General features: G+C 43.4%; 1 protein-coding gene across 1 annotated transcript; it reads right to left on the minus strand.

The window, feature by feature from the left end:
* Window positions 1-219: 219 nt before the first annotated feature.
* On the minus strand, window positions 220-70,542 carry PGBD5 (piggyBac transposable element derived 5). Its single transcript, XM_050894204.1, has 7 exons — window positions 70,119-70,542; window positions 38,817-39,244; window positions 29,237-29,371; window positions 15,194-15,376; window positions 8,164-8,359; window positions 2,049-2,154; window positions 220-538 (listed from the first exon to the last, which is right to left on the minus strand). The coding sequence occupies exons 1-7, from the start codon at window positions 70,540-70,542 to the stop codon at window positions 343-345; spliced, it is 1,668 nt and encodes a 555-aa protein (XP_050750161.1). The 3' UTR covers window positions 220-342.
* Between the last annotated feature and the right edge of the window lie 51,699 nt (window positions 70,543-122,241).

Below are 122,241 nucleotides of genomic sequence, written 5' to 3' on the forward strand. Positions count from 1 at the left end.
CTATGTCAGCTTAGGACAAGCTCTTAGCCCAAGAGGAACTTTACAAGATGACCCTGTTCCACAAATAGTATTGAGATGACAACTAATTTAAGTCTGTTTCTGGTGTACAGATTCCCACAGGGCATTCACATATGCAATTTTGTGTCAGCTTTTCCAGTGGCACTTTCTGCAGGACATGTTTACATCCAGCTGCTACTAGGAACAAAGTTTCCACCTCTCACTTGGCATTTGTGGATAAGGACAGCACTGGTGGTGTCACAAGTTCCTTGCTTTGCCGTTCCAGGTGTGGTATCTTCTTCTGCTTACCCTCCACCCCCTGCCTATGCCACCAAGAACAATGCATCAATGGGAGGGTGAGGTGTCTTCCAAGCCCAGAAGCTCCTTTACAAGTCTTTCACCAAACTGTGCGCGGCTATACCTTGTCACATGGTAGGCCTCTGACATTTTGTAGAGGATGTAGGCATTGTTTATAGCGATGCTGATGGCAAACCAGAATACTTGTTGCCAGGTCTTGTTTGGTTTGTGAGAAATGAAATACCTAAAAAGCCAAGAGAGAAGGGGAGGGAAAAGCACTGTTCAGCCAAACGCTTGCAGCTGGGATGCAAGAAGTAACCCCAGACAAAGATTCTACAGTCCCAAAGGGGAAGCAGGCCCAGGACTTAATACCTAGTGCAAGTATCATATTAAGAAATTTTGTACAATGTATTTGACAGTCATTTACAGTTAAGCTGCATAATTTTGGAAATTTCTAGTAGTGTCTAAAAGAACAGACTTCCTTGCTCTCAGAAGCAAAACCTCAGCAACGCTCTCACCTCTGTACCAGCTCCACGTAAGAGTACTGATACAGACTCCTCGAGCTTACCCGTGACAAACATCCACATGATGGGAGCTGTGGGTCTGAATCCCTTCAATTTGTAACTAAAAAAAAAGCCTCAGGCACATTACGTTACAGTTTAGGAAGATTGCTGATGCTTCTCCTCTTGTTTATCTCTATTACAAGCAAAGAATGATTTATGCTGCTGTCAACAGTAGGTGGGAAGATGTGGGGGCAGAGCCAGAGCATGCAGTGCTGGTATGTGGAGCACCTCTCCATAAGGCAGAACTAGAAAGGACTGACATCCTTACATTTAGGTTCTGACTAATTCTAGGACTGCCAGAATATTCGCTCTTCAGTCATAAGATTTCCCACTTTCCTACTTTCATTTTTTTAGTAACCATTTAAATCTACTATGTCACCTCTTTTTCATATAGATTTCCTCAGATCAGATCCCAACATCGGTCTCCAGCAACCACCTCTTTCATCTCTTCTACTGAATTCTTGCTGCCTTGCCCAGAACTGGCTTGGAAAATCCCTCTGCTTTTTTTCTCTCCTCAATTTTTAGTTCTTGAAATCTTCTGCACCTCGCCACTATTCCCACAGCCAAGCTTCACCACTGCTATTCTTACTCATTTCTGTCTCTCCCTGCTACATTAAGAGCTAACACTGAGGGCCCCAAGTGGAATTCAGGACCCAAAAGATCTACATTCTGCTCTCCCAGATCATCTAGATCAGCTTTACATCCACAACTGAACGTCCTTTTCTTCTGGTTCCAGGTGACACAAATATCACCGGGACAGATAATCACCTAACCACCGCCTGCTCATAGGGGTGGAGAGCTGAGCTAGCCTGAGAGACTTGTGGCCCTGGTAGACCCTTGCTGAATTCTCTATTTAGCCTTCAATTTGGTGTGGCCAAGAACATCAGCCTGCTGGTGCATCTTCCCAACACCTCTTAAGTCATTTACAAGATGCTAAGAATGTAAGTCTCAATTTTTTTTTTGACTGGTGGATAGGTAGATAGAGCCAAAACAACAGCAGCAATGCAGCTGTTGCCCTTGTGCAGAGCCAGCTTCTGATCTTTAACTGAAACAGGAGTTTGTCAGAGATAATTCCGTGAAAGCAGGATTGGGCCCTCAGCTGCAGCTCAACATGGAGAACTCAAACATTGCAGCAACAGAGAAGGAGTGACAGAAATACACACACACACGCACGCACATATTCTTACTTACTTGCTGTATTTGTCGTCATATTTGCAGATATAGCTAAGGTGAGCAGCAAAGGCTTCAACCGCCAAAGGGCATGGAATTTCTCCGCTTTTTCTCTTAATTATAACTCCTGCATCAATTAGAAACATTAACAGTTTTAAATCCACATCATAGGTCTAGCAATTAAAAGATACGGTTTCTAAATACAGTTTATTATAAAATAAACCTTATTGACAGTTTCTGCCCTAAAACTAGGAAGTTATCTGTAACAGAGATACTAATTTGATTTTTTTTTTTTCCATTGGTAGTACATTGAGCGAGTGGAAGGGGAAGAAGAGGCATCATTTTTCAGTTGGAAATGAAAAGGTGTTAGACACAAACACTTTTACCATATGTTCAGAAAAAAACCCACACATTGCCGTAGTCCCACCGTAGCCCCCTACAGACAGTATTGGTCTCTCCTCTGTTGGTTCACAATGAGTTGTGGTCACCTCTAGAGCTGTGACTTGCTATTTTATGCTTTGGGTTCTGAAGGTCTCAATGAGTCCTTTGAAATTAAATCCTTTTGGACCCATGGGGGTCAAGAGCAACAGTACCTCCACTCCACTGGGTACTAATTGACAAAGAAAAGAAAATACAGTAAGAAGGAGCCAACTGGCTAAATGCAGTCAAGACAGAGGTGATGCTGGTGGGTGAGTTGAAGGAGCCACAACCACAGTATCTTTGAAACGAGAAGCAGCCTGATTCGCTGCTGTGGGGAGCCAGAGCTCAGATGTACGCTTAGGTTGCTCAGTGGAGCTAAGCATACATTTCTCTGCCTGCGAGTGATGCTTCCCGCCCTGCCTGGTCAGCTGGCTAGATAATTCAGCTCATCACGGGGGATGATCATCCTGCCTACTGCAGAAATCTGTGGTAAGGCAACAAGTCCCCTGCAGCTACCTACTAACCACTCTCTGCATAGACAAAGATGTGGTGCCTAGAGCAAGTTACTCCAAGAACGGGCCCCATTCCCTCACATGGTGTATCTTTGACCTGGCCTCCTCCCAACACTACAGCAGTATTTATGAGTCCAACGATCTCGCAAGAAACTCCCCTAGCTCTTCTCTGATTTATTGCTCCTCTCCTCTGTGTTTTCCCTATCTGGGGGAACCTCCTTGTAGGAGGGAAGGATGAGTAAAACAAACTTATAGTACAGAGTCTTGTTCCCTAACTTTTGACTTTATGTCCCCGCAGGGTTTGATGGTCAGCTCTCCAGGGTATGGACCACCCCTTGCTCCATGTCTATGGCACACTGTCTAGTGAGGATCCCTACTCCCTCCCGGCACAACACTATTTTTCTCCAGGTCTAGAGAAGCACAGGCTTGGTTGCATCCTTTCTCAGCGTTGTTTCAGTACAGGTACAATTCTGGGCTTTCTCATTTCTCAAGCCTTCAAACTCTCATTGCCTTCCTTCTGCAAACTCTTTATAATCATCCCTAAAATGCTCCTCACGTTTTGATTACAGACTTCACCATTTCACTCCTTCAGCTGGAAGTCTCATTCCATCCATTATCTCTTGTCAAGCCCCCTGTGCTGTCCTAGCTGGCAGTCTCTATTTTCAAGCAAGACTTATGACACATACTAAATGTCATGTTACAGCTGAGCCATGCAGCAATTCATTTGGGGTATTTAAAGTCTGATTTTTCAAGAGTCCAAAATGATATCACCTCTAAATTGTTCAATACACTCTCCTTTCACCTCTGCCTCCCCAAGCTGGGTGTAAATGTAGCTCAAGGGGAGGGGAAAAAAACAATCAAATAAATAAATCCTTCATTACATTCACATACTTATTATAGTGCTTTTTGATCCTTTTAATGAGTCCTACAAAAATCTGGCCAGCATGAGGTAAAAAGGGCTGATATACCACCAGCCTGCTGCATCAGTGCTGCAAAATCACTTGTCATCCCACCTGGGCAGGTCGGGAAAGGGTAAGTATGTTCCTGGTGCCAGCATTTTACAAAAAAATCCCCTTCTTTCTCCTCTTGCTCTCCTCTCTTCTCTTTCTTCCCCCTCTCTTCCTTTGGAGGACTTATATTTCCTTTGCAACTTGCTTTGTATTCACAATCCTTACAAAAATGCATCGCAGTGGCAGCTATGTGGGTCCCATATACTCCCTCTCATTTTCTATTATATTGCACGTAACGTTCCTCTGTTTTGAGAATATAAATAGCTTTATAGGCACATATTATTTTTGTAGCCTTTCCTAGCCTTGTTTCTTAGCCACAGGCCACCTCTCCAGGGAAGACAGCTGCTGGAGCTGGGTCGTTCCTAGCTGCAGGTCTCCGTGGCAAGCGGTCCCAAGCCAGCTGACTCACCAGCACATCCGATGAGCTATTTCCCCTCCTGGTCCTCCCCCAGCATCGCTGTGTTCCTGTCCCTGGCAGCGCTCCAGGGAACACACCGCCTGCACTGCAGCCGCGGCCTGCCTTTGCCCGTGTGCTGGAAGGGGTGCCGGCTGCCGGCCTCCATGCTGCCACTGTGGACAGGCATCAGCTTTTGGGTTTGTTTTTTTTTAAACTTTTTTGTTTGTTTGTTTGTTTTGTTTTTAAGTTTTTAAGCTGTATGTTCATCAAGCAAAGCTTGGGAAATACCACCCCAAATGAAAAAAGCAGAATGACAAAGGTGTACATATGTTTGTTTCCTCAAAACACTTATTCTAAGCCAATCTGTGATTTTAGGAGCTAGAATCATGTTTTTTAAAAATGGAAGCTCAGTAATACTAGCATTTGCATCCACCTTGGCAAACACTGAGATTGCATAACATCATATAACAGAAGGTATACTGCATGTTCCAAGTGCTATATGGCTCTTTATCAGGACTTAGATTTGTTATAGTTCTGTATCAGAATTGCAGACAGTCAGCGTTGTACAAGGTCTAATGTTCAAGGTCTTCCCATCAGAGTCCTCCGGCCCCATCCCCACTCTCACCATACTTGGACACAACCCCCTGAACGTAGTCTCACAAAGGATACATGGAAATTTAAAGTTAAAACCCTAAGCTTCCCCATCCTGAAACATACTTTTTAACATTATGCTTCTTTCCCCAGACTTTCCAGTGCTGGGCCAATCTTACAAGTTGATTTTTTCAGGAAACTAGATTGTCACCAGACACTCCCCAATCCAGCTTCTCCTGGCCTAAGAACCACACAGGGACTTATACAACTGCTTCATACAATTACTATGCCTCCACAACATCTCCCATCTTCTCACAAGTCACTTGTGAGATGCCAGCACGCCATTTGCAGCTCTTTAGTCCTTGCGTATGTGGCCCAAGCTTTGTTTTCTACCCTTAGCTATTGTCCGTTTAGCTTTTAAGTAGAGCTGGTTGGTGAAGAGCAGCTGTGAAAGCTCTTCTCAGAAAGAAGCTACTTCTTAAGAAGATCTTGGGTTCAACAAGTTTTTGCTAAAGATGTCATTCTGGTCATCCTGCTGTGCAGCAAGTGAGGTTGCTGCCTGCTCCATCCTGCTTCATATGAAAAATAGAAAAGATTGCAGTTATTTCTAGAACATAGTAATGGAGATGCTGGGAAAGTGGGCACCAGATCTGGAGTGGAAAAACAAAAATGCCGCCTTGTCCCACAGATGGGGAGGTTTGGGCCAGCACATATATCACCTGCTTTAGAATAAGGCTAACTTTTTACTCTCTGGGGATCCCAATCTCTTTTGGCTTCTCAGTTCTTCTGTAATACAGGCACAAGGAAAAAATAAACTCAAGTTAAAGTTTAAGGAAAATTAAAAACCCCACTGAATTTTGTTCTAGGCAGAAACTTCACACTTGATAGCAGAGTAAGCAGGACATTTTTGCAAGACTAAATGAATAAGACTCATCCTTTGGCATCCGAGATGATGTATTATGACATGTTGGTTCAAAACATCTATAATAAATAACCTGCTGCATCTAAGAATAGTATTCATAGATCACCTCTGACAAGTGTACTGCCCTCCTGGTGTCTGGCTTGGGTGGGATTTGCACTCCGAGTACAGGCAAGATTTACCTTCTCGACTTTCCTTTAAATTGCAATAAATAGCTCATTAGTAGCAACAGCCACCTCTTTTCTCATCCTAAGTTTTGTTTTGACCATCTATTGCCTTCTGTTTTTAATGTTTTCTCTTCATGGCCTCCTCCACCCCCGTCAACATTTACGCCCAACCAAGTGCAAACACACACCATGCATTGTCAGGTGATTCCACTGGCACCAGTCTCTGTCCAACTACCTCGCATGGGTTTTATTCCCCTTTGTCCCTACCTCCTCTTCCGTCTAATGCACATGCTCAGCAGGTCTGTGCTACAGGTTTGCCTCAAGGAGCATAAATTCCTCCTCTTCCTCCTCTATATTTACACGCCTTAGAGGAGACTTTGGCGGTCCAGCTTCAAGTTGGTTTAAACTAGCTTTGCTGCACTGACTTCAGAGATGCCAAATTAGAGGCAGGCAATCTGGTCTCCTGCCTTCCTACTGAGTCTCCATCTGTTCCCAGCTCTCCACTAGAGACTCTCTTCCCCCCAGCACCACTCCTTAAAAAGCCAGTCTCTGTTTTCTGCTCTGATTCACCGTGAACTATGTCAACTGTCCCAGCCAGCATTTGGTGAGCAATGTGTTGGGCAGGTCTTGCCCATCACACGCACAGGTCCCAATCAGTGGACGTTAAACTACCTCACACACGCAACCTACAATACCATCTATGCCAAAACAGACCCAAGGTCAGTCACAAGCACAAGAGCTCACACCGCCGTGTGCTGCTTGTAAAGGATGCTGCCAGTGCAGAGTCTGCTTTTGCTCCCTCTTTAACAGGGCAGTTAACACTGACGTTTACAAACAGAGTATTTTTCTAGTAATATTTATGAATTATAACCAAATGCTCCGTGCTAGCCTATAAAAACCAGGTGACATGTAGTGGTAACTCTTGTCCAGTTAGTGCAGCTGAATAATCTAAATCCAGCAAAGCACACAAGGGAAACAGCACAAATCCTGATGGTGAATGCCCCTCATGGGGAGCAACGCTGCTCCAGGGACTGGCTTCAGCAGGGTCCCCAAATTGTCATATTTCATTCATGTACATATTTTCAGCATTTGTGCTCAGACACCAGTCCATTTGAGTCACCAAGTCCTCGCTCTGCTGAGGTGCCCAGCAGAATTCCTCAGGATCAGCCACACTTTGCTAAGGCAATGAGCCTTCTGGCAAGGCACTGAACAACACACTAGTCAACTTCTCAGCTTACCATACAGTAATTCAAGGCCTTAACTTTGCTTCTGTAGCCTATACACACATGTGAGAGTCACACGGGATCCAGAACATGAGTGTACAAGATGCCTTTGAATTGGTGGCTTTATATTTAAAGGTTTAGGTTATTCTTATTTGTCTCAGGCAGTTATACATAAATCTGAATAATAAAAATGAAAAGAAACTGAAACAATATTTTCACTGAAAGGCTAATTTCAAAGAGTTAGCTAATCATATTGCATCTTACAGAAGTTTCCAAACCTTCTTAAAACCATTTGTATACTTTCGAAAAGGAAAAGATTTCAGTATCAAGAAGCTCTTTGCAATCATTTGAACTACCCAAGTTATCTGTTTTGGTTTCTTTTTACCAACTGCTAAAATCAATTTAACATACAACAAGAAGCCTTAATCATATTTACTTCTGGCAAAAAGATGTTTGTTTGTGACTAAGGTTTTATTGGATAAGATAAATTAATCGTAGGATCTGCTCACAGTTCTCAGTACATCATGACATTTATTAATTTTTCTGTAGCAGCAAGCCTACAAGATGCTTTGCAAATGGGGCTAGTATAGTGTTACACAACAACCATCTTCCCTTCTCTGACCATCAGCAAAGATATAATCTTTATGCCTAAAAGGATACTGCCTCCACAAGCTCAGGCAAAGGAGGCTGCATTAGCAGTAGGCTTTTAACCTTTGTGTGGGAAAAAAGAATAGCTGTAGGAAGACACAAAAAGGAAGTAATCGCTACTGCTACTGTTTATCTAGGATATTATGATCAAGCTCTTTGTTCAGGCTTATTATCAAACTCAGTGACTCATTTTGCCTTGTCACATAAAGCAAGTGCACTTTTGAGATGAGCAGTAGGAATGTTGCTTACCTTGTTGAACCGGTGAATAGGCGTTGGTCAGAAAACGAAAGTGCCCTTTATTGTACCAGCAGATCAAGGACATGTTTCCCTTCATTCTTATTCTGTACTGTCCTCTGGACTGGGGAGTTTCAGGGTTGTTCAGCATGGATGCAGGTAGGCCTGTGCAGTCACTCTTCCTGGTGCTCAGCAACCCACAGCAGTAAATCTCTGCATGTGAACAAAAACATTCCCTATCAGCAAGCCATTGCACGGACCCAGAAAGCAAGAGCAGTGGAGGAAGTCTGAATGACCTGACTAGAGAAAGAGCTTGTCCTACAACTTTCTAGTCCAACAGATATGTTAGCCAACTGGCCTTCTCCTGTAATACCAAAGATTTGTGTCCTACATCATGAATGTCTCTGGAAACTGAAAGTGCAGAAAGCCTGCTCTCTTGATGAAACGTATTGACACCTCCTGCACAGTCATGATGCAATGACAAGGAGAATAATTCAGGGTATCTTCCCAACAGTGACATCTATAATCTGTGTAATAGTCTTCACAACATGTTTAAAATTGGACGGAAAAAAACCCCAATGGTGATATGCATTATGGAACAAACCAGGATTTATGATCCAAGAGAGTCTTTGTTGTTTAACTAAGAGAATAAATTGTGGAGGGAGCAGGGAGGTAGGGAAAGCTATAGCATCTTAGATGTTAACTGAAATAAATTCTCCTACATGACTCCCATGATGCTTTTAATCACAACATACATAGCTGACAAACTCTGGTTTAATCTACTGCTTCATTGTGCTGCCCAGTTCTTGATTTTCAGCTTACTACTCCTTGCACCTGCATCATCTGGTTTGCTAAGGAAATGCTGCTTAAGCAATTAAGAACCACTGAAACCACTGGCTGATTTAAAAAATGCATGTGCCAGAAGGATGGAGAAGATGGAAATACAGGTTCAATGGAAACGGATTTTAGGGGAAGGAGATAAACCAAACAGTGCCCTACTTGAGTGAGCACTGATCTTGTCCTGCACAGACATCAGAGGCTCCACAGGTGACACATTCTGCTGCTCACAGCTTCTTGGCCTTTTCATACATGAAAGAGGCAATGAATAAAATCTAACACCACAAAACACGTCTCAATGCAGCCAGGTGGGCACAAACAAGATTTGGAAACAACATTAATAACGACAATGCTTGAATTTGTCATTAGGCTGTGAAATAAAAATGGCCCGTTTCTGTTAGTCCAAGAGAAGCAGATCTTCTTGATCAAATTAATTGAACTCAAGGAAATCTTGGATGGAAATTTCCTCGGTCTCCCTAGGTTTTGTGTTAACCCACATGAGTGGAAAAAACGATGGGCATGGAAGCAGGTGACATCTGTGCACATCTTTCATATGGCAGCAGAGGCTTGTGGTACTTTAAAGCTCATTGTCAGCTAAGTCTGCTTGATCAATTTTTTCATCGTGCTGAATTTTGCATGTTGGATAACTGGACAGCCTTACAGGAGAAATGCTAAATCAGACTCCAGTGTCTGGCTTCCCCTGAGCATGTTACCTCTGGTCCTGGGTTTCCATTTATGTGGCTCTGCTGCCTCTGTCTTTCTGGAATGACCTAAGCTCTTGAGTGCAGGTGCAGCCTTTGTCCTTGGTTCATAATAGTGCCTGGCATGCTGAGCATCCCCTCAACAGCTCACAGACACTACAGGAATACTAATAGAATAATTGCTAATACTCATGAATTGGTCCAGTTGCTGTGGGCAGGTCTACAAGGAGCTAAGGCTCTTCCATCAGAAATTTAAGACATTCATGTTAGAAAAAGGTCAACCAACACAGCAATAGGGCAACTTCATTCTGAAGGAGGAAATCTGCACTCCATCGGTTATTTCTAATGAATGAATCAGTCCCTGGAAATCCATAAGTTCCTTCCACAAAAGACAATGAGAAAAGCCTGATGGCAACAGGCTTACAATCAATACAAGAGGAACTGCACGTCCAGTGAAAGGCTTTTTTTTTTTTTTTTTTTAAATGTCTTCTCTTGCTAAGAGGTACACAAACAGTGTAGGTCACGTACCTGCAAACTTTGGCATTAACATAGTAAACTTTTAGAAAGCTTTCTTCTAGCCAATATTAAGATCTTCCTGCTCTGATAACAAGCAAGCCTGAGAGGAATTTCCTTAGCTGCCTAAAGTTTATGACTCACTGAAGGGTGATACTTACTCTCTCCAGGAGACTGCAATGGTATAAAACCAAGCTAATAACTATGTTATTGTGCTAGAGCTTCAAAATAGCAACAGCCATCTCTGAGATCCCATAATAATTAATTGTAGCCTTTCCTTTAGCTCAGGCAATAAACCTGCAGAAAGCTTCCAGCAGATGTTTCACTCCTCATACAGAATAATGGGAACCATTTCCTCTCTCAGGAACACACTGTGTAACCTTCTTGCTGTATAGCCTAGAAAAGTGCAGCACTTCTGCAGATTTATTAGCGTCTCTCATCACGGATGACACCCTTAATCTGCAGAGATTTTTAAAACCACCCAGTTACTATAGCAATAGAAGCAACAAAAATTATGCCCATCTGGCTCAATGAAGTTTTTGTGTGTAATTAAATCAGAATCACAACAGGTGTTTGCCACATACACAGGAGGCAGTGGAGACAGGCTGTCCTCCTCTGGTCATCTTAAACTGTAACTGCAATATAAATGAATACACCTAAGCTAGCTTAGCAAAGATGAGGAAATGTGGTGTAGTCACCCAAGATTCACTCCCAGGGTCTCCAGACCCTGGAGAGCTTGTGCTGAAGCCTGTTTCACCACATCTTCATTAGTACCATGTGCAAAGGCAGCCAGGCTCGAGCTAGTTCAGGCAAAAATACACATTCTGCAATCATTTATCCTGCATGCAACGCTGGGTCAAGTCAGAGCTAGGGCAACTGGGGGGCCTGTTGTGGGAAGGAGATGAGAGCTTGCTTTAGTCCATGTGCTGGAGTTGCAGGATCCTGCAAAGCTTGTGGGAGTGCCATGGTCATCCAGGCTGGCAACTCCTGCAGCTTTGCCAACCCCAGCCACTCTGTGGGGCACAGCCAGCTGCTCCTGCTGGTTCAGAAAGTGCAAAAGAGACTTTCGGGGATCATATGTTTAAGGCAAGCATGGGACACAGGGCTTTAGGAGGCGCTCTCCTCTGTAACGGACAGCACTAATGCTTAGAGGGCATAAAAGGGATGTGCACTATGAATGAATGTTGCAGCAAATAACAATGACAGCTGTCTGCTTGCAGAACAGAGAATCTGGGGCATTTCAGTGCAGGTTTCCAGTTCTATTCAGAGGCCAGAGAAAGAAATGCTTTTTATGTCCCCTGAAAAATAAAAAAGAGGTCTAGTCAGGTTTTTGATTTTGAAAAAGATCAAAGTGCCCTGTCTTATTTTCTGAAGTTTTCTCAGCTCTTGGTATCTTCATAGATCTTAGAATTACGTTCACTGACATCCCTTTATATTACTAGGCACATATTCTCTACTGTGGTACAGTGAAGGCGCTACACAGCAGGCTTTCAATAAAGAACACTGGGTTTTGCCGTAATGCATGTGTGGGTTAGGGTTAGGAAAAGCGAATGATAGTTAGGGTTCCACAAAAGTCTTCATAGGATCACAGGATCCTATGGATTAAAGGATAATTCAGGTTGGAAGGCAACTCGGGAGGTCTCTAGTCCCATCCCCTGCTCAGAGTAGGGTCAGCTCTGAGGTCAGACAGCATTGCTCAGGGCTTTATCTTGTCTAGGCTTGAAAACCTCCAAAGACAGAGACTGCACAAGCTGTCTGGGCATCCTGCTCCACTGCCCTCAGGAAAAACTCTACATCTAGTCTGAACTTCTTTTGTTTCAGCTTATGTCTGTTGTTTTTCATCCTTCCATGATGCACCACTGTGAAGAGCCAGCTCCATTCTCTCGATAACCTCCTTAGGGTAGCGTAAGGCTGCTGTGGGTCCCCCCGAAGCCTTCTCTTCTCAGGCTGAACAAGCACAATTCCCTCCCCATAGCAGAGCATGTGGTCCAGCCCCTGGTCAGGTTGGTAGCCCTCTGCTGAACTTACTCCAGTTTATCAATGCCTTTCCTGTATTGGGAGGAGTGTTGTCCAAAACTGTGCTGAGTAGGAGGCAATAATCACCTCCCTCGATCTACAGGCTACACTCCTGTTAACACAGCCCAGGATAGTGTTGACAATCTTTGCTGCCAGGGCATGCTGCTGACTCATGGTCAACTCGCTGGCTACCAAGACCCCAGGTCCTTTTCATGAAGAATTTTGAGAGGAACTAATACATTTTTAGTGGGTGCCTCTTTCTAGATTTTTCAGAATTCCCTTTAGCTCCCTTAAATGTCAGTTTAGGTTCCCAAAAAGTTTATAGTCTCTAAGCATTAGCTTACTGAAATCTCCCCCTATTTCTCTGTTGATAGTCATAAAAAAAACCCCAAACAATGTAAAGCAGTTAAGATCAATATCAATTTCTTTTTTTTTTTTTTCAGTTCTCAATGGGATCTTTCTACCGCTGATCCTGCTCTAGCCCAGGAACTAAATTTTCTTGAACAAGAAAAGTAAATGTCAGTTTAAGAATGGGCCTTGAACTGTCATGAGCACCTGAGCATAGATGCTTTTCAACAGGCTCTCATGACACTTCTTGGTCATGGTGTGGCCCTGTTGAGATTTAGTTGGCTAAGCCACATAACAAAAAAAGCATTAAAGTCATTGCTGAGGGTGACTGTGTGGTACATTAGGAGAGAGGTCTCTGCTGAGTCCAGGCTTCTCTGCCTGCCTCTCCCCAAACATACTGCCAATGCAGTAGGATCCCAGCAGGTGCTGGCAATACATTAGGTGCTCTGCAGTAGAGTCAGTAAACACCATCTCCTCCAGGGCTCTTACCGAATTCACCACTGCTTGATATCTCTAGCATCTCACCTCTCTCAGTGTCTCACAGTTCTTCCAGTTCAACATCCCCCTGCAAAACCTCTGAACTAGCCCCTAGTAACTCATGGCAAATGCAAACAATCCCATGGCCTTATTAAACAGAAACACTTTCACGTTCTCCCCATGTTCTTCTTTATATAGGAGTGCCACACTATTTTGTAAAGCCACTTAGTGTCCACCCCCCACCCACCCCATAGCTTCACCCCTAGGAAGGTGATAGCATGTACCAGATCTGAAATTTAATTTTGGAAGCAGCTGTCAAATATCATAAAAAGTCTCATGAAGCCATATAACAAATCATGAACCAAACTGAAATCTCAGTATAGCATTAGCATATTTGATCAGATAGTAAGTCAAAATACGTACTCTAAAAAGACATTACTGAATTTGCTATCTGCTAGAAACTGTTAATTTGAATGATCTGTTCAGTGTAAAGACCATGAATAGCTCACCCCTGTGAACAATCTGAATTATCTGTAAGTAATAAACACTCAGCTGGTTTAGTAGCCATGCATCTTTTTCACCAGGGTTATGGACCAACTGGGTCATGCCATATTGTCTTTATCCTTCCCTAGCTGAGCATAAAGGGTGCGACTCAGCAGTCAAGTTTTTGTCTGTCAGTCTTTACATTTAAACCTGACACACCTCAGGTACTAGGAGTATGTGGGTTATCCTCTACATTTTTTTGAACCCACATTTTCCATCATTGCTTTGGTAGTCTTAAAAATGTAATGCTTATAATCAGCTGTGAAAAGAGTCATTTACTGAAGAACAGTCTCTGCTCAGAGGAAAAACTCCAGTGTACTATAAATATGCTTGACTTCTTTCCCATTTGGCTGTTTGCAGCATTTGGGAAACCGTGACTCTTTTGTGAGAATATGGCGGTATTCCACTGTACTCTGTGAGCTTCCAGCTTACCTAAAATAATGTAGGAGCTAAGTCCGGTACAGAGCTCAACAGAGACAGCCCTCAGTGCCGGCGCAGTCTGAAGTGCTCAGCTACAGCGCTGGTGCAGCTCACCGGCGTTCTCATTTTAAATGAGAATCAAGATACTGTCTCAATACCCAGTCTTTCTTCCTGCTTTGGGCCACGTTTCATTAATATAATGCTCTAAGTGGGTTTAATTTTCTGCAATGGCAAAAAAACATGCCAAAACCAAAACTTGGTCATCAGTGGGGTGTTGAAAAGGGAAACGGCCCCGTAGCCCCCTCATACGTGATGCATAATGGCAGCCTCCAGTCTTACTGCTACGAAGGATCTATTCTACGTACCACACCAACTCTGAAAGGCCATGCTGACTGAAGAACGAGCTGAGAATTACATTGAGATGACTTATAACTGACTGTCAAGACTGCAGGAGCCTGTAACTTAAGGGGAGTCACAAGTCCTCAGCATTTCTGAAAGCAAAGTAACACGTGGCTTTTCCACACTAAGGTGAGGGGGCATTTGACAGAGAGGATGCCCTGGGATTACTCTCTGCACTAGCAAGAAAATGGCTGGGGGAGCCATATTGACAGACATTCTGCTGGCAAGCGTGCTTTTGCTAATGTAGAGTTTATTACGCTTTCAAAACTAAAAACTGTCCTACCAAGGCATGTTGATACCAGCAAAAAAACCAAACTTTGCTAGGGCTTTTGCAATGGCATAAAATGTCATCTAGAGAAGTCACATCTTTAACAGATATTAAACCAGCAAGGACTTCTAAGGCACATCTTTAAGGATTCATCCCATCCCTAGTCTTTGACAACAGAAACAGAAAAATCACAGGCAGCTAGGAAATCCCTTGAAAAGTCTCCCAGGCCATATAGGAGATTAGATCTCACATTTCTAAGGCAAAGAACAAAAGCAAGGGCTTTAAATAACCTTATTTAAAATGTTTTTACATCCTCATTTTGAACTTTAAGAAGATGTAAAGAGGAAGATTTAAAAAGCAACTTAGAAAGTCCTCTGTATAGTACCTTTTCATGAATGAGAACTGTTCTTAGAGATGACGGACTTATCTAACAAGGAATTGAAATATCAGTGAAGCCTGAAATTCAGTGGCAGGAGGCCCCTAGGTCTGTCATCATTAAAACCCTGTGAGTCACCCGATACACACCTTGCTTCTCAAATTCTTCAAAGAGATTCAGGCTGGTAATGCTTGGGCCAGTGAAGATGATGTAGTTCTTCCCAGAGGCGTTCTGACAAAGGCTTTTGGCCACCATACTGTGAAGCTGCGGTTTGTTCTTCAAAGCATCCAGCCCGTCAGCACCGCTCCCTTCTTTGAGATGGACATAAATCTTAAATGAGAAATGGTAAGAGAAGTCAGAAAGTTATAAGGAATCCAGAGGGAGCAGATGCAATTGCTAACATACCTGCGCAGCTCAACTGGAGACAAGCTGAGAATCAAGGCAGCAGATACTTTTTATAAACTGCTAATTAATCTAAAGTCCCTTTCAAGGGGCTGTTGCTTTAAAGCCACCTCAGGTTAGCTGGCACAGCTACCGATAAATACAGTGTCCTTCGCCTCAGCTTAAGGGCTTCCTGAGGTTCTTGTCACTGTTGTGCAGTTTGAAGATTGTTTGCTTGGCAGGAAAAGACTCCAGTCATAACTGCGATTATGTGTTGTACTGAATCTGCATAGGCTTCAATGCTGCCAGCAAAAGGAGAGCATAGGAACTTCAGTTTCAAGAATGGCCCCTACAAGATGACCAGAAGGAAATGGCCCATTAGCTTCACTGCAGTAATGTTCAGATTTCCTTCTGTTGGCAGCAACCATTAGGCTGCAACACAAGTGCATGTACACCCCCATAAATGAGACGAGCCAGCAATACACATACCCAACCAGCCAGAACATCCTCATCAAACTCTCCAGGCACAGCGCTAATTCTTAGATCCTTTACTTAGATCATGATTTGGAGACAACCCACCAAAACAAATTGAACCAGGAAGCAGGGTACAGCACAATATGCTGCTGTTAATAGAGAAATGCCTGGCTCATTTGTAGCAGGCTGCAGTAGCTTTAGCGTGTATACTGCTACAGTGCAGTCCACATCACTATGCATGTCAAGAGAGCTGTCACCATCATCTGTAGGTGGACGTACATGCTTGTGTTAGAGTGCAGGAACATTTACCCTTTAGTAATGTGACTATAATTAACCAAACACAGTCCCACCAACTGAAAGAGCACTGCAGTAAAGCTATTGCTTCATTCCTACAAATGATCCCTCTAGAAGAGGAGTCTTCTGCATTGTCATGCAGAGGGAGAAAACATATAACCCTTCCTTTGTACGCAAGCCTTTGATTTTATTTCACTGACAGTATTTTACAAGCATAACTTTCACCAAAGTTGAACACCTATTAAAATCAACTGGGCATCCAATCTTTATCTTGTTCTAAAAGTCAGCAGAAATAACCTGCTGGAATGAGAAAAAGCAGACACTGTGCTCAGTCACTCAAACAGTACTGTAACACCATGGAACTTGTAAAGATTTAAAAACACACACAAATGCAAATTTTCTGAAAAATTTGCTCAGGCCTGCCTTCGTGACTTTGGCTCTGAAATACTCAAACCTTTTAGGAATTCCAGAAAATTTTACCCATCAGAGAACAAGCTGAAACTTGCTCAGTATTCAGGGGCAGGGAAAAGGAATTTTCCTTTGTTTGTTGATGTATCCACAATGAGCTTTTGTTAAACTTGCTTGAGACTTCAACCATCCAGAACATGCACCATTGCTTTCCTGTATATGCATCTGTTTCTATTACCAACACACTCCTTCATAAAGGAGAGTTCATTACAACGCTCAGAGAACAAAAATGCTCACATGTTTAGTTTAGATGGTGTATCTCCCAGCACTGGTATTCTAGACATATTAATGTAATATTCCCTAGCAATTCACACATCGTGGAACAGACCCCAGAGGAGTGTGTTATGAATGAAATCTCTGAGAAATGAGACATAATTTGTATTTTGAAGTAATTGACGTGCTAAAGAACAAAGTTGGTGCAAGGATGAATGCACACTAATTCCAAAAAGAAGTATAGCATATATTAAAAGGAAGTCTTAAATAGACATTATTTATCTTAAAAAAAAAAAAAAAAATAATCCCTTTTTTGATAGAAACAGTTTCCAGATGAGGACAAAGGCAGGAATGTTTGCAGACTCTCTGATCATGCTCCACTCACTTTTGAAAGCTGTCAAATTTGTGCTTTCCCCAATGCTAAGGCTGAGGACTAGCTAATTATGATAAGTCATTTAGGTTATTAAGCAGGGCTCCAGAGAGCAGCTTAACAGTGGAATGCATATAAAGGACAGATTGTTCCAAATTTACAGCAAAAGTATTTCATGATTATTGGCATCAAAATTAAGATTAGGTTACTAGTATGTCAGCACAGAGACCACACAGCAAGCCCTTAAAATCTACAGACAAGGCAGAGAAGACAAAAGATGCAGATAGATTAGTTTTGATCTTGGATTAGCAGTTGAGCTGAAATCAAAGCAGGAATCTCTAAGTCTAGGAACGTGTCCTACACCTTCCCTCCCCTATTGCAGTAAGTCTTAGCCAACCAAGAGTCTCTCCTGCTCCATGCTCACTTTGTGTTCCCCATAGAGTATCCCCCAAGGGATGAGACAGTCTGCTGGTGAGCCAATTAGTCCCTCATCGTGGGCTGGTTTGGGTCTGCAAGCAGCTACTTTAAAGCACATGCCCACCATGCAACTGTCTACTGAGACCATGATTTTCCTACTGGGATGCTACATACTCCATAGGTTTTGTTAGCAGAGTTCCCTGTGCACCTGGCACCCTCCCTCTGTGCTCCCCTCTATCTCAAGGGTCTTTGTAATGGCCACCTTGTGATTCTCATCCCCCACTTGCCCTGTTCACCTCCCCAGTGCCCTTTACTCAAACATCCATACCCACTGCTGAACCTTCCCTCCTCCTCCAATGTTAAATATATCACCCTTTTTTCTGCTTGGGCATTTCCTTGCCTATCCAAGCACAGCCTTTGTTCTTGGCACAATTTTTCGTGTTTTGGAGAAGCACCATTCAAAGCTTTATCATGCTCAGCTCTATTGGGAAGATGGGTGACGGCAGCATAATGTTGGAAGACATAAAGGCTGCTGTGAAACAGCAGCTGGGTACAGACAACTGGCAAAGGCATAGCTTCAAATGTCCTTGCAAGTGCCTAGGATCCCATATGGCCTTTATTTTCCCTCTCCCCATCCTCTCATCCAGCTTATTTCATTTTACCTCAAATCATTAAGATCCTGCCTACTGAAGGCCACAGCATTCCCCCCCATTCTGTAATGCATTAGAAGTGGTATTTAACAGTTAGCAGTCTGCAGAAAAAGCACAGAATTGCCAGAAATTGGCTGCAAGACCTTCACAGGCACAGTCAGAAGCTGCTCCCAAAAAATGTTTGTTAAACCATTCACCAGAGCTTCTGGTTTGCCCTGTGACAGCGTTACAGCTTTGTGCTCTTTCCATGTGCTCCAACAGCAAAACATCATCAGAAGTACAGGCTCGACAACTGCTGCTGGACAACAGATGGAGATGTTGGCAGAAACACCCCCTGCTTCTGCGGGTGACAGTCAAAGCAATGCTTCTCGAATATCTGCAGAGATCACTTTTACTGTGTATCTTTTTCTAGTGGCTACTGATCCATTCGATCTACAGCACGAAATGGGATAACATCTATAGATGTGCCATCATCTGTCTTAGGAGGCAACTACAGGCTGAAGCTCTCGATCCTGCAGTGCTGGGACAGAAACGGAGCTTTCTCTAGTCATCCCTCAATTATTTGTTTCTTATCAGAACAGCTACACGTTCAATTCTGCCATCTCTCTATCTACTGCAGCCCTACTGCAGCAGATACTTTCAATCCAACATGTTTTAATCCTGTGTGCACAATACCAGCTCTCTCTTCTCACACCATTTAACTCATCCCTCAAACCCTCCTCTCTTCTGCCTTCAGTCTCCATGCAGCATCCTAACAGTCTCTTCCCTTGAAAAGCCTGACAGTAAGAGAAAACCTTCACAGTCTCTGGCTCATCTTTCCTTCCACCTACAACTGCTTCTGCCTCCTCCCATCACAAACGCAAAAGTAGGTATCAATCAATATATCTGAATGCCCGAGTGACAGGGTATGGGTGAAGACTGTGCTGAGCTCTTCCAAAACAAGAAAAACAGTGCAAACTGTTCTGGAAAGACCGTTTGCCTACACAAAGGCAATCAGAAAAGACATCACATTTCTGAGCAAGAGATTTCACACGTTGACAGATGAGAGGCAAGTCAATCACCTGTCATTCAGAAACTCAAACCAAGTATGTTCAGCTACAGAGACAGACTGCTAGAGAGAGTGCTACCAGAGGAAGGAAGATCTCAGAGTAGACATCTGTGCTACAAGCCAAGAGGAATTTCCTTGCTCTGTGCTAGCAATTAACTCTATAGAAAATTCATGTGGAAGGTTCGTAAGGTCTCGCTAGAAATTGGGTAAAAAACGAGCACTTAGGAACAAAAGCTGCATCTTGACTGCACATTTAAGAGTGCCCTAGAAACTAAAATATTGGCGATTCTGCTCATATTCAAAGCTCAGATGGCAAATTGAAAGCACTTGTGAATAGCACATCCCAAATACTCCACATTCATACATAATTGAAGCACCCCAGGGTACAATTCTCAAATGAAATAGATGACGTTTGGAAGAAGAAAAGAGCGGGGTTATTAATGAACAAGAGGAAGATTTTGAAGGCTACATTGTGCAAAATATCTCACAAAAGGCAGACTCTAAACAACCACAAAACAGAAGCCAAGTTTTTAGATGACACAGTTATAAAAGCAAGAGAACAAAGAATGGTACTGTCATACTTTTTGGATTCCAAACAGCTATTGAAAAAATAACTTAATTTTTCTATAGACTTCACAGCCAAATACTCAACTGCTAATTCCTAGATCCTGCCTCACTGTCTTCCCCTCTTATCCTAAACCTCAACTCTAACTGTTGTCATTACCATCGCTGTTGGGAGATCCTCCCCTCTAGTCCCGCCCCAAACCTTCTCCAGCCCATATTCCCTCCTTCTTTAATGCCCTCTTCCCAGCCAGCTCTTAGGTCTAGCTCTTCCTCAGCAGCTGTTGGCACCACTGATGGTGCTCTTACCAAGACTGGATCTTTTCATTTGTTTGAGCCTCTCTTCATTCTCTTCCTACCCCCTAAAGGCTACTTTGAAAATGCATGCAAGGGACACAGCTTTGCCATTCTGTTCCCTGCTAGCTCTTGGGGTTCCCTACAAAGCTCTTTCCTTGGTCCCCCTCTCTTCTCCTTCTGGCTCTTATTTTGAATTATTTCAACCTGCATTAACACACCGATCCAGCTAACATCTTTGTGATGAGGACTGGCAAATCTGTGTTTTGTCTGCACATGTTCTTCAGATTTTCTAACAAGATGTATTGGGTTTGCGTGGCAAGGTTTTGGTAGCGGGGGGGCTACAGGGGTGGCTTCTGTGAGAACCTGCTAGAAGCTTCCCCTATGTCTGACAGAGCCAATGCCAGCCGGCTCCAAGACAGACCCGCCGCTGGACAAGGCCGAGCCTATCAGCAACGGTGGTAGCGCCTCTGGGATAACATATTTAAGAAGGGGGAAAAGTTGCTGTGCAACAGCAGCTGGGAGAGAGGAGTGAGAATATGTGAGAGAAAGAACTCTGCAGACACCAAGGTCAGTGAAGAAGGAGGGGGAGGAGGTGCTCCAGGCGCCAGAGCAGAGATTCCCCTGCAGCCTGTGGGAAGACCATGGTGAGGCAGGCTGTCCCCCTGCAGCCCATGGAGGTCCCCGGTGGAGCAGATATCCACCTGCAGCCTGTGGAGGACCCCACGCCGGAGCAGGTGGATGCCCGAAGGAGGCTGTGACCCCATGGGAAGCCCGCGCTGGAGCAGGCTCCTGGCAGGACCTGTGGACGTGTGGAGAGAGGAGCCCACGCTGGAGCAGGTTTGCTGGCAGGACTTGTGACCCCACGGGGACCCACGCTGGAGCAGCCTGTTCCTGAAGGACTGCACCCCTTCGAAGAGACCCATGCTGGAGCAGTTCATGAAGAACTGCAGCCCGTGGGAAAGACTCACATTGGAGAAGCTCGTGGATGACCGTCTCCCATGGGAGGGACCCCATGCTGGAGCAGAGGAAGAGTGTGAGGAGTTCCCCCCCGAGGAGGAAGGAGCAGCAGAAACAACGTGTGATGAACTGACTGCAACCCCCATTCCTGTCCCCCTGCGCCGCTGGGAGGGAGGAGGTACAGAATTCGGAAGTTGAGCCCGGGAAGAAGGGAGGGGTGGGGGGAAGGTGTTTTTAAGATCTGTTTTTATTTCTCATTATCCTACTCTGATTTGATTGGTAATAAATTAAACTAATTTCCCCAAGTCGAGTCTGTTTTGCCCGTGACAGTAATTGCTGAATGATCTCTCCCTGTCCTTATCTCGACCCACGAGCCTTTCGTTATATTTTTTCTCCCCTGTCCAGCTGAGGAGGGGGAGTGACAGAGTGGGTTTGGTGGGCACCTGGTGTCCAGCCAGGGTCAACCCACCACACAAGATCATCATAAGACTGGCAGAAAGATGCTGGTAGAGTTGACAGTGCAAGCCCAATATGGCTTAAAATAAAGCTCTTTGTTTTCCTTCCCGTGATATCCCTCTTCCATGTGATTTCTTTATCACTGAGGATGCTACGACATCTTACCTGTATAGTGGACCAACAACCTGTGGATCACCAAACACAAATTTCTCTCTGCAGCTTCTCCCAGGCCAGCCACATCGACATCACACATTCATTATCTGTAACACCTCCATGATAAAGCATTTCCTATTCTTTCAAGTACCTAAGAACTGCCTGGCTCTCCTCTCCATTACTGCAATCACCCTTCTTTCCTTTGACCTTGCTTAAACGTGTCTTGACACCCAGACAGTGCTTCACCCCAGAGATTACTTGCTTCAACCCTTTGCTTTGACCATGTCAGCCTTCTGCCAGTTCCCTCTTCTTTGCAGCATCAAATGGAAGTGGGGCTGGAAAATGGAGACAGGCCTTTGATGTTTAGCCCTCCCTACTGAGTTCTTCCTATACCTTTTCAGTATACTGATTCCTGTCCATGTTTGCCCTGTGAAGCCAGGCATCCAACCACTGATGCCAAACAAGGCCGTGTTTTCTTTGCCTGGTTGGAAATCATCACTAACGTCTGCAAGGCTCTTTCCTTTTGCTCTTCAATACCTTTCATAGAATAGAATCAGAGAATAGTTTGGGTTGGAAGGGACCTCTACAGGTCATATAGTCCATCCCCCCCCTGCAATGAGCAGGGACATCTTCAACTAGATCAAGTTGCTCAGAGCCCCGTCCAGCCTGACCTTGAATGTTTCCAGGGATGGGGCATCTACCACTTCTCTGGGCAACCTGTTCCAGTGTTTCACCACCCTCATTGTAAAAAAATTTCCTCCTTATATCTAGTCTAAATCTACCCTCTTTTAGTTTAAAACCATTACCCCTTGTCCTATCGCAACAGGCCCTACTAAAAAGTCTGTCCCCATCTTTCTTATAAGCCCCCTTTAAGTATTGAAAGGTCTCCCCAGAGCCTTCTCTTCTCTAGGCTGAACAACCCCAACTCTCTCAGCCTTTCTTCATAGGAGAGGTGTTCCATTCCTCTGATCATTTTTGTGGCCCTCCTCTGGACCCGCTCCAACAGGTCCATGTCTTTCCTGTGCTGAGGACTCCAGAGCTGGATGCAGTACTCCAGGTGAGGTCTCTCCAGAGTGGAGTAGAGGGGGAGAATAACCTCCCTCGACCCCCTGGCCACGCTTCTTTTGATGCAGCCCAGGATACAGTTGGCTTTCTGGGCTGTGAGCGCACATTGCTGGCTCATGTCAGGCTTTTCGTCCACCAGCACCCCCAAGTCCTTCTCTACAGGGCTGCTCTCAATCCCTTCATCCCCCAGCCTGTATTGACACCTTTCTTAGAAAGGATGCAACCCCCACAACGCAACTGCTAATCTATGCATTAGTGCTGCTACCCTCTTAGCGCTGCTTCGTCAGGCTCCCTCTCTGTAACTGGCAGCCCAGCTCAGGTCCATGACTGAGGCCTCACTCTGGTGCCACACAATTGCACAGCCTTGGCTCAGTTTTTCTGAGAAAATTACTTTTGAGCTATGGGAAGGTGTATAAGTGAGGATATGTAAGTGACAACGTATAAGTGATGCAAGATAAAGGTAAAAACTATCATCAGAAGTGTTGAGGAGATAGATAACTTTTAGGTGCTCAAGGGGGAAAATACTTCCATTAAAAGCTATAAAACCTTAAGAAAAAAACAGAAGATGACAATTCAGTAACATCAAGGACCCAGCTCATTTCCAAGGAGCAACAAGGCTGATGACCGCCTGGCCTGTGCAGGCTCACTGGGAGCAGGGAGTATACTGGTGCCTAGCAGCATGTTGGTCCCAGCTCTCTGCTGTGTGCATTAGCCAGTAAACACTGCTGTACACATCCTGCTTGCAGAGTCTCTGGGCAGCCAAAAGGTACCCGAACTAAAGTGACTTGCTGTGGGAGGCTTATGCCTCCATCTTGCATTTAGATGCTAAACTTGCTAGGGCAGGGATTGTCTTTTTGTTCTGCCCACAGCACCCAGCACAAAAGGATGGGATCCATGAGGGTTGTTCCTATGGCAAGACTATTAAGTGAGGAAGAGCGGAGGCTCTGGTGCTTTTATCCTCCTTCCTCAGGCAGAGCTGCACTGAGTGAGAACAGCTGCAGAAAGGACACAACTACACAGGGAGTTTTATCACCAGAAACTCCAAGCACCACAGACGGGAACTAAAAAATAACCTTCATTCTCACCTGAAAATAGACACTAGGACTGCATGTAAACTCTGCAAGAGAGCTTTGCGTTAGGTCACATTTAGACGTTTGTTTTTCCCGTTCATCTAGAAACATAGTAGGATTGTAAACTCCACTGAAACAAATGGGGCTGGCCCATCGCACATCTGCAAAACTACCTTCCCACTTAATACTGGTGAGCAAGAGGATAATTGACTTTTAATTGAGATCTGAGATTCTCAGATGCTGACAATACAGAACTGCATGCATTAAAAAGCCAGAGCCTGGTGGGAGCCAGAGGAAGAAAGCAGATAGGATTTTCCAGCCATCAGTGACTGAACAAATGAAGGCGATCAGATTTCCTGGGATCCCCTCCCAGCCAAAACCTGACCTTGAGAACCTCCTCAAAGCAGCTGCTACATCTGTGCGTTCCAGATGTAACTGTTCCAGCAACAGGGAAATTATCAGGGCAGTGTTTAAAGAAACCCAAGGGCTCAGACTAATCTCTAAACAGAACTTAAACAGGCTGAACACCAACATTTCTGAGCAGCTTTATTAAACAAATGCACAGATGGCTAACTCTCCTGCAACTCTGACCTTGAAAACAAAATTCACTCCAGGCTTTTTTAGCCCTCCCTTTCCCAGTGACTGAATGCACTTATGTGGTGTGTTGTGAAATTATAAATTCTTTGGGGCACCATCTCAGTTTCCCTAAATTCTGGAAATAAGTTCTTACTCTGTAAAATCAACAGGGTTATGAAGTATTCAAGCTGACTGTACTTACTCTGTTTGAAATCAAGAATGAACTACAGCATTTACTACAAAAGCATGATGTTTACATTGTTTGGTTTTTTTGCTGCAAGTGAGAGCTCTGCCACTAATCTGTGGAGCGACCTCAGACATCTCCCTTCACTGAGACTGCTGCTCTTCAGGGAGAGAGCCATTTCTTACCCTCTCATGCAGGGGCCACCCTGATCCGGGCTGCACTCTTTAAACACCATATAGTGCAAGTCACTGATCGTTCAGTAATGTGGGAAGACTCAAGCTGCAGAGACACAGTCCTTTTCCTTAATCTGTTGTGACTCATCACTTCTTCAGGGTAAGCAGTGGAAGGTGGAAACTCAAATTCAGTCCCAGCACAAGGATCTAAAGGACTTCATAAATCTGAGCAACACGTTTCACAGGGATATTAGTGAAAATGAAATGCATTATTGCAAGAACTTCCTGCCAGTGAATAAAAGCAAGTGCAGCATCCATATAGTTGCGGGCAGGGAGGGGGTGTGGGAATGGAAGAGTGTCCAGAATAGCCTCAGAGAACAATTTTCATCCCAACAAATAGGAAAGGATACACACATCCATAAAGTCATCCTTTCTCCACCATGATATCACAGGTTTTTTAAGCAAATAATTAGGTTGATGAGCTAATTCCATTACCACCTATCATAGTGATTAATATTGCCTGACCGTCCCTTTGCAGTGCTCTCTACCATCTACATACTGCCTTCCATTTTGTTGATTGATGGCTCTTTGGGTCAGGGACTGTCTTTAGGGTTATGTTTGTGCCATGGGCCTGTGGTCCAGGATGAGGCACTATGGGAATAGCTCGTCCTGCCTGACTCCCCATGGAGTTCAGTGCATGGCACCAGCTTCCTGTGCTTCCTTCCCCTTCTGCAAAATGACCAGAAAACCTTCTTGTGCAGGAGGAGCTATGCAAGGACTAGGCATCACTTAGTAACAGTTACTCATGGTCACGTTCATTCCTTATGACCCACACAAGAAAAGGAAAGAGAGATCATGATGTGTCCTACCAGGACAAAATAACTAGCCCTGATCAGGTATCTGGGAACTCTCAGCAGTTTTTTATGAGCTCTATGGCTATATCCAAAATGAAAAAGAGTCCTACCAATCATATATATAAACAACTTTTACAAGCAAGTGTTCCAGACGTTTTGAGAGAAGAAGAGAGAAATAAAAACTGACACAACTAGAGTTTTGATTTAAATGGGATGGCTTACTCAGCAAATACTCTAAGAAAGAAAGAAACACTTCTAAGCTACTGTGATCATTTAAACTGCAATCAAGATATTAAAATATTGGTTTGAAAAGTGTCTTAGTGGTAACACATATGTAGGAAAATACACTGGAGGGAAATGAGGAAAGCAAAGAGAAGATGGAGTAGAGAGGGACACCTGAGGTCCTGCAAGCTGAGTTTGCTGTTCTCATTGAATTAGAAACAAAGAAACAAGAAGGCCCAAGCACTCTCCTGCAGCAGCAGCTGCTGCCACCTTGATGTCCAGCATCAATGATGGGTGAAAAAGGCAATACTATCAGGGCAGCTTTGCTGCCTACTTTGCCAAAGTCAGCTCTCCTGGAGCCCTTCTAACCCTCTGAAAGGTTTTGTTCATGTTCCCAGCTGCTGTAGACGTACATTTACCATGTTTGAATGATGTGTCCTTCCTGCATGCTCCCACTTGGCCAGCTGACCGTGAAAAGATACTCAGCAACAAAGCTATTCACTGTGACAAGATGCTTTGCTTGAGAAATTCTGAAGCAGAGATATGATCTGAAATTGTGCATCTATCTTAAAACAGAGACTTAACTGTCAGGGTGGAGTCAGGTTATCTGTATTACAGAAGACAGAAAAGTAGTCTAATATATATACATTATTTATATTATGCGTATATAAGCCTATGCACCTTCCTATATCTACAAGCAATATTTGGTTTTTATGCCACTTCTGTTCCATGAATGGCTTATTGGGCTGGATTTTTAACCAAACACTATTTGCTTAAAAAAAGCAAATGATGAGCCATCAAACAGAAGTATTTACTCATACCCCAAAAAAGTGATTCAGAGTTTTGTTCATGAGAACAAGCAGAAAGAAGAATTTGGGGAGTCAAACAGCTAAAACTCCTAACATTAACAACTGCTCTGTGAGCTGCCAACCAGGAGTTGTTCACAGAGTAGTTCAGCATGCGGTTTCAAAACATTGATACCAATTTTACATTAGGAAAACCAAACAACCAACCCACCCTCTTCACTGTTGGAAAAGCAGATCACTGGGAAAACCAGGATGTCCTCAAATGGAGATTTTTTTAACATCAGGCTCATCATTTAGGTTTAGAGGACCTTACTTTTGGCCAAAAGCATCACAGACCTCTTGAGGTTCCTTCCATTCCTGAGCCAGTCATATGTAGCTCACTTCCACCTTCTGCCTGGGCTGCCTCACCTTTCTATAGATATATATTATTCAGACTTTTGAAACTGAATTACTCTGATTTATGAAGTGTTTATAGTCATATTTTATCCTGAATAAAATTACCTCAATGTCATCATGTCGAAACAATGAGGGAGGGAATTCATCCAGACAGTATTACAGAATTTCTACATATTTCCAAGTGGGTGCTGTAAGGTTTTTCTGACAGCAGACAGGTGATAGACCAGTCAGTCCTTAACTATCAGGCAACAAGTCTTTCCTTCATGGCAGTTTCACAAAAGATGGAGGAGAAGGTGTGCATATGAAGGGGGAAAACATTGGATTTTCTTCTTATTTAGATCAATTCTCTCCATACATTGAACACAGGAAAAAAAAACCACCTCTGTTTTAATACAGTAAATAAACCAGCCAACCACTAAATAAGTGCTTTGGATTCTGCAAGATACCTCGTAAGTGTGACGCATAGCTGAACGTAGCATTTCAAGCATACCATAGTTGAAGATCCCCATCCTCCCCAGACTAGGTTTTTCCATTTTAGCATGAATGTTCATGTTCCTGTATATTCTTTTTCACCCTTCCCTAAGGTCCCTCTCACTCAATCATTTTAGCATGATGATAATTACAGCCAAGTCATGGAATGAAAATAGAAGGCGGCTGGTAAGATGATCCTGGACGTCATCTGGATGCAAGTGAAGCATAAGTATCTAATTCATTAAGGGAGCAGGAGGATTAGGGTGGTGCTGAGCATCTATTCTGTTTAATTTGACATTCCATTAATTTACTCTCTCAATGGACAGGACGGGAGGTGCAACATAATTATAGCTCAGAATCTGAAACCTCTGGCATGTCTGAAGACTTATTAGTTTGGTGGCAGTTGGCTGGGGGGAGCATGGTAAGAGAGATCAGCAAACATTGTGCTCGCTGTACCCATTACGCTTCAGTAATAAGCTGCGTGTGGAATTGGTGGAGTTCACCTTGGAGATTAAGGACACTGCCTCTGTGTAGCAAATGACTTTCCAAAAGCCTTGAGAGCGGAAACTTCCAAGGATGCTTCACAAGGTGAATCTATTTTGCATCGGACAAAAGAGCTGCTTTAAAACCTGGATGGAAGATGTATGATCCTAATTTTCTTCTTAGAGTGAATAGCATTGCTGAAAATGCAAATTCCTGTTCCCAGCAAGCCTTTTTTCTTGCATAGCTACTCAAACAGTTGTAGTGATTCATGGATAAAATTTTACTGTGAACGAATGTTCAACCACAGCAAATCCACAGGCCCTGCAGTTTTGACATGCATTCAGCCTCAGCAGACAGTGTGCACGCCCTACCTGCACCTCCAAACCGCTGCTCTGGAACATACAGGACACCACGTTTTCACAGCAGCTCTTGGGAAAAAGAAATATCAGAAAATATCTGCCCCCTCACCTCTAGGTATCAAAATAAATGGCCAGATTTTTCAAGAGCTCTCAAAATACATCAGCAATTGGGAAATCTGAGAATTTGAAAAGTTGTCCCCAATGCTTTACAACACCCAAACCAAAACCTTTAACACGTCTCCCACTCAAGCTCATAGCTCACCTTGAAGTCACATCAGATTTTATTTCTTTGGTAGAGAAATAGAGGTGTGAAAAGAGATGTAGTAAGAAACTCCGCTAATATGTTTCTCACAGAAAAATGGACATCTTGATACCATATTGATTTAGTCTATTGGACACCGCTGGCTATCACAGATGCAGCATTATACTTAGACAGAGAAGCTGACTCATTAAAAATGACAGAAGTCACAGTACCTAGACATTTAGATAAACTTAGGATGTACAAACAGACAGACCTTTTAACTCCATTTCAATTTAATTAGCTTAGGGCTGGCAGCCAGATGGACAGTATTAGAGACAGGCACCCTCAGTTAAATCATACAGCAAATAGAGCATCAGGAACTTGTCGTCACCGTCCGTCAGATCTAGTATCTGCGGGAGTCAGAGGCCTGCTGCATTCAGATTGTAGCCCCCGGCAAGGCAATGAAGAGAAGTGACTGTTACCTTCGGTCCTGCAATACATTCAAGGGCCTGCTGGAACTGAATCAAGACATCTGAAGCAGTAAAACCCACCTGGCAGATGAAACCAGTGGATGAGCACTGCCGAACCCAGAGACTGAATTTCCTCTTTTTCCTCTTGCGCAGCTCCCTCTCTGTGCACGTTGCAATGAAAACAGGATCCTCGTCAATCAGGGGCTCATGTAGTACCTGCAATTGGTAAGAAAAGAGGTAGAGGGGAAACAAACAGAAGAGTACATGATTGCTGAAAAAAATGGTGCTTTAAATTCTTCCAAGGAAATACAATCCCTGCATTGTGCTTGTGCGCATCACTTCATACAAAGGAGCTAACCCACTTTTGTTCAATGCTACCATCCAACAAAAAACAAAGCCTGGCCAAGCACACTCCATTGTGGATGGCTGCTCTACACGTGGTTTGCAAACATTGCAAGGCATGGCTCTCACTTCTCACTATCAGCTACAGTTTAACATCCCTCCATAATGCGGCCTCTACCTCTCACTATCAGCTACAGTTCAACATTCCTCCAAAATTAGGTGGAGGATTGGGGGGGGGGGATTGTTAGCAGCATCCTTCTCCAAGCTTCATCATCAGTTTCAGCTTGTTTGGCAGAATGTCCTCCACCCAAACAACCCCTACAATATGTTGTAAAGTACAGTCCTTGGTTACAGCAAAGGAAAACGCACAGCAAAGAGGGAGAGAAGTTAAGGGAGAAAGAGATATTTTCTGCTGCCACTTAAGGAGGTGGTGAAGAGACAGAAAACATTTTTCCTGGTGGCAGCAGCTTCAGGGAAGCCTCTCTTGCCTCAGCAGCTGAAAAATTTGACAAAAGGGGACTGAAAGATAAAGGACCAGAGGCAGGAATAGAAAAAGACAAGGCAGACTGGAGCAAGTAACGAAAAATCTGTGAAAGTGAAGCAATTTCTGCATTCTGCATCCAGATGATATAAGTTGTTCCCTGTTCCTTATAGCTGTTTTGTTACACTTCTCTCCATTAATTCCGTAGCAAAGTTGTGAGGTTTTACACTATGGAACCCACCTATAGAAAAGCACTACTACCTCCTTGCAGCTCAAAGGCAGCGGTGCATAACACACACATCCCTGACTGCACGGTGTGTGAGTTGTCTAGGAAGTCACTTGTGAAAGTACAAATGCTTGGAAACTGTTGAAAGGTCTCAGCTGATGAATGCTGACCAAATTCAGACATCTACATCTAAATCAGAGCAAGTCACTGCAGGCTCCCCTCCTAGTGCACGAGGGGAAAGCAGTCCCAGCAGGCCATAATTCATACCCTTTTAAAGACGTGTGTAAAATAAGTCAGATGGTTTATGATCTAAAGGAGCCCGTTCTTTTCCAGTGACCATCACCCCAGGAGACAGGCTCAGATACAGGTATCCACAATGCAGAGGCTCTCACCCTCAGACCAAGCCTTTCCATGTCTGCATGTGTGCTACTTTTGTGCACATCTGCACGCAGCCAGTGGCAGAAACGAGAACAAAGCTGCATTAAACCTGGGAGTGATGCTCGTAGGAGAGATGTGGTGGGTAAGCAGTTAAGCACCAGTGATGAGCAGCTGCTGGCCACTTGAATACAAGACGTTCGTTGAACATCACTCTGTCAGCCCAAAATAGGCACCCGTGCCCTCCCCACGCAGTGGCGGCTGCACACTTTCATTTATACGCACTCCACTTCTTAACGGCTCATAAAACATTCACAGGACCATCTGAAAGCACTCTTGTGAAATGTTCAAATTACACACCAAAATGTAGACTCGAGCAAGGAGAGCCGCACACAAAGCTATTTGTTCTTAAAGCTGCAGCTGCCCTGTTTCCCCACTGGAGCCAAATCCTCTTCCTCTCTCAAGGTCCACCCGAAACACCGCTCTTCCTTTCTGAAGGCCACCTGGGGCACTTCATACTTGCACCTCAGGGCATTCCGACAGCGTTTTGCAAATATTAAACTTGCCCTCATTTGCTTTTGCCTTTCTGCCTCTTCCGTGCAGAAGGGAGGACCACATCCCTTGGGATGGGGTTGGATACATCGTTAAGAATTCCTTAGCTTCTGGAAAGGCCCTCTTACCTGTCAGATCCCACTGAGTGGTGTGGTTCAACTGTTATAATCTCCCTCGCTGTAGGATGGAGAGCAGTAGAAAGCAAAGGCTGTATAAGCATCACTTGAGGACGTTTTTTTACCCTCTGTCATTAGCTCAGCTCCCTCCTCTGCACCATAGCATCAGCCCTCCTCACAGCAGCTCTACTGCATCCTGCTTACCCTTTGCACTCTTTCTGCTTTCTAAGACACAGTAAGGCCTGTCAGCCTTAAATTTAGAAAGCAAATCTGAATTCTGAAAACCTCTCCTCATCTTCCTCTTCTCCCTGCCCACGCTCAGCCCTGCCTTCCCCTAGGACCCAGAGCTTGCCCTCCTTTCCCCTGTCCTGAATGTTTAAGTCACTCCCATTTCTCCATAAGAAGACTAATGCTCCACTGAATTCTCTACTGAACTGCTGGGAAGAGGGAACAAAATGGAAACAGAGTAGGGCAAGATTTGCTGTTGCTGCAAAGAGGGAATGTGGACAGGCAGGGAAACTGAAATGAAAACCCTGGAGCTTGCTCTTCTTGCTTCCTCCAGAGAGGGTGGGGAGACAAATGTTGTCACCCCTTCATATGCAACCACTGCTTCAACAGCTGTAAAGGACTTTGCAAGCAAGGCATTGTATGTGCTGTGCCTGCTGCTGGAACAGCTGATCCTCATCTCATTTTCAAAGGGGGCAATTTGTTGCTTCTGGCACTGACATGGTTTTCTTATGACAAAAGTTAGCCCTATTGCCACTGGCCAGTCCTATCAGTTTGTTCACCCTCCTCCATTCTCAGCCTCCTTGCTCCTCCTGTAATCTCAAATCCATCTCTTTGCCAAATCCCCATGCAAAGTGGTATTTGCTCCTTCCCCCATTCCCCATTCTTGCTGTCGCTGCAATACCTGCTTTTCCAGGAGTGAGCTTACTGCCCCCATGGCATATTCTTTCCTGCTTCTCATCTTCCTAGATAAAAATCTACTTTCAGGCTTGACTCCTACTCATATTCCTGGCCGCCTCTTCACCATCTTTGACTAACTCCCCAAGCCCTCCCCCTCTTCCTATTCTGACTTCCTTTGATGCAAGATACCTTGTGGATTTCTTCATAGAAATTGTCCTCATTTTCTTCTCTCAAATCCCCAGTTTTGTTCAGGTCTAAGAAGCTCCTCATCTAGTTGATTTGCTGCCCCACAGCTATCCCATTGGGTTGTTTTTTTTTCCTCTTCTTTATAGCTATCTTTATCCCTGCCAGATCTTCTTGCCAAGCTTTCTGTTTTCCCCTCAATATGTATGTGCACTCCAAGTGTTGGAGTCCCATCTTGGAGTCTTGCCTCTCCAGCAATTGCTCCATCTCACAACATCTTTCATTCACTGAAGAAAACAGCTAGCCACTGTCAGGAGTGCCTTTCTTTCTTCTCCATTTTAGATCATCTCCAAAGCTCTTTCCACTCCACAGTTCCACCCATCCTGCTCTCACCACAGCCCAAATAGGCTTGTAGGCCAATCCCAGAGCCACTAACTCTTTTATACTTAGACTTTCTGGACTCCATTGCCTCAGATAATGAACGAACACGTCCTTGAGATAGTTCATCTTCTCTTAGCTCCATGACCATCCCCAACACACGCTGTCTCTTCAGCCTGTCTCCCGGAGAAACTGCCTCAGCTTGCCTTGTCTCTGGGTTTTGGTGTGTACCATCCAGTTGCAAACAGAGTCCCCTGGGTAACTGTACCTGTATGCACAGATTCAGCCATTGCTTCTGCAATAGTAGCTTGTGCTTCTGCTTCTTTGCTCCAAAGCTCCTCCTGTCTAAACTAAATTCTCTGCTAGTATCTGACATATCTGCTTGCATATCTAGCTGTCAGTGCTGACTTTATTATGCTGCATTTGAGAGCATCTCCCTCCCCTTAAGATAACCCCTTACTATCTCCTTTTTTGGTCACTGCAGACCTCCCTTTCCTGCTGCAGCTCTCACTGGCCGGCGAATCTGAATGTCAGTCTTTACCTCCAACTCCTTGCAAGGTCTTCTGAGCCAGGCAGTGCCTGCATTTTCCATGCTTTCTGAGTAACAGCTCTAAAATGTTACTTATTTTAGAGTAACAACCCACCCACGGAGGGATTGAGTGCACCCTCAGCAAGTTTGCTGACGACACCAAGCTGTGTGGTGCGGTCGACATGCTGGAGGGAAGGGATGCCATCCAGAGGCACCTTGAGAGGCTGGAGAGGCGGGCCCGTGTGAACCTCATGAAGGTCAACAAGGCCAAGTGCAAGGTCGGGGCAATCTCAAGCACAAACACAGGCTGGGCGATGAGTGCATTGAGAGCAGCCCTGCAGAGAAGGACTTAGGGGTATCAGTGGATGAAAAACTGAATATGAGCCAGCAATGTGCGCCCACAGCCCAGAAACCCAATCGCATCCTGGGCTGCATCAAAAGAAGTGTGGCTAGCAGGTCGAGGGAGGTGATGCTCCCCCTCTACTCTGCTCTCCTGAGACCCCACCTGGAGTACTGTGTTCACCTCTGGGACCCCCAGTGTAAGAAAGACATGGACCTGCTCGAGCGGGTCCAGAGGAGGGCCACGAAGATGATCAGGGGGCTGGAGCACCTCCCCTGTGAGGACAGGCTGAGAGAGTTCAGGTTGTTTAGCCTGGAGAAGAGAAGGCTCTGGGGAGACCTTATAGCAGCCTTCCAGTACTTAAAGGGGGCCTACAGGAAAGGTGGGGAGGGACTCTCTATCAGGGACTGTAGTGATAGGACACGGGGTAATGATTTTAAACTGAAAGAGGGTAGCTTTAGATTAGATATTAGGAAGAAGTTCTTCACTGTGAGGGTGGTCAGACACTGGAACAGGTTGCCCAGAGAGGTTGTGGATGCCCCATCCCTGGAAGTGTTCAAGGCCAGGCTGGATGGGGCTTTGAGCAACCTGGTCTAGTGGAAGGTATCCCTGCCTGTGGCAGTGGGGTTGGAGCTAGATGATCTTCAAGGTCCCTTCCAACCCAAACCACTCTATGATTCAATGATTCAAGTTTTCATCCAAGCCCACAGCCATCCTGCAACAGTATTCCTTTTGGCCTCAACATAAGGCAATCCTGCCCTACAGATTGCTGCTGGAAAGCCGTTCTCCTAGTCCATCACACTGGCCACATCACTTTTCTTTACTTCTCTCTGATAGCTCTTATTCTCCAATATGTCAGACAGATTCTTCCTCTTCAAAGTCCTCTTTGCCATCATTCAAAGGTTAACTCCTACCTCTGATGGAGCTATGATTTCACACTCCTCTGCTCATTTGTTCAGTCTTCAATCAACTCTCTTTAAAGAAAAAAAAAATCAGTTCTTACAGCACTCCATTACCATTAGGTAATTTAAAAATTGCCATAAAGGTTCATCATTTTCTACTGTCAAACTCTCCCTAAAATCTGGCTTCACCAGAGCATCAACTGACCAAGAGCTACAGGACATCAGAAATTTACCTTGCTATTCAATATTCTTATTGCTCCTCTGTCTGTCTTTCTCTTGCTCCATGTCTTATACTTGGCCAACATGGTCTTTGTGTTACACTCACAGAAGCCCTAAGACAGAAGAGTCTTGGTTTGGGACCAGCACCCTTACTCACAAAGAATCATTTTGAAAACAGGAAAACTGATATATAGAGGTGTGACTTGAGCAAGATCTTATAATGCAGAAATGCCCAATACCAAATCAACATTTAATGATGAGGACACAAAAGAGCTACGAGTTGATCAGCCTGGTTTTGCCCCTCAGCGTTTTCAGAGAAGCTGTCGCTTAATGCTGTGAGCTGGTTTGGAAGAACTATGTTGAAACTGCTTAGCTGTACCCTACGATACCACCAAGAGCGAAACACAAACAAGCCCCCTGGTAACTGGCCAAATTTTAGCACCATGCCTTTGGAGCAAGAGGTGAGAGTTATTTCTCTCTCTTTGCCAGGGAGTTCATTGCTGCCTGAGGTAAGGACTTAAGCTGGCTGTTCCCAGCTGACATTTCACTGGGCAGATGCAGAAATGTTTGGTTCCAAGATGCCAAAGAGAAGGTACTTTGCAGCGAGAGGGAAGAGGAGAGTGCCCAGAGTTGTGCTCCTGATCTCACCCACGCCAGTCAGAGGCAGCCAGAGACAGCAATCCTGTCTAGTCACATCCCACTGACAAGCTTATAAATATTCAGCAGGCACAGAAGGATATTTGGGCAGTGATGTTATTTTCCTGAGCTCCTTTGGTTTCTGGAATTCAGTGTATATGCTTGCCAGGTGCGTACCCTTGAATTTGTTGCAGTATACCTCCTGAGCTCAGGCAGCACATCTTCCCTGTCTTCAGGCTTCCACTTGTCAACAACAGCACAACTACAAAGCTATGTGGACCCCAGCAGCAAAGAGACGACACTGATGGCAGGAACCGACCCAAACCTCCACCTCTTGTTGCTCAGGTAGAGGCGGCAGTTATTTATACAGAAGATGCTGGGGAGGGATAGGATGCAGAGAATATTCCTGTCATTCTTATCCAATCGAGGTCAGAACACCATTTTTTTTTACTTCAGAAATTGAAGCTAGCACTGCTGATGATACACAATTATAATGTTCTGTGCTTTCAATACCTTCATAAGCTGGAGAGTAATTATTTCCTTTTGTTTGCTCAGTATATTTAGCAAAATAATTATAATTCACTACACTGCTTTCTTTGTTTTGGTATATTGGCATAGTTCTCTCCCTCTGTTTCCCTTCATAGAAACTGTGGTGTCATTTTTGCATGCACATTTTGGGGGGGGGTTACACATGAGGAAAAAACACTAAATATTTTCTGAGACAGAAATTCCACTTAAAGAATCTTTTCTAGCTCTGCAAAAGGAAAATATAAAATCTGTAGAAGAAATAACTGTGAAGGCAGATGTTGCTCTGCCTACCTGACACAGACTGCCTGCTCTGTCCATAGGGGTGAGTTAAACATGGCATCTTCCTAACCCATGTTCTGTGAGTCCCCACTGCCAGAGGAAGAAAGTCAGTTTTAAGTCCACCTACAAGCCCAAACAGCCTTGCTGCACTCAACAGCAAGGAGCCCAAGTCATTCCTCCGCTTGATGCCACTTACAAGACGTTAGCCTAAAGCCTGAGCATAGATCGCGGCTCAGGCACAAACCATCCAGATACCCTAAGTCTTATGTTTAAGATACAGGTGTACCTTAAGCAACAAATTCATTTTGAACTTGGGATTCCAGGCATCACTGATTACAGAAACCCGGGCCCCTCTTCCCAAAACACTTTCAGAGGCAGCACATCCAAAAGCCCATCTGAATGGGTCTTTCTCCTTGTCTTTTCCCTTTGTTTCTGTGTAACTGGGTTATTATTTTTAATTATTTCTATTATTTCTCACTGGGCCTAACATTCTGGGTTTGATATTTACTGCAGTCTGCTAATCTGCACTCAAGGTAATTTCCAGGGAGAGGTCTTTCCTGTTTTGAGCAGATGGGTCCATGTCTCTTGAGACAGGTAGTGTGCAGCCCTGCCTGATGGCACCCAGGAGGACGTTAGGCACAAGGCTCCTTTCGAGAGGAGGCCTGGAACATCCCCCAGTAGGCTACCAGCACTATACTAGAGTATTTTTAACAACAGATTTAAACCCTTTTTCTTTCTCACAGAGTTATTTTTGAAGCTGTATTTTAGTGCTTTTTGTTTCACTCAATACCACTAAAACATGCTGTATAGAAATCACTGATGTAAACACTGAGAAGGGAACAGAGAAGTGGAGGGGGAAGCAAGACAACTGGGCTGTCACCTCTTCCCCCTGCCTTTTTTTTTTTTAAAGTAGCATCTCTTTACAAAGCTCAGCACAAGCATACATTTTGCTTGTGGAGATTCAAATGTTTTGCCACTGCAAATAGGACGCTATGATTTTGTCAATTCAGTTCTCAAACCTTGCTTGGGAGGGGGGAAGGGAGAAGAGATATACATGCAAATAAAATTTTATCCTTTAATGGATTTGCACTCACAGCATGTCCCACAGCACACCATTATAAGCATTTACATTAGACACAGTGATCACATTTCTGAAGCCTTTATCTTCTGCCCATTTAAGTCAGTGGCCATAAGAATTAGATTTCATATCTTGATGAGAGCTCAGTCCCAACAATACCGTGTCTCTCACTGCCTGTTTTGTCTTGATGGAAATGCACCTTGCTGGCATGGTGTAGTGAGAACACTCCTCCCTCCTCCCTTCTCCTATCTCTACCATAACAGCTTTTTAGACAGCTGTGTTGTCCCGAATTATACAGGTATGATTTTTATTGTCTATAAAATAGAAAAAACCTGCAGTCACTCCCGATTTATTTTAGGCACACTTCAATGGATGTGATGCATCTATGTCTTCATTAATTTTGTGCAGTGGGCAAAAACGTGATGCTTCAGAGGGGAAACAGGAAGGAAAAGGGGAAGATGGACACAACACCCTTTCTAAATGTCTAGGTGAAATCTTTATATTCTGAAGACAGACAGTTGATTGAAAAGTTATTTCAAGCAGTAACATATTTCATGCTTATTCCTTTTTCTTTCCAGACTTCTGAATGTGACCAGTAGCAACAGCTCCAAAAGGAGATCATTTATAGTCGAACAAAGTTTAAATAGTGTATGATGAATATTAAGAATAGATTTCTTTGCACTTTAAAAAAAAAGTTCAATTGTACAGCTGTAGTTGGACAACCACCAGCTACGTATGTTTCCATATTTAGTTCCTTACATTGTCTGCCCAGTCTAGAGAGCAGTCTCCCTACAGAATGGCATTCTGCTATACCCCGAATTGTATCTGGAAATGAAAATTCATTGGAGTCCTGTTTACTTTTTTTCCTGGTAGTCTAGAAATATCTCCAGTTCACTGGCACTTTGGTTGCAAATCCACACATCAATAAGTTTTTCCATAGGAGCATCACCCATCATTAAAAACCAGGACTGGCACAAGGCACAGGCAGTGCTGCTGAGGGCAGCTGACAACCACAGCAAGCAAAGGCACCTGTCCCCCTGATTATTTTCCCTTTGCCCAGTCGTGGGGAGGTAGCTGTGCTGCTGGACCGTATGGTAAGCACCTACTGCTAGAGTCAGGGCCGGTCATTCCTAGCAAACTCAGCTCCTGCATCCAGCCCTCAGCCTGTAGCAGGAGCAGCTACAGGTTTTCCCTCCAGCCCAGCTGCACCAGGTCTGCTTTTTCCACTCGCTCTCACAGGAGCAGCCTGCAACCTCCCATCCTCAGGACAGCAAAACCTAGTGGTGCCAACCTCACTGAGAAGTCTCCAGGCTTGTTTAGACCCCTAAAGCAAACAGCCCCAGCTCAGAGAGCATCATTCCTATTGAAACATGCCAAGTACCTGCACTGCAGAGCTATAAGTCAGGCATTGCTGAGTGCTTGCGTAGGACAGTGCTGCTTTCTCTCATGTTTCATGGAGGCATCGCAGCATGGCTTCACACTGTGAAGCCCCAGCTCTTTCTTCAGTCAGCTGTGCCCTGCGTTTTCAGTCACAGAGAGACAACCTAGAGCACGTAGTTTAGATATTCCCTGCCAACAGGTTAACTCTTACCTGGGCTTGCGAAGGTCTAAAAGCGGAGTCAAATCCATTCTGCAGAGAGTCCAGAAAAGGCTGGATTTTGTAGAGGCCATGCGTTGTCTGGCTTGAGCGGAAGGCCACAATGTGGAAGTACTTCAGGATCTTCTCAAACCGTGATTGTGTCATGATAAGTGCAATGCTCTTGTTGCTGTAGAAGCCGCTGCTCCAGATGCTGAGAACAGACTCACAGTGGTGGATGCTGGTTGATATCATGTAGCCTAAGAAGGCCTTCATTTCTGTCAAGGTGACGTCAATCCAGGCATCGTCACTACCGAACCTCTCCTGGTACTTCTTGGCATACATGTTGGTTTGGACCACCATATTCTTTAGTACGTTGTCAGGGACAAAGAGTTGAAAAAAGTCCATGGCACTAGCAGTCAGGGGCATTTTTCGTGTTGGACCTAGGACAAAAGCAAGAAGGGAAGATAAGCTCACTCCTGATCATCACAAGGCATGTCCAACACCAGCAATTTAAAGCAGGATTAACTTTCCCAAAGCAGGAAAACGAGGCCAAAGTGACGGCATGTCAGCTAATTCCTTTGAAAGTGTACCCACTATCTGACAGATCTCATCAGGAAACTTCCCCTCTATATTCTCTGTCTTCCTCCTGTATGATATAAATACAACACAGAATAGTTTCTTCCTCTGCTCTGCAGACCCATTAGTTTGTAGCATGCAGGTCTGTGAGGCAGCATGCATTCAATTTTTCCACTTATACACTATCTGTACCTTTTACCCTCAGCAGCTGTTTTGGCCTTTTTCTGGATAGTCTTTTATTTGTCCATATGCGTGTCAAAGCAGTGCCTTCCTCAAAACAGCCCAGAAGGAAGGAGTCCGAGCTCTCCAGAGGGAGAGTGCTGCCCCCATCCCAACTGACATGATTCCTGGGCACTAGAACCTGATCCCACCTTTTCTTTTGCACCTCCAATTCCTGCCCAGTTCAATGTCATTAATCCTGTGACTTTCAAATCTGCTTCTGCTCCACACACAGAGCCGTGCAGATCATGCCTGTGCGCTTTTGAGTTCTGTGTCTCTGCCATCACACTGGAGCCTTATCCTGCACTCCGACATCCCCAAGACAGCACGTTACCAGAACAAGTCAAAGACACCACATGGCTAGTGTTGCTGTCCCGCATCACAGGGAAGACTTTTAGCATTGCAATGCATACGCTGGTCCTCTTCCTCCCATAATGTAATAAGCTTTGCAGTCCCATACTGTCATTACTCCAGCTTTCCACTGATCTTGCACCTTCTCTGCCAGTTTCAACTATTTGATAAGAAGAGGGGGAAAAATAAAAAAGGGAGGCTCTGAGGGTTGGCAGCACTGTATCAGCGTAACAAGGTTATCCAGTCAGACACCAGATTACATTAACCTGAATTAGGAACATTGAGCCTGCAATACCAGGGACGCAGACACCAGTCCTTACAGCCCGCTCTCCTCTAATCCCTTCCATAAGCTAATTAAACTCCATTTTAAAAGTAGTGTTTTTCATGCTCCCACCCCGTGGCAGTGCTTTAGTCACCAGGTAAGGGCTATGGAGACAGGGACATTCTCTATTCTCCTACAGAAGCAGTGAAAATCAATGCACCTGATGGGCAGCACGGACAGACCCAATGGACAGGGCAGTGCTTAAGAGCAGTTCTACATCCCCGCGCAAAAGATAGTGTCATGATTATAACCACAAACTAAGAGTTGGATCTAATAAATACTATGCCTTAGTTTAACAGCCTTCAGCGTTGGGACTGTCTGAAAAGCTCTCTTCCTGATCAAAAGCAGGAGGCACACAGCTTCTCATCTGAAGTTCTGCCTAACAAGAGTGAGTCTTCTTTGCACTATGTGGCTGCTTGGATCTCAGCATCAGCTCTCCCAGCTGAATCAGAGCACGAGATTTGCCATTCTACAGTCTCGCTCTGCAAAGATCCACTACCGTGTTGGTCAGGTCACATTCTCCAGTACCCCTGTATCTCAGCTCACATCCTTAGTTACAGCAACAACTACAGCTTGCAGAAATTTTGCATGAAACAGTACTATGAGGAACTACACAAATACTGTGGTTGGACTTGCCCTTAAGCCTTAATGCTTGGGTGCACTCCGGTGAACTCAAGCTATTAGAAGGACAGCAAAAATAGCACCAAGACATTGAAAAAGTGAACCTTCCAATTACAAAGAATGCCAAAAAAGCAAAAAAAAGTGGAATTTTTTTTTCCCCGAGTGCAGTGGGGAAAGAAGCATGAATTTAAAGATTACTTTCCAGTTTTAATTTGTGAGATTGAGAAACTTGAAGTGAAACAGTTCAGTTGAAAGCACATTCCTCTATATAGCAAGACCAGAGTAAAGAGCCCCACACAAACCATGTTCTGGTAAAGACAGAGCAGAAAATTTCAGCTTAAATGATAAAAGGTTTTCATTATCAAGTGAAAACTATGGGGCTAGAACAGATATACTTACTTAACCTTAACTGCTATTGCAATAATAAAGCCTCTTAAAAAAAGAGTTCTCTTTTTTTGATCAGGAGAGTTATATTCTGCTAGCACCTGCTAGACTGTTATAGCTGACATAAAATACTCTACAAATGATTCTGTATGAATGATAGTACATCACTTCCTTCTTCCCCACAACTTAAGTTTTGACATGCTACAGTAGATATGGCTTTCTGATAACAACACACTGCACGGACTGTATTCCTAGTTATACATGAAGTCTTGAGTAGCTATTGAATTCAACTCCAGTGCCCAGGCAACCTTCCAGGTAGAGCACAGAGGTAGTTTGTAAATTCTTGCCTTTAGAAGCAGAAGCTGGGAGTGGGGGTAACATTTTAAAGCTTGCCTACAGCAAACAAGATGCATTCATAAAGCATTAAGTCTTATGAAGTAAAATATGTTGGTCTTGAGACAGGTGGATATGGACAATAGGTATGTGCAGGACTCCATCTTTAGGAAGTCAACAGCAGTCAGAAGCACAAAAGGTACTTTTGATGTAATTACATTTTCAGTAGCTGCACAAGTTTACCTTGAAAAATGACTATGGAAAACTGCCAGGTATACTGGATAGGACAATCCTTTCTTACCCAGCAGTCCTGCTCCAGCCGCACAGAATCTCCTATCTGCTCTCCTTCTTGAAATAAATATGCAGGATTTGTATCCTATTGGCCATGCAGAACCTACACAGCTCTAAAAAAGTGAGCTGAATCACTTTCTGACTCAAACATCAACCTAATTGTCAACTAAATATAATTCTGAAAGCCCCTGTATCATCTCATTGTCTTAAAAAACAGCCTTTATTGGCAAAGTGAGCACAATTGATTCATAATTTACTGATATGCAATAAAACAAGAATGACGTTGAATTTCTGTAGGAAGAGAATTTTTTAAAATGAATTTTTAAAATGAATTGGGTTTTGCATAGTTAATGACTAGCCTAAAATAAATTATTTAAATATGACTTTCTAAGTATACAAATGTATCCCATATATAGAGCCAACTGCATAAGAAACTTAAATAGTGAATTTGTACTTTTTAAGGATTTTTACATTGACTTAAATGGCGCTTGCCCAGAAAATACTGATAGGAAAAGAGTTAAATGTCCCATACATGCACCATTTACCTTTCAAAGCTTTACTCGGTCAAATAAAATAATGGCTTTGCCTAGTCTTCCATTCTCAGAATGAATATACAATTCTGACTGTACATAAAATTCAGATTTTTCTCTCTCCTCTGCCTTAAAGTGTGTGCATGGAGAATATATTTATTTACATAGGGTTTTTTGCTTTAAAAACTGATCAGGATTTCCAACATAAGTTATAGAGTCAAAGCACAAAAGCACTCTTGGAGCTTCCAAACACACAGCTAGACCCAGTGTTCTGTGCACACACCGGGGCAGCGTGGGGGGACAGAGCTCTACTTAGTAACCTCTGGCTGGACAGCACACATGCCAGCACTAGCACTTTGGGCTTGCTTTAAGTGACTTTGCAGAACGTGGAAAAGAACATAAACTTCCTCTGTTACGATAGAACTCCTCTTCTTCCTTCTCACCCTGTCTACCAGCAAAAACTTCCATGTGCAATCAGCAGCGATCACCTTGTAAGTCATTACTGCTACTAGATACCATTTTGACCAGGTTGGTTCCATTTTCTGTTTTGCACTCAGAAGGGATGTCTCCCCCAGAGCCATAGCTATTTAAATTGTAAGAATAGACTCAAAATAAATGAAGACGCTAAGCAGGGAAAGCCACTTGTGTTTCCATACCGGAGATATGATTGTGGAGCGGAGGCTGGCACCTCGCCCTCAGACTGCGCGCACTGCAGAGCCCATTTTGGCTCAACTCAGCTCAGGGCAAACTGCAGCAGCCTTGCTGGGCCGATGCCTAGCGAGAGAGCAGGCTGCACGCTCAAATTCTCAGGAAACATACACATTGCAGAAAAACCAGAAAGATTTAAGAAAGAGTTCACGTGAAACTTCTGTGTGACCATCCTTCAGGCAGCCCCTGCACGTCCTCCTACAATCTCTGGTCTTCTCTCTCGGATGGGTCCCCACCAGTCACATTCTTCCCCCTGCTCCAATCCCACCAGTGTTTCTAGCCTTCCTTACTGAGGAGCATGTTAGGAAAAAAAATAAGAACTCCAAGTGAATTAACTGCTTTTTCCTTACTTAACTGGTTTTCAGGACTAAGTAATTTGCGCACATTTTTAATAGGCTAATTTATCCTTTTCCATTTTTCCTGTTCTGATTACCAACCTGTTGTTTAGTAGCTCAGAGTTGACAGACTCAGAATAAAAGATGGAAAGTTTCAAAACCTAGTGTAATCTGTTGGTGCTTACAACATAACATACAAATTATAAGGAGGTCAAAAGCATTGTAATTTTGGGCAGGACAAATCAGATGTGTAAGAAGAAAATGCAGTGGCAGAAAATTCTCCTTTTGCTCTGCTGTGCAAAAGGCTTAGTACTCTCATTCAAAATGTAACCAAGGCTCATGATAAAATACCCTGTTATGTTGATAGGCCCAGGTATTACCGTATGTATGCCAATCCAAATTGCATGGTTTGGAAACAAACCTTGTACAGAGCTAATCCAGGGTTGACTTTGAAATTAATTTAACTTCATTAGCAACTGGGCAGACCCCAGTACACCTGAATCAGGCACAGGAGTGGTAGAAGCATCAGTTTAAGAATTTAGAAGTCATTTTATTGTCCTCTTTGAGCAAAAAATCTAACAACTTATAGTCATGCATGAGGATAGCACATTTAGGTGTATTATATACAGATACATACCTAAGAAGAATCTATCCAGAACTCGTTATTTTTTGGCAATTGGGAAGTATTTTCTCCTCTGACATATGGCACAGCTTTCAAAGACCAGGGTTTGAAAAGCCAATTAATTCCTTCTTCCTAAGTCCAAGCAATTAGAGACTGTTTTATATTCCTGAGAAGTTACCTTTCCAAAAGTACACAACATGATTTTGGGGTCTTATTTAGAGAACATCAAAAAATGCTGACAGAAGATTTCTGTCAGAAAATACACATTCATCAAAAAAATCATAATGTTTTCATGGAAAGTGTCAATTGATGAAATATGACAGACAATTTAAACAATTTTTCATCTTTCGCAATGAGTAGAGACCAATACAAAGAGCTGAAAAAATAGCAACAAAATCAAAAACAATGTTTTAATATTTCCCAAGTGAGTTTTTCAGAATTTCGGGTTCACACTAAGTTCCCTCACGTAAGCTTTGGAAGCACTGGAGCTTATCTGGCTTGGCAGAAAATCAGTTTTCATATCAGCTCTACTCTTAATGGCCTGGAAGAAATGTTCATCAGACCATTCTCAAACCACAGCCAGTTTGACGGCCTTATGACAAGCTTGTCAAGACAGCTTGAAGTAAGTGCATCTAACAGTTCTCTTCTGCATTTTATTCAAGTTTATTTCAGATACTGCTCTCCTGTAGGAACTGGGCAGCAAGTATCCAGGTCTTTAATGTAGGATATTATGGTGCATATATTTTGTTCATCTTCATTAAAAAAAGCAACCAAAGCTTCAGTGACAAGTCTACTTTGTCAAGTCAAAGGAGTCACCCTAATTTATACCAGCTGTGGTTCTGACCAATATTTTAGGGCAAGTAGATGTTTGCATTTGTTATTTTGGTAGATGAATCTTACTTTCCTTTAGGACTGCCTAACACAAGAATTCTATATAAATGATCAAAACTTGATCCATATGGTGGAGTTGCTTGGAGCTCAGAGCCAACCTATGAGGATGCAATTAAAAAAACCCAAACAACTCCCAAACAGACACTACATTGGCTTTCTTGCACGAGAAAGAAGAAACTGGACATAGTCCTTCCAAAGATGGTTCTCTTCTTAGACCGTAATGGCGCTCTCAGCAGCTCATGCTTCTGGGTAAGTTTTTACTAGGTCACCTTCCCCCAGAAACTTACTGTGCACTCTTGCCTGGGCACTCAGTAGCACACACTTTTGCTCTACATTTCGTTTCAGTTAAGTTTATTCCAAGCTGTTTAGCAAAAAGTGTGGTTTGACTGCACTTTTCCAACCTCTATAAGCAAGCCTTTGACAATGCCTCCACGTCTTCATGTAATAACCGTAGTCACAAAAATTGTTCCAAACAGCTTCCGTGAAAGCACTTTCTCTTTGCTCCCCAGCATTAAAAAGGATTGTTTTCCTCGCAGCGTCAGCAATAAAGTGATCCACACATTGCAGTCTGACTTCTATCCATAGAGAGAATTAAGAGCTGGGTCTAAAAGCAATTCAAGAACAAATGAAAAAGGACTGAAAACCAGCGCACAGCTGCTCCGTGCTGACTCTGGTCAAAAAGAGTCCCTGGCCTCCACACTAGACAGCGCTGAGTTATGACAAGTTAAACAACGAACTTATTTAGTAAACCAAACAGCAAAATTTAAACTAAATGGTAAAATTCAGCAAAGTATTTAGTAAACTAAGGAACTTCCTGCAGTTCAGCTTGTTTCCCTGCTGCTGTTTCCCTCATTGTCCTTGTTTCCCTCATGCAACTTTCTTCAGCATTATAGTAAAACCCTTGAGAGTCAAGTCTAGCACGTCAACCTGGCATAGGTCCAGGACAAGTAATGTACTTGCTCCCACCCAACACAAGACAGCCTTCCCACTCGATGTGACGGTGGCCTCGCAAGGCCCAGGGTGATAACCAAGGTGCCCTGCCCGTTCCTCCTGCCCCATGCTGCTGTGCACTAGCTGGCAGTTCAGCCCAAAAAAGGTGAAGAACTTCAGTGGGGCACCAAGAACAAGACTGGGATGCCAAGGATAAAGAATTTTGGCTCTCACTCAGCAGGTTACCATGTGTGATAAGACACTGTATGAAAATAGTTAAATTTTCAGGAGACCAAGCAGGCAGGTTATTACGCCTTTCCCATTGACCAAATGTATGCTGTGCCACCAACAGCATTGGTCTGAGAATGAGAACACGTGAGATACGTTGTGGCAGTCTTCCACAGAAGTGTGGCTTGTTGTAGATTTAAGCCACGGTCAAAAACCATTCGATTAAGAGAGTATTTCTTTGTGTTTATCATCATGTTTTAAAGCTACAAAGACTTCAAGCTGCAACAAGTGAAGCAGAAAGAATAAAAAGCCCACTGCAAGTAATGTTGACACCTTTAATTATATACTTCATTTCTGTGGTGAGATCTTACAACCTACCAATCACCATTATCAACATCCAACAGAACCTCCCAAACACTGGTATAAGGTCTTATGGTTAAAATAATTTTAAAAAGCCAAACACCTTAAAGCAGCAGAGTCAGTGCTGAAACTGTACCATATCGTGTCAGCTTACATAATCCTTTGCACATTATTCATTTTGTGGGACGAACACACTTGTCCCTCGTCAGGGAAATTCCTGCTGCAGCAGCTTCCATGGCAATAGTCCACTGCACTTTCTTTTGACACTGCAGCTTTCTATTAACACTTTACTGCACTCGACCATCAGAGCAGACTGGCTGCTCCCGGCAGTCCAGCTGACATGAAGTATATCTAGCAGGTTAGAGACAACCACCAACATGCTGACTTCAAACATCATCTGTAATACAGCTTTTGGTAGATCACAGAGCAGTTACACATCTGGCTGTAGGTACAGCTGTGCACATTTATGAAATAACCCTACAAAGCAGCATGGATAGTTTTATGTCAGCACAATTTCCATTACCAGCAGGGTGACCCTCATAACTAAATCCCACAAGGCTGCTTTGGGATGGTCCCATGGGGGGATCCCCCCGCACTGGCAACTCTTGCAGATGCAATCCACCTTCACATCTTTCTCTTCCGGGCTCCTGGTCTGTCTAGTGCACACTGTTCACAAATACTATTACCCACATGCAACTTGCTCCTTTCCAGCAATTTAAAATAAAAATCCACCTGTATAAGCATTAGCAATATTTGATGTCAAGACCCTGCCTCCAAAGGGAGGGATTTTGTGTTTGAGGAAGGGAAAATAGCCTAGGATGTTTTCCAGGCAAATCATCAGGACATTTAATTTCTCTTTTCTAAGTAAAAGTCAATAAGCAAGTGACCCAACTAATGAGATGCTGAAAGCCTTCATGTCAACTCCTGCATTTACATGCAACACACACATGTGCCACTGAAAAATGAACCTCTTGTTTTTGAGCAAGTCTCATGAGGAAATGGTTTTCTGCTTTGTTCAAAAATTGATTATTTAAAAAAAAAAAGAGAAAGAGTAGATCAACTGGAAATCCCGACAGTTCAGTAAAGCAGTAGAGACAACCTTTTCATGCAAGAACATTCATTTCAGTACAGAACCTCCTAATCATTCATCTCCATCCCACATGAGCTAAGGTAGCTACAGTACTACCACTACAGTGGTCTCTGCAATTGCTTCCCAGCAGCTACAGCCTCTTCCTGGAGAAGACAGAGAATAGTTGTTAGGGTAAGCAAACAGTCCCCAAAGCATTCGATGCTACTTCCCATGAACAGAACTAAGCACCTACTCCTGCACCCATTTGGGAGAGGGTGATGAGCAGGATGCTCTTGCTGCAGCCCAGCGAGAAGAGCTCAAAACCCAGAATCTGCCCAAGGAGGTTGGTGCCAGGAGCTCCATGGGGATGGATGATATTCAGGCTCTTTTTCCAAACCTGCTTCCTTTGGGTTGTAGCAGCCTCCCTTGGGTTTTACTGGTCTCTGTAGGAAAGCAAGCACATGCATTTCTAGGTGAGCTTCACAAACTGCCCAGTAAGACAAGGTTTCTCTGCTGTGATCACCCCAGACTAGGAGGCAGAGGAGCTCTCGTCACTTTAGAGATCACAATAATAAAATAAATCAACATTTCAGCCACAGGCACCCTTACTGAAGGTTGCACCACCTCTATCAGAGAAGATCATAATGCATCTGCATTTACACAGCTGCTTTTAAACTTGTAATTTCCCCACTTTATATTCTCTGTGTTCCTCCCCAACACCCTCAAGAACCTTGGGACAAGCAGTTACAAGCCACACATTTCTCGCTGGTGCATTAGGCTTAGGAGCAGGTGAAAGCCTAAATATTTTCTTAGGACACGTAAGATGCAAGTGGAGGTCATGTATTTGCAATCCTTGCTGGGGCCAGGGCTCCTTTACACATGCACAGTATCACTTTGTGCGCTGTTTTCTTTTTGCTCTTTTACTCCTGCCCCTGTTGTTAGACTGCCTGTTTCCATCCTTGTTCTGCCTGCCCTTAGAAGTGACCAGTGCCACAGGCTGTCTGAACATCTGAACTCAAAATAGCCAAGCAGCTGGAAAGTTCAATAAATGACTTCTATATACCATGCACATCATCATCCCTAATCCTCTTACCACATGCAGGATACATGACGCACTCCACAGCACTCCAGCTGCTTAGGCTTCCTAATAACTCTCATCAACCCACAACTTCTCAGTTTTAAGAAACCAGACCATTTCTTCAACAACGAAGTGTAAAAAAAAAAAAAAGGCAGTCATCTGTGCAAAAAGGTGGATTTATTACTTGTACTGCCTGTGCTAACTCCAGGGTGAAGCAGACATGTTTACAAACCACTGTACCCCCAGGGAACGCTTTCAGGGAGTTGTATCTGCAGAGGGCGAGCCAGAAGCACAACTCTGAGCTAAATAGTGCATGAAGCCAGAGCGGGATCCTCAGCAACACAGCATCACTCATCCTCAGCAATAGCAGTCCCTCAACAACACACCACCGCTCCTGCAACCTCTGCCCAGCTACTGTGTGCAGCCAGCGTAACTGCTCAGCACCCAGCTCCCCAGCTGCTGGGGCACAAGCAGAGCAGAAACTAGGCCATGGAACTAGGTTTGCAAAGAAAAGCATCATGTATCTTCCCCCACAGCCTTTCAGGAGAGATGCTTTGTTACTTTGGAGCCAAAGTCCATCTCCTCAAACACAGTCTTAGTACGCTGTAGATCAGGCAGGGAAAAGATTTGAGGTCACCACACAGGCACTGCTTACTGGTAGCCATCCATCACACCAAGTCACAGCTACACTTGGAGGTCATCTTCTCCACACTTCTTGGGGGCTGCCAACATATGAACCGATAAAAGCTGAAAGACCTCGTAGGATTTAATCACTGTAAGAACATACCTCAGCTTACAAAAGGAGGAAGTAGCTTGTATTTCTCATTTTGGACCTAGCAGCAACAGAGATTTCATACAGCAGAGATTTTCAAAGAACTTCATGGTGGGCTCACATAAAAAAAAATAATTAAAAAATGGTTGTTGGTGATGAAATCTGGGTCACATTAAGTAGTGGAGTGGAAGACAAAGCCAATAAATCTTTCTGCTGTATAAAAACCAGGCCCAAACATCAGTTCCTTGAATCTGCAGGTATAATTATACAGAATGCATCTGCAAGGTAAATTTAAATTAGTAACATGGGAACAACCACTGCAAAGCATGTCCTTCTGTTTGCAAAGTGCCAAGCACTTCACATTAAGGATTCCTATAGAGGCTTCTGGGCATTATCACAACAGAAATAACAGCTTCCCATTCTGTAACCACAGATTAGGACATTTCTAGATTGAGACCCTGGTGACTGGAGCGTCACATATCCTAGCTGTATTCTTCCTCTTACAGAAGTGCGCAGTCTTCACAGTAGGGTTCAGAACAGATCTTTGGATTACTATACCAGAGCTAAATCCTCCACGATTTGGAAAAATCTGTCTGGAACAAAAGCCTGTGACTGATGAGAGGCCATAGGCTGAGTCAATGGCATGCTTAAGGTAATGTTTTACTAACGTAGTAATAAGGAAGTTTCTGAGTATGTTTTTTGCTCTGTAAACCCTGGCCCCATGTCCTGTCCTGCATGCTCTTATCTACTTATAGATTGATTTTCTTAAAGGGGAAAGATGCAAGCTGCTGTTTTTGTATCAGGCTGGCTTATGATTTCATGATATGATGGAGTGTATTTACTTGGTGACAAGTAACTGGAAAAGTTCCCATTTAGATACGGGCTGTTAATTTTGACTGCTGCTCAAAGACAGAAGTGGCGCTTCCCTTCCAAACTGCCTGCCCACCAAGCCAGAGCAAATATTTCCTGAGTTCAGGAACTGGGAGTCAGCCTCCCTGAATGTTTTACTCTGTGACTGATATGCTCTGCTATCTTAGGCTAATCGTACCCTCTGTGCTTCTGACTTACCCATGTCTCAGGCTGGCATTGGGACCTATGCCCTGTTTTCCTTTACTCCATTCTGCACATTCCCAGCCTTCCCCAGCTGCTTGCTATTATCTGACCCTGACCTTCCCCAGGCTCCACTTCTCTGCTGCTTTCCCCACCCTTCCTCCTGCGTTTTTGAGACGCTGCCATACCTCAAAGTTTCCTGTTCTCTTGGCATCTCACTTAAGTGATGAGATGAGGCTTATGTTATTATGAATTCTTCAAGTCTACAACTGCTGTTTCTAAGGTTACATGTTTTCAGAGAAGGATTAGCAGTCAGATACAACAGGTGGTCAGCTGGGTCAGCATTGGTTAGGAGCCTGTCCAACTGTATGTTACTCAGTTGTAAGTCACAGAATAAAGTTCAGCACCTGTGCCTGGCCAGCCTGTGGCTGCTGAAAAAGAAAAATGAGATGTCCCAACCCCCTCTGGTTCCTGTTCCACTTCTCCCCCTTGCTCCCAAGCACTGGCCCATGTGAATTAACACGGTACTGACGTCTACAGTCATACTATCATACATCATTTTTCCATTAAACCCCTTCTGGCAAGGAGTACCTAATTAGCAGGTAACTACTGGTGAAGGAGGTCTGCCGCTGGAGACTCTTCTCTTTCATTTTGAAAACAGTGTAATGTTACATGGAAATGTTGAAAGTTGCACTCCCTGCCTCTTTTCCTACAATCCACAGGTATGAGCATGCCACACCACCCCCTCGTCAATCATTCTCAGCATAATGCAAGAAGCATTCAAAATCTTAAAGTGTGGATTCAAATTCTGTGGGCTTAAAAACAAAACACCAAAAAGGTGACGTACATATTTCTGCAAGTGAACAAAGGCAGAAATGTACTCTTCTGTATAGCCCAGCCAGCCAGCCCACCAAAATCAATTTAATTTCACAGCAGCTGTGAAACAACTCACATAGAGCTGCTGTTGCAAGTCCCTTTCTTGCCTTGGCCAGTCCCTGCTGGCAAGGACCTGCCCAACATCTGTGTGGAGCACATCAGTGTTTATCTAGCAGCACAATATTTTCTACAAGGAAAACTCAATTCTCTAAGGTGCCTCACAGCCTCCACTTAAATAACAACTGAGGGTTATTTAAGCACGTCACTGCTCTCACATGGCAAAACTCTTCCTTGTATTGCTACTGACATCCAAGCATCTCTGCCTCTTTACCGCTGTGTTTTCTAAAAAGCTGAGACCTCCCTTCATGCCCTCACTGAGATGCTGCCTCAGTCAGTGTTCGTTTATCAGAAACCCCAGTGTTAACTTGCTCTCCGGGAGAGATCAGCCTATGCTGCTGCAGTCAGGATAACAGCATTGCAGCTCTGGCGTCAAGAATGCTCATCTGTTTCCAAACCTTCTTTCATTTTCTGATTTGGTTTTTAAGCGCTCTTTGAATATGGAATCCCCCAGGAAAAGGAGTATCCAAGTTTTGATTGCTAAGTCTCTCCCCGTTCTCTTGGCTCTGTGTGCAGGAATAGCAAGGCAAACACAGAAGAAGAAAATTTATCTCCACAGGGAGCCTCCTGCTTCCTAAGCCTTCCGGACTTAACTGCTAAAGCTGGTTTTATATTATAGACAGATTTGCTCCTTTGCATTGCCCTTCCACTTCCTCAGCCACTTGTTGCTATGTTCACAAAGGTCTCTCATTTAAGCAACATTTCTCTCCGTTCATTCTTTATTTATGTTGACTGCCTCATAAAATAAAATTAAGAAAAGTAAGAGACTGCTGCGTCTCATTCAACCCCATCAGCTTCTTCGGTCATCTCTGATGCAGCTCCTTTCCTCCTCACTGTGAATGGCCCTGGATCGGTAGCATTTTCCCTTCCACATCAAGAATTGATTACATTCCTCCCTTAGAGCCAGATTCTACTAGGTCCTAAGTGCTATAACCCCCATCGATGTTTTAGGGGGGGGGGGAAAAGAAGCCTTCAGATTATTAGCAAGGCTGGGCCTGGAGTTTTTATAACCTTGTGCAATCAAAACCTCAAGCCTCCTAGGCAAGCTAGAATGTTATTTATCTGGGGAGGAGAGAGAAGGCAGAGAAAGCAGGTGAACATACTGCTTTTCATCACAGCTAAATATTTGATCTGGGTCTGGTAGTACTCCTGGCAGAGAAAGCCAAGCCACTTCACAGAAATTCTCTTTCTGGGCCTGGACTGAAGCAGTTTGGCAGAGCTGGATGCAAATGACCACAGTCCTGCTGGCCAGGCACTGTCTGCTTGCCCATATATGAACTTCATATCAAGACCCTTTCACAGGCCCTAGCACAGTGGTTTCCAATGTGAGGTGCCAGGGAGTATACAAGACAATCCATTGGGGTGCCAGAAGAAAATATTTTTTTGTACTGTTAACAAATATAAAATAAAAAATTTAAATAGTGTTGTCGTGGTTTAACCCCAGCCGGCAGCTAAGCACCACGCAGCCGCTCGCTCACTCCCCACCCACCCCTGGGATGGGGGAGAGATCAGGAAAAAAACCTCGTCAGTTGAGATAAAAACAGTTTAATAGGACAGAAAGGAATGAAAAACAATGATAATAATAATATGACAAGAGTAATACTAAAAGAATTAAACTATACAAAGCAAGTGGTGCACACTGCAATTGCTCACCACTTGTTGACCGATGCCCAGTTACTTCCTGAGCCACGATCCGCCCCTCCCAGCCAGCTCCCCCAGTTTATATACTGGGCATGATGTCATATGGTATGGAATAGCTCTTCGGCCAGTCTGGGTCAGCTGTCCTGGTGGTGTCCCCTCCCAGCTTCTTGTTTCCCCTCCAGCCTTCTTGTTGGCTGGGCATGAGAAGCTGAAAAATCCTTGACTTAGTATAAACACTACTTAGCTACAACTAAAAACACCAGTGTGTTATCAACATTATTTTCCTACTAAATCCAAAACACAGCACTATACCAGCTACTAGGAAGAAAATTAACTCTGTCCTAGCTGAAGCCAGGACAAGTGTTTACTTCATCTTTTTCTCATTCTTTTTTAATTTCTATTTTTGGGTATGTTTTATAATGTATGTAGTATATTAGTACAGTAGTGCATGTATAGAATTTATAAATAAATATACAGGATTGGGGGTACCTGCTCAAAAAACTTCTACTGATAGGGGTGCATGATCAAAAATGTTTGAAGAACACTGCCCTAGAGTTCTTCAGTAATTGCATTCAGGACTAAAGCAGCCTAACAGACACAGCTCACCCTCACTTTAGCAGAGTGCTGAGTGCGTGCTCAAACCATATAAGCTTCAGCTGATCTACCTGTAGGTTTTATACCAGTATAACCAGTTTGCTTTGAAAAGGAGTCATTTCCCTTTGTCCCCCCAGAAAACTGTTCTTGTAAGAACAGGGGAGTAGTGGTATCAGTCAGAGGTACTTTTGCATTGGTAGAACAGTTTTCATGTCACTCTGCTTTTAGCATGTTACTATACTGTATCATTAAAGCAGTACCACATATGCACATATTTAAGCATGTGCTTATACACTTCTCTGGATTCAAAGGATAATGTACTATATTAACATCCCTCGACACTCACCTTTGAGTTTTAATTTGCGTCACTCACAAATCAAAAGGATGTTTAACAGCCTTGTGTTTTTCTCTACTGGAAATAAGTTTGCAGTGCACACACTCGTTGTGCAGTCAGCCATACAGATTATTAGTCCTATAAGCAACACTGAGGCTGCAATATGCACAGTGACAGGAAAGGAGGGAAATGTCTTTTTACTATAAAAATGCTCTGTAGTCTCTCCTGCAGCCCCGTTGTCCTCCCTTCAGGACCTTACGACTACCACTCAGTAGATTCTGGTCACTCTTCTCAAACCTTGGCAAGCAAATTGCAACTGATGTGTTCTTTCAGGGAACATGGGTTTTTCCTTTTGATCATGGATTTTAATGGTAGTTTCTACCACTTATACTCAGATCTGCTACCAAACTTACTACTGTTGTAAGTATATAAAATGTTTATTAAAACCTAATTAAATGCTATGTTTAGGGAGCAATTCAGTCACACAACTTGCCATTGAATTTTAGGTATGTAACAATGTCAGGCATTTAAGTTCCTCGTATAGTCAAAGCAAACAGGTTGTGCTTTCAAGAAACATCAAAAGGGATCTCTCTTAAGAAATTTTCGAGGCTACAGTTTGAGAGTTAACTGACAACAGTAATCTCTTCTAGGGTCTCTTAGGCTCCAGTCCAGCAGGGAGCATTTGAGGCTGTTACTTAACCTTAAGCTACAGTGATCAAATTATTCTTAGGCACCAGTGCAATACTACACTGAAGTGCATGTTTTGGAAGTGAGATTACACATGTTTCTTACAGCCCAGGATTGCTCCAGACAAATGACTTAGTGGTATACGTATTGTAATGTCAAGTGATTCAGTCTGTAAAAAACCAGGAATAATTACAAAAGAATGAGTAGTGAGAAGTATAGTAGAGAGTCCTTGAAGACACAGCAAAAGAGGCACTTAAAGACTCTGCTTAGAAAAAAACTAACTTTTTTTACTTGAGTTTAAAAGCTTGCTTACTTTCTCCTCCCCCTTCTAAATTACAGACAAGGCAACTTACAATGGCTGTCTACAGCACTGGTCACAGACAGCAAAACATAAAACGTATCTGTGTGTCTCCTTTCTTTAGGAAGCATTCAAGCTCCACCAGTATGCAGAACAGTGAGTTCAGCTAGTCTCAAAGAGGCAAAGAAAAGCAACAGCCACACTAAAACTGCTTAAACAAACACAACATCTTGTTTTCTTTATAGAAATTATCACTTGGTTTTGGCCACATCCTCCTGCCTCTAGAACCAGTGTCTGGGGGATAAGGGGCTCCAGGGTACACTGTGCAAGCGAGAGAAGAACCAGACATAGGAGACCCAATCCCCACCCCCACCAATAGAGGTGAGGGAGGAGAAGGGAGAATATTGCTTAAATGCTTGCTGCAAAGAATCGGGCCCATTACTCAGTGCATTAGCCTCTAAACTTCCACTAGTCTCTTCTACTAGGCAGCAGAGGCACCGATGCATTCACACCTTAGTCCCAATAAAATGCTCACTCAAAACTCTATGCAGGGGCAGCTGACACCCCCAGAGTGCAACCTTCATCCAGTCAGAAGGTTGATTAATCATGGGATAACCAAACCCATAGATAAGCACCACTCCTATTAGATCTGAAACTCAAATTTTGTTGAGCTGCACACTGCATTCCTTCCAGCTTTTAATGCTAAGTTTGATGTTGTGGTGGGTGTGACAGTTGTTCACATATTGTATCTCCCACACAAGCAGATCTGGAACATCAGCTGTAGCGGGTGTGGGTGAGCAGCGTGGTCAGGGGCATCTGGCCATCACTTTGGTATGTTACAAGTACCAGCTGTCATCTTGATGTGACACTATAAACACAAGAACAGGCAGAGTCTGGTTTCACATGGCCTTGCCTCTCGACATCAACTAGTTTTTTCATTGCAGGAGATGCTGTTAGAGCCTGCAGGCTCTTCTCACTACAAATGTGCTGTCTAATAAGGATTGAACTCAAGCAAGCCATCGTTCAGCAAGGGCAATTCAGAAGGCTGTCAACCCCCATCAGCTATTTTTGCATAAGGTAGGTGAGAACTCAATACCTGGAAGACCTTTACCTTCTCCTCCCACAGGAATGGACCTGGGCACATGGGGCAGAGCAAAATTGCAAAAAGCCTGGCTTACTAAGCAGCAAAATTTGAACAACGAACCTCTCCCCCAGACTACCTGCAATTTTAACAGGAACAGTGGAGACATGGTGTCCAGCAGAGCCCAGAAGAATAAAAAAAAGGAAGTTTCATAATGACTAAGAACATGATGTTAAAATGTGAAGTATCGGTAGGATCTATATTAAGACACAAGAGAAACGTTCATTTTTATGACAGCAAAGGATTCTAGGAAGTGAAATACCATTAGAGAAACTAAATGCTGTAGCAGAGAAGAGGAGGTTAGGAAAAGGTTATAGCACAGATTAAAAGGATTCACTAGAAATGGAAAGCTTCAAAGTAAAGTTTTGAACAGCTTTTGTTATACTTGTTTCTTGCTCTTTTTCTGATTAAAGTATTGTGCTGAAGCATTCTCCCTTTAGCTGCCCATTTCAGCTTAAAAAGAAAGACTCCCATCTCCCTTTTATCCGAGGAAGAAAGCTGACATTAGAACAATTGGTAGTGCACTGCTCGATGTCAAGCCGCTCCAGGTCAATCCTCAGACCCCTTTTGAGTCAACCGTTCAGCAAAAGACCTGAAGAAAAGGCACGGTTTGTATTTTAACATATCACTCACTCAACTGCAATATCTGCCCATAAAATGCTATCAAATGTTTCTGCTTCAGCATAGAATAAAAATGGTGGCTTTTAGAAAGAAACTAATGCTCACTTAGTTTCTTTTCATTGATTCAGGGAGTGATAGCCAACAGCCAAAAAGAAAAGAAAAAGAGTTAAACACTGGTACAATCTCAACAACAGCATTAACAGTGTCAAGTCCATTTCATATTCCTAGAACAATTTCATATTCAGTACCCACTTGGACAGTACCAATTCAAAAATATCCATAGCTGAATATTTTACACCCACCATCTGTCCCAGAAAGCAAGTAGGTGCTTGCACTATAATTTGCACTTAACAGAGCTCAATGTGGTTTGTATTTACCCCAGTCTAGTGGGACTGTAGGATTAGGTACTTCTGGCTATACTCCCACCCCTCTTAACCAGAAACAGCTGCGCCTTGTACAGAAAGATTCAAAATGCTCTTTAACCAAATAAAATGGGGATGAAGGGGAAGAAGGAGGAAGTGAGGCCAGTGCAATTTTCAGGATACAGAGATTCATGATAACCTAGGTGTGCTTCCCCTGTCAGGGCAAGGATTTTGCCTTCATTTTCAAGGCAACTAATGAGGTTCATAAGAGAGTAAGTTTCATGAGTCTGAAGACAGGACACCAGAAACTGCAATACCTGTGGCAGAGACAAAGACAGAAAAAATTCAAATCTTGCAGTTTAGTATATATTTTTGTTTCTAATCCTCAAATACTAGGAGCCCCATAACAAGACCCTAAGTGAATCCAAGTTCAAGATAACATGTTAAGCTGAGAAAACAAAAACTTTCAAAAAGAAATAAGAGACTTGGCGACTTTAAACTTGTTACTCTGATCTCAATACTCCTCAAAGACTGAACAGGTTTTGGAGGAAAGACTAATCAAGGACATCAAGACAAATGCAGAGCATTTGTATTATAGACAGGTCACCTTAGAATCATTTTTAGTGGGTAAGCTTCTAAGATATTACTTACAGGATAGTTGAATTTATCTGTTCTGTTTCTAGCTAGGTACTTGTTAATTGGCAGCAACAGGGATGAGTAAGGGTATTAATGTCTCCTCTTTATCCAGATCCTTGACTGGAGGAGTTGTCTGGATGAAGGTAGGTGACTTTGGGAAAGAGATTGTTTCATTTTTTACTAGAACATGGAACTAGAACTGTATGATCAAGACACTAACAGGCAATGCTGGGCTGATCATCCTACTAGATAGTAGCTGGACTTGTTGGCCAAAATAAATCTTACAGACCAATAATGAAAGTTTTTTTCTCTAATTATCTGCTCAAATTGGAGACAATCTCTTATTCTGCAGAAAAGTGATGTACAACTGACTTCTAAACCAGTGGTTTTCTAGGTAGCATTAGGCAGGTTTTTAGTTATGTTTAGTGGAGACAGTGACATATCAGTACCTTTGAACAAGGAACTATAAGACCCTACTTGGAACCCTGTGCAATTTGCCAACAAGGAGTTGATCCTAAGCCAGGAAAGACACAGAACTACTACTAGAAGAAGTAGGGGTGTATTCTTGCAAGGGAAGATTGTGAAGAAACCTGTTACTTTCTCATTTTTAGCCTGGAGGGGGAGGAAATCTCTTAAATATACTTGAGGTAAATATCAGGAAAAGAGAAGACCTAAGTGCCAATAGTACTCTTTGCAAGATGAAACAATTTTGCAATGCTCACAAAGAAGTGAAGAAACAACCTTCTGATACTGTGCTGGTTTTGGCTGAGATAGAGTTAGTTTTCTTCATAGTAACTAGTATGGGGCTCTGTTTTGGATTTGTGCTGAGAACAGTGTTGATAATGCAGAGATGTTTTCCTTATTGCTGAGCAGTGCTTACACAGAGTCAAGGCCTTTGCTGCTCCTCACACCACCCCACCAGCAAGGAGGCTGGGGGTGCACAAGAAGTTGGGAGGGGACACAGCCGGGACAGCTGACCCCAGCTGACCAAACGGATATTCCGTACCATATGATGTCACGCTCAGCATATAAAGCTGGGGGAAGAAGAAGGACGGGGGGGGGATGTTTGGAGTGATGGTGTTTGTCTTCCCAAGTAACCATTACAGATACCCAGTCCATGAACTGGAGAAACATGGAGTAGATGTTCTGTTGTCCTTTCTTGCTGAGACATCTGTTACATGGTCATCAGTTATTGCAGGCATCTGGACTATGACTTGGCTGGGCCTATTCCAGACCTGTGCTTGTCTTCCTCCACGTATCCATCCTCATGGTCTACAGAGGCTTGTGTTGGGATTCAGCTGCAAGGAGGCTCTTCATACCTCAAAAAGAGTCATGGACGAAGGCACGTACAAACCTAGGCACCACTGGATGATGCAGTAACTAAGTGCCTCCAAAGTGTAGCATTGCTAATCTCACAAGTATTTGGGTAATGTTGTATCAGGCATCCCTGGCATAAGAAGATTAGTGGTTTTAACACACAGAAGGAGGCTCAGAATTAGTCATTTGAGTAGAGATACAAGATTCACGGACACACAACTCATTACCATAGAAGTGAGGGTGAGAACAATACCCTAAGTAACTGTCAAGTGTGCCTGGGCGACTTTACCAGGGCAAAGGGAAGGAGGGAGTTTCACCTTAATGGATCAGGAGGCCTTCTGCGAGCACACAGCTCTGTCCCACAAGCTATACAGCTTTCTCCCTGCTCCCAAAGCTGACGCAGGAGATTCAAGTAGCAAGTCTTTTGCATAGCACTCCAACATACAACTTGCCACTAAGCAGCTTCCCTAGTGTTTGCATTTATCTTAACCAATCTAAAACAGAGGAGAAGAGTGCTGGAAGGGACCTCAGAAAGTCCTTTAGTCCAGGCCTCTATCCCCGTTCAGCACACATACTGGGTGTCAGTCTATTATAACAGGTTAGTGCCACTTGTTCTTAGGTTTCCAGTGACACACCTCATGTCTTCTGCAAGCACTGCACTGTCTGAGAGCTTCTATCATGTCTGATTTAATTATCCATCAATTCAATTTATACCTGTTATTCCTTATATTCAGTTTTCAGAGCAGATAAGGCAGATAATTCCCTTTCCTATAACAGCCCTTACTTATCCATATGGCCACTTAGCTTAAAAACAGAATACTGAAAGGTGGTCCAGTTAGCAGATTTTCTGCTTCTCAGTCCTTTCTCTTCACATTTGACTATTTGCTTCTCATCTGGGTTGGTGACCCAGACTCTCTCCCCTAAATGGCAAGCCAGTCTCATCACAAGTCTTGTACACCCTGTTTAAATATCTGGGGAGGATGTTTGCCTTTTCACAACAACATGACACTGAGTCACATTTGTCTGGTGTTCAGCTTCAACCTCCAGTTCCTTTTCCACCTAAACAGTTCTTCCCCTTCCCCTCCATTTTCCACTTCTGCTGTTAGTCACCGCTGCCTTCACACTAAGCACTTCTCTCTTGCACCATGCCATTTTTCCCCCCTGGGCTATTTCAGGCTGTCAAGAACCTTGCAAATTCTCAGCCTGTCCTCCAGTGTACATGGAGTCACTCCCAACTTCATGTTATTTAAAAGTTTAATAAACAAATTCAGTAAGTCCACCTCCATTCAGGAAGGTGGTTTCAAATTCTCATTAAATTAAAAAAAAAATCTTCCATCAGAACATTTAAGCTTTTGCCAGCTCTTTATGCAACACATTTTTGGAGATACTGGGCCAGACCTTATCGAATTCAAATGGAGACAGAAACAGACATTTGCAGTAATGACAATTTTAGTGAGAATACCTGACAGGGACTAGATGGTATTTATTCAGTCAGATGCTTCTGCATCTGCCTGCTTCTCCCCCCTATGTATTTTAATCTCTGCAAGGTTTGTTGAAACCAATACAGCGTAATGCAAAGCACAATGTGAAACTCAGAGCTAGTAATGCAGAGATGGTTCCTGCCTCAAGAATTTGCCTCCGATTCAGTATAGAAAACAAGGAGATAAATCTGACCGTGACCGTGGCAGGCCTCCATAAGGCTCCGATAGCTCCTAACTATGCACAACCACTCCAGGCGCCAAAACCACCACAAGCTGGTACCTTGTTTCATACATGAGAAATAAACACCAAAGGTAACTTGAACCAAAAGGAACTTGCAGGGCACCTATGAAATAGAGAGGTAACGAGAAGACAGCGCTATCTCCCAGTCACTCTGTGGCAGGAGCCAGGCTCTCCATGGCTGACGGGAGGGCTGGCTACCAACAGCCTGAGCTGTAGGCACAGGGTAAGGAAAGCCCAGAGCCATTGGGAAGTGGGCTGGAAGAGCGGCCCAATGGAACACTGTCAAATTCCTTCTCAACACCTTTTTTGTGGAAGAGACATTGCAGAAAGTCATGGCTTTTGCCAAAGTTTGTTTCAAGGAGCTGCTGCCAGTGCCCCAGGGGCACCAGCACGCCTGACCGTCCCTGCCCGGCCCCCAGGCCCCACATCAGCCCCCGGGCTGTCAGCCCCTGCCCCAGCAGGGCTGGGCTCCAGCTTGCCACAGCCCTGCCCTGCCCAGCCACGGGCCCAGCCGAGCCGGACCCACCCACAGGCCCACATCCTGACCCGGCCTCAGCCTGTCCCCAGGAAGGTGCCCGATGCCCGGGGCTGCCTCAGTGCCCTCAGCTGCAATTGTCCTGGCTGGGGCAGTAGGACAGGTCCTGGCTGCCAAGCCCTGCTCTGACAGACCCCCATGGGGAGCCTCCATAGCACCCAGCCTGCAGGAAGCCCCCAGACCCCACGGGGCACAGTGACAGGGGGCTGCTGTAGAGGTTTGACAAGCTGTTTTAGACCATCTCTGATGTCAGTTTAAGTGTGAGTCATTACCCAGTAGTACAGAAGCAGATGAAGAAAGGCCTTTTTTGAGAGGGTCATTCCTTATTTATCAAGCACAATCCTGTCAAGTGGAAAGAGCAGGATGTCATTTACTCCAAAACCCATCACTCTTTTCCCAATGGGGGAGGTTCGTGATATGCTTAAAGCCGCCTCCTTTCCTTACCCTTAAAAGAAAGGACTGAGACTATTTGCAGCAATGTCAGCACCATAAAAATAGCTACAGATCACTCAAAGGCACTCCCAAGTCTTAGTGCTTAATTTCTTTTAATCTCAAAGCCAGTGACAAGAGGGAATTAATGCAGATCTCACGAATATAAGCCTTCAGATGTTGTATTTTACTTCACCTCAAACCAACCAATAACTACATAACAGGACAAGTTTATAAGTAAGGAATAACTATGATGGCCAAGAAACGAGGAAAAGTCTTCAGTTGAAGGAGGTCTTCTCATTTAGCGATCCAGTTCAGAAATACAGTCCAGCAAGCTAGAAGCCCTCTGAAAGGCTAAATAAGAATTTATATCCACATATGTATTTATATCCATAATGCAACATATCCAGAAGAGCATCTTACATTTTTCAAGATGATCTTGGCAATCCCTCGCCCCAAACCAAAGATGGTTCATTTTCGCTAGGCCACTGCAGCAAGTGAAGGTTTACAAACCACCACCCTGCCCTCCGGGGAAGGCTGGCCACCTCTTGTCTTGCAGTCCATTTGAACTGTTTTCCCTGTACTGGGGCAGAATAAGTAAAGCTAGATCCCCATCTCAAATGCCATAAGCGTAAGTGCATACAGGTATGAGTTTCAATACATATAACCTCTTCAAAGTAGTTTTTCTGGGCCTGAACTGACAAGATTACCATTGCCCAAGCCGTGTATCAGCAGGGTGCATCCAGCAGCAGACAGCACTGTGACATCAATGGGAATAGCCACCCACCCACAGCTACACGCTGACCTCAGACTGCACACCTACAAGTGCTACGCACCGGGAAGTTAGCCAGCATCTACCTTTCAAAAAAAGCAGAGATGACTATACACACTGGATAGTCAGACTTTCCACAACAGTGAATTTCATAAGTAACTTAAAAAAAGAAAGATATTCTCATTTTTTGCTCCAATTTAATCTTTCATACACACCCACTTCTCTGCCATATGTAATCAGAAATGAATCACAGTTATAACAGCAGCTGCTTTAAGTCTTTTTTCTGCTTTTTCTTCACTAGAAAGAATACTTCCATTTGTGCTCACTGATGGGCTCGCTGTATCTTTTATCTCAGTCCAGTAATCTTCCTGTCCAACACACAGCTAATTCCCCCCATCCATACAGACATACACGATATTCTTTGCTTCTGTCTCCCCTGTGTATCCCTCTCTGACATGATTTTTGCACCCTTACAGTGTGCCTCATTGACTACACTTCAGTTTACCCAGTTTTTAACTGCACAGCTACAGCTTTGTATTGCTTGCTGAATAGAAGTTGCTTGGTTTTGTTCTTTGTCCTTCTTATTGGCAAATATAGTTTGTCAATACAGGTCATGTGAATCCCTCATGCTGTCCAAGAAAGGAGAATCGAAAGCATGTTTTCTATCATGTGCCATTAATAACAGTTGTCTTCAGAGAAAATCAGGAGATAATCCAGGAGTAATTTATACCTAGCCAAAATAAGCTAAGGAGCCTTCCAAGCCTGTTTCCCTGCAGTCCCTCAATCAAGGAGCTCTGGCCTCATTTTTAAAAGACCCACTCAGTTATGTGTTCATTCACTTTCAGATAGAGCCAGTGACTGATTAACATCCTGTTCTTTAAGGAACATGAAGTGGAAGCTTGGATAAGCTCCTAGAAAGGATGCCTTGCCACAAGGAAGTGAGATGTCAAATGCTAGAATTCTCATGCATTTGTCTTAGCCATGCATTCCTTTTGAGTCCATCTGTTCTGTTTTCTAATAACATGCCCAATTTTTGGCAGTATTCGGAAGGATGAGGTATTTTAGGGATTATAGTCCACTGACCTCTAGATAAGACGTGTAGCTGTATCCATCATTACCTTCCCTTTGGGAAGCACCTTGTATTTCCAAACTGCTAAATCCATCTACTCCAAAATTTTGGAAGCTTGAGCACGGGAGGGAAACAAAACACCTACATGAACAAGTACATCTAAGCGAAATTTTCAGCTTCTTTTACGTCTATGACATCCAGGACAGCTCCCTGTGACCTAGCAGTCTATACAGAATTAGCAAGTCAACTCCACTATTAGCATCCTCATTAGACTCAGCAGAGAGGCTAATTTCCTCTCCAGGTTGACTTAAAGGTATGCAGACAAGGAAATTGTTTGCTGTACTGTTTCTGCAATGTTGACAAAAGGAAATGAGTAGCTGTAGGAACTAATCTACTTCTTTTAAATGACCCCATCAATAGCTGCAAGGGGAAAAAGACTCATTTTATGCAGTAACAGATCTAGGAGTAAATATGCTTTTTCTCTGTAAAAGGCTAGACAATGTCTATGGAGAAGACCTTGATCTGCAGTGCTTATAAACTTTCATGTCTCAAGTACTGACCAAAACTGGGTCTCTGTATAAAGGCAGAGAAGAACAGTTTTTTCTGTGAAGTTTATCAACACTAGGTTATTCCCCAAATGCATGTTTAATAGCAGAGGTATGGGCAAAAGAAGGAATGGAACACAGACAGGCAAGTTGCACTAAATTTTAGAATCAATAAGTCTGTCATGTCGTGCACTTGATTCACTTCCGTGATGATGGAAGCAGGAAAAGTGCTCTAAAACCGGTAAAATCACCTGAAAAGCACATTTAGATTTTGTGAGACATATGAGATATTAAGCCTTTGCATAATTCACTTATTTAGCAAAACTTCAAACCTTTACATCATCCTATAAAGGCTCTGCAAAGTAGTAGCGTACATCTTTGTGTATTTATCGTATCTTCCTAGAAGTGTTGTGATGCTGTCATTATAAGTAATTTCTACTTAGAATGCAAGAACAGATTGCCTATAGATACACAATTTTTTTCCAGTATTTCCTATGGTTATGCAAGTCAAAAGCAGCTAAATTCTCTGATGACATAAATAAGCAAGAACGAATCACATGAGCGGAACTCTATCCACTTAGAGAATTTGGCCCACATTTTTCTGAAGCAGAATCTGCCATAAGCGACTAAGTAGCTTCCATAGCTTTTCTTCCACCTCTGGAATCTTTAAGTATTGACCTCAATCTAATAAGACTAAAGCCTTCCGATTCTATTTAGGACTTTAACCAAGATCACCATCACTGTTAGATGGTGGCATGTATATGGCCCTATTTTATGGCCCAGCCTGACCCAAGAGCTCTTCCTCCAGGCTCCCTGCTGCTGGAATGCTGCCTTCCCATCTGCCTGTCCACACTCTTGGGAAGAGTATGTGCATTGGATCTCCCCCTACATCCTGCAAAGACTTTCCACAGCTCTCTGCCCAGTTACAATTATAGCCATTCAAATAACAGCTAAAAGCCTTTCTCCCCTTACCTGTATCACTTTCCTCTCCTTTGATTATTTAACTTTAACTGAATTGTTTAGCTCTGCTAAAAGTATTTAGAACACAGGTCACAGGAACAACTCCATGCTATAGCAACATATACTGTATTGTATGATTCACTGGAGACTAACTTGAAGGAACTAAATTCATTTTCCTTATTTAACATTCATAAAATAACAACACTACTGAAAAAAATCCAATCAAGAGTGAAGTCTTATCAGCTGACATGCAGACACTAGTGATTAAACATAAGAAAAACCTTTTTTACTGTGAGGGTGGTCACAACCTGGAATTTAAAGCTGTGCCTTGCTTCCTTGACTTTAGCTGGAACATGCAGGCTCATTTCATCTCTCAGATAACATACCCTCCCTTGTGCAAAAGATCATCTCTCATGTGGCAGCCATCATGGAATAAATTACTGTTTCCCATAACCTGGTCTTTCTGGAAAAGAACATTCTCATTTAACAAAGAAAAAAATTATTAAAAACTACTTTAAATATTCATTTAAACCTCTTCAAGGTGACAAGGAGAGCCCGATTGCTAGACATGGTCTATGCAACTTCTCCCTGAGAGCATGCTGTTCTACTGGAGCGTGTTCTTCAAAGATGGTAACTTATGGCACATTTAGTGTTTCAGAGAAATACTCTGGAAATCCATAAAAAGCTAGTTACACTCTCTAAATGCAACTTGAAGAGGAGCTGCTATGCTCTTTCAGCAAAAACACTCTTAACATTTTGTCCTCAGGTCTAGGCTTAAGAACAGGTTTTGGAGGGCATAGAAAATAAAGAAAATAGTAGCACCAATTGGCTGTAACTTTGAGGACTTCAGCATTAACTTTTGCTCAGACTTCCCTGCTATTGCTGCCACCCTAAAACATTATCCCTAACAATAAGAAGCGCTCTTACATCTGAAGTCCAATTTTCTGGTCGCTGAACTATATGGATATAGGAAGCATTGGACCCTAGGAAGAGAACACCAGCTACCCCAATTCAGGAACATCAAGCTGCAGCAATACCAGGATATTTGCACCTTCTAAGACCCTCCACGAAGAAAGACCAGAATCAATAGTGCCTCTATCCATTACGGAACATTTCGTGGCCAGATTACTGAGCTAACAAGGGAAAGCACCACCCAGAGCCACCCCACTCTTGAAGGAAGGAAGAGCACACCAGTTAAGTCTGAGGCAGGAGCGACCAGAAATGAAGGGTTTGCATTGAGTTACTGGCACTTACTAGCTTGTCACTGAAGTAGTAATAGTTGCTCGCTCGCTCTCTCCATTTCGATTATGCTTTCCCTATCCTACCAGCAATTTGTTCTCTTATTCTTTCTGCATTTCCACAACTAGCTCTGTCCTGCCCTCAGAGGAAGGGAAGCCAGAGGTGCCCCAGCTATCCCTCCTTTCAGAATTAAAGTACTGTTTGGGCAGAGGTCAGATGACCGTTCCTAGAAGCCTATCTATTTGTAGGTTCACTTCCCAACAAATCAATTCTGCTTCCCCTTCACAGCCAGGTTTGGAGAGAATGAGAAGGGAGATACCAAAACATGCCTGGATCCAACATTTGATCATGGATGCCATCATCCTTTTAAACACACATGTTGACCTACTCATGGACCTGCTGTAGCCAGGCACTCTGTGAAAGGAAGGCATTTCAGCAGCTGCCTCCAAGACCTCCTATCCACTACTCATATCCCAGTACCTCAGAACTCATGTTACTGCTTTGATATTTGTGACAGGCACTTGTTTCCTCCACCTATTTTAATCAGAACTACATGGTGCCACTAGTTATCAGTTTAAAAATCAGGGCATCACAATATGGTTGGGATTTTTCTCAGCAACTAAAGGGAATGATTTCACAGAGTAGCTTAACTAGAAATAACATGAAGTGCCAGCAAGCCATCTGTTGTAACCTCTGTGTTAAAGTTAACAGCTATTTTGTATTTCCACAAAGGAAGTCAGCTAAAGCAATTAATGTGGGGTTTTTTTCCCCCCAGGGAGTCTAAGCACCCACTATTTTTATTAAATGGAACAGGAACAACAGTAACCGGAGATCCCTGAAGAAGGGGCAGAAAACAAAAATCAGGGACACAAACAGCACAGTGTTGTGCAGCGATGCCATCCAGTCACTTCTCTCCTGACACAGAAGTCAATCCAGACCTTTCCCAGTTTGTCAGAACCTGCCACACAGGCATGGCAGGCGTCACCACGAACACATGCAGTGACTGACTGCAGATTGAGGACACAGTGAACCATCTAACACTGCCAGCAGCCCTCAGCACATCTGGGCCTCTAGTATATTTTTGAGATGAAGTATCAGTTAGCCTGTCTGTGCTCAGGACTAATTCCAGGGTGGATACAATACTTTTTTAAGACATCAGTTTAATATTGAGGTTGGGGAGGGAAAGGCAGTATTAATTAATTTACTCAAAAAAAAAAAGGGAAAAAAAAAAGGAAGTGATAGCATTTTCTACTTGTAGTGAAAAAGGACCACAAGAGTTTTTTAAGTGGCTCTTCATTTTTTTTTCTTGGGAGCTTTAGCTCATTCTCATTAACTAACTTAAACCTTTTCCTCCTCCACACCTCTTTCATGAAGGGGCAGCCTCCCAAACCAAACAGCTTGACACTAGGTTTGATCCTAGTCTGACTCAAGCATTGATGTAGCTGAAGTCCCATAAGACTTCAGTCCACAGGGACATTTGTCTTCTGGCATCAGATGATGTCAAGTACTTGCCGCTAGGATTCTTCTTCTGAGATTTTGACCAAAAGGCCACACTCGGAAGTTTTGGTGCTAACCAAAGATAAGTTTTATCTCAGTCTCATGAAAACCTCTTCCTTTTAAGCTCAGAACCTAGAAAGAAAGGATTCTTACATCCATCAGGCTGGAACTAAGAATATGGTTTTGTTAGTGCTCTGTGTCTGACCCTGCATTTCTTGCTTGTACTCCATTAGTGACTGAAAGACGTGCTGTCACTGCAAGGGACAGCTGTCTTCACCTCAGTGGAGACCTTTTCCTCAGCAGGTATGGATCTGAACTCTTGGGTCAGAACAGTGTCCAATGAAGTGATAATGGTGCCAGTACAAGTATGCTTAGCATGACTGCAATCACGATACATGCATGGTCTAACACCAGTCGATCTACAAACTAGAATTATAAGAGCTTATTTATATACAGTGTAGTAGTTTCCATAGCTTGGAATTTGAGTAGTCAAATAAAAATATCACAGAGGGTACACATTTCACACATATCAAATCATGACACAAACTGAACTTCCGCCAAACCAAATCACCATGCTATGAACAGTATGCAGCATCTATCATCATCATGATGATCAACAGAAGGAAAGGGCAGCAGCAACCTCTTTTCCATCTATTACTAGGAGGAAATATTCACAGCAATACCCATACACCTTCCTCAAGAGACGTCTGCATCTATTTCTGACAACCATAAGTCAGACTCCTTTATTTCAAAGAAAAAATTAATTCCTGAATTAATAGGTCATCAACTTAATTCTTTTCCAAATCAGCATTAAAACGTTAATCCCAGTTCTGTCTATGTTAAAATGGATATTACTATAAAGTAATCATATGAAGAAATAAGCCAGCAAAGGCAGAGAAATTAAGTGATAATTGATGCTGAAATAGCATAACACTGTGAAGCCTATGGTCCGGAACCTGATCTTAGATATGCTTATGAATAAGAATCATCAATAAAACTTACAGAGTTGTTTAAATAGGCACATCAGCTTGATCTTAAACATTTTACAGGGTCTAGCTATTTCTAGAGGTAGATGCAACTTCTATTTGCACATCTGTCAGAAGCATGACAGAACTTTCTCTGGGCTGCAGTGCTAGCTCCACCTTACTCCCCCATCCCAAGCTGCTTCCTCAGATAGGTTTCTGCCTGTCCCATTGCACAAATTTCAGCACACTACATGAAGTGTAGCAGCACTCTTCTGCATTTACCTTTTAACAGCAAAATGAAAGAATTAAACACTGCAAAAAAACCAGCGAAGACAAGCAACCTGTCAGCTCAGCTGAGGATGACAGCAATCACCACATCCTGTTCTGAGATGCAAATGTTTTATTTCACATCCCAGCTCTTCATAACCATATATTTTTTTTTTGCAAAGCCTTGCTGCTACACAGTCAACTTGGTTGTTGAGGCCTGCAGACAGATATCTTATAATGGCTCCCTAGGCAAACCAGTGGTGCAACTTGCTACACAAGCCAGTCCACGGAGATCTCAGTGCTGTGCACTGCTGCTGTATGTCATGTCACATCACCACTCTCTTGGTATTCACTCTGGCCAAAAGCCATACAAGAAGGGTTAAGGCTAGGGACGGCTGCACAGAAAGCCTTGCAGCCAGAGGGAATCCCAGTCTCGTTCCCAGAGCCCTTCTGCACAGCACAGGGCAGGTCACCCGCATCGCCCAGATCAGCGGCTTTCCCCACCTGTAAGCAGGGAAGAGGAGCCACCGGCCACGCCAGAGCACAGCCGAACAGGGGGCCTGCGCAGCACACCCTGCTCCGGGGAGAGCCTGCCCGCTTCCCGCGGGGATCCCCGGAGCTGCTGGCGCCCGGGGCACCGCTACAGCGCCGGGGAGGGGATGCCTGTGACTAAGCACACGCGGCCTCCCCTCGCCCTCCCGCTCACTGCCTCGGCCAGGCTCTCCCCGCACCAGCCCTGGGCACCAGCGCCTGACAGCAGGGCCGCTCCCGGGAAGGCACCGGGCAGGAGGAGGCACCTGCCTTCCCCCCCGCCCCCGAGGCCAGGGGCCGGGCACAGCCCAGGCCGGCAGCCGGGCCCGCAGGGGCTTCCCTCCCCGGCGCCACCGGGCACGGCTGCGCCGCGACCCAGGCCTCGGCGCCGCGCTCCGGGCACCCCCCGCGGGCACCCCCGCTCCCAGGGGCCGCCCGGAGCCGCCCGGCCCCGCCGCCCACTGCCCCGGGAGCCCGCCCTCCGCGTACCGCTGCCATCCTTGAAGTGAGGGGGTGGGACGTCTCGCAGCGACCGGGTCCAGCCCCCCATCTCCGCTTCCTCCTCCTCCGTAGGGCCGGGGCCGCCCGGGACGGTGCCGTCGCCGCCGACCTGCCGCTGCCGCCGCCGCTCCGCCGGGGTGGCCGCCGCCCTGGGGGCGCGGCGCCGGGCCGCCCTGCCCCGCGAGCCCGGCCCCTCCGGGCGCCCCTCGTCCTCCTCGTCGTCCTCCTCGTCCTGTGAGGAGGCGGCGGAGCGAGAGTCGGCCGAGGTGCTGTAGAAGGGGTTCCCGCTGCTGTCCTGGCCCGACTCCCCGAAGACGTCGTCGGAGATCTGCAGGCTCTCGTAGCGGCAGCGGGCCGCCTCCAGCAGCGACAGCGCCTTCCTCCGCGCCGGCCCGGCGCCGCCCTCCGCCATCATCTCGGCCGTCGCCAGCAGCCGCCCGCGCTCCGCTCGGCCCGGCTCGGCCGGGTCCTGCGGCCGCAGGCAGCAGCCGAGCAGCAGGAGCGGCTCGGGCACGGTGGCGGGCAGGCAGGGAGTGGGGGGAGCCCCGCAACCGCCGCCGCCGGGGCTGAGCCCTGCCTCCCGCTCCCGCCCGCACCACCCGCCCCTGTGTGTGTGCAGGGACATGGGGGGAAGGAGCCAGCTCAACATCTCCAAGTACCACATCCAGCCAATTACCGCGGCAGTCCGCGCCCGGGAGGTGGGGTTATATGGACGCCGCGGGCCGGCGCGGGCCGCCCACCGCCCGCCCCGCCGCCCGCCGCCGCTCCGCCCATTTAAAACCACAGCGCCGGCTGCGGCGCGGCCGCCGCTGCCCGCCGCCGCCGGAAGGGGGGTCCCTGCGCCCGGCCCCGGCCCCGGCCCCGGCCCCGGCCCCGGCCCCGGCCCCGGCCCCGGCCCCGGCCCCGGCCCCGGCCCCGGCCCCGGCCCCGCCCCGGCCCCGGCCCCGGCCCCGGCCCCGGCCCCGGCCCCGGCCGGAGCTGTCCACCCGCCCGCGGTGCTGGAGCCGCGCAGGGCAGAGGCGGGTGCGCTGGCCTCGCTGCCCGCACACCCGGCAGTAGCGCGGGGTGAAGGGCTCCCGCGGGCAAGGGGCCGCCGGCGGGGGCTGGCTGCAGGCCCCCCCGCAGCCGGGGCCTCGCCAGGGAGGAGAAAGGCGCTGAGGTAGGGCCCGGGTGGGTCGGGGCCTCGATGGCGTGGCCAGGGCCGCACCAGCTCGTTGTGGCTTCGCGGCAGGCGGGGGAGCATGAGCCAGGGACGTGGCAGTCAGGGCCCAGATGTCGCTGCCCCAAAACAGGGCGCAGAGCTCCAGCGCTGGAGCGGCCCTTGAAGCAAAGCAGGGAAGGTGCTGGAGCACAGGGCTGCGGGGCACCTGGCACCGGGGCCCCACCAGCCAGGTGCTCACCAGCTGCTGGGCCTGCCACCCAGCTGGGGCTCCAGGGGTGCTTTGCATGGGCCTGGGGTGATGCGCATGCTCCTGCCCATTGCTGGATCCGGCACTGAGCACACTGCAGGCTGTGGGGCTGAGTGCCTGCGGTGTGTGGTTCGGTTTCTCGGGTGAGTACGGTTTGAAGTAACCATTCTTCCAAAATTGCCACTGATTTAAAAGCAATATGGTAGTCCAAGAAAAACGAGGGAAGTGAAAATACCCGTGCCCTGACTGGGTTAGTTAAACATGATTCAGAAGTATCCCTGGAGTAATCTAGGGATTTTGTACAGCAGCTGAAGCCCCTGGTTGTGCAGCAGTCAGAACGGTCTGTCTGATGTTACAGGAATGTTTGAAATCTCTGATCAAGGTTTATTATTATTACTATTGGCATCCCACTGTGCTGGTTACTGTACAAACACTCATTAAGAAGACAGTCCCTGCCTCCCTTCTCGCCGACAGCAATAGCAGCTATCGAGCCTACCCTTTCACAGCAGTGCTTTCAAAATAAACAGTAATTGGATTCTGTGGATTGATTGTATGCAACTGGAGGGGGCATATTATTTGCATTTTTTGATGCAAACTTTCAGTGGAGGTTGATCTGAAGATCTGTTAGTGCTACAGATTTTACAAATTTTATAATAATCTTTCTGTCTTTAAAAAACAAAGATTAATGTCCTTTGATGATTCTCAAGGACTCTAGCACAACCTGGAATATGACAAAAGCTGGACTGTGTAGGTATTCAAAAGACCAATCTTAAGATCTATTCAGATATTTTTAAATTGCAATGATTTCATTAGAACTTTAAAGTTCTGTGTAGTGCCTACAGCCAAATCCAGAGAAAAGAATCCATCTCCTGTGCGTCATTAAGCAAACAGAAAAGCCCAGTGTAATTTGAGGGGTGAGATTTAAGCCGTATTTCTACTTTGAAAAATCTCGTGTCTTATTGATTATATTTTAAAATTACTAAGTTTATATACAAATGGATTTTAGATTTTTTTTTACTGCAAGCTCTGCCAGCTTAGCCTGTAACTTGAGCATCAGACTGGGTTCGTTTCATCTCACTGGTCACCAGAAATCATAGCTCTGTAGGCCAAGCTATCCTTTCAATCGCATCCATGCCACCCTGTGTCTTCAGAATACCCTGATGGGAAGGCATAACTGGACTTGCAGAATTTTTCTTGCTGGTAATGATGAGTGACCAGCTTGAACCTCATTAATCCAGTTTGCTGGGTTGGCATGTAGAAAACCACAGATTATTCTTCACAAATGTTCTGTTTTATATGCAGTTCCCATGAAACAGAAAATAGTGATGCCCTGTGACGACCATCTCACACAATGGTTTTTAAGACTAAAAAAAACACTTCAAAGATGTTGACAGGTTCTTTGTACTAGAGACATTGAAATAAACTTTTGATTTGTGAATGGATGGAGGTGTCCATCCAGGTGATGTAGAATTCACCTCAGCATCCAGGTTCTATGAAAGTGTCCATGGACACTCAAATGTCTTTAAATTTGCTATTTTTCAGTAAAACACAACAGCAGGAAGGACTGCTCTGAAGTCCAGAACAGAAAAAGAAGGTTTATCAGAATGGGCTCCCAGTAGAAGTATTAATGGGAACAGTCCAGAGACTGAAGAAACCCACACAGCCTTCTCTAGCTCCTGGTTGCAGCAAAAACAATTTTTCCCGACTCTTGCACACTTCACTCCAAAAACAGGCTCCCATCACAGCTGACTGAGGCACACTGCCAGGACCTTCCCTCCTAATGGCATGCCAGATGTCAGAACTTCAGCTTTCCTTTTTTGAAGAGAATGCTGGACACAAGAGCTCTGGGAGGAGACCACTGCACCAACGGAGAGAGGGAGGACTGACCCTTGCAGTTACCAAGCCAACATGACATTTTAAAGATGGAGTCTCCTGCCATACATGCACGTGCACCTTTTGTTGGTGGAACTTTCCTTTCCTAGGCTTCCTAGAACAGCCTAGTCTATACAAAGACAAGTCGCTCTTCTGCCTGTCCCACAAGCAGAGAGACTGCTTTAGTCTCTCATGCCTGCATGGGACGATAAGATCACTTTTCTGAGACAGAACCATAGAGGCTCCCACACAGGGCTGTGTGCCTAGGATTTTGGCTTGCCTACGGTCTTAAGATGTAGCTGTTCATGTGTTCCTCTCAGACCAGCCATACAAACTGCCGGTTGGATTACCATAACCCAAATGAGGGTTCTGGATTGTAAAAATTGCCATGTATGACATGCTAGTAGTCATTTGATCCCAAATGATTGTGGAGAGGCAGAGATAGGACAGGTGGTTCTAAAAATGGTCTCATCAGCCCACTGGGTTTTTATGAACAGTCGAGAAAAAGGTCACCATGTTTGCAGTTGAAAGAACTAATTAGATAAACCTAATGGAACATTATAAACATAGCTGTGTTTTCTCCTTAATCACTTATACTTGTGTTTAGCTGCTAGAAAACACTACTAAAGTAAACAGACTTTTGTATCCATGGCAACCTGTGGATCCACTTTTAATTTGCCTACAGATAAAATGTTTGGGTTTTTTTTCCTTGAAGTTTTCTGTTTTCATTGCAATAGCAATGGTGCCTTCTGTACGCTCCTTCTGACCCTGCCAACCTTCAAGGTTAAGACTATGATAGGCCTGAGCCTCTCCTCTTGTGCAAGAAGTTGTTAAAGTCTTTAACGCTTGCCTTGCAGCCCCAATGGCCAACTGTCAGTGGCTGATTCCTTAAATTATCTTTCAACCAAGTGATAAAATATTTTGAGGAAGACGCATGTTGGATCACAGCATGCATAGCAGAGCACACTGAGCAGTGTCGGCACTAGTGGTCAGGTGGTCCTTTGTATTCACTTTGCACAGTTTCAGACCTCGTCCTGCTTCCGCTGCAGCCAAAGGTGCCATAATCCCATTGCCTTGATCCGTGTGGTCTCCGCTGGGAGTGGGATTGGGCCCTTGTTTCATTTCTCGGTTAGGTTGCTGCAGAAGACCACTTCAGTTTCACATTTGCCTGCTTTGGTGGTGCTGTAGCTCCCATAAATTGACTGTGGGCTGTCTGAAGGGCTCTGGCTGAGAAACTGAACCACTGAAAGATGGCAAATCATAGGTTTCTAACTCTCCTCCTCTAACCACTTCCCCTTACAGTGTTTAAAGATAGCTAGAAATGTATCAGGGTTTTTCTTGTACTGCTCTCCCATGTGTTTCAGGAGGTGGTAATCTCTCGCTGAAGACACACATGCTACAAGAAAAGGATTGTGGGCTAGTTTGAGCAGGTCTGCTAAACCTACATGTAATATGGTGGGATTTAAAACTTAGTAGGACAGGAAAAGTGAGGCCTTGTGCCTGGAGTGGGAAGTCCTGTATTTCTCACTTCTCAGTAACGTTAGACATCAAGCTCTTTGAGGAACGGTCTTGTGCCATCTTTGCACAGTACTTTACACTGTCAAACCTTGGCCCAGATGCAACAGAATATTGACATTTCTATCTCCTACCTAAGCTTCCTCGCTTCCTATTGATTTCACAGAGTTTGTTTTGGTGTGTGCCTGGTCCTTTCACAGCACAAATACATCGAGATGGAATAATATTTAATCAGGTTACAAAATTATTCTTTTCTAATCCCCTGTTCTGCAAGTGCGGCCCAGAATCTGAATTTTGAACTGTCTTTCATCTCAATGCCATCCTAAAAGGAGTCTGTAGAGTCAGAGTCGATTTGTTCATCCAGCGTGAAGTCAATAGGCTCCAGTTCCCTCTTCCATTATTGCACTGCCTCAGGTGAACAGGAAAACTTGGGAAAAAGGCTTCATCAAGGCTGAAAACAGTGATGACTTGGAGCCAGTATACAGTTTCCTCCCAAGCCCCTGAGAAGAGGCAGGGAGGGGCTGTCCTGTCCCGTCCCTGGGAGAGATCGCGGATCAGGCTGTTTCTCAGCACATCACCATGTGATGTCCATACTTTGCAGGGAAGAAATCTGTACAGCCACCACCAGTCATGTTACATTGCTCTCCATGCTCTGCAATAAAGCTTTCTGTTACGTGCCTGGCTGCATGACACAGGGAAAAGCAGCTCTGTAGGACTTCATTTGCCACTGTACTGCCCTGCATAATATACTTGCTCCATGCAGGGAGTTGTGGAGCTCTTTCTCCTCCTCCCTACAATTCTGCTGTTGGAAGTAACATTGATAATAGGTGGGGTTTTTTTCTTTTAAACTCATCAGGTATTTACAGTATATGGGACGTTGGCAACAATAACAATGCTTGTCTAGATATTTCCTTTTTGCTTTCTGGTTTTCAGCTTCTTCATAGTCCTCTGTTTCTTGGATTTATATTTCACATTGCCCAAATATGATGTTAACTCAAAGCTCAGGGAAAAAAGCAAGTTGCTGTTTTCAAGTGAGAGAAAGGGAACGAATATGTTTTCCTCATAATATAAAAGGGAGAGGTGATTTTTGATGCTTCTAACACTGAAACAGGTGTGGGCTGAAATTTAAAATTTAGCAGAGAAATTTGAGTGTTTCACTGATGAACACTTTTGATTTGCTTGCCTTAAGAGCCTTTGAAAACCATGTTTTGTGCATGCACGGTACATTTTTAGCAAAAGCTATATTATGAACAACTCTCACCTAAGCTCCAAAGGGAAGGATAAGGTGTGTTGCTCATGCATGCATGGAAGATTAGCTGTTTCATCAGTAATTTATGGATGGTCTGTAGAGTATGCTGCAAAGGTCTGCAAAAGCCCTGTCTTGTTCTCTGGTGCGTGCATGGAGCAGAAGCTATATCCAGTAGGCCAGAAGCACAGAACTGTGCTGTCTCTTAAAAATCAGAGTGCTCTAATGCTGCACTTATTTTTCCATTGAAAACCACGCAGTTTTGAAATGCACTTTTTGAAGGGCTGACCCCATGCACACATTTCACGGTAAGACCTGATCCAGTAAGGCAGAGCCTCATGGGAGCGCTGTCAAAGGCTGTAGTCATTAAGCCAATGCTCTACAACAGCCCTTGTCCCCCACAGTGTAAATCATGTTCAGCTTTTGATCAACATGGGAGTGGAACGTAGCAAGTCCCTGGGATTGGGAGTGTGGTAGCATTTGGAGGCTTTTTGTTTAGCTAATTAATTCTATTAAAACACAGTACAGGATCGTTAACTTTGCAGGGCATGATGCCCAAAGCTAGTGACAGGAACTTTGCTCCTCAGTACCTACAACTCACAGTCAGGTCTGCGATAACATGTTTACTCCTTACTATGGAAATAACACATTCAAACATAACTGTATTTCTACCATCTACAACCCTGTTTGCTGTAAATTATAATTTCAGGTCTTATCCTATTTGTTCATTAGCTCAGTAAAAACATAAAAGCTTTTTCAGAGAAAGCCATGTTGTGGCAATACGTGAAGGAGGTGACTAGAGAACAGGATCCCATCCAGGTTGGCTCCTTGTTTGCTGTCTTGCATAGCGTTTGCTTTGCCATGGCCATCCTTGCTTTATCACCACTGGTCTGCAGATTTCCAACTTCACCTTCTTGAGACCTTCCTAGAAGGATGCTTCAGCTGCCAAGTCAGGTGCCTGCCTGCCTGCTGAGTGCATGGGTACAGCCATATTCTGGCTATTTGCTCTACAGGCTACACCAGCGTCTGTTCTTCCCATTGCAGCTCAAACTGGAGGGTTCGTCAGCTGCAGAATTTGCTCATTCTTTTTGTGTATCAGCATGTAAATTTCCAACACAGAAGTAGAGTGGTAATATCATTAAATATTACAAACATTAATCACGGATAATAAATATTTGATAATTAATGATTAGTTAATAATTACCTTATCATTATTACTAATAAACCATTAAATTTTAGAAGAATAATATCATAAAATACGTATAAGATGCTGTTGAAAAGCAGCCCCAAAGGTACACTAACATTATGAATACCTCTTCTTGGAGACAGAAAACATAGCCCATAAGTGGGTAGAAGAGACACAATGCCCAAAACCAGTTCCTCGAGTTGTTTATCCTTGCCATCCACCACCACTTCCCTTTTCTATGCTGAAATGCGTTCTGTTTTTTGGCATCTTTTTCTAAAACACCCTTTGAAGCCACCAGGAAATACAGTATCCCATCTGGCAGTTGCCAAGATGCATTGATTAGCGTTATCTAAATAGGCTCCAATCCGTCAACAACCTATGCTAAACCTTCTCATAAGAGATTACCTCTTTTTTCTGTGCTAGTAACTTGTCAGACAATTATAATCCTATTGAAATGGGTAGTCCTTGCAAAGTGGTACAGGTTAGCAAAGTAAGTTTAGACTGACACACTGTTGCATTTCATCAGACACCAAACAGATTCATTGATGTTTTGGTCAAAAGCGGCCCGCTCGATCGCATTTTTTAGAAAAAAAAAAGAGGCTGAAAAGGCAAAATATCTTCTGTATAGGGTGATTTGACTTGGTTAAGGACCTGAAATGGAATCACATTTTCCCACAAAAACAGAATAATGTTAGTCATAGAGTATGGCAGATGGCTGTTAGTCACCATTAAATTCGGAGAGTTTACCCACTCTGTTCAATCAATACAGCCATGAGAGAGACCAGTTCCCAATTAGCTCCTGCAAAAGAAGTCTTTCAGAAATCAAGATCTGATCAAAAAAGGGAGCAATATTGAAAATGTGTGAGGGGACAGGGAAGAAGAAAGTGAGAGGGACTATTTTCATTAACAAAAACAATTGTTAATCTCAAAAATACCTTCTGTTTGACATCTGTTACCCCGTAGGAGATAATTTCTTTTTCCAAGCGAAGGCTGAAAGTTCAACCATCACAAAATAAGTGGGCTTTGCTCTTGAGGGTAATTGAACATCTGCAGCAGTGAATGAAACGTACAAACACTTCCCAGCTCTCAGGATTTGGCCCATCAAACGGTCCTTTCAGGGCACATCAGTGACTGCTGGCTCGGCACACTCTGAATTTCTATTCTGAGATGCACCACTGGAAGCTACCAATTCCAGACGCTGTAGTCTCTAAATAGCTTGTAAGGTTGTTAGAAATAGGATACTTAAAAGACATCTGGAAAAAATGTTTGTGATCCTCTGTCAGAAATGATTTATTTGCATGCCAATTTTTCTCCAAATATGCAGCCAGGATGTGAAAGAGGAACATTTTCAAAAAGCATTGTCAAGATAAAAATCAGACTTCTTGGTACTGCAAGACGGAGAAAGCTATTAACTGAAATGCATTTTTAGAAGTTCCCTCTATGTGATGCTGAAAATAATTTTACAAAAATTAAAAAATAATACAAATCAGCTTTTATGTCAGATTTATGTTCTCCCTTTGTTTTTTTGCTTTTGTGTAGCTTACATAATTTGATTAATGCCTGTTACTTTCATTCAGATGGGCATGCCCTGACAAACTGCTTTGCTTTTTCAGTTTGGCAACCTTGTTGTGTGTTGGGTTGATTACATTTCAAGAGAAGCTTAAAATTTTCTTTAAAAAGCGTGTTCCCACTATCTTAAGAAAACATGTAAAAACATTCTTATGTGATGGAATCCTACTGTGATCCTTTTTTGCAGGGAGATGATGTGGTCTGAGAGGCATTAAAGTGATGCTGGTGACCAGCTGCAGCTAACTCAAGCCAGAGCACTGCTCTTCCATGTATGCCGTGTCATTGCTACACAGTGGATCACTGAATGAATCACCATTGCTGCTGTCAACGCCCCAGCTATTGCATTGTCTTCTTCCTGACAGTACCAACCTACAGATTAAATCCAACATAGGAGTGATAAAGCCAACGTTTCTTGTTGTATCTCAGTTTATTGCAGTGTGTTGTCCCATGGTATGGAGCTACTTGCTGCTCACTGGGACTTCACGGCAGAGCAGTCCAGTCCTCAGACCTTGGAACATTTTCTAGTGCCTTTGCTTGGGGATTACTCTTCTTAAATAGGCAGAGACTGCTTGTAGGGATCACTTCAGTCTTTGTACTCATTCTGTCACTGGTCAGACACTCGAGTTGTAGTTTGTCTGGAGTATCACCACTGTGTTTCGGTCAGAGCATCGACCAGCTACCGGAACTCTACAAAGATCAGGCACCAGCACATTGGCCTGGATTTGAACAGGCACCTTCTCTGACATCAGGGTATCAGCCTTCTCTGTTGTCTGCTTTCTCAAAAAAGGGACAAAGAAAACACAACTTTTTTCATGTTCTTTTCTTTAAAAAAAAAATTCCTGCTAGGTGAGTACTGCTTTGCTGAGATGATTGTTTTTTTGGCAAAGCTATGTATGCTGAAAGCAGCAGAACGTTCATGGAAATTCAGCTACGACTGTAAATCTGACAGTGCTTCATGTGTCATGATCTAGTCTGCTTAATTTCATGAAGTAAATGAGAAACCACAGTGGATAAAGGCACTGGGTCTTCACTAATTCTGGAGTGACATTGATATTTGTCAGATACTTAACTGTTAGTCCTTCAAAGTTGCTCTGTTAACACAGAGAGTCTAGTAAAAAAGAAAGGGAAAGAAGAGAAACCCTTCTGAATGCCAGTTTAGTTATTGAAGCCTAAAATAGATACTATGCAAAATACTCTAGCTGCTTGCTGTCAAACCTTTCATTTGTTCACTGCAGTGCCCACTTTACTTTTTTCACTTGGGTCACCTGCCTTTTCAAAGCTCTTTATGTGTAAGATTAGTCTCTGGAGGAGATTACACAAACAACATACAGAAATATGGCATTACTCTCCTGATTTACACTACATCTGCATCTTTCTTCATCTTCCCCACTTTACACAACTGTTGCTTGTTCCTCCGGGAAGCCTGCCATCGCAGATGAGAGCCTCCTTCGCAGTCTGTAGGCTGAGGACACACTGGTTCCCTGCCTTTCCCTTACACGCAGCCCTGAATCGGTCTCCCTGATCTCATCTGGCCCACCCGTCTCATCAGGACCAGTAAGGGTTTTTGTCACTGATTTAACTGAGCGTAGGTTCGTGGACTTCATCTTCCTTCTAAGGTTCCCCTGGTTGAATTTTTGATTTTAGGAGTCTTTTCCCACAGTGGCTCCCTGTTTTTTTTCCAATTTCTCTTCCCCTGCATGCTCAAAATATAGAAAAGATATTACAAATTAATGTCACTGCCTGGTATCTATTTGGGGAGCAATGAGGAATCAGTACATTTAACTGACTTAACTGACATAAAAATATCTTGTGGTTTTTTGGATTTATAGTCATTACTCTTAAAAAAAAGTTGCATGTCTTGATTTTCACCCTGGTCATCCTTATTAGTGGATTGCTACAACTACAGAGGGAACATTCTCTTCTGACTATGATTCCTTACCCATTAAAGAGGGGAAATCACGCTGCTCTGTAGACACAGCCTTCCTTCAGGCGCTGTACTGTGTGCTTGCCCTTCTCACAGGCATGGACCGAATAGTCACTGGGCCACAAAGAAATGTCATGGGTATGCTGTTAACCTAGTGATGTGGCTATAGTCCCTGTAGCTTCTCTCCTTTCTCCATCCCTGGGTAAATTTGCACCTGCCCTTCCTGGGGCTCTGTTTTCCTATGTTTTCCTACATAAACTATGTCATTGCCTTCCAGAGAGAAGGCAAAATCTAGTTCATGATTTCTTCCCACCCTCAATTACTGCTGCTACGTGTCTTCTCTGACCTCTGTCTTCTCCAGGAAAACTTCTCAACCGCTTTTGCATCCTGGACATCTTCAACAGCTTCAACACCTACTAGCAAGGTGGTACCTCAGGAACATACTGCCAGAATTATACCCCCCTCCCAAAGACAATTAGTCTTAGCAGTACTTAAAGATTGATATGGAAATTACATTTCTCTGGAGTCTTGAACTTCTTAGTAAAATAAACATTTGCTGCAGGCAGCTGCAGTACAAGTCAAACCAATTTATTTAGTGTAGATTAATAATTTGAAACAATTATTTTCCAAGGACACTTATTAGGGTTATTTTTGAATGTTCAATCATTTCACAGCCTAAATCCAAAACACAGTACTATACCAGCTGCTAGGAAGAAAATTAACTGTATCCCAGCCGAAACCAGTACGTATAATGAATGTAGCTGGATTTATGCTTTTAAGTCGGCTTTGTTCAATTTCAACTCCTTTTTCCAAGCAGAGGCTCTACAAAGATGAGCAGAGGTCAAATCATCAGCTGTTGGCTGTAACGCTGTCCCCTTTCTCCTAGTTCAGTGAGCTCAAATCCCATAAATCTCCTTGATCTTGAAATACACAAAAGCACACCAAAAGCTAAAAGAAAAACCTGAGCATTTAGCTGTCTTGGAAATGTATTTCCAAATACATATTCTGCAAGATTTATCTTGCAAAGCTTGTTAAACAGATCTGTTCAGTACTGGGCACCTTTTGTCTGGTGGTTTAAGTAAAGAGACTTTGATTCCACTGAGACAAAATAGTAAGTAAAGGCTACTCACAAAATAGCTGACCGTGTATCTGCACTTCTTCAGGAATAAGGGCATATACCTGAATTTATATAATTGTGGAAAAGGTACTCATGTTTTAAGGAAAGTCTGGCTACTCCTTCATCACATAAACGTCCTATATTTATCATTTGCTATGTTAATTGTTGCTTCTTCATGAGGATATGTGTTTGCAGCAGGTACTGAGATCAATCAATAGGTTAGGCCAGATAATCTGGGGCTGTAACTGTCTGATTCAATAATATTCAGCCCTATTAGCCTTATCTGGCCATAAGATGTATGCTGATCATGTTGAGGAAGCTCCTATTTGTCAGTGCTTGTGTTTGCAGTTTTTCGCCTTCTCTGCCTTTTGCACAGCATGGGGAGCAGCACTGAAATGCAGGCTCACCGAGCTCACAGCCCGGATCCCATGAGACACTGACAAGATCCACCTTACCTGTGCCGCTTTTTCCTTCACAAAGGCTCTGCCACGTTCTTTCAGAAAGGCTCTTCAGACACAGCGGAGAGCCGGCTGCTGGCTGGACAAGTTGTTCCAGCAGTGACAGCCGGCTCCGAGTGACTGGATGTATGCCCATCACATTAAGGGATTGGTGCTGTCAGTGGGTGATGGGTATGTGTCAGGCTGCTTGACGGAGAGTGCCAGATGCCATGCTCAGATGCCACATGAACGTGCTGTCACAAGACAGGAGATGGGCCATGTTGGTGGGCCCTCCATCAGAAGCATCCCTCTCTGGCATGGGCATGGAGCCTCCTTTCCATGAAGGCTCTGCTGGGCAGGATTTCAGATGTCTCCAGCACTGTCTTAACTTTTTCTGCATTAACTCAGAAGCAAAACTCATTCCCTTGATCAATGCTGAATGCAGAGTGCACCCATTCATCTCTTCTTTCTTTCTCCTATTTCTGTTTTCCTATTGATCTCTGCTACCACAAGAAAGTCTGTGAGATGTGGGCATGACATTATGAAGCTGGAAGATACAGTGACATTTCTTCATCCCTGAAGGCATTCTCAGCAATCTGCAAATGTTAAAAAAGGATGACACCTTCCAAAATCAGTTGATGTTTCAGTTCAGGTTATGACATATACACTAAAGGTAAGAGGCTAATCATAATATGTTTTCAGGATGACTCAATACCCAGGAATTCCTGTGAAAGAGGTGGAGGATATGGGAGGTTTACAGTAGGAAAGGTGACCTGCTGGAGGGGAAGACCAAAACACAAAGGGACCCAGCAAGAGGGAAGGAAAGAAAATAAGAATGATAATGCTGGGGCAGATTGAAGGTCTCTTTTGCCTACATACTCTCTCTGTCAAGGGCTAGTAGCAGAAGCTGAGAGGAAAAGCCTAACAGGACAGTGCTGTCATGTTACCATGGTTAACCTCCAGCCTTGAGCTCTCATCTGCTTAGGAACTTTCAGAGACGGATATAACTATATCTCTCTGTCTAATGGCCTTGGTAGGCTTTATTTCATATCATTTTTCTAATTGCTTTTTCAGCAGACTTGTACTTTCGGCTTTCTCAACACCCTTCGCAGCATGCTGTGGCAATGAATTCCACAATTTAAGAATAGCTTGTGAAATATTTCCTTTGTTTTTAACCTGCCACCTGATCATTTCATTTGATGTGCTTCAGTTCTTGCATTGTGAGAAACAGTCAATAATTATTCCTCATTCATTTTCTCTGTGGTGTTCATGATTTTTTTAATATATATATAAAAATTTATATTTTATTTTTATATGATCTTATGTTCTTTTGTACTTTTTCTAGTTTTACCATATCCTTTTAAAGATTCATTAATCAAAACTGCATGAAGTTTTCAAGGTGTGAGCGCATTGCAGACTTTGGCAATGACCTATTGATGTTTTCTATTCTATTTTCTACTCCTTTCTTACTAGTTTTTAGGCTTCTATTTTCCTTTTCCATGGATGCTGAATATTGAACTGATGTTTTCAGGAATTATCCAGAAAAAATCCATTTTCTCTTTCATGAACAATAGTTGCTGATTAGAACATAATGAGATGCGGAACTTCAGAACTAAGGTGCTTTAATCTAATGTAAAAATAGAGACAAAAGTGTGGAAAAGGAAACAAGGATGCATAAATTCATATGAAGATAAATGATACAGACTTTTTTTTCCTCAGCCCATCTTCAGAAAGAACAGGTAGCTGGATGAGAGGAAGCTACAGAGAAGTAAGTTGCAGTGTGAGAGGTAAGAGATGATCAAGATGCGGACCATACAATCTCTCTCTTCACATTTGGATGAAGTAGACATTATCAATGAGGAATAACAGCATTTACTGTAATTCCTGATGAGGACAGAAAACAATCAAAGATGCCGCAATTGTGAAAATGATGGCATTTCAGTGGAGACAGGAGGAGAAGGAAAGATGAGGGAAGAAATGATGTAGCTATTCAGCATGCACCTGCACCAGGGACCACTTGTCAGAGGGGCCCAGGTGCAGCCTAGGGAGGCAGGGGAAGCAAGGGGTGAATGTCAGCAGCTGGTAGGATAAACAGCCTCATTTCGATTATTGCACTGCTGCCTGTACTATGCACACAGTACCAGTAATGATAAATGCAAAATTAGAAGACTAGTCCCAAGTTCCTTTTCTGTTATTTTTTAAATTGTGAAAAGATGAAATGAATGAATGAAAAGAATTATTGTGATCAAAATTTTCCACACGTTTAGTGACAGCAAAGTTCTTTACATGTAATATATTGGCTCTGTTAACGAATTACATATGAATTTACAGCCATTATTGCCTTAAGAGGCTTCCAGCAGTTCTGTCTTAGATTATTTCATGTGAAAAGTCATGTGCTCCAAGCATTATTACTCTTTATTGCACCTAGGGGATTATGGTGCACATATGTTGGCTTTGTGCTATCTGAATATTTTAATCGTTTCAGTCCCTTGCAAGGAGATGACCATCAGTCAAAGTGATTTTTATACTTCTCTGTTGACCCCATGAATGTCTAAATGGCTAAATTAACCTGTTTTTCTCCTGATTACTCTAGTAAAAAATGTTACCAGACTAGGAACAGGATGAAGACCAGACAGTTTCTCCCTATTTACTTATAAATCTGATTTTTCCTCATTTATTATTTTTAACTGACTAATTGATTTGACTTCAGTTAGTTACTCGTGGTTACTTTGAAGTCTAAGGAAAAAAAAATAAATCTGGAAAGGCTGAAGAAAAATGGACAGTTTTATGGAAATAAATGTATTTTTTTCCAGCTGTCTTTCCTTTAAAACAATTGTTTAGCATAACGTGGCAATTTCCAGAATGGTCCAGTCAGTGAATTACAAAACAAATATTTGTGAATTGTGATGAATGTACTCATTAGCAGACTGAAAAAGCATATTAAAAGCAGACTTAAATGGGAGAAAGAAGCCAGCACTGAAGAAATCCAGGTAGTAATAGTATCTTTGGAAACTCGTTTATTCTGTCCCTTTATATAAACAGGTCAGAGTGGAAAGAGGCAGCTTCTTCCAAACAAAAGCAAATACCGTGCTGTTACCCAGAAATGATGCAGAATTACAGCAGGTTTCCCCAGGGTTTGGAGAGTATCTGACTTGTCCCACTACTTCAATAGAGGTCTCACACAGAGATAATGAATGGCCCTTATAGTTCTCTGGTGGTGTCCCCTGGGCACCAGAGACAGAAAATCTTAGAAGAGGAAAACCTATTGTGCCTTGGTGGCAATTTTCCCTCTTTCCCTCTGGTGAGAACAACAAAGACAGCTCGGTGGATCTTGTTGTCCCGAAGCATTGAGAAACACTAGCACTGCACCAGTGTAGCAGCCCACGTGGCTGGCCGTGCCTGGCCGTGGCTGGGAGCTTCTCCTCAGGCTTCAGCAGAGCTCCACTCAGGACGGGTGGACTGGGCTGGTGTGTGCTCAGCTCTGCCAGTGCTGAGGCCACCCAGTCCACCCAAAAGAGATGTTGGGTACAGGCTAAAGCATCCAGCAGTTTGGAGTGCCCTGTCACCCTGCCAGAAGGGGCATCTTCAGGCCTATATATATATATATATATATATATGCCTATGCTGGATGAGTCTGATCTGGAAACCAGGCTAGCCTCCATGTTTAACTGATGTCATAGACAAAGCTTTTGATACCTTGGAGCACTAGTCACATGCACACTATTGTGAATGGCAGTGAAAGACCATAGAAAATCTGCCTTCATCTCCTCCGGTGCCTGGGGTCAGGCTCTGTCTGTGTCCAGAACAAGAAGCTGTTGCCACTTACAGAAGCTCCACTACATGAGCAGAGACCCTGGAGAAATTATGAAGTCTCTTGGGCCTTCATGAATTGGAGTGCATAAAATAAAACGCTAGGGCAAGCCTGAAGTTCAAGGCTTTCTTTTCCTCAAGACAGCTCTGTTTCCACTTCGCTTGTTATTTGAATCATGCCTTGACTACTTTTAAAATCACCTCTTGCACAGCAACCTCTTCTCATATTCTGATTTCAGTCATCTTCTAAGGTAACTAAAAGCTGGTGGCTGCTGGTTCACGAACTCACAACCATAATTGCTGTCCCTGATAGAGAGGAATTTGCCTTTTTTTTCCACATGGATGCACTTGGAAATCACAGCACACTTACGTAAAACAGTTATTATCTCCAAAAGAGTAGATCTCTCGAGAAGTCATGTCAAAGACTTAATCAGTGTAAGAAATCACATCATCTTGAATTGCTCTTCAGTGTGGCAAAAGTCTCTTCTAGACCAACCCAGGAAAAAATGTCAAATCAGACAAGAGTTGTATTAATTTTATTTGGCACACTGACAGCTCTGACTTCATGTATGGAATTTAATAGCTATTTACTTCACAGATCCAAAAGGTATGGGCCAAATGATCAACCGATGTTAGTCCACTGAAGTAAATGGAATTAAACCAGGGTGAATCATCTGTGACAGTCTAACAGAATTCATTAATTTTAAATATTTTTCTCATCCATTTTGTTGCAATGATCAAAATACTGTGGACAGCCTTTTTGGATTTTAGGGAACAGGATGAAGTCTGGAGAAACTTTGAGCAGCGATTCCAGGTGATGGTGTAGAAATGAACGCAAACATTTCTGGCCTCTGAACCAGGAGTCTTATTAGGCTTATTTGGCAGAACAAAAGGATCAAAGGAGCATCAAAGCATGGCGAGAATTATAATCTGGGCAATGTAGGGCAGAGTTAGAGAAGCAGTCTGCCCTGGGATTATAATTGCTAACCGATAGGTCCCTGGGATTACAAATGCTACCTAAGGTTTCTCTTCTGGTGCGAGTCCTGGAGAACAGGTGCTGAAGGCTCCCAGGCAGCCTCCATATTCTGCACCAGCCCGGTGATGCTGGCAGCCCGCTGCCCAACAGCAAAGCCAAAAGGGCAAGGTTTGCAACTCGAAGGAAAAGCTACAGACTCTTTGTCCGAGTGTCTGCATGTTCAGAGGGACAGGATCAAGCGCGGAGACAGCTGCGTAATGTGGGACTTGTCCTACCTTAGTCTCCTTGCCCTACCCAAAAAGGAAGAGGTGATCCACTCTAGAAACAGACAGCCCCTTCTAAACTTGATAAGTCTTACCTGAAAAATGGCAAGAACTGTCTTAGAGCAGGAAAGATTCAAACAGGCGGCTGAGCTGAGACAGCCTGCATTTACTACACTGTGTTCAGTCCGAAACAGAACTGCTCCCAGAGATTTTACACATTCTGTCCTAAGGAAAAAGCGTATTCTCTGTGGTCTTTGTAAAGAATTGTAAGATTTTAAAGCCCTACACTTGACTTATATCACTATCTACCCTTTGTTTTCCCTCCTAACTGTCAGAAATACCTGTAAATAAGTTCAGAATACCACGAGGAGACTCCTGCAGGAGCTGGGTCAGATCATTAATGCTCAGAAACATCCACCCCCGTTTCTTTGCATGACTTCTTGCTCTGTCCCCACTCCTTCTTGTCCCTCTCACTGCCACCCCATGCCCTTCCTCCTTAGCTGTTGGTAGAAGTGCAGAGCAGGCGGGCAGGTGCTGCCTGAAGAGCGTGGGAAGGGAGGCAAAGCTCGGTTCCTCAGGCTTGCTAGCTGTGCTGACAGGCTGAGTTGTTTTTCAGATACAGAGACATACGGGCAAGAAGAAGTGGTGGCTCAGGAGAATGATTGTGCTTTACAACTCTTTCGAATGCCCTAGATATTGCTAGGGCTCGGGAAAAAGACTCTGCTCCTTTCATGTAAGACATCGGTAAACACCCTTGGCTTGTAAAGGGAGGAGGAAGGGGACAGAGGGAGGGGGACATGAGGTGCCAGCCCCTGGTTGCTCTCTCCCAGCCGGGGTAGCATACACTCCTCTATTGTACACTTTGGTCTACGCATCTGTAAGGTTTCACTGCTCCCCGGAAAGCAGCCCCGCCAAACTGCGCTCCCCTCCCTAAGCCGACCACACGAATTCAGGGCACAGCAGTGCCTTGGAGACCCCCAGCTCACCTGGTCAAGCCCTGTCCCTTCTGCTGATCCGAAGAAGAGATGCTGAGAGCCAACCAGCCAGTAATGAGCACTTGGCTAAAATGCCTCTGTACTGAGCAGCCACCCTGTAAGTATTACAGTGAAAAGCAGGCTGAGCGGTGGTGCCGGTGTCCTGTGGAGCACACTGCTCATGGCTCTGAGCTCCCCATGCACGCACACTCCCTCCGCACTGGGAGTCCACCTAATCAGAGGTGGTGCCCAGGATGAGGCAGGTACAAGAGATAATAATGGAGTGACTGGCCTGCTGAGAATATTCTCCCAACAACTATCAGTCTGCTTCCCCAAGCATAAATATCGATGTCCCATATATGCATATGCATACACATATATAAAAGACTGCCTGATCTAAGTTCTCCATCTGTGTTTGTGGTGGGTTTGGTGCCACTCAGATCACCTTGGTCCCATAGCTGCAGTGCATCCAGCTTTCTCAAGAGCACGAAGGTTTAGCTGCAAAGTGCACACGATGTGTTCATTTTTCTTCTTTTTTCACACACCTCTTAATGGTAATGTGGTTTGAGACTTTTAAAACAGGCAGGATGCGCCGTTGTTTCTCTGCAGAATGTAAGGAGGGAGACCTCTGCTCTACATTTATTTTATTGGAAGGAGTAGGAAGGTTGTCGTAGATCAAAATCTTCCAGCTGCTCTCCTGGGAAGGCACCACTCCTTCTGCTGGGTCTATGGAGCTCCAAGAGCACCAGGCATACAAGTAAGAATAAATAATATATAATAATTACTCGTGATTACTTTCAGTATTCATTTGTTTGCATGGTATAAGCTAAACTCTCAACTGTCATCAGACAGTGAGCAGCAGAGTGTTATTTAAAAATGCCTGCTGGAAACACAACTAGTTGAAAAAACATCTATATACCCAGTTCCCCTAAAAATGTGATTTCCCCCCTAAAAATTTCACAGAAGTGTGCCAATTTCTTTCACATGTTCAATAGGGAACAGTCATAAATAGCTTAGTTTAGTCTTGTCTTGATAATTTCATTCAGATTGCATTGTTTTCATTCACCTAATTTTGACTCATTAAAATACTAATACTATGCTACATAGAATGTTATATTTATCAGTACATGTACTAAATACATTTATATTTTATAATGTTTCAACATTATGGAAGTGTTTCAGTAGAATCAGAATAAAGTATTTACCATTTAAAAACATTTAAGTATTAACATTTAAATTCATCTAAATTCTGAATTTAAGTTTTTATTATTTTCATTAAATTTCATTTTGATACAAAATACAACCTCTTTTTACAACTTTGTATTACCTGCCAAAAGAAATTTACGTTCTGGCCAATTTTCATCATGCATCCTTTCCATGGATGTTGGGAACTTTCTGAAAAACTGCTTCCTCTGAATTTTACATTTAGGACCCTCATCTGCTGAGGAGCCTCTGCCTGTGGCAGAGAGGCCCCTTTTAGGCTGAAGCCACTTATAATAACAAAAGCTGTTAGTATTTCTTTTTAATTTGTTGATTACTGATCTCTTTGACTTGCACGTCTGTAATTTTGGAGTCTGGGCTCAGACACATCTAATAATAAAAAGAGGTATAATCCCATACACCTACAGCTGTCTCTCTCCCTCTTCAACATCGGTGATGTTTTCCACATTCCAAATGTTATCATATGCCACACAAGAAAATATCAGATTTCCAGTCCCTGGATCCCCTAAACTTTCTCAGTTAGTCCAGTTATTTTTAAAATGACTTCCACTTCTGTTCAATTTCAGATTTGACTACAGCTATACCCTTTCTTTCCTCTTCTTTTCTATGCCTATAATTGAAAATTAGAACTCCTCACTTCTTTGCCCAACTCAAAGATAGCATGAACGCTGAAGCCCGAAAGAATGGAAATTGAACTGCGAAGAAATTTCTGTATATGGTCACCTTATTTAGCAGGGATTCAGCTTTTTAATAATCCATCATGTGATTAGAGAATTAAAGAGCAAGGAAAATCTGAAAAAGCAAACAAAAATTATAGAGACCAATTACCAAAATGAAACAGACTAATGCACCATAAGATGAATGATGCTTACTTAAAAATGATATTTTATTGAATCAGGCATAACTTGACCTATATTGGAAACAGAAGGAATTATAGTGATTATGCTGGGATAATGCCAGAAAGCAGCTTGGCTGCGTTATTAAGCTCGAATGAATCAGCTTCCACTACAAAATACATCACTAAACAGACAAGGACAGTAACAAATTATAGAAAGGAAAGTGAGGGAGTCAAGAGGCCATTTTGTCACTGCATTGTCAGTGTGCAAGCATTGATCATCTGTCTTGCTGAGGACAGTCCAGGGGGTGGGGAAACACCTGTACTCTCAGGAAACCAAATCAAGCCATGGCACAAAGCCACTGTGGAAGGATCATATCCGATCATATTGAAACCCAGGTAGCAGCTCGCCGATCAATATGTTTAACAGGATACTGGGGCTGGATCAAGGTCCTTCAGGAAGAGGCAGGTCCTTTTCACCTGCATGGACAGTCTTGTGTTGTGTCTGTTTGCCATCTTGTTGTTTCTAACAAGGCAAACAGTTGAATGCAGGCATTGTTTGTTAAAGATGCTGAGAATACAAATATACAAATACACTCCTAACACAAAATATAGCAGCATAAGGTGCCAGGGTGAGAAGGGCAATTACAAATGGAGATGAATTCAGTCTTGGTTATGCCTTTCTTACCTCTGCGATGCTAATGGAGTTGCTCAATTGTGACTAAAATTAGTTTTTAAGCCAAGAGAAATGAATACTGCCTTGTGGGCCATAGCAGGAACATATATGTGAGTGTCATATATGCCTGTTATATGTGTGTCTGTATTTTAAAGCTAGTGTTCTCAGGACCAAGAGATGCTAAACCAATAAACAACAATGGAAGAACACACTCCAGGCCACCTTTTGCTTCTAGAAGATAGATGCAAACTATGATAACCAGTTCTTGGGGGGTTTAATGTGCCAATGTGCGTGAGAGGGTGGAAGTGACCTGATGCTACCTTGGAACAGAAGACGGTTGAATGACACAAACTGATCTTCTAATTGCCAAGATGAGGATGCACGTCAACATGAAAAGTAACTTGTTATTAATGGGTCATGTTTAGTCAGTGAGAGGTCTTTTGGAGGTACTATAGAGTATGACCACAGATGCTAATATTTAATAGTAGAACTTGAGACTGGTCTTGAAGCTTTCAACTGGAGAAATTTCCATGGTGCTAATTTTCGCTGGAGGATTGAGAACAGCCTACAGAATTCACACTGGAATTTTTAGACCTTTATGGTGTTTTTATAAGCTACAGGCCCATTCCCTTCTGTTAGAGAGTCTCTCATGGGCTTGATTCACCATGTGTAATTTCCTTATGGTGACGAACTTTAAGACATTGGTTTCTTCCACAACTTAATCAGGCTTTTTTGGAAAAAAAAAAGATACAAATGAATATATTAGTCAGTGTTTTGAAACTGTTGTTTCTGGCTAACTTATGCACTAGATGTAGATATATTCACCCAGAGTTTTCTTAGGAAAAACAAAGCAAATAAAAAATTTCATTTTTCTATAGACCAAGAGGTGAAATCCTGCAATTTGGGGGTGGGGGGTGGGGGTGTTGAGTAAATTGAGAAAGAAACTTAATTTGTGTCAATTTTTTTGTTTCTAAAACTTTGAAATATTTCCACCCAATTTTCACAATTATCTTACTCAAACCATGGATTGTGTTTCAACATAGGGAAACCCTCTAAACACAACAGAAATATGCTGAAATTAGAAAATTAGTTATGTTGAAACTTTCTAAAATAACTTTTAAAAATTTTTGATGATAAAAAAATCGTCAGAACTGACACTTCCCTGCAAATGGTTTCAGCTTGAATGAATCAGCATTATTCCATAGGAAACCAGCTTGCTGAAAATTACCTTGATGGTCCAAAGCTTCATTCAAAGGGCCAAATGCATCACAGGTGTCATCCACTGTAACTCTTCGATGCAAAAGAGTTGTATCATCTTCAACTAAGAGTAAATTTGGCCTGAGAACCCTTTAGGAGAGTTTACTTCCATGTAGCCCCTTTCCTAAATGCATAAATTTTGACTGATAAAAAACTCTCTAAGGAGCTCCATTATATGTTAGAAAAATATTTTTTGTATTTAATTCAAGCAAGCACAATTTGGGGGAATTTGGAATCTAATTTCTCAGTCTCAGCCCAATTTGACTTTTTGTTTTTAAGCTTAAACAGAATTTCTTTGGCCATCTGAGTCCTTCAGCTATATGTAATTTAAGAGAAATCAATGCAGAAATTAAGTGCGTTAATTACTCAGCAGTGGATAGAAAAGAACTTGCTTTTTTGTACTTGGTTGAGTCCAAATATCTCTTTTAAGAGCCAAAGCACTAAATCTACCTGGAGGGGAATTAGATCAGCTTTTGGAAAATACTAGTAGTTTTCAGTGGAAACATTCCTATTCATGAAGAGCTGTTTGTTTAAGATTTTAGGTTGATCCAAATTTGGACTGATCATGCACACTGCTCTGTGAAATGCTAGATGTGAAGGTGATTCCCTCTTTTGATGCAAAATGCCCCTGGGTTCACAGCAGCACGAAGGAAGACGAATGGTAAGGAACCTGGCCTCTGGAGGGGAGGGAGGCAGTCAGGAATCACAACCAGAGCTGGTCCTTCCACTGACTCTGGCACATCCACGATCCCATCCTTGTTTGTAAAACCAGAAAAGCAGCATGATTTTTCTGTTCCTTGGGTAAGTGCTGAGGTTAATTTATGAACATTTATTAAACATTTAGAGTTCACTCAGTGGAGGGACTGCTATAGCTCAATGTTTTATAAAAACTCCAGATTAAGGCTGCTGCAAGGTAAGATAATCTTCATCAAGGGCAATATTTAAAGAGAAACAATTCATTAATATTTTTTATCTCAAAATGAAGAAGAAAATTACTTTAATTTAGCACTTCTGTGGGTTTTACAGGTAGCATTTTTGTCAGATTATATATCTGAAAGTGGGACATTTGAAACTCACTAACCAGAACTTTTGCTGTGTTGACTTTTTTGTTGATCTCCCTGAGAGGTACACATGTTGCATACTATAAAGTATTAAGTCAAAGCTGCAATGGAAGTGGTAGTCTGTGATACTCTCTAGTGCATTGCTCAAGAATGTGTGGGAGTGTTGGCCATATCCTGTAAGCAAACGGACCAGTGTTGTCCTTGGATTACAATGAAATTAATTTTATCAGCTACAGATATGGCCCACTGTTTTGAATCACATGCTAGTAAACAGAGTGAGCTCTGTGTTTCTGATTGCTCACCCTTAATGTTCCTTATCGTTTGCTGTAATTGGATGCTGTCCTGTCTATACCCAAAATACGTGTTAAAGCACCAAAGTCGTTCCGTATAGAGGAAGCAAAAAAAGATGTCCTTCAGGCAGTTTAAGATTAGAAATCTCTTCCTCACCTCAAGATGCAACACAGAGACAAAGCTGGTTTCACCTCCGGTTGATGTTAGGCATATCTGACATCTCTGTCAAAAGCAGCTGTTGTATTGCATTACTTTTGACTAAACTTCACTCCTTCAGCTTCTCCCTTACCTCTGCATGTTTAAGGAGAACATGGAGGAAAAACTCAGTTTACTAGTTTTTTTAAAATCTTTGCTTCTAAGCTATTTTGAGGACTGTAAGTTGGGGAAGGAAACTGATCATGCTGAGCTATAGATCTATGTTTTTTCACTTGGAGAACCAAGAAAAGATGTTCACACCAGAAGCCTCTTTGAAAAAACACCCCTGCAACAACTGTTTGGCATCTGTCTGAAAAGATACTGATATAGTGAATGGATGAAAGGCATTACAGCATGAGGTGCACACCAGGTGCATTCGTATTGCATAACTTGGAGTTGTTCGTCAATAATTTCCTGTATGACAGAGATAGTGCTGGAAAATGTTAGGAGCAGTGTCTTGTTTGTCTCCTGCACGCACAGGCAGCTTAGACGTTTCTGCTGCAAGCAAGGATTCGGATATCACTGTTGCTCCCCATCAGTCTGCTGACCTCGTATGACTTATGCTTGGGATCAGCTCAAGCGCAGTAAAGAACCAGCACCCTCCTGTAGTGGCCATGCATGGGCAATACAGCGCACAATCTAACTGAGAGCCTCTCTTGGGGGAATGGTAGTTTGGGGAATCGCTGACAATGTGTGTGTTTGTTGGCAGAGCTGTTAGTCCCAATGTCAGTGGTGACCTCAAAGTCTCCCCTGGCACGTTTGCTATTGAAACTTGGGCAAGGCACTTCCAAAAGAAACGCTGGTGAGTTGTGTCTGCGGGTGCACAGAGAAGGCTGGGTCTGGCAGAAAGTTCTGTGCCAGTGGCAGAGTGAGCTCCTAAAAAGTAAAAGGCCCTCCTAAAGAGTAAAAGGCCCTCCTAAAGAGTAAAAGGCCCTCCCAAAGGGCCATCTGCCAGCCTCAGTGACAGGCACGGACCTATTCAGAGTGCTGTTGTAGCTCTCAGCCTTCTCCTTCCCCTCTGGTCCTGAATGTGTTCCAGAGCGTCCAACATAGCAGCAGCGTCCCTGAAGTCAGATGATGACAGTTTCCAGCCCTCAGTGGCCTCCATGGGGGTAGGAGCATACCTACATTTCCAACAGATACCAGAAAAATGCATGAGAAATGTTCCATGGGAAGAGTTCAGAATTCACTTATTTGTATATAGAGACTGAAATTATGAATGAGTGATAATTACCAAAATCCAGATGCTTTTTTACCTTTGTTACACACAGAATATTTGCTCCTAGTTCCTTGTACTCTTAGGAGACGTTGCTGCAGAAATATTAGTATCAAAGGTAAATACCATGGTAAAAATGTTGGACAATATTCCTGAGTGCAGCAACTAAGGTGGGGACAAAGTTTCCCCGTTGCTGAAGCAGCCATGGGTGAGCTCAGTCCCCCACATAATTCAGAGCAGCTCATGGGCTGCCCTACCTTTCCCCTTCTTTGGATCATCCCAGTTCTCCCATGGGCACCCCTCCGTCACCGACCGACCCTGGCAGAGGCATCCCCAGCCATCACAAGCAATCCGCTGGCCATCACAAGGGGAGCGGCATGGCTTCCTCCAGCCCGCTTTCCCCGGTGCAAGGCCTCAGCTGGGCTGCGGTGGCTGCAGCCCCTGGGATGCCATTACTGGCCTGTCTGTTATGTTGCTATTAGTGTGACTGAGAGGAACAACTTTAGCCAGGGAAAGGCATTAGCAGAAGTCATTAATGAAAGGTTCTGGTTATTCTTAGAAAATCGCAGCATTAGTGGGATGACTTGAAATATTTATCAACATGGGGAATTATGTCAGTTTGCAGATTTCTCTCATTACCCTACTTTTAATTTTTTTTAGCTTGTTGCAAGGCTACCAAGCGGGCCTGTGAGGAATCCAGCAGCGCTGTCTTCAATCACAGAAAGTGCTTTTAGAAAACATTATGGTAATGCTCAGCACTAAATGCTGTTTGTCCCTGAAAAAAAGGAAAAATCACTGTGAAGAAAACAAGAAAGTAGCACAGAGAGAAGAGTGTTCACTGCAGGAAAAGCGCTTCTTCGCTCCATCTGCAAATGTTTTTCGAACGCAAAATCAAGATGGCTTCAAGCAACAAAATTCAGATAGTGAACAGTCCCCAGGCTTGAACACAGGTAATGGGCTAGTCAAATGAGAAGGCAAAATCATTGTTTCCATCAGATTTCCTTTTGCTTGCCAGGGATGTTTCAAAAGAAAGCATGCAAGCATGCTTAAGGAACAGATATTTGGGGCAAATTTTGAGCTAGTTTTAAAAATGAATATCTAATATTCATTTGCAGGTCCTTTGTAGGTGCTGATGAGTGGATGCCACAAAATTTGAATCCTCTCTTTAGAGACACTTTATTGACTTTCAAATGTCCTTCCTAACTACTTTCTTTTGCATCATTTGGAGTCATGACATCCTCTGCAGATGCTACAGATGCCTGCCTACAACTGTAGGCTGGAAAAGTAGAGAAAACATACAGAATCAAGTTAGAGGAGGGGCTTTCAATCTGTGTTCTCAAGGCCCATGTAGAATCTGACTCACGTAGGAGAACTGCTATCAGAAAAATCCTCTTTGAGACTTATACCCACTCACATCTCCACCTGAGCACAAGTGCCCACTCAAAGCAAGTCTGAGCACTGATGGGCGAGTGTGCTTGTTTAAATTGTTGTTGCAGCAATGGAGAGGTTGTTAGACTTACCTGATGAAAGGAAAAATGATGATAGCTTTCAAATTGGTGAGAAGAATTTAGGTGATTGGCATAAACAGGCAAAAGAGCATTTGTCATTTGTGTATGATGCCAGGCAGAAACTGCTGTGTGGGTGTGTAGCTTTGTGTATGTTTGTTGTGGTTGACTTAGCTTAAGTCAATAATTCTGCTGAGATAAGTACCTGAAATGCCAGAGGCAAATCAATGAAGGAAAAGGCAGGTTTCTAAACTTCTCCAGAATCAAAAAAACCCCAGTGTAATACCTGCATGGTTACAATCTAAAAAGAAATTGGCAGTTAGTTTTGAGCAGAATTTGACTCACGCTGAAAAATTATCAAAAAATAAGAACTTACTACATGATAAAAATAATCAAAGGATTTTGATGTTATTGTTGGTTTTAGCAATCAATGTAATGATTAATCATTTACCTTCCCTGAATCTAAAAACACCAAGGGTAATAGGGAGTGAACAGAGATGTAAATAATTGTATAAGTGTGGACTTTAGAAATTTTCTGTTAAACCTGCCACATCCATTCTTTTTGTCAATGGGGAAAGACATTGAAGAAGCACAGTATGTAATAATAATAATAATTATTAATTATTATTATTATTATTAAAATTTAAATGAAGAAACACAGAACCTATAACGTATATTGACCATTTGAGTCATTAAGGGAACTCTGAGGGGCTCGAAGTCAGAGGGAAAATATAGACTCAGGATTATACCATGCAAATCTGATACTACATGGCAGTTTCCCACTAATGCAAGGGAAAGCATTTAATTATTGATAAGCAGAATGCATTCTATGTTAGTAGCTGGAGTCAACACAAGGGCTAAATTAACAAGCATGTTTGCCATGCACATCCCAAAATTGGATCAAAACCAACAGGTGACTTTAAAATCTTCATTTCAGACATGGTTTACAAATCTGGATATGTGACTTAGAAATGTCTTGGTCAGCCATCCCCTTCAGTTAGAGAAGGGACAAAGACAGCATTGATAAGATTTCTTCCCAAAGTTATGCATAATTATCTATGGAGGTGCAGAAGTTCCACACTATTCTCTCATTCATTTAAGTAGGATTCCTCATGTGACTAATTGCTTATCGGCAGGAATAAAGATTAATAAAGCCTGCTCCTGAAAGATCTTCATGCTATTGTCAGATGGATTTTATTCTTGTACAGTTTATTAAAAATATAATATATCTGAAATTGGAGCATTGTTGCCTAGATTTAATTGGATATATATGTAACATGGTAAGTGCATGTCCCTGGACTGGAAGAATATCACTTTTGGAAGCAAATTTCTAGAGAAATTATTCCTTTGTATAAATGCAAAATGTATTTCTTCATTTTTGCCGTCATTATTATTATTACTATTACTATTATTATTGTTGTTAATGCAAATGCTCTCCAGAAAGTTTCTTGCTGGAGTATTCATGCACAAGGAAACTACTACATTTTTATCCAATTTTTTTTCTTTTTAAATGAAACTTTTTGCACTGTTCTACCACAAATTTTGATGTTTTACAGTGTATGAGGAATTAAGGAGTTTTTTGATGCTAAACAAATTAGTCATAGGGTACCTTGCTTTCAGATTAAAAGGAGGGCTGAGACAGCCTGTGGCACTGCGGCACATGCAGAGTAAAAGTAAAGCTCACCACTTCTTTCAGGGAGCTCTGGAAATGGGCTGTTATGCTCTGTGCAGCTGGAACTGTGAGAGGTTTCTCCTTTCTTTGGTTAAATTTTATTTTTATTCCTTATGCCAAAAAATGATTTCAGAACTGCTGCTCCTGTTGTCCTTCTGCACAACATCCTGTGGCCTTAGGAAGACCTCTCCTCTGAGTGACCTCTAGGAACAACAGAGTACCCAAATGTCTAAATGGAGTTCAACTGAAATTCATCTTAAAATGCCCATAGCTTTCAGTGAAAAATGATGCCTTCCCCAGAATTTTAAAATGCTACAGAAAGCACATCAACTTCTCTGAAAAATAGTATATTTCCACCTTAAAGGGCTAGACAGCAAGAACAAACAATCCCCTAAATGAATAATTTCTGAAGCCCCGAATTGCAGTAATGCCATTTGAGAACCTGTCAGCAGTTGCAAAGATGAAGATGGACCCTGACCAGTTTGGTTTTTAGGCTGAGGAATGTGCATGGGTGCTGAAGAAGCTCTGTCTAAAGACAGCCGCCATCTGTCCTGCTTTCGACAGCCCCTGCGGCTTTCCATGCATGTCCAGTGAGATGCTGGTGGCATGACAGGTCAGGGTTCCCAGAACTCCAGTAAGAGAAAAGAGTCTTACAGCTGTGCTTATGAAATGAAACTGCAGCTGAGACGAGAGGAAAAGTGCAGTGAAAAATGAGGACAAGTTGTAAACCCTCAGAAACTAATTGGCACCACAACCAACTTCATTCACTAACACATGGGCATAAAACCAAATTGCTTTCTCATCATGAAAATACTGAGGGTTTTTTAATACTGTTCTTCTAGGCTTTCATCCAGTTTATTATTTTTCCCCTACAGTTTTATTCTTTCCTTCTGTTGATTTTCCTGAACATTGATTTTCCTTTCCCCCTTTTCTCTCTCAGTTCTAGCATTTTTGCTTTTCTCTGCCCTTTTTTTCAAACACACAAACTCACATTTATTTTCCCCCCTTTAAATAGTCCCTTGGTTACCCACTGTTTCAAATATCCTTTTTCTCTCTGTCAGTTTGTCTCTCTCACCTTCCACCTACTGCACTAACTCACACCCACCCACACCCACCCAAACACAAAGCTATTATTTTTTTCTTTTTTGCCTGGAAAGTGTGAGTGAATGGGCAATGGGTGGGAGTGAAAGGGTATTCCCAGAATGGGTGTCTTCAACTTCAGCCATCCAGTTCCCAATGAAAACTGATCAGCAAATATGTTGGGGTAAAGGCAGAGAAGATGGCAAGGAGGTTTTTGAAGGTCTTTTTACTAGACTAGAAAGTTGGGGACAAAGATGTTCAAGACAAAAGTTTTGCTTGGAAATACAGCACCTTCAGCTGAAAGTATGTCTTATTACTGAAAATCTTTTTTCACTGGAAACTCAGTTTTCAACCAACCTGACTCCACATGGGAAGCAGGTGTATGGGACCAGAGGACAACTTGTTCCCTGAACTTGGAGGATGATCTATTTGATCTCCAGTCAGTAAGCCAGGCAGTGCCCTGCCACACAGTGAGGCATCCAAGGGCTGCTCCTCCTGTCCATGCCAAGAAGTCTTAGTTAGACAGAGGTAATTTATCTTTGGAAGATGTCTGCTTTTGTCCATTCTGCAGTACTGCTGGCTGTGGACTAGGGTACCCAGCAGCTGTCTGCATGAGCAACTAATTTGGGGCGATTGGAGCACACCAGATGAGGCTCCTCTGTCTACACTATACCCGAGTCAGAGGGTTTACCATTACCTTTACTCAATGGACTCTTGGACTCGATGATCCTATTGTGTCTGTGGTTCAAAGCTGTCCCAAGGACCAATAACTGTTCCAGGCCTTTATGTTTCCCAGTAAGGATGGGAGGGCATTTGGTGCACAGCTGGAGCAGAGCTTCCCATTTAGTTTTCTCTGAAGCAAATCCAGTTCCTGTGCACAGATGCCACTTGGTGAACCAAACCAACAGGTGATAAGTGGAGACAATCATGGAATTCTCTTAAAAACCTCACTACTTGTCCTAATTGAAATGTTAATTTAGACACAGGCAGTGAAGACAACTGCTGAGATTCATGGCTCTGTGTGTCTAACTTTTCAAGCTAATAACCCTCTGGGAGTTCACAATAGTCTGAGAAGAAGACACACACACACACACTGTACTATCTCTGACACGGAAATTTTCTTTTTCTTTGTTATCTGAAATTTAAATTAAAGTCATCCAAACTGAAAAAGAGTTTTTGGCTATGTGCATGGCATAACAAAAGTCACCACTAGCACAGCACAGCAACATATCATAATGAACTCTGTCTTTTCATGCAGCAAAAATATTCCTTCAGTGATGAATCAGGTGCATTTCTGTGATGAAACATGAGAAGACTCTACAAAGAAATGCTAGCTCTTTTCCCTGTAATTCTGTTGGTCACATAACGACACACATAGAAGGAATTTTCTGCTATGTGGTTAAAGCCCTGTCTCAGTCAACTAAAACATATATTTTTTTTATAACTCAAGTTCCCTGTCGGCCATTACTTTGCTTCAAATAGATCATGTGGTATTTTTGTTTCCTTGACTTTTTAAAATATGTATTAACACTGAAGAAGGAGCAGTTTGAGTGAATGGAAGTCTGGGGAATAACAATACGTTTGATTAAATACCACAATTTTATTACTAAGGACAATTTGGTGGCAGCAGGCTCCATGTGCCCTTACAAAGACGGACTGGGCATGCAGCACATCCAAAAAGCCAAGGCTGGGGAATGAAGAGGCAACTTCAAATATTTTCCAAAACCAATTTTCAGCCTCTCTCTCAAAATGATGTAACATGTATAAATCAACTGGGTCAGAGGTAAGCAGTGGCATAAACAGAAAACAGAGTAGGCTGAGTGAAAGATCTCACCAACCAAAAATTGTGTGTCTTCAGTTATCAGTACAAGCCCATTGGAAATGGATTTGCTGGTGGGCTGGGAATGAGGTTTTTCCTCCTACCCAGTCAGTCTTTGGCTTCTCTGCTGGTACCCTTCATCGCTAACAGATTGATGAGAAAACCAGCTTTGGGCTCTGACTCCTCAATATTTATTGTGGGACAAACTAAGATACCCACCTCCACTATCTCTCTGAAGAGCTATTCCCCCTCTGAATTAATTGCCACGCAAAGAAGAACAGTTTCTAATATGGCATTTTAGGACAAAGTGCCACCTGTAAACACTAACAGGCTTGGTCATGAGAACTGGCCCAGGGATGGAGCAGACATCCAGAGGAAATTCTGTGTTGTCCCCATTTGAATGACTAGCACTTGCAAATAGAGATTCATACTGTACTCAGATGGGCGACAAGATGCTAATAAGTCTTGAGCAACACAGCCCTGATCTGGATTTAAACTGACAGTCAAATAGGAATGAGACATACAGCCTCTCCCTCAAGTCATCTAATCCTTTTTCTGTGACATGATTTTAATATAGTTCTTTGCATTCACATAGCATGGCTTAATCGGAATTAGCTTTCTGAGCAAGACCTGATACGGGCTGATCATTTAGCCTCTCCAACCTGTTTTCTCTCAGCCAGACCTAATTTTAGGTCTCCTTAATATTTTCTCCAGCTGTTTTGTCGTGACCTTCAGCAGCAATAGCTCCCCCCAGCTGACCCAGATGCTTTGCTGCTGTAATCTGAATCCCCAGCTCTCAGAGGTCACCCCTGCTCCACCACTCCTTTCTAAGCTTTCAGTAAGCTCTCACAGAAAGCTCTTAAAGGAATATCGTTATCATGACATAGAAAAGAAGGAGCTCTTGTCATTAAAGTCTGCTTATGACATAGGGGAGAGAGGATAGGAACAAAATGGTCACTTTTCATAATGAAGGAAATTACCACCAAGAATCCCAAAGGTTATGTGGTGGGACTTGGGAAACAGTTACAGATAACAGGAAAAGGAGGTGCATGCGTAGGTGAGAAACTTTTTGTGATGATAAAAAACAATTTACTAAAATCAGTTCTAAAGCTGACTGCAAAAAGTGGCTGAGGGATTTCACAATGCTGAATAGCTGCAAGATAAAATGGCAGATGAAACATAAGGTTAAGATCATTGTATCACATACAGGAAAAACAATTCTAAGTATACATAAAAGTGGATAGGCTTTAATTTAGCTACTGACATTGGGAAGAAAAAGAATGGGAATCACAAATAGAAACCATCATTAATTAGATAAATACACTGTGTGCCCAGATTTTTTCAGAGAAAAAAATTTTCTTTTCTTTTTTTTTTTAGAAAAGATATGGACAAAGGAAATAAGTCTGTTCAAAGTTATGGAAATAGCTTAGAGCCTTTTAACTTGGAAAAGAGATGACTGAGGGACAATATGATTAAAGTTTATGAAATGATAATGGTTTGGAAAAGGACAACAGATCTTCACTGCTTCTCATAATGAAAGAATGAAAGAGCACCAAAACAAAATAGCCGGCAGCAAATAGAAATAAAACAAAAAGAAGTGCTTTTTCGCACAGCAGGTAGTTAAACCATGGAACTCTTTGCCACCGATGTTGAGGAGACTAAGCATGAACGGGTTAAAAAACCTGCTAGATGTATTCATTAATGCAGAAGTCGACCAAGGGTTATTTAACATACGCTCCAGTTAAGTCTTTGAGGTGAAGAAAATCTCCTGGTCCAAAAACATCCAGCTGTTGATGCCTCAACAGCTGAGGCATCAAGAAATAGAAGAAAGATTGTTTTATATTTGTCCTTTTTCTTACTTTCTTCTTCTAAGTATCTGCTATTGGCCAGTATCAGAGACACAAAGCCGAGTTAGAGGAGTCTTTGTTCTGACTCAGTATGGGCATCCTCCCGCAATTAAGGGGAAAAGGCTATACAGAAACTGTTGACCAAAAGCGCCTTTATACCTTGAATGAAGAGAAGTAAACACAATGTCCAGCTCAGGTACTTCCAATATGCAATCAATACAGACTCCAAAGAGATTACACACACAGCAACGATATTTGGGTGTAGAAAGTGCATTTCCAGTGCAGAACCATCCAAGGAAAATTCTAGACAAGGAAGAGTCTTGTTCAGATCTTGCATTGCCCAGATATTTGGACGCAGAGTTAACGTAAGCGCCTGTGTGAGCCATCCTGCTCAGGGCAATTTTGTGAACCAGCTTCCATGATCAAATACTCTGCTGCATGAGGAAGGAGCTGATGATGATTTCAAATGAGCTATAAATAAACTGAAGGACATTAAATAAACAAGTCACATGATGGATGTGATTGAGATTAACTATTATGAGGAACAATAACAACTTCTTGTGGAGGAAAAATAGAGCACACACAATGATGACTTTGCTAATAGGCCAGGCTTTGTATCAGGTGTAGAAAGCAGACGGCAACAGAAGGAAATGTGAGCTACGTGTATTTATTGCCATGGGCATGCTCTGAACGCAACAAGCCAAAACCACCATAAGAGACAGGCCAAAAGTTGTTTACATAACTATGGGGGGAAGAAAAAGGAAGCAAGAAATGATCCAAACAGGATGCTGCATTTCAGGACATAATGTGGGAAGTGTTAGTCACAGCATCAGGCATGCACGTCTTTAATCCAACGAGAGGAACTGTCTGTGTGAAGGCATTGGCTCTACTTTCCAAAGCTATGTGTGTTTTGAAAGGGTGCAGTGAAAGATCATGAAATGAGACTTTGAACGCTGGGGCATGTCATGTCAGCTGGAAAAGTTAATCTTCCCTTTTGCTACTGAATCACGATGAACAATCTCTCTAAAGTACTGCAGAGTCTGGAAATGTCATCAACTACCCTCTTATGAAAACAACATTCAATTCACTTCCATTCACCCAAAGAGTTAAAAAGCCACAACTTTTTCTGGAAGGAATGCTACCAGAAGCTTGGAAATTGATGAGGTTTCTAAGTGCCCAATAATAAAAAAAATTCTAAAAAAATGCTAAAGTAGGTGACATGTAAATTCAGATAATGAAAGTAACAGATGAATGTTTTTAAGCCATCTATTTCAAAGTTTTTCTGTCCCAAAGTTCAGTATCAAATCAAGATTTGAAGGCAAAAGCTACAAAATAATTAAAAATCTGGCAACTCTTACCACCCCTATCAGTAACAGAAATTTCAGCTCAGGATGTATTTATAGACCAGCATTCTGAATCCAGCTATGACTGACTGATTTTTCAGCTTTACTTTGCTGATTTGGTAGAACTGGCAAAAGTATGCATACAAGCAAAGTTTCACCACTGTATGTCATATTAAAAATATTACTTTGACCAGGATATCAGAACTCAAAAAGGAAATGTTTTCTACATCATACATGGACAAACCTGATGTTTTTGACTTCCAGTTGCTTCAGAAGAATTCCTTGAGAATGCAAAAAGAAAGCTCAGCATCTCTTTAGCTTCAGAAGTCATGCTTAGAAAAAGTAGTGCTTTCGTGGGTTCATTTGTGTCATGACTAATTTCCTCAGTTTTTAATAAAAATGAAATGTGAGTGTCTCTTCCAAAGGCAGTGTGTCCTTTATACACTTACATAACCCATAAACACTTCAGAGAAGTGAGGACCAGTCCCTAAGGCTGCTGTGGCTTATCTCTGCGTTGTGTGCCTCAGACTGGTCCATCAGGCACTCTCCATTCACTGGAAATGAGGTCCAGGTCTGTCATAAGTTGCAGAGCTGAAGTTACCCTGCCAAGGCAGGTCACCGATCACAGATCCCTGGGGCAAGTATTTTTGTTGTTTGCTTTCCACAGAGGGAGCCGAAGCTAAGGGGTGTGGGCAGTGTTTACAGCAACAGGAAGGATCCATCTTTCACAAGAGTGGATATGGGTGAACCAAGGGATGAACATGAACCTTAATGAATGTGAGTATACGTGGGGGTGACGGCTGAGGAGAGGAATGGAGAGGCTCAGGGTAGAGTGAGGGTCTTTTTACACAATTCATCTTTCTACATAGGAGAGATGGGATCTGAGACATTGACAGGTGAAGTCAGAAAGCACTTTTGGAGCACTGGTCTTGAAGCACAAAGGAACAGTCACCTTGTAAAGCTAATATGCAAAGACTGGCTGCTTCCTCAACCAAAGATATGCTACTGCACTTGCAGCTCCCAACATTAACTACAGCTGTCTCTTGCAAGGGTGAAAATACATATAGAGGTTTAGTCTCTGCTGTTCATTAGCGGCAAAGCTTCTCACCTTTGCTTTTCTCAGTTTCAGAAAAATAGATCAGATGTACTGCACTGCCTTGCAAAACTGAGAAGTTGTCACATCCCATCACAGAAACAGTGGTCTCTTAAAATGGGCAGGTCACTGAATGAGGCTGAGGTTTCCAAGGCGTTTGGGCATTGCTGCTTAGGTTACAGAAGCAGGCAGCTTTTCTATTTGCTTATGCCAATAGCCACATATATCATAATCCATTAAGGAGGCTTTTCTTGACAGTCCTGGTTCATAGGATGCCATTCTGGAATTTACTGTTCCAGATGGTGAATATCAGGGAAAGCTTCCCCAGGGTTTCTCTTCTGTCACTGAGTATTTAGTTGGCATTAAAAAACAAAAAAACAACAAAAACCCCACAAACAAACAAAAAAAACCACAACCAAAGAAAAAGAAGAAATCTATCTGCGGCAGACACCCAGCAAGGCAAGCTTCATCCTAAACAGCTAAAGAGTTATATAATTACAGTCAACAGAAAGCAGTCTTATCTGGGAAGTGTCAGGCAGCCTTACTTACAGGCTGTGATAGGAACTCAGTCCCTGCTACAATATGCTCTTTCATGTTTCTTCTCCTTTTTATTGTTTCCTCTGTGTAACTTTGTGCCCTGATTTTACACTGGTTGTATTAGTCCAGTATTAGTCTTCGGTAAAATCAATGGGGACACTGAATTAAAAAATAGAGATTAAAAAGAAAAAGAAGGGGTTTGCCAATAGAATATTAATGACTTGTCAAGAAAGCTAAGCTTGGCATGCGAAGGCAGCTTTCTTTGGCTATCCAAAATAATTTCTACAGTAGTTGGCTTCTTTCTCACATTTTTGAAGGATGTATCCCTAGTACAGTACTAGGCAACTGATGATTTATGCTCCTCATCAGAGTAAGGAAACTGCAGGAAAAATAGTGCCTAAGCCCCACTGGGAAAAAATGTCTATAACATAGCTACTAGAACTTTCTTAAGCCACTTTATTAAAAATTAAGAGGTGAGGATACTGTCCTCACCTGATACGAATCATTCACATCAGTAAAGCCCAGGCTTCTCACAAACTGCAAAGTCATTGCAATAGTCAATGAGTAGAGAAGTTATTTCCCTAGGTGATTGTAAAATAACTTATACAATCTGTAGCTGTTGTGGAGGAGGTGTTTTTAGGAACTGTATTGGTCTAAAGGGACACCAAAGAGCCGCAGCTCTGGATTTTGGCATGCCACTCTTTGGATTTGGCCCTATGTGTGCATTGACCTGGAAGGCAAGGCCCTCTGGCTTTGAGAAGGAGTGGGAAATGGTGACAACCAGAACAGGGTTGTCTTCAGGTATTTCTTAAGCTCTTTTTCCTGGTGGCTTTGTGAGGGATTAATCGACTAGGCAGGGCAGAGCATGGCTGGTGTAAGTGCCTGTGCAAGTGGGCTCTGTCCAGCCAGTTGCTGGTGTCGTCTGCAACCTCTGCACATCTTCACTGCTGAGTCCTGGGTATGGAGCATCCATTCAAGGCAGAACCGCCTGCACACACAAAAGCGATGCTCCTGCCCACCTCCCATGCAAGGAGAGGAGCCTTGCAGGTATTAGGAAACAGAGGAACTATAAGGCAAACAATTATACACCTTTCCCTCTCTGTGAAAAACAAAGAAGTCCAGACTATTTTCTAGTCTGGTGATCAAGGATACCACCTGTAAGGACTGATAGCTAATGCACAGAATCTGTATCATAGATAAGGAGACATGTTTTTTCCATCAGCAACACAGTTTATCACATAAAAGAGAACACAAAATAGAAGAAATAGTACGGGGTAATGACTTGTTGTAGTAACAAAATTATGCTAATACAATAAAAGATACAGGTGTAAGAAAGTGCTGCATTAGCAATGAATGGATGAATAATCCCCACAGCTGTACTTTCAAAAAACTCCCTATCCAGTTATTTTACAGAAGCATTTATAAGAACACAGAAACCTGTGCTGGGTGATCCTAGGGTAGTATGACAGCTTACAACAGCCACAGGACCAAAACCACCAAAACAAGAAGGCAGTCACACTTCCGTTATCTGTGATACTCTTCTTGTGCCAACTCTGCTGTGGGCCAGCTCTGCTGAACATCTATCTGCATTCGTGCCTCGCTACTCTGCTCAGAGCTGCAAGCCCTTAAGCCTTAAATTAAGGAGAGGAGAGAGGGAAAGGCCAGAGGTGGGCCATGGCCTTTATCATCCACAGGTGGACTGTACTCTCCATGGAACTGCCCCATGTTGGGAATCAATGAGAGGTCTGTGTTTTTGACGGATGTGGTGAAAGAAGAGATTGAGAAAGAAGAGAGCAACCCAATCAACCTTTCCAAAGCAAGCAACGCTTGCCTCTTGTTCCCTCACATATGGTGGGACCTCCATTCCCTTTCACTCCTGCAGAAGTCATTGTGACTTGTGTTGACACACACTGTAGAGCGGTATCCTCCAATGCTCTGTTGCTGGCAGACTTCTTCAGAGTGACTTGAGTTCCTCCTAGCTTGTTGACTGGCTTCCCCGTTGTGCTCTATGCAGCTTAATCACATGCTGTCAGACACTAATGGGGACGCTAATGAACTAATTAACATTTATTGGTAGCTGAGCTTCCTGGGAATGCAAGGGGAGCTGCTCTTCACATATGTCACTAGGACAGCCTCTGCTCCCAGCTTAATCAGAGATTTCCACCATTGTTTTTTTCTCTTTGGCAAACCTTGATGGAATAGAAGGATCATGTGAACCAAAGTTGGGAAGAGATATATTGCACAGTCCTTCTCACATCACAGATCCCAAGAATGTGCATCCATCAATGGGACAGGCAGTGGTGGGGAAGAGAAACAGAGGATCAGCCACCTCGGTACAGCCATGCGTATCCCATAAATCATCCTAAGAAGTTGGGCTTGATCCCTGTGGTAGCAAGTTTTAGAGGAATGATATGTTTCTCTTGCCTATTAGCCACAGCAAGAACAAGGAATTAAATGCCTGATACATGAGATACGATAGACAAATTAATTGAGTGTAAAAGGATGTCATGGTTTAACCCCAGTCAGCAACTAAGCACCACGCAGCCGCTTCCCCCTCCCCACTCCCAGTGGGGTGGGGAGGAGGAAAGGAAAAAAAAGTAAAACTTGTGGGTTGAGATAAGAACAGTTTAAAGTAAAATAAAAATACACTACTAACTAAGAATAATAATAATTGTAATGAAAAAGAATACAACAAAAAAAAAGAAATAAGAAAAGACAAGTGAGGCACAATGCAATTGCTCACCACCCGCTGACCGATGCCCCAGCAGCGATCCACCCCTCCTGGCCATTCCCCCCTGTTTATATACTGAGCATGACGCTCTATGGTATGGAATATCCCTTTGGCTAGTTCAGGTCAGCTGCCCCGGCTGTGCTCCCTCCCAGCTTCTTGCACACCTGCTTGCTGGCAGAGCATGGGAAACTGAAAAATCCTTGGCTTAAGATAAGCGCTACTTAGCAACAACTAAAACATCAGAGTGTTATCAACATCATTCTCACACTAAATCCAAAGCACAGCACTGTACCAGCTACTAAGAAGAGAGTTAACTCTGTCCCAGCCAAAACCAGGACAAAGGACATCTTCAAAAATTGATTCCAGTTTTTAGGCTAGACATAGCTTGTCCAAGAAAGCCAAAAATGCAATGGATATTATCTTCAAGGAAATACTGATACTGCTGTAATAAGACACATTTATGAGAGAGTCTGGGTGTTAAAATTAAAAGAACTCTGGCTAATTCAGAAATGGGGAAACATGCACAAGGCCTACTAATGGACTGTATCTCTGTCAAGTTAAAAAACAACATATGGGACAGAGCTGCCAAATTCCAGTGTGTGATCTGTGCTTTGGAAGAAGACACCAGATATGCCAAACTCCAGTTCTTTTTATGCTATTTTTATCTATAGCTGAGAGATTTCCCTTGATTAAAATGGATTTTAAATCTGGCCCAGTATTCACAGGATCCATTGGGATATCTGGGATATTCTTCTAGAATGTTAAAGTAAAGAATTGGAATGGAAGAGTGGAGAGAAAAGAGAGCAAAAACTGTTGGAAAGCAGATAAGAAAGGGGGAAAAAAGAGACAATTAGGGAATCTCAGAACATGTACGTAGGCAAGAGATACACTACACAAAAATAAGTGGGAAAAGGCAACATAATGAAAGAAGAGAACATTTCTGTTCACCTCTCTCTCTGCTTTCTGATAATGTCAGAGGGACAAGGCATTAGCCCTAGCAAAACTGTCTTATGGTTGTAGAATGGAAGTATCTTGGTGCACTTCAGGGAATAGTCAAAGAATGACTACATGTGTTTTGTGCGCTTTGAAAAACTGATGGTTTGATAAGAAATACTGGAGATACCCATCTAGCTACATATTAGCTTTCAGGGCCCGGGAGACAGAAATAAAAGTGATGAGTTTTGGTGTACTTGCCACTTCTTTTGAGTGTCATGCAGTTCTGATCCTAAGACAGGACTGCAATTTGTTAAAAATGTGCTCCTGTCTCCTATGTGGCAGTGTCCTATCAATCGTCGCGGCAGTGTTAGGATTTCTGTGTGTAGGTGCCTTGGCACAGGGTTGCCATATGACTTTGAGGAAAGGACAGTCCCAAAGCAGGGATGGTTTTAAGGAGATTCTACATAAACTTCAGGAATCGTTACCTTAAAATCAACCCTAATTCTCTGCAAAGAAGGGGGCTGAATAAAATGAAAATCATAAGTAACATTTTAAACAGTAGTTTTCAATATTACTAAATAAAATTCTAATTTTTTCCCTGTGATTGGATTTCTTTCTGAATTATTTTGTTACTGGGATAAAACGGGAAAGTAGGGAACTGGTAAAGCTGCATGATACTAGGGATCAGTTCTTCACTCTACCACTTATTCTATGCACAGCCATACACAGATAACATTACAATTTCTGTGCCTTGGTTTCCCTATGTCCTGGTTTCAGCCAGCATAGAGTTAATTTTCTTCTTAGTAGCTGGTACAGTGCTGTGCTTTGGATTTAGTGTGAGAATGATGTTGATAACACACTGATGTTTTAGTTGTTGCTAAGTAGCTCTTATCCTAAGTTAAGGACTTTTCAGTTTCCCATGCTCTGCCAGCAAGCAGGTGTGCAAGAAGCTGGGAGGGAGCACAGCCGGGGCAGCTGACCTGAACTAGCCAAAGGGATATTCCATACCATAGAGCGTCATGCTCAGTATATAAACAGGGGGGGAGTTGGCCGGGAGGGGTGGATTGCTGCTGGGGCATCGGTCAGCGGGTGGTGAGCAATTGCATTGTGCATCACTTGTCTTTTCTTGGGTTTTATTTCTCTCTTTTTTTTGTTATATTCCTTTTCATTACTATTGTTATTATTATTATATTTTTATTATTATCAGTTAGTATTATAGTTTATTTTACTTCAGTTATTAAACTGCTCTTATTTCAACCCATGAGTTTTACTTTTTTTCCCCGATCCTCCTCCCCATCCCACTGGGAGGGGGGAGCGGCTGCGTGGTGCTTAGTTGCTGGCTGGGGTTAAACCACAACACCCTATGAGGTGAGGAATTGGTATTCCTGTTAATAACATCATGATTACTTTACAGGAGTGAGATGAGGCTTAAATAACATTAGGAATTTTCAGATCCACTGATAGCAAATGCTAAAAAAATTCCAAGTTTTGTTATTACAGTAACTGGGTTTCCACAGAAGACAATAAACAAGCTGAGAGAAAACAGTAAATGATAACACTCTTGAATGATTGACCTGACTTCCCCAGATACAATTCCTTCCAAATAAGTTGGGGCTATTTTTTTTTTTTCTTGAGTTAGTATCACTTCTCATCTTTGCTGCTGCACATGTTATATCCAGACTCTGTTAGCTGCATAGCCAAAAGGGTGAAGGGAGTGGGGGGAGCTGTACTGCTTCATCCCATGTCACACAAGCCAACGACATGCCAGCTGATGCTATCTGGGCAGCTGATATCCCTTCATCTGCAATGGTAAATCTGTGTTTTCTCTCTTTGCATTTAAGCCTTGGAGAGGCAGAAATAACTGGGGCAAAGTACTTAAGGGCAGGATTGCATAGCTTTTATTCCCTTGTTACATAACACGTTATGTGAGTGCATGAAACACCAAGTTAAGACTTATCTTGAATTTAATGATGCAATTGCTCCATTCCATAGCAAACTGCAGGAATCACTAATTACATCTCTTAGAGGCCACGCTATTCAGCTTACATCAAAAGAGAGGCTGCAAAAAATAATTACTGTTAACAAGTGAACTGAAACTATTATGCAGACTTCCCCAGTGTGCAGAAGCTGCAAGCCATAATCTGAACGAGATGGAGGATAACAAACAGCAAATGTTGTTACAGCACGTGGAATTTTCTGTGCCCTCTCTTAAAAAAAAAAAAAAAAAAAAATCTGAGAGGTCAATGAAAAAAATATGAGCACAGATTTCTGCCCCAGGGTCATAAAGACAAATTGGGATGCTGATGAGACACTGCTCTCTGCAGAGCCTCTGAGCTGAAGGAACAAATTAAATTATTGCCATCAACGAGGCCAGCTGAAGACCAGTTCAAAGTCCCCCTTCCCTTTTCCACTCTGTCTGCTTCCAGCTGGTCCTGTCAGCTCAGATGTTGTGAAGAAAATTCTCCTCCTTCTCTGGTGAGGAGTGAATGTGTGCTGTAAAGACTGGCTTGAAATAAAACTGGGCCACCCGCCAAACTTGGATTCAGGGCTCTAAGTTGTTCTAAAATAAGCACATTTACCTTCCCCCACGTGGTGAGAGCCCACCCCATGGCTGTCTTCATCCTTTCCACCTCTCCCAGGTTCTCTCTGCTCATCTCCAGTGCCTCACCCCATACCGTACCCTGCTTCCCAAGCCTCACCAGTGGTCCTAACACTGGCTCAGTCTTTGCACAGGGCGCTGTAGAAGAGATCTGGGAGCTGCAAAACCACCACCTCCCACAAGAACACATCTGTTGCTCCAGCATCACTACTATCTTGTGCCACAGTGCACATCAAGCTGTCTTTCCTTCAAAGGGAAAGAGGCCTTCAATTATCTTGAATTAAAGCCTCCACATCAGCGGTTGCTGCAGAGGGGCGGCTTGATAGGATGCAGGACTGGGCAGGGTGGCACATGGCAAGGTCCTTATAAGCACATGGTTACAGCAGTCATTGGAGTATTTATGCCTGAAGCTGAATCTCACCGTAAGCCTAAGTCTTGGTCTTTTGTTTCATTAATGGGAACATTGCAATCACTGTTTGGGATAAGAAGAGATTTTTTTGACATCTCAGGTTGTTAATTTGCTTTGAGGCATCTGAGTCCTTTTGAGTATTAGCTAGGGAGAGATTTCAGTAGAGTATCTTTCAGGGATTCAATAAATATCCTTGTTGTTTTTAGACACCATCAAAGACAGAACATGGGGCCAGCTGAGCTGTCAATCAGACTTTCTGTAGCAACTGCTATCATCTTCAAAAAAAAAAAACCCAAAAGCTGAATTGGAAACATTTTTAATTTACAGAGGGGACTAGAGAAAAAATTTTAGGAGAGGGATGTTGCAGAATGGTAGAGAGAGCTGGAACAGTAAAGCAGAACTGAAACCTCACCTGCCATACTTTATGAGACAATGAGAGAAAATAGCAGTGAGATATATTGGTAGCAAGGTGACCCAAAGTGCTTTCACGGTTGAACTCACAACTTGCACAAAATAGTCATGGTTTAGGGCCTGTGAGCCAGAAATAAATTTAAACCTTGTATTTTTTACATTGCCAGCAGTACTCTTTTCTTTCTTCTGTATTCTCCTGTCCTTGCTGAGTGTGACACTTAGAGCCTGTGATCTGTGGGACTGTTAGAGAAGAGAAGCAGGTGTGATGATAGCTTTAGTCTATATATATCTACTTGAAATGTACCTCAACCTTGAAAATTCTCCCAGGCTCTCTTCTCTCTTTTTCAAACAATGTCGTTGATGTGGACGGCAGCATACCCAGTTGGGAATCACTATAGCCATGTGAAATACAGCTTATGAAACTTCAGATGGATACAAAACCAATCAGGCAATGGAGATAGATCTAGAGGTACCTGGTCAAGTGGAATCAAGCCGTGAACAGCAAGGGAAATAGTCATCGCAGAGCACCAGATGACTCAGCACTGCCAAGAATTTCGAAGCCAACAACTTAGAGGTGGGCTTCAGAAAGGCTGAAGAGTATTACAGCCTCATTGTTTTCCTCATGAGCCTCTCCCACAATTCAGACAGGAGCTATCCCTTCCCTTGAGTTCAATCCACTGTCTTCAGCATTCCCAGATGTCCTGTAACTCTTCCAGGTTCATTTCCTGTGGTTTCTTTACTTCAAATGCTTCACACAGCACTCTTGGGCACCTTAGCAGCACCTGTATATAGGTTTACTGGGTAAGTTCAGACCACTCTGGCTCCTTCATTATCTTTCTTCCTCTGTTTTTGCTCTCTTGCTCTCCTTAGCTGAGACACAAATATGCTAAAATGCAAAGTAGTGCTCAGTATGCTCTGGAGCTTCCCCAGTGCCACAACCTTTTAAAGAGCGCAACCCAGAGAGCACTCTCAAAGACACCTGTCAGCCCAACCCTGGGCTGCACCCCATACCTGGGAAGTGTGAAACTCTGATCTTAGGCTGAGAAGTGCTCCTAACTTCTCTAATTGTCCATCAACTGTCTATGCCTGGTCCCCTGTATATGCCCCCAGCTACTGAAAAACAGCTGTTGTCCATTCTGCCATTTGGCTATGGCGAAGAAAAGTGAAACAGGAACTCAAGGAAACAAGTGCTGTATTGTGGGACTGTATTGGGTTTGCGCGGCAAGGTTTTGGTAGCGGGGGGGGCTACAGGGTGGCTTCTGTGAGAAGCTGCTAGAAGCTTCCCCTATGTCCGATAAAGTCAATGCCAGCTGGCTCCAAGTTGGACCCGCCGCTGGCCAAGGCCGAGCCTATCAGCAACGGTGGTAGCGCCTCTGGGATAACATATTTAAGAAGGGGGAAAAAAGTTACTGTGCAGCAGCAGTTGCAGCCAGAGAGAGGAGTGAGAACATGTGAGCGGAACAACTCTGCAGACACCAAGGTCAGTGAAGAAGGAGGGGGAGGAGGTGCTCCAGGCGCCGGAGCAGAGATTCCCCTGCAGCCCATGGTGAAGACCATGGTGAGGCAGGCTGTCCCCCTGCAGCCCATGGAGGTCCACTGTGGAACAGATACCCACCTGCAGCCCATGGAGGACCCCACGCCGGAGCAGGTGGATGCCCGAAGGACGCTGTGACCCCGTGGGAAGCCCGTGCTGGAGCAGGCTCCTGGCTGGACCTGTGGAGAGAGAGGAGCCCACGCTGGAGCAGGTTTGCTGGCAGGACTTGTGACACCGTGGGGGACCCACGCTGGAGCAGTCTGTTCCTGAAGGACGGCACCCCGTGGAAGGGACCCATGCTGGAGCAGTTCGTGAAGAACTGCAGCCCGTGGGAAGGACTCACATTGGAGAAGTTCGTGGATGACCGTCTCCCATGGGAGGGACCCCATGCTGGAGCAGGGGAAGAGTGTGAGGAGTTCTCCCCCTGGGGAGGAAGGAGCGGCAGAAATAATGTGTTATGAATTGACCACAACCCCCATTCATGTCCCCCTGTGCCGCTCCGGGGGAGGAGGTAGAGAAAATTGGGAGTAAAGTTAAGCGCAGGAAGAAGGGAGGGGTGGGGGGAAGGTGTTTTTAAGATTTGGTTTTATTTCTCATTATCCTACTCTGACTTGACTGCTAATAATTTTTTTTCCCCAAGTCAAGCCTGTTTTGCCCATGACAGTAATTGCTGAGTGCTCTCCCTGTCCTTATCTCGACCCATGAGCCTTTCATTACATTTTCTCTCCCCTGTCCGGCTTAGGAGGGGAGCGATAGAGCGGCTTTGGTGGGCACCTGGCATTCACCACAGAGACTTATAATAAAAATTTTCAGCAAGCAGCATGTGCGGGAGCCCTGCGAGCAGCTGACATAAACGCCTCCCTCACACTGGCTGTTCCCCCACAGTGGGGTGACTCAGGGGTAGCCGGCTCTGTTAGTTTAGCAGATAGGGCCACTGGTAATGTTGTGCACACCCCGGCACTCTGCCCTCCACCTTTACGTTTAACGTGGGTGTGGGGAACCCCAGCAGAGTACACCATATATCCAATGCCACTCATGCAAGGTTTACAGAATAAGACCACACATATTTGCTCAGAAAGTGGAGAATGGCCAGTAACTCTGATCAGTAAGGGAGGAATAGAAGTTCTTCACAGCAAATGATGTTTAGCACTCTTGTTTCTAATCAGTTTCCATAGCACATCTTTCCCATATCTCACAGGAACCATATACTCAAAGACAGCAGAAAAGATGAAACCATGGTTTTTGCTTTTCAGAAACTGGGTCAGGCTGGGCACTGTCTTCTTGGCACAATGATTCTTTTTTTTTTTGTAACAAATGCTGACCGCTTCATCAAGGCGAGTCCTTTTAATCTGTATAAAGCAGTCATATCTTGCCTTCAGTCTTCTCCATGAGAAATTTAAGCTTATTTGAGCTATTTGTGTTCTTTATTGCACAGCAAATATCCTGCTGTGAAGGGATGGACTTAATGACCAAACAGGTAATTTCTATTGCTAATTTCTTTGCTTGTATCTCAGGAGGGTGCATGCTAAAAATTCTTTTTAATAAAAAGAGCTTTCTTAACCTAGTGCACATAATTACACCACTGGTAAAGCACAGCTACGTTCTACTTTTTAAATAAATGACTCATGATTTTGCCTGCTTCTTTTTCAGCTGCTGAATGTGATCCATCTTGTAGGGATCTGATTCTTAAGAAGCCTCAAGCATGGCTTTCAAATATGTGGTCCCACTGAAGTGTTATAAACTATCTAAACCAAAAGCACCATAAAACTAGTTGATTGAAAATTTCATCTGCAATTACAATATCTTTCTATACTGTAGCTGAGGTCAGGGGGAACTTTTTTAAACGAAGGCACTTGGCTGCACAAGTGTCCTGACAAGAGCCATTCATTAAGTTTAGACGGCAGAGGGCAAGCAGAAAATGGTGGAATCAACAGAAAATATAAGCTCATGTCCGATCCTTTATTGCCATGTGTAAATTAATTGGTAGCCTAAGTGAGAATCTGACAAAGCTGGCCTAAGGACAGAATAAGGATTACAAATCATAGCCTTGTTTTTTTCCCAGCTCTAACTGTACAACATTAGACAACAACAGTGCCTCACAGCCTTACGTGTAGTTCAGGCTACCATATGTCTCAGATATAATCTCTTTCCACTCAAAAATTTTGCCTGGGCAGAATGAGAGGATCTTTCATATTTGCCTATGATTTCTGGGCAGCTGGCATTATTTCTCACTAGCTCCAACCAGGCTCTTGTATGTCTGGAAAGCTGGGATATTTCCTCAGAGCACCAAAAGATCAGACGTACAGGTCTTGACCTGCAGGACCAACACATGAACATGTGGATGGTTTAGTGCACGTGCTCACAAATGCTACCTTTCTCAGGAGCATCAGCTGATTAGCACATGTGTACACACTCAGTAGAATGTGACATATCCTAGAAGCACTGAATACTCTATATGGCTCATTGCAATTAGCTAGGTCTCACAACTTATGGAGCATCACATGTGTTAATTTAACAAATCCAATACAGAGCCAGTAAAATTTTCTGAGCAGATTAAAAAGGTTGGTTCCCGGTGACTAACCATGCCAATGCTCACCTACCGGCACGTTAACTGGAAACCGTAGCATGACAAATACGAAAAAGGAATGACACATACAGTATTTCTATGAGGAGTTCTTGAAACTGTCAAGATGTGCAAATTTTTTCACAGATACTTGAATAAAAAGTAGAGAGATCTTTCCCCTGGCAGTGAGTCAAATTCAAGTCTTTTATCTACACGTGTATTTTTTGTGATTTCAGGGAAAGGTAACATTACCTTATATAGCTGCCTCAGAAAGTTGCTTTAAATGACTTCTGAAGACTGTGAATTTCTATCTTCTGAGAGTACATATGAATCTTTGATTTGCACAGCACTTGAATTAATGGCTGCCTGAACCTGGTCAAGACCTCGTGGACATTACCAACAGACAGTGCCGATCAGGCACCATATCAAATAAGGGAAAAACCAGACCATTCTCTTTTAAAATCACCTTGTCGTGGCGCGGGAGCTTTGCGTGGAGAGATGCCATGCCAAGTTAATGACAAGCATCTGCTCAGACACCTGCTGTCCTAAACAACTTGACATGCTATAATCATTGAGCAGTCCCGCGATGGAGCTGGGGAGGAGAAGGCTGATGGCTGGCTGGGGAGGCAAATGGCACCCATGGGGCAGCCGTGGGTCAGGGGATGGGTCCTGCCAGGGAAGGCCAGGTAGCAAAGGAGTGCCTCACTGGCCCTCTTCCCCGTGAGCTCTGCCAGCAGCAGACAGCTTTAAATCACCTCTCAACTGGTACGTAGCCCTCCCCTAATGATCCTATTTACTTTTTGGGCTGGCTCCCAGCACCTAGCAGCCGTGAGAGGTTGCCAGCGTTCCGTGATGCTGCTCTCGCTCCCCCGGGAGGAGCTGGGAGCCAGAGGAAGGTGGGGTGAGGAGTAGAGCTCGGCCTCTTTGGCATACAGCAATAAAATTGCGGGGTTGGCAGGGACGGGAAGGATCTTGCCAGGAGGGGAGTAAGAAAGATTTTTAATTTCTCATTTCCACTTTGTTTCTGATCACTTGCTCTGTTACAGGCTGAAGTGCCAGTGCGTACTTCAGCACAGAAAATGGGAGGCTGAGACGCAGCCTGATCTCACTCGTTGCTAAGAGAGTAACCTAATTTGCAGCAGATGGTGTTTATTGTTACTTCCCATCTGCATGAGGATTAAGAATTCTTCTCAGAAGAAAACGATGCAGCCTGACAGCATCCTGGTAGGAAGGGGCAAAATTAATTCCAATCAAATATAGCTTTTCTCATAAAAGACAGGTTTTTCTGAACCTTTGGGTAAGCTTAACTTAAATAGAGTTTAGGATTTTTTTAAAAATAATATCACTCTAAGTTTCTAGCTGTGCAGAGTCATTTTTAAAAATGTACAGGAATGGTGTCAAGTAAAGGTTAAGCACATTGCCTCCGATCAAAAAGGAACTTAATGTCAGAGCTGAGATTAAAGTTTCAGCTCTCCAAGGTCTTAGACCAGGATGCAGTCCCACAAAGGAACTGATAGCACATCTTGGAAGCATCTGTCCTTGGCCCAAGCACTGATAAAAGAGAGCTATGGGTATGCTGTCTATGAATTAGTCCCTTAAACCCACAGATGTCTCTCTTACATTGACCAATGTTGCCTCATGGCTCAGCATGTCTTTTTGTACATATTAAGAAACTAAATTTTTGTTCTATTGGTATAATCCATCTGAAGTCATAAGAGTTTACCAAGGTGATTAGTACATTGAGCCTCATTATAGTCTGCCTGGGTTTTTTTTGTATCCCATACTGTAAAATTCACACCTTGCATATACCACTGCCACTACCACTTTCAGTTGTGCCTGGGCTTTAATGAGCACACAAACAGCAACATGACTACAACTTAGAAACAGGGATGAAACTTTAAAATGGAAATGGAAGGAACTGACAGTGGACAAAGCAAAAAAAAAAAAAAATAGTATTCAAAACAGAGATAGCAAAAGAACAAAGAATGAAATGATAATTTGATCAAATATGCGTTCATGTATAAGGGCAACTTGCCTTAACATGTGGGCCAGTTCCCAGACTGCAATGGTTATGCTGTATTTATAGTGTACCTTTACTTCTGCTCTCTGTATGCTTGCTTATAGATTCATTTTTTGACCGGCATGGCCTCTTTTCCTTCCTGCAGTTTATGTCCTAGAAGAAAAAGCAGAGTCTGGCTATTTTTCTGGCATTTCTAGAAATCAGGCAGCCCCTAGCAGATGGCTGGTGGTGCACGAGCAGATTGACTGGGTATGTCAGGAAATTCATGGCATACCAGGCAATGGGAATGTGTCTGAGGCCAGTGGACCTGACCAAAACACCTGCCTGGACTGCAGTAGGCAGCCATCCCTTGCATGGCGGCTGCACAGTTCATCTGTACATTCATAGCAAATCTGAAGCAGCTGGGGTATGTCTGATATCTGGCATATGTCCTGCAAAAATAGAAATCTCTCTCTAGGATTTCTTGAACAGAAGTCTGGAAGTCCTACACACATCTGTAGCAGGTATTCTAGTGGTTACTAATTTAATGCAAAAATCATGGCAGCATTTAGTCATTCGGTACGTTGTCTTCTTGAGACTTGCAGTGCAAAAGGCACAGCAGTAGTGGCACCTATATGGTGATGTTGGCCAGAAGATGTTGCCATTCTTCAAGTACATTTATTAAAATCCTCAGATGTGTATTTTTCCTCTTAACTGGTTTATACAATAATGGCATATCTGAGCCTTTTTCATTATTTCCTCTCTTGTGGTGCTATTAGGTGGACTCTGTGTGTGTGAGTGTACACTTATGTGCAATATCCGTTACACATACACCACAACTCACATTTTCCCATGCGCGGTTTCTCTTCCAGCTTGGTTATGCTCATGCCTCTTAACTGAGCTGTGCAAGAAACTTTGCAGGCTTTGTTCCCCAGAGTCTTATAACGGAGGATGTGTTTGCTACCTAAAAAGTCATCAAGTTCAACACAACTTGGCGATCCCAACCAGATCTATGCTTACTGCACACTGATAAAATTTGCTCCCATTTCACATAGAAATGCTTCTCCTCCAAACCTTGTGCTCTTTAAGTAATTTTTTTACCGTTTGGAAAAAGTGCACAGATTTCTATGTTTCCGTGAACCATTAGTGACATCCAGTGGCTACCAATGCAAATGCTAAACATGCATAACCCCTATTGTCAAGGGACACCTAAACTTCCATCTCTTTCTCTAACAGATAGCTCTTAGAAAAAGGAGAAAGGCAAAAAATTTGTGTTTCCTGGCTCTTCCACAACACATTCTTATTGTGGATTTGATTAAATGTCACTGAATTTGCAACACACAACTGTTATCTTTCCTTTGTGACAACTGTGAGAAACTACAGAGCTCCCTTAAGAAACCAAGTGGCTGAAACCATGCCATCTCCAAACAAAACAGATACAGATCACAGTGCAAAACAAACAGACAAACATGTGAAACCACTGAGAAATATAAACCAGATACACGTAAGGGTTTCACTAGGTAGTCTTCCAGGGAGGTATGTGCCTGACAGAGTGAGACAAGCTGAAGAAACAATACAGAATGAAAGAAAAGCGACAGAAGTGATCTTCTAGACAGTCATAGCATCATAGAACCACAGAACTAAAGAATGATTTGGGTTGGAAAGGACCTTTAAAGATCATCTAGTCCAACTCCCTTGCCATGGGCAGGGACATCTTTCACTAGATCAGGTTGCTCAAAGCCCCATCCAACCTGGCCTTGAACACTTCCAGGGATGGGGCATCCACAACTTCTCTGGGCAACCTGTTCCTGTATCTCACCACCCTCATCGTAAAAATTTTCTTCCTTATATCCAATCTAAATCAACCCTCTTTCAGTTTAAAACCATTGCTCCTTGTCCTGTCACTACAAGCCTTGGTAAAAAGTGTCTCTTCATCTTCCTTATAAGCCCCCTTTATATATCGAAAAGCTGAAATAAGGTCTTCCGGAGCTTTCTCTTCTCCAGGCTGAAAAACCCCAACTCTCTCAGCCTTTCTTCATAAGAGAGGTGTTCCAGCCCCATGACCATTTTCATGGCCCTCCTTGTGAATAATGTAATCCTGATGAAAAGCTGATGAAAAATTTTTGGGCAGACCACTGGCTAAAGGAGGTTTGGATCCACAAACCAATACATTGTGCTGTTGTTTCAATCCTCTTTTCTTAAAAAAGGTAGGCTTTTGTACTTTGTTGTAATAAGCACATTATCAAAGAAATAAACAACTCTACCCCTTCTGATAGAAATAAGTTGATAGTCCCTGAATTTTGGGTAAGAGTCTGCTGAATCAGATATAGGCAGTTATCTCAGTTCCAGTTTTGCTACTTTTGTGCTGCCTGGGATATCACTGAACTCCAATTAGCCAGCTAACAAGTCAACAACCCAGAAGAAATTTTCAGATGAACTCAAAATAATTAAGTCCCATTTTGAGAGCTTTTCTCACTGTCATTGTGAGCATGTCAGGAGGAGGAGAAGATGGAAACCCACAGCCTTTTTTATTATTTGGGGCGCCGAGGTAGGATGTCATAAGTTAAGCAGCTCCTTTATGCTATAATTTGTTTGGGCACGGCAACTCAAGCACGAGAGCGCTGAAGCTTCCTCCTTCCCTGCCTCCCCTCCTGCCTCCCTCCCTCCTCATCTCTCTGTACTCAACATATCTTCGATGTAAAGTATTAGTATGTACTTAACACATCAGGAAAATGATTCTGCAATATTTTAACATGATATATGTTCAAAACATGTTTTAAGCTGGTTCCTTTTCATACTGCAGTTCTACATTTTACATACATTCACTATAGATCTTATAGCACGTATCATAGAATCATAGAATCGTAGAACAGCCCAGGTTGGAAGGGACCTCCAAAGATCATCCAGTCCAACCTTTCACGGGAAAGGGAGCCTAGATGAGATTATCTAGCACCCTGTGCAATCACATCTTGAAAACCTCCAG

Source organism: Gymnogyps californianus, chromosome 3, assembly GCF_018139145.2.
Source record: "Gymnogyps californianus isolate 813 chromosome 3, ASM1813914v2, whole genome shotgun sequence".
Classification (NCBI taxonomy): Eukaryota; Metazoa; Chordata; class Aves; order Accipitriformes; family Cathartidae; genus Gymnogyps; species Gymnogyps californianus.

Bases quoted from the DNA above. Each gene is read 5' to 3' on its own strand.
- PGBD5 (XM_050894204.1), bottom strand. From the start codon at position 70,542: ATGGCGGAGGGCGGCGCCGGGCCGGCGCGGAGGAAGGCGCTGTCGCTG. The intron at 39,245-70,118 runs GTACGCGGAGGG...CTTTTGTCCTAG, and splicing joins TCACTTCAAGGATGGCAGCG to GTCCAACACGAAAAATGCCC. The intron at 8,360-15,193 runs GTGTATCGGGTG...TCACATGCAGAG, and splicing joins AAGAATTTGAGAAGCAAGGT to ATTTACTGCTGTGGGTTGCT.